At 36.4% G+C, this 118,046-nt stretch overlaps 2 protein-coding genes across 2 annotated transcripts; one reads left to right on the top strand and one right to left on the bottom strand.

Annotated features, from left to right (window-relative positions):
* Positions 1–13,023: 13,023 nt before the first annotated feature.
* Positions 13,024–102,157, bottom strand: LOC134542459 (condensin-2 complex subunit H2-like). The gene is made up of 15 exons (XM_063386759.1): positions 101,217–102,157; positions 94,653–94,793; positions 85,123–85,292; positions 81,943–82,058; positions 79,101–79,263; positions 77,503–77,594; positions 66,442–66,697; positions 65,169–65,301; positions 58,391–58,598; positions 54,245–54,307; positions 50,783–50,863; positions 49,750–49,940; positions 43,036–43,272; positions 40,962–41,101; positions 13,024–19,551 (listed from the first exon to the last, which is right to left on the bottom strand). Exons 2-15 carry the CDS (start codon positions 94,767–94,769, stop codon positions 19,251–19,253), a joined length of 2,268 nt encoding a protein of 755 aa, XP_063242829.1. The 5' UTR covers positions 94,770–94,793; positions 101,217–102,157; the 3' UTR covers positions 13,024–19,250.
* LOC134542460 (serine/threonine-protein phosphatase 2A regulatory subunit B'' subunit gamma-like) lies at positions 101,641–110,798 on the top strand. The gene is made up of 3 exons (XM_063386760.1): positions 101,641–103,193; positions 106,535–106,854; positions 110,009–110,798. The coding sequence occupies exons 1-2, from the start codon at positions 102,094–102,096 to the stop codon at positions 106,770–106,772; spliced, it is 1,338 nt and encodes a 445-aa protein (XP_063242830.1). The 5' UTR covers positions 101,641–102,093; the 3' UTR covers positions 106,773–106,854; positions 110,009–110,798.
* The last annotated feature ends 7,248 nt before the right edge of the window (positions 110,799–118,046 follow it).

Raw genomic sequence — 118,046 nt, 5'->3', positions numbered from 1 at the left:
CACATTAGTTTTTCCACAAACATCAAAGACATCTCCTTAAATTTAATAAACTAACAATAGTACCTATGTGTAATTTATATACTAAACAAATTACGTATCAACCATAATTAACATCCCTATAATATTAGTAAGCATTTGAATTCTTCATAACAATAAGGTGCGCAGTAACAAAAAAACATTTTATATATTAAAATAACAATCAGTCAGACATTTCTTACAGTGAAAGTGGCTTATCATATTATCTAGGTAAAAGCTATTTATTTTCAAGTGAGTGATTGGGATTGTGACTTATGTTACTGGAAATTTTAAAGAAAAAAAGGGAAACAGTGGTATAATCTGGAAATACAGGAGAGAAAAAAATTTAGCAATTTGTTATCGAAATTTCTTTAACAAAAAATAAACCACGAACTGCATGAATATATTGTCTGTTTACTATTCACACTTGTAAACAATAATAAAATGACTTCCAAATTTAGTAATAACGATTATTTAAGGTAAATTATGCTAATTAACAAAAGACGACAATAAAGCCACTTAAGCGAAAAAAGGCGCAGCTTTTTAGAATAATTTTCACTCAACTTACACCTTCTCTGTGTGCTGGGGACTCACGGCTGTTGGTTTCAAGTGAAGTGAGTCGCTTTTAGTGTAATGGTTTAAATTAAAAACAATAAAAACGAGAAATTGACTACGTACTAAAAATTTTAATTCAAAAGAGACACTAAATGGTAGCTTACGACGAAAATTCTGTTTAACATTGTCCTGTGATACGATAAATGAGATACCGAAGGCATAATATCAAAATTAATGTTTTTTTGGTGAATGTACAATCTGTATTGCCCAGTTTTGTCAGTTATCTATACACAATCACACGAATCACCGCTCTATCACATTTGAGTCGTGAGCTACACTGAACAGAAATTTTTTCCGAACCTAAATTAAAACTAAGTGTATTTGGGAGGTCTATGTAAGGAAGACTTAAGTGCGTCTCAGGCCGAAGCCTATATAGTTAAGAAAATGTTAAAGCAAGATGATACAACACACCTTTTGGTCAGACTTTTTCTGGTACCCATATGTTTCGCTGTGATTTTTTAGACGTTTCACGTCAAAATGACATGACAATTACCAGTCGGGATTTGAACCTATGTTCTCTGGAATACGAATATAGTGTCTTACGACTCGGTCCATAAACTTCGAAAGTGTATCTTTTATCATCATCTGCTTGCCTTGTAGTGAATAGTGATTCCTTATGCTACAGGCGTGAGTGTACGATTATTGCATAACAGTACAAATACATAGTTTCAGACTATAGTACCTACTCCATGTAGGCTATCATCACATGTCTTGAAAAATTATTCACATCTAATATTATAAGTACAACTATCAAATATTAAGGTCTCCTAAATTTTAATTCACGTCTTTTAAGTATATCATGTACTAGTGCGTGTAACTACATGTGATTTTGTTTACACATTTGCCATGGGTGTAGACAGTATTGTTGAAAGGGGAGGGCAGAAGCCAGTCCCTCCTCCGGAAACTCTTTTACAAAGATAATGCTTGAAAATACATTTTTAGGTTAATTGATGATCCCTTAAGTACTTTTTGAAATTCCTGCCATTGCAATTTTTGTAAAATAAAATTCTTTGTCTAAATAAATCTGGCAACCCTACTTTCCCCCCTTTTTTTTACTACACTCTTGACACTTATTGTTACAGAAACAGGTTACTCTTTTGAATAAGCTTCTCTGCACTAATACCTGTGCCTTGTTAGCAGAAGTGTAAACAAATATACACATAAAACAAACAAAACACAAATCTGTTTAAAGAAAGTATCTATGTGAATAACACTTATTGTTACAGAAACAGGTTACTCTTTTGAATAAGCTTCTCTGCACTAATACCTGTGCCTTGTTAGCAGAAGTGTAAACAAATATACACATAAAACAAACAAAACACAAATCTGTTTAAAGAAAGTATCTATGTGAATATCAACAAATTCAGTATAGTTCATTAAATAAAATTTCCACTGACAAACAACATTTTAAATAATAGGTAAATCGATTCAAGATGTAGTTTCGGACAAACGCCATTACTAATTAAACTGTATGTCATGACAAACATCAGTCTGTTTGTGCCGTAAGCATAGGTGTGCGCACGGTAGGTGCCACAGGAGCCTTGGCACCACCATTAGGGTTAACGTTATTTTGTTTTTTACAAGCAGAAATAATACATACTTACAAAAATCCGTATTATTTCCAAAAAAATATGTTTTCCAATCGTGTCGAGTTACAGATATGTGCTCATAACACTATCAGTATATCAATTATCAATCGAACCAACTATACACACAGAAACAAGCCAGTTGCAATTACTTGTGTGGTACACGCGGGCCGCGGCTACGAAACTTCTGAAATGTAAATACTTCTCTTAGTTCTCCTCGAATTACATAGAATGCGCGCTCGGTGTCCACTGTTCACTCCACTCGGCAGGCGCACGGAATAATAGCCGCCGTCCGCCAGGGTTTATTTAAAAAAAGAGAGAGAGTTTAGTTAGTTAAAAGGATAGGCTTACTCGATGACATATGCAGTCGCCGACAAAACATTTTTGTTGTATTCCAAAAGTTAAAACTTTTGCCCACTCTTATTTGTGTATTTTTATTATTTTAATATTTTACAAATTTATGGTATGTTTACAACAACTCCCTTGATTTGTTGATTTTAAAACTTAACATTTGAGAATGTTTTATCTAGCATTTATTTGGTGTCTTCAGAAAACATGTAAGTACGGTTTTTCAAAGCCACCAGCATGAATTCCGTGCAAACAATTTGTGCAATTTACTTTATGGCTCAACAAAGCTTAAAACTGTAAATAGTTTAGACGTTTTCCTGGTGATTGTAACGTTCAAAGCCATAATTAGTCATAAAAAATGTTAAAATTTTTACATCTGTGTATTTAATTTTTTTGTTCGGAAACACCTTAAATAGCACCATTTTGCGCTTTCAAATCCACATTTTTCCGGGGGAGGATCCCCGGACCCCCCGATTTAGGCTCGGGGTCCGTGAATGACAGGGCTGTTGTGTAATCTGGCACCACCAATACTGAAGTCCTGCGCACGCCTATGGCCGTAAGATCTCTTTCCCGAAACGTCGCAACGTCGCAACTGTTCTCTTAGGAATCATATACTGTATTAGTCTGCGCTATCATCGTTGTAGTTTTCAAAATATCTGTTTTTTCGCTCAACTGTTGCTTACGGGTTTTGTCTGTGCTGTCATCAGGGCCGGCGCGTCCGTACAGGCGAACTAGGCAACCGCCTAGGCCGCCAAGTAGCTGGGGGCGGCGCAGCACAACACATAATAGCTGATACAATATGTTCAACGATTATTGAAACTAGATGAAAATGGATTTTTGTAACAGTTTGGAATGTTTATATTGATATAAGTAATTATTTAAAGTCCACGGTGACCTGTTTATGATTTGTAACAAGTAAAAAAGTAAAAAAAAAAAAAACACAAGCCTGCTTACATTTGATTGTTGACAAAATCTTAGGCTTACATGATGTATTTTGAAGCAAGGAAAATTTTTTTGGGGTGTCCGACCCGGGAGGGGGGGGGGGGGGGTGCATAAGGTTTTTCGCCTAGGGCGCCAATTTACCTTGCACCGGCCCTGGCTGTCATCACTGTTTCTTCACTATTCCAGTGTGCAAAAATTTAAATTCTATGAAGCTAGTTACATTACAATTTTACGAGTAAAGCCGTTTTCCTCATTCCGTAGAATGTATAAGAAATTTTGGCAGAATGGAATACTAGGTACCACGTGTATTTTTTTTTTTTAATCGTCTTAATAAGAATACAGTGCTATACCTATATAACATTTTTGGAAACATTTCTTTCTTCTCGTCCGCGATCTGGATATGATTTGTTATTGCAACTCTCACCGTCTGAAGCGCTATACCTGAGAAACAGCTAGAGGGTTGACAGCGCTACCTACCGAGTATTCTATACACTACCGATGACAATGCTGCTGTACTCATTCCATGGAGGGTGTAAGAAAATATGGCAGAATTCCGTCTCGTCCTTTGGACTTATGGCAGGTTTTCCGTTATGGTATTTTTCCGCCTTTTTCGAAGAGGCCAGCCGGAATACTGTCATTATGGTAGTCTTCCTTCGCCCCCACGTGGCGACTCACTCGGTAACTGAGGTGACACGCCCCCCCCCCCCCCCCTCCTCTTCCCTCTCGTGACAGGAGGTCGAGCCTGTTAGCGTCCCGCGACCACCCACGGACATTGTCGGCCGTTACGGCGTTCAAGTGGGCTTACGACTTAAAAAAAAAATATATCAACTTAACCTGTACACCGACGAACACATGGTTGAGTAATATCCAATTTATGACTGAATTAGTGGTCGTTAATTCCAGCCAATGGAAACGGGCGAGAAAGCAGAACTGTTATTTTTATTTTTTATTTTTTGTAGGTATCATCTGTATTTTTATTTCCGATGGATGATTTGTTCAACGTAACAATGTTATCCATGGTGATATTGGTTATGTACCTACCTACTTGAAATACCAGGCACATGGCTACGCCGCCGCCGATTCATCATATTGCCATCCGGGGCAGTAAGCGTTGGGCGAGGCCAGAAACCGAAGTTTCTAGCTCGCTAAGTGCATAGTAAATCAGGTGCACCCCACACTGGTGAAGAATCATTTGAATCGACGGCGGGGATGCGTGTCTTGTGGGATAAGTTTGGCACACGGGCCTGTGTGTGCGCTGGTAGGTTGTGTAATGCTAGAAAAGTTACGTGTACCTAATTCGGCGGGGGAGAGAAGCTCCCCACCAGCTAGATCGGCTAACTGGCGTGATGTAGTGTCGTGTTGGTGTGCAATAGAGGCTTGTCGGTGTGCTGTAATTTCAAGTGACCTAGTTAAATTCGGGTGTGGCGTGTAGTGTAAAGCTGTGCAAGCCGCTCCTACGAACCCCTGGGAACACAGAAACATGCTAGAGTAGTTAGCCCATTATTGCATGTAACAAGGTAGTTCAGGCCGTCACTCGCACAGGCATATCATCGTGTGGTCGTGTTGGTGAACGGTAAAAGAAATTACATGGATTAGTAAACTTCTGGCCGCCTTAGGGACCGAACTATTGCGTTCCAACATAGCTCGGTCAAAGTTAGGCTAAGCCAGTATTGCTGTAGCTAGCCCCCTGGCTGTTGTCTGCTATAACCTGTAAAAAACAAAGTGGAGTTAGTGTATTGTATTCGCAATGAATGTCGTCCTATTTTATTATTATTTGGGCAGAGAAATGCCCTCGTCCAAAATTTTTTTTGTTTTATTTTATATATTTTAAATTTTTTTTTTAATTAGATTTTTTTTCATGGCTACGATTGAACCTAAAAATGGCCAAATTTAAGCTCGTAACCTAGAATCCGTACACAAATCATAATCGAAGATATTTAGTTTTAGTATATAAATACCTACTAGTTCATGTATTGCTTAAATCATTCATTCCAAGCCACCATAAAATAGCTTTACAGTTAGAAAATATATTCATGAATTAATAGCAAATAGCAAATAGCAAAGATTAATCAAAAACACACCAGAATAATGAATTTCCGAAATATTAAAACAAAATATTCCAATCTGGTTTTTTTTTTGACGTGACAACGTCTAATAAATCGATGAACGCCGGCTGCACGCACGAAAAAGGATGACTCATTGTCCCGTTACACTCATTGTACGCTTGCACCGCATCTATCTCTCTTCCACTCGATTGTAACAACCATCGATTTGACTTTTTCGAGGCACATTAAACTTGAAACACTCCTATTAGTTTCCTACTTTTCCTATCATCGTCCTATCCTTAACAGAATAACACAGATTGGAAGAAGTTAAATAGCAAACATGTATAAAAGTTATAGTTAAAATAACCTTTTCATTAAAGTAATAAACTATTTGAATTAATGAGTGCAAATAAAAGTAAATTTATCAATTAAATTGTAGATTTCATTTCACTCCTTTGTATCCATACAAAGTAGTGATAATTCAATAAAAATTATTCAATTTTATTTATAAATGTATGCAATAATTTCTTCAATGTTTTGTTATGACATTGTCACGTTAAACTATCGTCCGTAAACCGACTTTACAGACAACCAATTTTTTTTTTTTTTTAATATTTTGCTCAATGTTCTTCTAAGTCCAAAAATTGTTGTTATTCTTCCTGCAAAACTAAAAACTAAAAATTATTTTCAAATGAAAAAAATATGTTAATATTTGGCTACATAATTTAAGTGATGAAGAGATGGCTTTAGTATTTAAGTAAGTTTTATATATTGTTATAACTGTTGTACCTGTACTTTACTTAAATACTAATTTTTTAAAATTATATTTTCATTTATTCATGTAACAATGTTATAATTTATAATCATTTATACTTTTTTTGTTTATACATAATATTGAATTTTAATAAATTGCTCTTTTTAACTTTCATCTTTATATAACTAATGTAAAGTTTCTTAGGTTATATTTTATATATTTATTTCTCAGTTATTATACATTTACAAATGTTTACAATCGTCAAAATACCGCATGTAATTTGAAGTGACTAGATGCACTCACATACAAGCTTGCTTTCGTGAGTGCTCAATTTCCTGGATAATTAAGTGAATATTGTTAACAAAGTGTAAAAAAAGGGAAATAACTTATTATTATTATAAAAAAGTATCTTATTATTTCTTGATATGATGCTAGTAATTTTGTATTTCCTACTTCTTTCGTGCTTTCACAGCGAAACATTTCGCGCCAACACCTTCTACTGTGCTCTGTTTGTCGCTTTCCTTAATTCTTAAGTTAAAATTATGTATAAAACCATCTCTGTTAAGTCTCGTCAAAAATTCTACAAGACAATCATAAACCATTCCATATACATAGTCATATATGAAGTACACAACTAATTCTTAATTCTTATATTTCAATCGTAAACCGACCTTTATACTCACCTCCAGTCAGTGTATGAGTGGCTCACTTTCAGGCGTAACACAAGCGCGGCTCAGAGGTGAAAAAAAAAAGGGGGGGGGGGGCGATAGCCTCTCCCGAGCCCGAATTGTATTATTCTACTTTATTTTGAGACTATGTAAAGTTGACTTAAATACTTAAATTCACGTGTTAATCTTTTCTTTCATAAAAAGTTGTATAAATTAAAAAAAGTTCAGTATTTTGAGACCATAAATTTGTAAATATTCCAGGCCAAATATCTGACAAGCATCCTGTTTTTTTTTATACAATATCTCCTGCCGAAATGTCTGGCTGGTGCCGCCCTTGGAGTCATCAGACTCCGTCGCCTGATCTAGCGACGCTCACTACCGCTTCTGACGCTTCGAACAATTATAAACTTCGTGCGTTTCGGCTTGCGTTTCCTCTTTCTATGTTTGAAACTTTTCTATATACGAAAACTTCTAAAGGAGTAGACGTTATGTTTACAGAAAGCTACAATTTTCTTTTATCGCACTGTTATGTCGCTGCCTCGACCTTGTTGGTATTGCCCTCTCTTCTCCGCTGGGGTCTCGAGGGGAATGAAAAACTGTTAAATATAGGTGCTCGACATTATCTTTACTGTCGGATTTTGATCACATTAATTACACGAACCGAAGTCGTCACACTCTAGTAACTGCCTAGCACATATACTAATAAGAACCTAAGTGCCCCGCTATCACAACAATTTTAAGTCCTTCCTAACTTCGCTGATCTTCTGTCGCGGTCGCGGCTGACTCTTCGACGAGGGGAAAAAGTACCGCAGCGCTCCGGGCTCCGTCCTTTCGCCTCCCCCTCCACTCAAGAAGTCACCTTTGGGCGGGGTTGCCGTATTTGGAACCTCGGGTCCGCGGCTGTGTTGCCAAGTACCGTACCTGTCCTTTTTCCGCAGCGGAGGCCAGCCTCGCGACGAAGCGCTGTCCCACTGTTGTGTCGCAGCGAGGCCTGCTCGCCCGGGCGTGTCGTAACAACCAACATCGCATCGCGTTTTCACTTACTGAACTTTCACGCGGTGAAAGCAAGTTACGCTCTTAGATCAAATTACTGAGAATTTCAAATGTTTTGTGAAAAACATTTCCTACGGCTTTACAGTTTCAAGTTGCAGGGTTGGCGACCTTGCGACTTGCGTGCTTTTTAAACCAACGCAGTTGTCTTGCTACTGTTGCGCATCGCGTTCTTGCGAAGTTTACAAACACAGCCTCAGCACGAGTCTGTGAACTGGCGCGCAGTGACTTAGGCTTCCAGTGTGGGCGGTGAGCAACTACGTAACTTGGTAGTGATGGTTCTAACAAACATTGTATGGCATAAAAAAAAAAAAATAGAGACAAAGCTCCTGTGGTAGTTTCAAGATTCGGCGCTGCGATTTTCAGCTACTTTCCCTGAAGAAAAAAAAAAAATATATATATATATATATTAAATCGCAAGTACAGACATGACACTTCTACCTCAATATTTGCTCAAATATTTCTCGTAAACAGACGTCATGCGAATATTTCGAGCAGCAATCAACAATCAACGCGGTGAAGAACCATTTCCGCGATGCTGAGGATGTTGCAAATTGGCGATGGCGAGGTAGAAAGCGGAGGTGGCCATGGACTTTGCGAGGCCCTAATATTTAGTAGACCGGTCTTACCAAAGACTATCCTTCTCTTTTTTAGGCGGTTATAAAAGCCACTAGAAAAAGAGTGAAATCCCAGAATTATTAGAAAAATAAGCTTTTTAAATCAGCGTTTTTAAGTCAGCCATGAACTTAAAAAAAAAATTAACGATGGTTTTGCTAATTTTTACGTATGTCGAAAGTACAAAAAATTTATAACAATTAAGATGAATTTAGAGTAATTTGAATGTTAGTACATGATGTTTACGTAATGTAATGAAATAGTATTGTAGGATTTAATGACGAACATTTGACTTTACAGGCGCGTAGGTGTCGTGGAAGGGCGGTTACTCGGCCCCTGGTAGGAAATGACTACTCCGCAGCACGCTCTCCTAACTGCCGACTCCACAACCCGGGCAATGCATGCAGCGGTGCGGTCTCTGGTTTCTGGCCGCTCGGCGGGACACACACGCATTCACAAGCCACCTCCAGTAGAACGTCTCCTCAACAGTGGAATACAGGATGTCCCAGTATTAATGGTATATTATAACAGTTTAACTTAGACTACTCATAGCATATGTGCTCCTTTAGTTATACGGCCCGCATCCAACCTAACAGTCAAATTCTTCCCACACTTCGGTTAACACGTCCGGAGTAATAAAAGCAATAGCCTCTACAACTGTGTGTCTCAACTCTGGCGGATCATTAGGTAGCGGCGGAATGTAGACACGATCTTTCATAAAGCCCACTAAAGGAAGAAAAAAAAAATCGCACGGCGTTATGTCAGTCAGATGAACTTTGGAGGCCAGCGAAAATGAGCTATGTCGTCTCGACCATTACGATAAATCCAACGGTCAGAGAATTCGACGTTCAACCACTTTCGTAGAAAGAGATTCTAATGGGGTGGGGCTCCACCCGGTTGCCAAATAAAGTTTACAGGTCCACCCTATACTAATTGGGGAAAGAGCCGCTGGGAAACGGATTTCGCGGGTTCGTTGGGTAACGAAGAAGATTTGAAACGCGTATCCATCTGTCAACTTCACAGGATTTTTGACGACTATGATCCAGTTATGTACTAGGAGATGAAGTGGTACACAATTAAGTGAAACATTCCAAAAGACGTGGCCTTGTCATCGACCAACGAGTACACAAAAAAAAAAAAAAACAGAAAGCGCAGTTCTACCCGCGCCTTAGATTATTCGTGAAAACGTCGGGATAAAATCATAACGTGTTTCTTATTAATATTGAATTTAATTATCAAACTTTTAAATACAGTGGTTACACAGAGTACTATAATGGTTACAGAATTGCTAAATCACAAGTTTATCGTATGATAGCATCGCGAATAATTCCTAACAATCACGCGCATGCGCCTACAATGGTACGATGACGTCACAGGCAAAACAAATACTGCACGACAAACACGTACAGACATGATCAATCGGTTGTGGACTCAAAAACATTTTTGACGCAATTTTAGTCTCGTAGTCATTAGCTATTCAAATCTGACGGTATTTTGTCACACAAGAAAGCGAATCGACGTTTTCACATCAAAAGGTTTGATTATGTATAGGCAAACTGAGTCAATGGATCCATGAAATTTTCGTGGCTCTACTTGTCACTCCACCGTGGTACGCTTAACTGGATCGCCAAGACTTTCAGAGAAACACGCAGTCTTCTCCGTTATTGGGAGATTTTAAAATTTGCCATTCACAGACAACTCCATCCTCGAACCAAATGTAGGTCAGATTTCTAGGTGTGTTGGTCTGTTTATCGCCTGCACATATCAAAGTCCAGCTGATACCATTTCGCCGCCTGAGTATTGGAGTGTTCTATGTCCACTTGCTAGGTTTTTTATGATATGGACACGAAATTAATATTAGTATTCATTTGTACTATATCCACACACGTCTACGCACATAAAAATGTTTGTTCTTAAATTTAAGACCAATATTATTTTGTTCTATGTCATGATATTCATAGCTGTTTGGACTTTCAAATGCTTATATCTCAGTTCCGACTTCAATGGACATGGAACACTCCAATTCTCAGGCGACGATTTGCTGGCTAGCCTCGCGCTGGAAGCCGCCTGCGAGGTCGGCCTTCCAAGGACGAGGGACAGTTGTTTCTCTCCGACCTCACGTGTGCCATGCAAATGCCCCCTCCCCACTTCATCTTTGCCAGTTATTATGATTTCCTAAAGTCCCACCACTACACAGAACATTTGCTTCCACATGCAGGCTACCTAATTTAATTTATTTAACTTCCAACAAACAATACTGCACACACATTCAAATGGCATAATGGTTTTTTAGTATCCTACAACAGCCAAACTAAGAATAATATTATAAAAAAACAAAGTGTGGAAAATTTACTAACAATATTTCCCGGCATACTCTATTATTCAAGTTTGAAGACTTCGAAGCTGCTAGATCACCTTAATGAACAGGTTGTCTTGTGTGACTGTGCTGATCATCTTTACACACTCCCCTTCCTTATACAGTTTCCCCAAACATAAAAAATTGTTACAAATTCAAGATTATTTATTAATAATTCTGAAAAAGAACATGCAACTTAATACGAAGGTTTTTCAAAGACATATGCTGTCAATCAACTTGTAACAGGTTATGTTTCTCTTACAGCAAGTGGGGATAAACTACACACCTCTCTGTTGTGCTTTAAAATGAAGGATTGTAGGATATGACATGTATTTTTGAAAATCAAATCATTACTGTATCATATTTTTTTTTTTTGCACCGCAACCTCTCCTGTCTGTCAAAAACTCGTGCTCTGGGAAAACGCTCGGTTTGCTGCCTGTTTGTAAATTGGAGCCAAGCTGTTTTCTGGAGGAGGATAGGGAAGAGCCATCAAGGATTGACTTGACAACTTCAGCCTGTTTTGAACCTTTATTCTACACTAACTACCAAGGGTGCAAATCTGGAGGATTTTCAGATTGGGGGGGGGGGGGGCAGCAGAATTTTGCAAGGGGACCACGTGCCTTTAGGTTTATGCATGGGATTAATCGACACAACTTCTCTAGACACAGTGCTTGCATGTTGTAAACCGCTCTTATTTTGACCTATATGCATGCAATAAGCACAACAATTTTAAATATATACAGAAAAATTTCCATAAAATATCATCTTTACATTATTATGTTTATCAACAACTTTTCATTGTCACAATTTGGCAAGCACAAGCAGGCCAGTGCCACCCCCCTCCCCCCCCACTCCGACCCTAGGACTCAAGACCACGAAGACTTAATTTCAGTATCTAAACTCAGCCTCAGTTTGTAGAAAGAATTTTAGTTTAACACCAATGTGTTATTTGATACATAATTGGATGTCAAAATTATTTCCAACATTAGGAATAGTGTACGTACATATTGATACCTACTGCTATCACAACTGATTGGTGGGATGGCACGACATGTGGTCGGGGTGACTCGGAAAGGATGAAAGCCAGTGTAGTAAACGGTGAAAGCCATGCACTAGTCTGCGGTGAACACAATGTGGCAAATGTTCCCAGAATTGTGATGATGCCAGTGTCAGTGATGTAGCATACCCTGGGTGTAGGCCCCAGGACGTCACTAACTAAACAACAAAGACGCGAACACAAAATGGATGATCGATGCCGAGCACAAAGGCGATGGAACTCGCAGTCGTACTCACGAAGCCATCCTTGTCGAGAGTTGTAAACACACTGCAGCTGCACTCTAGGTCACAGCTGGGGGTGGTCAATGGCATGATCAACTGTCAACTGGTAGTTCTGCGGGTATTCCAAATATATAATTTCTTGAATAATTTTATATTTGATTTGACATTTCAAATGATTTTTTATTTTTTATTATTTGTTACTAATATATATAGCAAGTGGAACTCATTCACAAAAATTTAAATGAAAAGAGTGTGTAACATTAATGAACATTTGTTTTCTGCAAATAGAACATATATACATACTTTTCATATACAAGAAATAATTTCTGATTTTGATTAAAAATTATCAAAAATACTACTTATATTTTTATGTATATAATCAGTTGGATCAACATTGCTAAATTTTTCATTTTACACCAAACTATTATAATTACAAAACATAGGTACATGCTTCTCTCTTTTTGATTTTTACTGTATTATGTATACATTTTCTTTGGAATCTTACAAATGGAAAAAAAAAAATGTTTTACTGCAAGTAGCATGTTTAAATTTGATAAAAAAATTATTTGACATTTGTGAATGATTTGATGTTCCATTCAAACTGGGAGAGGGGAATAGGATTTGCAAAGCCTACATCAACCTTGTAGTGCACACTGATGGAGAGGCCGCACATCATAATTGCCTCAGTGAACCAGTGAACCAGAGGGGACTCCAAGGGTTAACACCAACACAAAAATATAAAACACAAATCTTCCACGTTTTAAAATTCCCATAATTTACTTTACAAATATTATGTACAAAAATAAATTTACAAGCTCGTCACAATGAATGTCCAAGAACAGCTAGAATTAGGTATGTATAATAATAATTTTAAAATGTGCCATTTGCACACATGCTGAAATTAAAATCAACAGTATTACGCACACTACAATTGCTCAAGACAAATTATACAGAAATACATACCAGTGTACATGTATTTTTAATAAAAGTATAAAAAAACTTTAAAATATTGACAGTTTAAAGTGTGACGGAGTCCAAACACAAACTGTACCTTCCTTACCCGTATCTTACACAATATAGTATTCCCTTAAAAAAAACTATGAAACCTCATGGCTTTTTGGAACTGGAGTGAGAAAGATCCTGACTCATTTAAATCATAGAGAGGCAGCATGAGTTTAAACTTAAACAAATACAAAAACTAAATAAAAACTTAAAAAAAAAAAGTCTAGTTCTACTAATATAGTGTAATTTAGTGCAAACTATTACAAAGTATACTCCAGCCAACCTGAACAATTTAGAATTCTTGCTAGTGTTCTTTTCAGTCAACAAGGCATCCAAATGTGAAACTAGCTGTCCTAATGTATTGTCAGTTTGGATATGGTCAGACAGGCTTCATTGAAATTAAGGATGGGCAATCAAAACTTCAAATCCCATCAAATCTTTAGTATTCAAAAGATTTTAATAAAACTACTGCAGGAAATGTAGTGAATTAAAAAAAAATAAAAAAGTGAAAACTTTAAAGTCCTATTATTGCTCCCCAATACATGTGTTGTGTAATATTAATAAAATTACAATATGTAATAATTCTGGAAAATTAGTTAATGAAACAAACATTTAAATAGTTAATGTTTTCAGGCCATTGTAATATCTTTTATTTATTGAAAATAATTTCATTTTTGACCCAAGACACCAGTCCAAGTCTTGGATTTGGTGTACATGATTTAAGAAAATTCAGATTTGATTCATCACTAGTTTAAATTTAATTACTGTATTTATCCGAAAAAATGTTGACCTCAAGATTTTTTATTTTGAGCTCAAGAAAAAGACTTTATGGAGTGGAAATTACCATTGCAGTACATAGCACTTGAAAATTAATTAAATTAGTAAATTTATTCTACACTTACTAAACCTTTTCATATACCACTTTTGTCAGTAGAGTGATTTACATGGCTTTTTTTTTAAACACCAAGCAGCAGTTACAAGAAAAAAATTTCTGGGTAGGCTGTATTTTAAACTACAGATAGATGCCAGGGGTTTGTTTCATGAATTTCCATCGCGCTGAACGGCAATGTTTTGTATAAAATAAATAAAATAATTTAAAAAAAAATTGATGTTGCTTTATTTCTTGACATGAATTTGATGAATGTCTTACTTGGCAGTCAGGCAGCCACGTCAGAAAAACTGTGACACCAAAAATCAACCAACTCTGCTCATTGTTCACAATTATTCGCTCAACTGACTCAACTGACATCACAATCATCAGCGAACAATTTTCGGCATTCCTGTTGCTTCTCACGAGGTAGACAGCAGAGGCTCACTCGAGCTCAAATTTTGCACCTCGTTCGAGGGCTTGTTTTGCTCCACTGGCTCATTTTTCTCTGCTACTTTTTGCCTCATCTGATACCTATGAACTTCTCTATGTTTTTAATTGCTTCTTCTCAGGCAATTTCACTCTTCTTTTTTTCCCCTTCAATATAACCAGTTTTTACTTAGGGACTTTGAGATTAAAGGCTCCAAAACCATAGTAACATTATAGTTATTCCACTCAACTAGCACCACTCAATGCACTCACACAAATCAGTCAATTACTTTTGGAGTTGCAGCTCTCACTGACTTCCAATTCAACGCTCCCCATCAACGCTCATTACGTCATCACTGCAAATGCTAACCGGGAGAGTCATACGTAACGACCATGAGCAAAGTTTGTACCTACTACTCAGATATATTTACTGCAACTCTGTAGCTTTCATAGTTTACGAGTTTTAAGCAATGTCGAATCCTAAGCCGAAGTGACACCCTGCTCAAGTTTAAAGGCATGTCGGAAATTAAAAACACGACAGAAATTCATGTAAAAATTGTGTTTTATGACAGCATGGGTAGTTCAAAAGCAGTATTTCAGAGAGCAAAGAATGCCATGGTAGCCTGGGATGGTGAATGAGGGAGAGGGGATATCTTCGCCAGTAGTCACAGAGAAGAGAAGTTAAAGGAAGCCTAAAACAACCAACTCCCATTGCACCCTCACCCTTATCCACATTCTAAGTGTTATCCTCTCTCATCTGCCATGCCTGTGCAGTGGTTCAGGTAGCCTCGGACTAAAGTGACACAAGTGATGTAGGTTACAGGCAGAGCATGTAGATTTTTATCTAAGCTGTTCCCAATGGCAAGATAAAGTTTTGTGATTATAATGCAACCTCCACATTAGTTTTAACAGTTTTGATGAAAGTCATTGCCTTATATTCAGGTAAATACGGTATGTACACCAGTTGACACAAATGATTGCTATTAAGTCATTTCCAAAATGTTCAAATTAACTGGCATGCACTTAACTCATAATAGAACTACCATGTGACCAAATTTTTAGTCCTCCCCCCTCCATTTTCTGTGTAATTGCATGGACCTTTTTTCATTTGTACTAATTGGAAAAGACCTTCAAAATTTGCAATCACGATATACTCAAAAAATAAATAGATCTCTGATGCTTTGAAGTTGAAACGCGATTTTTTAATATTTTCATCTTTTACACAAATTCCTACAAACATAGACTCTCATTTCACGAATGTTACATTTCAAGGCTTTCTCGTCAAAAGTATCTCAAAAACTGTGGATTGTAGGAAAAAATGCATAGGATAAAAATTGTAAATTTAATTATGAAAAAAAAAGGGGTTCTACTAAATTTTTTGTATATTTAAACATTTTAATCTTACCTCTACATTCCCAATTGTGCAATAGTTTTGTACTTCTGCTGGAACTTCAAGCCTTTCAGATTGCTGTCAGCTACAGGAAAATATTAGTTGAAAAACTACACTCTGCCTCTAAACTGCATCACTTATGTCACTTTTGATTGCATCCTGAATTGGCATGAGTATGAAAGATGAAACAAGATAACACTTTGCAAAACAAGGGGGAATGGGGAGAGAGGGAGAGAACAAAAGATCGCAAATGGGGATGTGACAGAGTCCCTCCCTTCCTCCTTGCTTTCCTTTGACAGTCAGCGAAGGTCGACCCCCCCCCCCCCCCCCAACCATGCAACCAGTCTGTCGCTGCATTATTTTTGTTTTTTTTTTACAAATGGTTTTTTTTCTGCAGTAGCAAAACTCAATTTATTTTATTTATAGCTGACACTTCATGTTTAAAAGAAGCCGTGTCAATCACTCCTACTGATGAAAGAGGCACCAGAAAAGTTCTCCTCAGTACTGCTAATCAGAAAGAAGCCAGTTTTGTGTTGAAGTGTTCATTATGCTGTCTTTTAATGTCTAAATTTAACATTTTACATTAAGGATTTTTCTGCACTTAAGTATTAAATGCAGTAAGATAAGACATTTATGAAATAGAATTTCTATGAACCTATTTACACACAATAAATATTGATTTAAGTTTGTTTTAAAACTTCTAGGCCATAAAAAATGCAAAAAAATATATAAAATTAACTCATATTTGTTGTGCATTTTGTAAAGAACACAATTTTAAGAAAAAAATAACCTCATATTTGTCAGGTATTTACTAATAGGTATTATCAAATTTACCTATACTTGTACCTCATAAATTGTTTTGTTCTTCTTCTCAGTCAAATTATAAGGTTTTTTTTATCAAGCATGTGATAAAAGCAAAATTTGCTTTAAAAAAAAATAAGTAAGTCAACAATAATCTATGCAGTGAACTTTGCATATTTTGTCATACATGCATCAAAAAGAGTTTTGGCAGGATTTAAGCATATTTACTACAGTTGCCATGTTGCTTTTCATCTTCAATTATATTAAAAATTTCTAAACTTAAGTACTGTCTTTGGGTATTTATGTACTAAAGAGAAGAAATTATTTTAAAAACAAATCAATTTCTTTACATTTCCCAACTGCAGTACCACTATGATATTAAAAAATACTTGGTCCACAAAACATGAATTTAAAATATATTAAAAATTACCCATGGCATGTGACAATTCCATACATGCACTTCATACTGCACCCCACTCCAAACCTTTTTTAAGTTCAGTGTTTTGTGAATAAATTAAACTTTTTAAAGAAGAAATTATAGTGAAACCTCATTTCCCCTAACCTCAGCCAGAGTAACATTAAAATACATTTAATAATCTGCTAAATACTTCAAATACATGCAAAAAAAATTCAATAGCATTAACCACAGCATCATTATTACTACTATAACTACAGAGCAAAACAGCACTAGATCATATTGACAGTATACAGGCCAGGGCTTATCATCATCATCATGAACAGTAAACATTCATAATTCTGTTTTATGTCAATAATTAAAAATAAAAATAAAATAATAAAAAAAATCACAAAGTAATAATTTACTACTAGGTAAATTTGAATACATATTTTAGAACGTTGTACAAAAACAGGTATAAAAATTAATTTATAAATTTAAAGTTTTAAGGTTTGAGAGTAGAGCCAGCTAACATTTGGAAGATTTCCAAGCACTAACACATTAACAGAAAAGAACACACACACAAACACCTTTTCAAAAACCCACAACTTTAAAATGAGACTGACATCAAACACACTCAAAAACAAATAGCCATTTAATAATTTTTTTTTATTAAATGTGAAGTTCTAATTTAGACAATGTTTTTGTTGATTACAAAACTCAAAATTAAAATTTCAGGAAAAAAAAAAAAATCATTGTCCTGGTAATTTCTGAACACTCTAGTGGTAACCTGTTTTTGAAAATATAACCTCAACAAGCTAAAATTTTTGCTGGCAAACCAGTCATAGCAAGAATTAATATCTACAAAGTGAATGCTTCATATAGCTTGATTGGACAAAACTTGTTTATGATTTGGAAACTGTACTAGCAGCATAACGGTTGAACTTGCATGTAATATTGGAATACAATTTCTCAGAGACTTGCAAAAAATTAATAGAAAGGTACAGCTTATGATGTGAACACACACCACTGTGCATCAGTAATCATAACTAAATATGGCTGCTTCTGTTCGACAAATGTATCTATGAAACACAGAGTTCATGTTTTACTAAATTTATGAGTCACAATTTCTAATCACTTGAGCAAACTTGAAAACTACACAACAATTATTTGATCATCTTAATGATGACTCTGTCTGGCCTAAGTACACGAGCTTAGTTGGTGCCAATTTACGACTCGGATGTTGGTTAACACCTCCACAATCCTAACAGCTACAGGTTCCTGCCTGCAGAACATTCCACACTGTGGAGCATTGTAGAAACTCCCCCCATTCATCTGTGACTACATCATACAACATTTAACATGTCTTTCAACAGATAAAACGAAAATTTCTAAATTTGGCTTTCAAATACGGGTAGATAGATATTTATTTGCAAAATATACTTATTTACTTGTTTTATGACATCGCCAAAGATCAATTACAAATAAATTCCAGTTTACTTACAGTAAACTTAAAACAGTATACAATAAAAAAGACTTGCACATCAAAAAATAAAATTATTAAAAGACAAGTCAATACCATTAATGATTTGATTACTATTTCTGTTCAAATTACAAAATTACTGGAATCACTGAGGTGACACTTCAAAATGTCAAATTAATGTAGTAAGAACTCTCATGTAGATTTATTTCAGTAAAAAAGTGAAGAAAAGATGCAAAAAAACATGCATAAAACTGCAAGACTTTGTACAAATGATAATGATTATCTTCTTATCATTATGCTTTCTACTGTAGAACTTTATTATTTATACATAAGACAGAAGAGGCAAGAATATAAAACTGAAAATTTTAAAAATCTAAAAATAAGTAATTAAAAACGGTAATAAATTGCACATAAAGAATAAAAGTACATGAAGACATGACTAAGGCTGACTTTGTGAATACGGTACGAAAGGAAATGATCAAAGTACAGTAAATAGAAACTCTAGTTTATCAATAAATAGGCTAGCTGTCCCACCGATGAAATCACCCCCAAGTCCAGGAAAACCACACTACGTCCAACTAACAGCGATCCCTCCCCCCGTACCACAAACGCTACAATTTCCTCCGTTTGCTGGTGTTTGCGCCGAGCGTCCGAACATCACTCAGGTCCACGCCGTCACTGATGTCGCTCGCCCAGTCGTTGGCGTCGCCTGCCCAGCTCGGGCCGGGCTGCGGGTCGCCGGGGCACTTGGCGGAGAGGCGAGAGGCACCCGGGGCCAGCGGGGCCCGGCCCCAGCCGGCTGAGCCCCGCGACATTATGTTGATGCGGTTCGGGGACTCCCTCAGGGGTTGTTCCACCAGAGTGCTCTGTGACCTCCCCATTTGGCCAGCCACTTTCTTACGCTTGCGACTCCTGAAACACGCAACACCACTGTATCTAGTCTTATAGAAGCTATCTGGCCTCCTCTAAGAAATTTGATGTACATAAGAAGTTCACAATTCTTATAGCTAACACCATCTCATGGTAAAAATTAAAAGTTTATCAAAATTTTTTATATTTTCTACCTCTGATTGTCAATTGTTACAGTTACACAAACACCATTTAATTTTTATTTTATTCTCCTGCACACCCAAAAATTATTAAAGTCTTTCTCAATTAGTGAATAACTATATGCTTTAGATTATACATAACTTTTAAGATTTAAAAAACTTATATTTTCTGATTCTCCAAGTTAGACATCAAGTAGAAAGAACATAAACAGCACACACTATTCAGACTAGATTGTTGGCTGCTAGTATGTATGTACCCCACTCGTCGCTCCGCTGACCACGAAGCATTTTAACAAGGTGCTGCAGTTAGGCATCCTCTTAGCCAATGGAATAGCACCTATTGCACACAAAATTCAAATTTGCACATGACTGTTCATGAATGCAGGGTTGTATTTCCGGACATTTGTACCTTCACAAAAATTGCTTGTTTTGGCATTCCCTGCCACCCAATCAATTTATGCCTTGTAATTTACAAACATCTGTTTTCATGCAATATGTGTACAACACTTAAAATAAACATGACATACACCAATATCATGATGATCTAGTGTACTCAGTTTATTATAAAATATTTTTATGGTGAGAATTTCCATTTAAGTAACCTACATAGCATGTGAAAGTGCTGTTATCTAGCGGCATATTTCAAAAATGAGTAGTTACAGTTTGCCTCAGCTATACAAAAAAAAATTCAAAACTATTATTTTATAATCATATTGAATCATTTAGATCTAATGCTAATAGTGTGTTTGATTTGAATCCATTTAATTTAGATTCAATACTTAATCTTTATATAGCTTTGATGAGATCTAAACATTAATATGGCATTGTTATTTGGAACATTACTAAAACAGTGATAAATTACACAACAAACTGATAAAAATTATAGACCAAAAAACTAATATAATTCATAAGTTAGTTGTTCACTCTCATATTTGTTCTTATCTTTAAGAAGAGATGTATTAGATGCTTTATTTATTGAGACACTTCTGGTGTCTAATGTTATTATGTTTAATGTTTAATTATGTTTATATTTTAATGTTAACGTAATTTTTTTAGTTAATGCTTTCATATTTATTTTTATTTACGTCTTCAAAAGTCTCAGTTAAAATTAATCAAAGACTTTGCTTTTCAGTGCGGCTATTTAGCTCTGTTGAATGGACTTGTCCACGTATGAAAGAGGGGAATTAGCGGAGGGAGGTGGATGACGTCACGGGTGTGTGACGTATGCAGGGGAGAGACTGTTTGGACTCTGCGAGAGACAGTGGCTTGCGGGCGTTGACCGATGACGGAACAGCTGAATTGGAGCGCAGAGCCATGAATTTGGGGTGTCGGGGTAGCTCCGTGCACGGGAGTAGGGACGCCACCAACACAGTCGTTGTTAACTGTTAACCCTGGAGAGTGCTACGCGGTGCCATCGTTGCCGCGGCCTGCATCAGCTGATTTTTTTTATTTTAATTTGGAAGGAACAGCAGCGTATTTACCGTAAGCGATCTTAAACTTCTCGTGAGTCGCGAGTGTTCATGGACCTCGTCCCGAAGGGCGAAGGCCGCTGCCTTTTGACTGGGCTACATGTGTCACCTACACCGAGTCTACACCCCGGGTACTCGAAGGTGCAGTGTGCGCTACAGTTTTGGTAAATTGGTAAATTTCTACTACAGTGCGAGAATTATTGTAAGTAAAACTTTAATTTGTTATTGGTGGAAGAAGAAGTTGGTTTGGGACGGTGTGCAAGCTTTGATGTGGAGTATCACCCCCCCCCCCCCCCCCCCCCGTCCATCAAGTACGGACTTAGACTTATGCGAAGGCAAGGCCTTGGTGTTGTAGGTAACGTGATCGCTACGGCCGGGCATCACGTAAGGATTGTAATTTTTATGTATTTTTTTTAATGTATTTTATGCCACTTGTCAGTATTCCGTGTATTATTATTTATCCTTTTTTTTATGTGTCAGAATAAATTTAAAAGTTTGCTTACGAAGTAATTAGTATGAACCCTGCAATAATTTACTCAACACATAATCAAGTGTTTAATTTTAGTTTTGCGTCTCTACCGTGTCTATGTGACTAGTCATGGTGAAGTCAAAGTCAGCTGGGTTCAAACAGAATGATTGTAACTGGCTGCCCTGGTAGGGACGGACGTGGGCTGCTCGCCCCGGCACGGGGCAGCAGGCTCCATTATATATAACTATATAAAATTTTGCTTATATCGTGCCTGCCATCTAAGGCCTTAAGCCTGCCATCTAAGGCCTTAAGCCATAGGTAGGCAAACAGCAAATTATAAATAAATAAATAAAATAAAAAATCATAACCTAGATACTACTGAAAACTTTACACTTATAAAAATAACTACAACAATATATTTAATTAATAAAAAGCCTATACTGTACAGAATACGAAAATATAGCAAAATCAGAAAATAATATCCCCCTTTTTTCCTCTCTCTCTCTCACACACACACAAAACCACACAGATATATATATATATATATATATATATATATATATATATATATATATATATATATATATATATATAGACACACACACACATGCACGCACATACAAACATGCACACACAAACAAACATACAAAAACATCTACACACACCCAAACATACACATACACACTCTGGACCATGTTATTTAAACAATTGCAGATAATCAAGAAAATTACTAACAAAATTAATTTCCTGAGATTTTATCGATAAAAGCATCATGCAAAATTTTACAACTATTGTTTTGGTTAAGTACATACTGGCACATAAAAAAAATATTCTAAAGTGCAATTTTTAATTGACATGGGTTAAATTTTTCAATATCTAGTGTATAAAACCAAAAATTACATTTCATCATATACTATTAACCAAGAACAGTAAAAAGCTTTAAAAGTTAACATAATAGATAACTTTAAGACCATTCTTCATATTCCAAACACAAAATGACAAAATAAATCCGCTGATTTGTACGCTGTTTGCTTGAGTTTGTTGATCTTATACAGCCTATCAAGGCAACTTGAAGATTTGTACTATACGAAACACTTTTACGTAAAGTGTAATACTTAATTTATTTTCATGCACATTATCCACCTTACTGATGACTTGCAATTGTTTATTTTGATGAAATATAGAATTTGATATTCACAGAGTCATTCAAAACAAACATTGGGCTATAAACTACAGTGATGTAAATAAAAATATGTCCTCATGAGATTATGCACCCTTAATCACTTTAAGATTAGTTGTAGGAAATGGGTTTACATTTTTTAATGGTAATGGGTCAATGTAAACCTTTGTTATCTATAAAGTATGTGACAGGATTTGACATCTCAGGCTTACCTAAACCACATGCTACATCTGGACAGGGGTGTTGACATGACTTTGCCCCATGGCCCACGTATGATGTGTGGATAGAACCTTTATCTGCAATCTATTCACGAGTGATGATGTAAAGTATGTAGGTTGTCAACAGGTGGGACCAAACAATTTTATAGTTAAAAATGATGTTGCAGGGCGACGAGAGAGAGAAGTACCAGCAAAGGGCGTTGGCCCTGTGCTGCAAATCAGCGATTTCTCGGCACAGTTTTACCCCTTTTTATTTATCCAAGAGTTTGTCGAGCATTAAGTGGCTCAGATTAGAAATTTTTTTTTCTGCTGTTTCTTAGGAGAATCCTCCCAATTTAAACTCTGCCCAGTCGGTAGTACTCGGCTAGTGCTGCACGGACATGCTACACGGTCCCACGCTGGGTTAGCAGCAGATAATATTTACTCTGCCTGTCCTCACGTACAGCCCCAGGTGACCCGTGCAGGCACCGTGCCTTCAGTCACTTAACCGTGCCTTCCTGCAGTATGATTAGGCACGTCTGCTAAGACTCCGACGTAGCGTTACAATGCGCCCGCCGTGCCTAAATGCATCTGGCGTAGCACAGCGCCATCTTTTCCGCCCCTTTCCCCTCCCCTCCTATTGTTCTAGAAACTCCGTGCTGTGCTGAATGTTTTCCTTTCCTCCTCCCCCGGGCCCTAGTGTCGCCCGCCATCTTGTTGCTTGGCCCTGCCTCATAGAGCCCCTAGCATCCTCCCGTCTCCCCGCAGCACCATGCCACCTGTTGGGTGCTGCATGAGCCAAAGCTGTACCCCTTCGCTTATACCTGCGTTTTCATGCGTTAGGAAGCGCCACCTCTCGGCCCATACACCACATTCTCCTACCCCATGTCTACGCCAGGGGGGTGTAACACTTAAATGGGTGAAATGGTTCCCTGATCAGATATTTTTGTACAACCAGTAGATGGCAGCAGCTGCGTACAATACTAGCCACTGCAATCTTTAATTTAAATCAATGATCATTAATTTTTAAATTTTTCAGTTTGTAAAAAATTACAAATTATTTTGTATTTGTATTCAAGTATACTAATATCCTTGGAAATATATATAATATATATATATATATATATATATATATATATATATATATATGAATTTTTTCAAAATCATTTTACCAGCATGTTTCCATAGGTTCTGTGGGTTGTTTTGGAGTGTTTCTGGGTGATTTTGGTAGATATTGTGTTGTTATATAATTGAAATTGCACGTCATAATTAGTTACTTTATATTCATGTGTATTGGTGATATATTGGTACAAAATTTCGGTGCTCCTAGTAATTTTTCTGAAAAATTAAATAATTTTAAGTTATGTACTACTCTGCTTAGTTTCTCTGAGTTAGTTTCCAGTATAGCCTATATCAATAATAGAATTTAAGAGGATTCATCACAGCTGCTAGAATTGTGTGCTGCAGGGTCTCGCGGTTCCAAGTCTCAATGGCGTAATTTTAATACTGAAAAGAAATAAATTTTTTTTTGAAAAATATAGAAAGGTATAAGGAAGGTTCCTATTGAATAATTTTTTTTAATTTTTGTGATTAAATAAGTTTTATCCCGCATTGAAAGTACTGTTTCTGAGCTGTTTTCAGCGTGATTTTCAGAAGTTCTAATTGAATATTTCATAAATATTTTTCATTGGAAACATAGTGTTAACCTTATAAAATAAATTTCTTTCTGTGTTTTCACTGTCGTAATTGAGATATTTGATGAAAATTATGTATTTCTAAAGTAATGCACACATTGCTGGGCCAAAAAGATGATCGTCGCGCGGGAAACATGGTGGGAGGCAGAGAAGAGAAGAAGAGGTGTAGACAGCGTAAGCCCTCCCCCCTGTGGAGCTGCTAAGCTGACCCCTGCTGGGCGCAGGACTCTGCCCGAGCCTGACAACAACAATAGGGAAGAGTGCAGGGGGTGGGGGTTACCACTTCCTGTGGAGCTGTCCCAAAACTGAGGCTCGCAACTCGCCAGAAGAAGGAAGTTTAGCTATCAATGGCTCGGAAGTCTAGCAAAGCCAGATTGTTTTTATCAGCATACAGGAAAAAGAGGTGCAGGCCAGAGATACTAATAAGTCTGTATTTGTGTCTGTATTTGATAAACTATGTATGGTAAGTTTGAAATTGGCTGGCACATTCTGTGAGGTAATTCCTCTTGCAAATTTAATAATGTTTGGCCAATGATAAACATGATAAGATGTCGGAGTCATTAATAATCGAGATTTCAAGCGACTTCATAACAAATCAGGAACATTATGGTAATAAGCAAGAATTTACTAAAATACTATAAGTAATCAAATCAACTAGAAAAATTTTAATAAATGTTCTTGTCTTCTGGGTTCTAGCCGCGTCACAATGGAAGTTCTTTCCGACGTTTCGGAGTGCGTTGCAGCCTCCATCTTCAGGGCAGCAGCAGAAGTCGCTTCTTACCTACTGTTACTCTCAGTAACCTACTACCTACTGTTCGTCAGTAACCTACTACTTACTGTTACTGTCAGTAGGTAAGAAACGACTGCTGCTGCTTCCCTAAAGATAGAGGCTGCAATGCACTCCGCAACGTCGAAATAACTTCCAATGTGACGCGGCTAGAACCCAAAGGCAAAGCAAAAACCGTGAAAGCGCGCGATATTTATTTTAAAGTGTTGTTTGATAATGTTAATATCTTTAACAATTAAAATTGCCATTCTGTAATGGTTTTATAATTTACTGTTTCATGTTTTTCTCTCAACAAATAAAATAAAGGGTAATAATATAAGTTTATAAAATAAGTATAATTGATTTATTTTTACACGCTTTATATTAGCTTCACCTGTATGCTTGTATGTTTGTAACCGACTCCTTTGGGTGCGATTGTGACCCACTTTATACGGCCAGATTTCATTCAAACTTTGTAGATTTATCGAAGACCAATGACAATACACTAATTTGATAAGATTATTCCATTATTCAATTTGCAAAATAAGATTTTTGTCAATTTATAAAATTTCACAATATTTAGTAGGCTTTGTTTATATCGCGCCAAAGACAAACTGAAAGAAAAGAGTTCGAATTTCGCTCATGTGCGAACTATTTTCTTTCAGTTTGTCTTTGGTGCGATATAAACAAAGCCTACTAAATATTGTGACATTTAATTAAATGAAAAGTGAGAGTGGGTTATGATTATTGTGAACAATATACTTTCTTGAAGAGAATATTATCTATATAAGTAAAAATATGAAAAAAAAAATTCCCTGAAATAAGGGCTTTAAATGATGTTTCTTTCGTTAAATAGAGAAACACAATTACGTCTTTGTTTCTTTGTTTCATTTTACCAATTAACCAAGAGTGAAACATCATTATAAAACAACATTTTCTGAAAATATTTCACGAAACATGGAAAAATTGAGGTTTGATTTTGCTGTGAAACCAACAGCAGATGGGAAATCAAACACAATATGCATAGCTTCAATAGCTACACCTGATGGCAGATTTTTGAAATTCCACTCGAACACCAACCTGCAAATCTACACCAAGCAGTTAATAATATTCCAAACTATGCCAAGGTCAGTAAATCATTAAATAAAAGACATCAAACACGGAAAATATGGATAAGTTTGACAGATGATATATCAAAAATATATTTGGATGAAGAGCAAAACATGAAGTTTAAGAATTTTTACCTCGACGAAATTGAGGAAAAAACAAAAAGTGCTGAATCTACACCTAGTGGATCAAATAAAAAATTGGAAAAACTGTTAGAAAAATTTCTTGGGAAAAAAAAAAAAAAATCTGAAAATCAAAATTTAGGGAAAATTTGCATACGATTTCATGATTGAGAAATTCACGGGCAGAAACTCAAATCCTTACCAGTGGATTAAAGATTTCAACAAAGAATGTAAATGTTTGCTAATCTAAGAAGACAAAAAGAAAATAGAAATTTTAAAACATTTCTTAGAATACTCCAGTGTAGTTTGGTACAACTGCATGCAAATAAAACTTACAGTGGAATCGGACCAGAACAAATGGGAGAATATGTTTTGTGAGACATTTGAAAACAAAGGATGTCACCCATCAGATATGCTGACTTAGAATAAACATCAATGACTTCCCGAATATATTGATTTTCATAGCAGTATATTGAAATTATTGAGTACTGTAGTTCTTCAACACGCTATAGTGGATATATATTTTAGAAGCAGCCAATATCTACTCATCACTTTAATAGTAAAGTCACGTAATAAATAAAAAATTGAGCCACATCTAGAGACACTTCTGAGATAAAACAATATTTATCGATTTTATTTTAACTGCAGCCAATATCTATTCAAAAACTACTTTAATAGTAATTGATGTAATAACTATCAAGTTTTTTTACATTGTTATAAAATTTCTTTCATACGTCGATAAAGAAGTATCACTTTAAATTATAAATAAACCAAACTAAAAAGTAGAAAATAAATAATAGTTAAAAAAAAACTAAAAAACACGCTTTTATAGAAAATTGAACTAAAAAATAGAAAAGAAATTTTAATAAAATTGAATTAAAAATAGTGTAAAAAAAGTATTTTAGTTAAAAAAAAAGGCGTGGGGTGCTTTTTAATATATTATCAAATTGATAATCCTTCTACTCATATCTGTCACAAAATAATTATAACTATTGACACCATGCACCCCACGCTTTATTTTTTTTTAAAATAAAATACATTTTTTATACTATTTTAAATTCAATTTTATTAAAATTTATTTTCTAGTTTTTTTAAACTATTATTTATTATTTGGTTTAATGCAAAAGTGTCTGGTACTTTAATAAACGTTAATGATATATTAGCTGCAATACCCGGCCTTGCCCGGGCTGAACACAGGGTGTAGTTAGTAATTGTCTTCTTAATTTGAATGTCAAATGTGAAAATTAATTTAAATCACTTTCAGATCCCGACAGACGTTCTGCCAGTTTATAGTTATTTACCTGGTCTGTACGTAATTAAGACTTTATAAAGCAATATATAAAAAAGCTAAAAATAAGAGATTACTAATATTGAAATGATTCCATTATCTAGCTAATGCTCGGTCTGCATTGCAATGCCTCATTCAGTTTTGTTTTGTAATATGTTTGAAGTAGTTCCACATATACAAATCATCTATCCATCTCTCTATATATATTTATCTCTATCTACATCTATATACATCTATGTATCTCTCTATCTCTATTTATCTCTTTATAGCTACATGCATACTTTCCACTATCTCTATATCTTCTATATATAAGTCTCTATATAGCTCTATACATCTATAGGTTGACGTCGTCCAGGGCTACGCCCCTCCTAAGCCCGATGTGACCCGTCCACGGCAGCACCCCTCTCCCCCCACCAGCACCCTCTATTTCAAACGTCCCGCCGACGGCGAGCGTGTGTAGGTGAGTGTGTGTGTTGCGGCCATACAAGAGGCCAGTAATTAGAGTCGGTGCGGCTTCCCCGTAAATCCTAATTATTAAATAAGAATTGTCAACCTTTATTTTATCTTTTAATTCCCAAGGGTCGTATGTTTGCAGGTCCATTTTTCTAAACAGACGTTACAGCGCCACAAGCGACCGCTAAGAGAACTACCAAATTAACTTTTCATTATTGTAATTATTTTATTTAGCTTTGTTAATTAGGTGGAAGGAGCAGAGGCAGTAACTTAATTAATACTGGTTTACTAAATGTTTATTCATATTTCATTGTAAGTAAAAACGTAAATTGAACAGCTAACGGTAACGGGAGCGGAAGGAGGCGCCATGACATCCCCTAGCCAGGTAGTCTAATCTTGGAACCGCCCGGAGTAGGACGCGTGCTGTACCTCGTCGCCTTCAATACTTGGTAAGAACTGATCATTTAGCATCCGGCCGTGTAATAATTTTTCTGAATCGCTTTTAACCGCTTCGAGGCCTACTCCGGGTGGAAGACTCTTTAACATAAATATTTTTTCCGCTCAGACGGACTTTTGAAATCGACTGCGTTGCGAATCGTAGGTCAGGCCACGAGGTGACCTGGCCCTCCTCTAAGCTGATTCATGCCGTTGGCTTTTTAACCGCTTAATAAGTAAATATGTAAGAGGAAGGAGTGAATAAAACTCGGGCGCATTGAAGTCTCTATCTTTTCATTCTAACCACGTGTGTCCTTAAGGAGTGTATGGCGTGTGGGACGCCTAGAGCCCACTTGGGATAATTGTTTCATGGTGATAGCGTACACGACGCTGAGAGCGGGTGTTAGGGCCACCGTAGGTGAATAGGGTTGCGTGTCTCGCCCCACACGGGCGACGTCACGACCAGGAGAAAGAGTCTCGCCGGGTCCACGTGCCCACGAACCACGTGGTGGCGCCCACAACATAACATCTTTATAATTCAGCAACCCAGTGCGATAGCAAGGTATATCTCTTTATCTAACCCATTTCATTATCTATACCTCGCTCTATCTCAACTTATCTCTCCGTCTCTATCTCACTATATATATATATATATATATATATATATATATATATATATATATATATATATATATATATATATCAATCACTCTATCTCTGTCTCTCTTTTATATTTAAATAAATTGTGTCATGCATGCGCACTTATACAACAAAAACAGACGAAGTGCCGCTATATAAAATGAAATAAACACGTTTTTTGACACGATTCATGCTCCAACTATTGAAAAATAGTTATGCCGTCTCAGTAACCTTCATGGGCATGCGCATAACTAATCACCAAAATTTCATCGCAATCGGATAAATGGCATAGGAACGCATATGGCACAAACAAACGAAAATTAAAGACATGACAAACGCATCAAACGATGGTGCGTTTAAAATTCAAGGCAACTCTATCTATTGACGAAGTAAGAACAAAACTGTTATTAGCGCCTTTATTTTGCTAGCTGCTGCGAGCTCCACTAAGCGGACTGGTCTCACCAAGGAGAAAAATATTAATTTGCCAGACCTTACTATGTGCATGATCGTGTGTCAGACATAGAGAAATGACACTCACTCACTATTTGTATGTCTATGACCTATGATTTTTTCTGTTATAAAATGAAATTATCACTTTTTCACTCCCTTAGGGATGGAATTTCATATTAATATGGGGTCTATGTGTTAAACCAGGTTATAAGCTAGCTGTAGGCAAAATTTCATTCAAATCCATTCAGTAGTTTTTACGTGAAAGAGTAACAAACATCCATCCATACTTACAAACTTTCGCGTTTATAATATTAGTAGGATTTATTTTATAAATGTTCTTTAACACAGATAATTTGCACAACTATAGATTGTGTTATTGTTATGTAAAGTGTATGGTTTGAATATTGTACACAAAGTTTTTTTCACTAGTTATGGATTTTATTAAAAATGTATAGTCAACAAAATTGTATATTTATATGCATTTTTTACTTTCACAACTGCGTAGGCGATTTATAAGTATATCTGTAAGAGAAGTGTTGTACCCGTTTCTATTTTAAAAGGTCTGCAAATGTATTAAATCTAGAGGTGGGTTGTTACAGCAATTTTCGGTATCTGTTCCAACCTGATACTGATACAGTAATGGACCTAGTAACAAGTATCTGATACTTTTGTATCAGAGCAGTAGCGGTACCAGGAAGCGACAAGGTATCAGCATTCTCGTTACAGGGTACACATCCTCCGTGCCGTCATCACCAGCGTAAAAAGGTATCGGTGTTTCTGATACATTATTCATCACGCCCGGTAATTCTCTACCTCTGCTACTCTCATGCCCGCCTGATACAGCCAGTATCAATCAGTTCAACATTCACTGCAGTTCGTCCTGGCCGTGTATTAATTACCACCATGTACATTGTTGCGGGCTGTCATGCTTTGTAGTTAGTATCTTTATAGTGAAATAAGGAATGGATAAGTGCAGGAAAAAGACTTCATTTGTGTGGAATTTTTTTACGGAAAATAATGAGTTTGCTAATTGTAATTTGTTTGAACAAAAACTGAGTTATAAATCATCATCGACTAATACGAAGAAACATTTGAAACGTAAACATTGATATAGTATGCTCACTAATGTACGTATCTGTTTTTTTATTTTTAATTTTTGATAAAATCGTAATCTTTTAATGTATGAAAACACTAGTTACTAATTGTTTTTGAAAAAAAAAAAGTCCATATGTTGATTACATCTGTTATTAGTGTCAACTGAGAATTTATTTGCATTTTCATAGCTGTTAGGTGCACAAATATAAATATTATATCTTGTATTAATGTACTTTTTAATATTAAAATTTCATTAGTTTTATTATTGAACGAGACTGTGCACGCACTGCGCACTGAGCGTACTTTGATGTGGGACAATAACCAAATGACTCGTAACAATTTCGCTTTGCGCCTCTCCTTCAACGCCTTCCCCTGTGCTTCCTCCCCTACATTATTTCCCTTCTTTAGCCCATATTCGTCGTTCCTGCTCCCTCCCCTTTCACAAGCTCCGCCCAAGTGACCGTCATCTGCGATCGGGTTCTGCGCACATTGGCCGTGGTGTTGTTCCAGGCGAATTCTGAACTGATACTAAAGTACTTGATACTTTTCAAGTGTACTCGTTTGCCATTACTGATACAGGCGCATATCAGTAACAAAGTATCAGGTTGATACTTTTAGACCCACCTCTAATTAAATCTAAATAATATGTTATGAAACAATGTTTTGACATATTTTTTTTATTTTGAATATAATTTTTAAATTTTATGTGATTATTTTTCATTTATCACTTCATCATGCATTACAGATACCTTATGGAAAGCTTTGAATGATTTACAGATTTATTTTTTGTGCGGCGGTAACTAAAGATGATACAGAAAACTACAATCTGGTGCAGGGAATAGAAACATTGGGACCTTCCCCCCCCCCCCCCTTTCTTTTTCACGGTCATCCTCAACCACTTTACCTAAGCCATTGTAAGACCTTTTCAAACCCCCCTGCATCCCAGACCACCCGCTGATTTTACAACTCATCCTCGCCTGCCTTGCTCCCCACTGACTTTCTCAACCTTCCGCCCACCACTTCACTTAAGACTACCGAAAAGGCAGAGCAGAATTATTTTCCCTATGATGAATCCTCTTAACGATTTATAGGTTGATGATTTCTTGGTAATTCTGCATGAAAGCAGCTTTCAGGATGATAGGCGAACAATAACACAAGTGAAAGGATAGGTAGGAAATGTTAGATACATAGTCATAAAATTAATACATAATAGGTAATTAATGTAGCTGACCTAACCAACCTTTTACTTTCGTTGTTACTCTATTTCCTAGAAGCCGTAACACTGCAGGATTAACATTTCTACAATTATGCATCCAAAATTAATGCTTAGACATATAATTAACAGGAAAAGTCAATATTTGAAGTAAATCTGAACTTTTGCCTTTGTTTTGGTATTTGATTCCATAGCATACGAGTTGTGAAAGTACAGCTACAATAGCTTACTGGTAATTTAATCTTTATGTAGAGTTAGTTTTTTATTATTATTCTAGCTTTACATTATTTCTGTATAGACATATTTTGGGTTTAATGTTTTTGCTACTCTATTATGTAAAATAGCTTCAAGATTTTTTGTCTAATGGCTCATTAACTTTCTGCTGTCTCAAAATTTGCTCATGGCATGCCTTCCATCAGCAATCCTATTAAAGCACTTCCATATTCTTCAAAGTTCATTTGTGCAAATCACTTGATTGAATCAGATTTTGTGAATGAAAAACTAACTAAACCATCATGCTTTGCCCTCAGTTTTTGAAGCAATGCTTGTCTCATCATCGCCAAAGATACAAGAGTGTGGTGTGGTGTGCAGCCTATGATTTCCTTGCATCCCAGCTATGTAGTTCTTTGAGGGGAAAAGCAACATATGTTCAAATACGAAAAACAAAACAAACTGATGTCATGAAATTAGTAGTACTTAGGTCCTTGTTGAAAACATACAATAAATTAGATAGTTTTAGTAATAATGAACATATGCATCAATTACTGTAAAAGTGCATGATTAAAGACCTCTTTTAAACACGTTATGTAAGTTTCTTTCAATGTAATAAATTTACAATATAACCTTTATACACAATACCTAAAACAATAATTATTTTATGGCCGAACAGCTACTTTTGTACATAACATGTCGGATATGGGTCGGACACATTAAAAATAGAAATTGTTCATTCATTTTAGGTCAGTTTATAATTTTCGAAAATAACAACACACTGTTAATAGTTTACTGATATTTTTAAGTAATGGGATTCGCTTCGGCTAGCTGAGGCTCTGGTAGTCACAAGAAACTTTCAATAGGACCACTGAGTGTGTGAAAGAAACAACAGATAATGTTCAGTTTCAAAATTTGTTTTTTCACTCATAAAATATACATGTTATATAAGTCTAATTGCTGATAGTCACGTTTTAACAGTGTTTTATTCTTGCGAGAATAAAATATTGTTTATTTAATTAGTGCAATGTATGTGGCTAAGTTAGACGAAATGTGCAGAACAATGCACTCACGGTAATTTCCGCTCACTTTACAGTATTGCAGATAATCACAATGTTTTATATATCAAAACATTTAACAACTTTACTAAAACATTTTGCTATTGTTGCCAATAGTTAAATTCTTTGTTTGCACATAAAATTCAGTGGATTCAACACCACATAATATCGTAGCACGACTCCATACTGGATGCTAAAACCTTCTTTTTTAATAATTTAAAATGTTTTTAAACTAACAAAATGCTACTTCCTGATTGGATGGAGGGCAGTGAGATTATACGTTTTCCCAAATCAATGTAACAATAGAAACCAAGAGAAGTGTAAAATAACACATTTAAAATTAAAAAGCACAATTAAAGTGTTAAATTAATTACATAAATAAAACTATTTCAGTTTACAATTATCATGGCCAATAGTCTTGAGAGGGGTCTGTGCATTGCATTGACATATGAAAAACAAGTCATAGAGTTCTCAGTTTCGTAGATATGGATTACATTTCAAAGCGAAATACTTTTTATAAAGTCATAATTAATGAAACGCAGGAAATAAAAATAATTAAATAACATCTGTGCTAAAAATTTTTTTTTAGTACAGATAGCCATCCCTGCAGAATAATAAAATACTGCACTGTCTGTGGGAGGTCCTAGTGTTTTTTTTTTATTTTGCACCAAACCACTGTCCAAACAGTCTATTAATAGCACCGCTGTAATGGTTAAGAGGCGATAAAAGTGTGTTAGCACGCCTAACCACTCTATAAAAATCTGTATTAGAGAGCAGGCGGTCTCGGAGACAGGGTCTGCGACACACGTCACCGTGTTTTCCCGCACTTTTCTCGTAGCAATATCTGCTGGAGCTGTCTTCTGATCTCCTTAGGCAGCTGCAGATGACAGGGAGTATGGTAGGAACAAGGACGATGGTGAATTTACTTGCAAACGGGGAAAAATGCAAAGATGTGTACAGTGAAGGGAACAAAAAAAGAAACAATAAGATGTTCTACAGGGGACATCACGACATCAGGCAGAGAGAATGACTACTCCCTGGTTGACGTCATCCTGTCAGCACCACTCCGGGGGACAGCTCTCCACAATGCCACTTTCCAGGTGCTAGAGACGTGTCTGGCGACAGCACGGCCTTGGGTCAACACCCCAGGTGGCGCGTGTTCTGCACGTGTGCCGTCCTTTTGCGGGAAGGCGTGACAGTGACAGGCGTAGCTGCTGAACGTAACGTGACGTAGCACGTCACGTTGGATTGGGTTCGTCGTCAGCGACCACTGATTGGTACATATTCGTAGTGAACCGACTTGTTTACTATAGCACCGACAGTATAGGTGTTCAAACTCACTATTCACTGTTTAAAAGTCATGTGCCTATCTACGCACTTGTTCACGAGGTCATCCGCATACACAAAATCTTCAGTTCTTGCCGCCAGTCTATTCAGCTATAAAATTAATTTCAACTTAAATGAGCAAAAATAAAATAATTAAATAGTTTAAATGATTAAAGTAATAACATGAATGCAAATTAACTGCAAAATTAAAAATGTATATTAACAGGCAAATACTTTTATGTTTTACATTTCATTTAGAAAAAAAAAATTTAAAATTTAACCTTTTTTGTGATAAACAAATGAGTTGTTTAACATGTCATTTATGACAACAGATCATAACTATTATTCATTTTATATGTTTCATTTGAATCATTAACCATCTGATTTATTGCATCATTGTGCACTAACAGTTGTGTACCATACATCATCTTCATCAACATTTTCATAATAGTTCATACTCATGAGATTTACCATTTTTATAACCTCACAAAATTATTTACAACACTGAGTTACAATTATGTAACAATTATGTACAGTATTTTTATTTTTATAACAGTTCAAGTCTCTTGTTTTTGTTTGTAAAAAAAAACTTGTTTGCAGAGGCAAGCTGGCTGCTTCTTTTTTCTTTTCTTACTTCCTGCTGTTATAGTAGGTCAAGTTCGTGTATTCTATTTTTCCTTTCTTCAAAAAGTATTTTCATTAATATTTTTTTCTCTCTTGTTTGCTTGGTGACAGCTGGTATCCTGTTAACTAAAACCAGATGAGCTGATCATTATGCCGATAAAGCCTGGCACTTGACCACCTATTGGCTCTCTCTTACACAGCTCACATTTCCAATATCATTCCCTTCCTCAACTATAAGGAAAATAAACATTGCAGCCGTTGCTTTAGCGTGCTGTATCATTCTCATATCAATATCATTCAATCAGTTAGGCCCTAATGGTTACTGACCATAACTATGTGATCCACAGTGTTTTTCAGCAGTAATGTTATGCCACTTGCGCATGCATATGATCTCTGGTGCAGTGTAAATAAAATCTCACGACAAGAGGGTTAGACACTGTTCTGTTTCAGCACAAGAGACCCACCTCAGATAGTCTGCTCTTTGCATTAACTCTGTGACACAAACAAAACAGAACAAATGCATGTGATAACACGTAGTGCTAATAACATAACACAACTGTAGAAGGCATTAGTCTTGTTAATAAAACTTGGAAATGAAGAAATTTCATTCCAAGTATTTCGTTTCTCAGTAGTGTTCATATTACCTGGAAATTTATACTTTAAAATTTTCAATTTTTTTTGGTGATAAATTATAAATATAAAATTCACATGACACAGTGAAGTGTTCACACAACATACCTTGCATATCCAAACCCAGATAACTTAGCAAATAAGTTCTGCATGCTGCTTTGAAGTGCTTTTCAGTGTTTTGTTGCTTGTAGATTGCAATCCGCATGGTAACGCTTAGGATACATACAGCTGGTCGGCGGGTACATAACACTTGCAGTAGGTCAACGATCATGATAGCTAGTCCATACAACGTTAGTTAGACTTTGGAGCACAATTAGGTAAGCTGTTCTTTTAGCAAACATATGCGTACCAATACAATATAATAATTTCTTTTGCAGTGTATAGGTTTAGTTTTGTTGCGAACATCTAGATTTGTTTACTAACATACTGATCTGTACATTTAACACCATGTTAGGTACTGTAGACACATCCCAGCGCGTATGGCTATCACTTCATCTTGTCTCTGGACAAAGACTGGAATTAAACTTAAGTCACACAAAAAACATCATACAGTCAGTTTTCTTACGCATCTCCTTGGCATGGTGCAACACATAGCAACATAATATTACACACAAAGGTTATGTAAAACTATGTCTCTAAACATGAGACCAATATACACACAATTAAATTAACTGACGGCTCAGCTTCTCACATTTTCGTAATGCAGGTTACAGATAGCTCTGGTTGACTTCACACTTGATTTACTGTAGGTTTGTTGTAGGCTCTCAGTTGTGATATGTTGTACCTTCCGATGGTGCGTTGTGAAACCGGTTCAGACAGCGTGTAGCAGTTCTCATGTACAATCTTGGTCACTACATAAGGTTCGTCAAACAACAAAAACAGTTTCTTAGAAACATTTTCCCATTTATTGTTTACACGAGATGTCTTGTGTAGCACTGAGTCACATATTTAAAATCCTTTTATCTTGGAGGCTGGTTTTCTCCTCTGGCGAATAACAGCTTCTGACATTAGCTTCTCTTGTAGAAGTTGCTCGAGTCTGGGTATGTAACAAGGGTCTATCACCTCTGATCTATCAAGGCACAATGTTTCATGTGGGGTGAATCCAGTCAAACCACGTACAGTATGATTAAGTATACACTCAACATAGGGTAGGCGATCACGCCATGATTGCTGCACGTTACAACACATAGTCCTGAGTATACCACCTATACCTCTTTAACATGACAGTTCACAAAAATCGGCGGTAACTAATTTGGCTGTAGTCTGAATTCGTTACTGCTGATACCCCTGGGTCTGGATAAAGGGTCTCGGTTCGGGGCGACTCAACTTGGACCCTTCCAAGTTTAACAGTAGGCTTCCGTCTTTATTGCCTTGACGTGCAGGTAAGCCGGAGTTGTCGTTGTTGACCCATGTCCCACTGTTTACAGTGTTAGACACTGCAACCTGGAACTCAGCTGCCACTGGGTTCAACGGTTCGTTTCTTGAACAATAACTCAGCTGTTTTTGCTGCTGGATACTATGCTAAGTAGGGCGTTGCCGCAGTTGGTATCTCGTTCAGCTGGGGCTTGTGTGGATGGCAGTCAGATGTCTTCATAGAAATCGGTGCATTGCTTCTCACTTGTTCTCCTGTATTTTAAATATTTCTATTTCTTGTTCACATCTTTTCCCAGCAGGAAGTTATCAATGACAGATCAATGTTCACAGTATCAACTATGCCTCGTTACCATGTATGACTCTCTTCTTCCTGCACCTGCTGTTCCCTACCTTCATTACATTCCTTGCACATAGTTTCAGCAACTTCTCCTTTCTCTCCACCCCTCACTACCTAACAATTCCTCAGAACCTTTTCTATTTTTGCAAACTTTGTGAATTAAAATCTTCCAATGCAATCTGCAATTCTCTGCTCAATCGTTTCGCCAGCTCTTCCTCAACTTCTCCTTCTCTTCTGCTACACAGCTAACTTGAGGTGCACACACCAAGAGAACTTCCAATTCATTTCCTTTGTCATACAATAACACTTGTATAATCCGGTCACTAATGCCATCGACATACACCTGCCATCTTTCCTTCACTATGAAGTCCACTCCATTTCTCCTTCCCTCAACATTTCCTATCCAATACATCTTATAGGCATTCCTCAGTTCATCTGCCCGCTCCTCCTCCAATTTGTTTCACTCAGTCCAAACAACCAAACACATCTAACCTCTCTGTCATCACATCCACTACTTCCTCTAGCCTCCCTGCGAGAGTACCTATATTCAACATTCGTAAAGTACATAACTGGATTTATTTTCCTTTTTTTTTTTTTTTTTTTTTTCCATCCAGCATTTCACTTCATTCAATTGAGTAAATTTTTAATTTTGGTTACGGGCTTACCAGGCTTATCACATTCTACATCAGACTGGTGGGACTGCCAGCTATAGGACACCAGGTGAGCCTGTGTGTAGTCCAAGTGTGAAGCAGCCATTAAAAACACAAATACCTATGCCTTGTGTACATTGAAGCTTATTTCAGTATTTTGTGTTGGCTAAAAATGCTGTCTTGTGATTTTATAAGCATTGTTTGGAATAAACTTCTGTTTTTGTCTTTCAAATAATATATTCTCACAGAATCAAATCATTTTTAAACATTTATATGCTTCTCTGGCATTTTGGTACAATAAACAGGTTTTCTTTCCACTTGACTTTATGAGCCATACTAGCTAGCGTGACTTGAATTGTATCGGCAGCAAGTTTTCACCTCTATACTTTAAGTAAAACGTTAAAATAAAAACATTAATATGAAAATAACTTTCACAATAAAAATTCAACAGGAATCATATCACAGCACAAATAAATATATTTTAAAGAGAAGTTCACATTTTAAACCATTTCACTCACATTGGGGTTTCACTCATATTGAGGTTTCAGCATACATTTTTTCTTCATAGCACAGCATACCCACACAACCATTCAATGGTTCTTGGAACACAAGAATCAATAATGGCACAATGGGTATGTTAAACATTCGTCACTGATACACGCAAAAAAAAAAAAAAAATTTGCAGCAGTACAAATTATGAAAAACTTATAACATTATAAAAAAAATGTATCGAAAACTAAATACCAGAGATGTTAAGTAGAAAAAAAGATTAAATTTATGCATTAATACATTTCTTGGCTCCAGAGGTTATTCTCTGAATTTATTCACAAAGATTTCATTTTCATAATTTCTCTTGATTTTCATAGCTGCTTGTCATTTTGTTTCACTATGAAACCATAAAATGAAATGTGACTAATAAAAGTTTTTGAAGTTCAATTACTTTTCTATGATACCTTCAGAGAACCATTGTATCACCAATCATTCGAAGCACAGTATAGAAAACAGCTATATTTTTGTTGGTTGATGAATTTCACACAAACCACACAAAATATGGATTATCCCAGTTTGTGAAGATGGTTTAAACAGTTGAGAAAATCATATTTATATATACACATGTAATGAAAAAACTTTAAATACTGAATATGTGGTTTTACACACAGTAAAATTTGTGTAAAATGTTTATAATAAACATAATTATTTGCAGGCACTTAGATGCCTTTAATAGCAGCCAGAACACATTAAGGTAGCAATATTAGATTTAGATAAAAACCTAAATGCAAGAAAACTTAAATCATGGATGCAAACTACCTAAACAACTTCATGATGCGGCCTAAGACTTCTAAATTAATAACAGCTTTTTAACACGGTCAAAAACACCACAGGGATTGGAAAATGTAAAGTGTAGCATCTGCAACCTGGTAGATGCACAGATTCTACACTTAACTACACAACACAGAAACAATTGTACGAAAAATTGTTCTGTTTTTCAACACAGCCGAAATGTTCCTTCCAGACAAACTTAACAACTGCCACTTTCAGGGAAAACATGTACTGTAAAGCCCTACACAGTCAGCACTTCATGATATTACTATCTTGTTTCAGTTGAGTAGCACCTGTTATAGCCAATAAACAGATACATCTTGATGCTAGCCCTCAGCATAAGATATATTTCTTGTCAAGTTGTGCAGGTTCAGGGTTTTGAATTATTTTACGACAAAATGCCACGAACAGTAATACTTTCATTTGTATGAAGTCTGTCTAACTTACACAACCTTCCTTCTTGGTGGAAAATCTGGCAAATTTCGATAACACAATTTCATCACTATATGACAAGAGTGGGTGTTACTCAAATTAACAAAAAGGGACACCAAAAAAAGTATGTCAGAAAAAAATAATAGAATGAAGGAAAAGTGGAGAGGAGGAAAGAAAAGGGCTGATTAGAAAATTTGTATAAAAATAGGGTAGGAGAAGTATGAATAATAATGGGATTTGAAAGAATAAGAAGTAATAAACATAGTTCAGCAAAATACGTGAAAAGGAAAAGAATAAGAAAAAATGGGAGAGCGAAGAAAGTATCAAGAAAGATTGAAGGGGAAAAAAGCAACAGAGAAAGGAGAAAAATGACAGAATAAAGCAAGAGATCACGAATTATGAAGGAAGTACAGAAGAGAGAAACCTTTCAACAGACACCAAATTGGGAAAGAAAGAGCGAGAAAAAAAGTGTAGGAGATGGAGAAATCTTGAAAAAAGTAAACTAGGAAGAAAAGAAAACTCTGATCACAACAAACCTACACTGTGGACACATTTATTTACATATTATAAAATTAAAATGTATTTTCACAATTCCATGAAATTAAGCAAGTATTGGTTTGTAGTGATAAGTTTGCAATTTCATATATCGAAGGCAAGTAAATGAGAACTGAAGAAGAATGGGGGGAGAGGGGACAGCTAGCACGACGTAGGGAGCAGAGAGACAGAGGTACACACCTGTCGCTGGTCGTGATGGAGGCACACTCCTCCTCCATGAGCTCGTGGCGTCGAGACCTATCCAGCAGGGTCAGTTCCACGCAGTCCATCGCCAGCGGCGAGTCATTGCTCTTGGATATCTCCACGTTGCGAGTGTTCGCCTGCAAACAGCGTTAACAAGCGTCTGCGCTTCCCGCGACCGGCCCGACAACACTTCCTGTAGCTGTGCAGTCTCGTTGGTAGCTCCCAGAAAGTAGCAGGTAGCAGGACTTACAAGATGCATTGCATTTTCAAATGTAGGCCTTCAAAATAATGCCTTCGTTATTCAGGAGTTGCTCACTTCAGTATGAAACACCAACACCTTTCAGAAAAGTCAATGATGTCAGCAATTCTTTTGATAAATAGAAACTAATGCTTCCTTTTACAATAAATTACTGGTATATGATGAGTTGTCAACAAAAGAACATGACATTTTTCACGCAGCATGTGTTAAATGTGCAATACACAAATCCCTTTTATGTGTAATATATGTGTGTCTACCACCACTAAATACATATACCCAAATGGCAAACTAATATTTCTGAAGTTTGGAACTTTATGGGATTAGTTACTAAAAAAAAAAAAAAAAACACCCAATCTCTTCAGATTTCCTATTAAGTGTGGCTCCCTCACACTATCTGAGACAGCACAAATTGTAACTTCTCATATGAAACTCCTGGTCAGTTAGGCAGGCATTACCACTCATTTAACACCACATGTCTTGTTAAGTTCTCAATTTGTTTTAATGCTATAGTTATAATAGTAGCTATGCTTACTCTTAATCACAACAAAAACTCAACACCAATTTATTGAAATCAAAATTAAAATTAGATGATAATTACACTTAAATGGAATGTACACTGAAAAACATATGTAAATAAATACATTCAAACACACCTAAAATCTTCATGGCAAAGCATAATTTTCTTAATTTTTACCACCAAACAAAAACATGGCACAAACATTTTGACTGCCAGTATTTCATTCCGAGTAGGCTGTGCTTACAGATTAACAAACTATTCCAAATGCAAAAATGTGCAGTGGTTAACGTTCCTCTATCACACGTTCTACACAGGTGAACAAATAACAGAATAGACAGGAGTAAAATATAAATGCTCACATGTTCAATGCAAAAACACAACATATAAAGCATGCTTAAGATCCAAGTTCTGGTAAATCAAAATCTGTTTGCACGAGCTGCAAAACTCCATTGAAATTACTGCTCAATAGAGAATACCGTAGTTTTCTTCATACAAGACGGCACAGCACATAAGATGGATCAACTTTTCAATAATGAAGCTTCAAATAGAATACTGGTGACTTTGTTTTGGGCAAGGAAGTAGCACTAGGTGGCATATAAATAACTGTGATGTACAGCATAGCAAGTTGTATTTAACTATAAAAAATTAATAATTTTACATATATTTACTAACACAATTTTTTTTAATATTAATAGTTTATTACATTGAACAAAGCACAAGCAATAGAAATGTTAAATTGCAAATGTATGTAGATCATTGGCAAAGATTAAGTTTCTAATGTCTACCACATCGAAGCGTTTTAATCACAATCGTTGCTCCAAGGAATTCTAAAGAACCCGAAGTTTGTACACAAACAGCTTGCACATATGGCTTGTAATACATATGATTAAAACTATAAAAAGAAATAGTGCTGTTTTCAGAGTTTGTGGAACTTATTTCGTGAGGGAGGGGAAAGCATTTATCTTCCACACTCTTATGATCAGGAAAAATAAGTTATTATTTTACAAACCTCCCAAAATTTAAAACTAAATATTCTTCATGTAATCAATTATTTTTCATTAGAATGTATTGTGTTTAGCCCAGAACAAATTATGGTTTGCACAAGTGATGTGTTTGTAATACTGACACTTGCAAATGTCCAAATATAAAATTAATGTCAAATTTTTAACAGCAATATCAAGATAGGTTAATACGTTGAGATAGAAACACGAAGACAGAAGTGTCAAAGACCAACATGTCATAGTGGAGACACTGATACCATCACGAATGATGGGGTAGAGTGCAGGAGTACTCACGAGCATGAGCGCGGCCAGGAAGTAGCGGCAGGTGTCTTCCCGTGGCTCTGCCCTCAGCGCCTGCTGCAAGGAGAGTGTGCGGGGGGTATGGGGGCCAGAGGGAAATGCCGCGAGCAGGCGGGAGCCGTACTCGTGTATGTCCACGTGGCTCCGGCCCTCCGCCCCAACCAGCAAGGGCCGCAGGCTGTCGTGCCAGGCCATCACACGGGCAGCTCGGGCCTCCACCTCGTCCGCATCCTGCCACAACAACCACAAGTCCAGCTTCTCTTCGTACAAGAGAGGCACAAGTCATCTGAAGCCATCAACTTTCAGCATTAACTCAGTCAACAATTATCACTGACTGCTCCTCACAGTGCAGATGAGCTGACGTATTACCTATAAGTAGGGACCCCAGAAAACGGTGATCCGCGAAATACATGAAATACCGCGAAATTGGGCACTATTTCACCGTTTTCACGAAATCTGCTATTTTTTCACAAAACACGAAACTTTGCGCGAAATCCACGTAATTTCCATTACCAAGAATGTTTACATTGGTCGGATACTGTAAATAATCTTACTATCGATTGTATTGATATCGCGTAGCGAAATCGATTGTAGTTCCAACATGGCGGCAAACGTGTATATTTACGTTGCCGCTATGTAGCAGCGTTACGAACACAATTTCCCTGTAGTTGGTATTAGTTCTCAAAATTCTAGCGCACAGAAGCGAACACAATATTTACACTTATATAATAGTTTAATTCTGGCCGAACACAATATTTTTTCGTGTGCGTGCCACTAAGGCATAAATGTTTTTACGGTGCAGCTTGCAGTAGTGTTTTTTTTTATGACGTCTCGGTAAACGGTATTAATTTCCAAGCATCTAGTTAGTAGTGCTTATTTTTGTGTTAAGATGCCGAAAATAGTTACGGTTTTCGATTGAGAACGAGAGATGAAGCAGGAAGGATTTTATATATTTGATGTTAAGGATAAGATAATACAGTAGAATCCCGCCGATGCGACCCCCCTCTGATGCGTCCATTCCGTTTATACGACCGTTTTTTGAGAAACAGTGAAAAATTTGAGCAGAGAAAGTCGAAAATTTGAGTAAAATCGACTGAAAAACAAGTCTGTTACACTTTGTTCGGCGCTGTGTGTTCATGTTTATCTTGGCGAGAGCTGTACTGTAAGCAGGCAGGCATACAAAAGACAGCTAAAAATAGATACCACCCCTCTAGACTGTCCACGCGGCAGTGTAGCCGAGCTCTGCGCATCCACTATCGCACGTCATGTTATCTTACCCGCCCGCACGAAAAGCCGCTGTGGTAGCTTCTGCGAGAGCGTAAGAAAACTCGTCCGGCCAGGCTGGCGGTAACGGCGGCTTGACGTCATTACGTGATGTGATGCTTACCTCTCCCATCCCCTGCTAATTCCTCAAGGCTCATCCCTCCCAGAGCCACAAACCATGTAAAAACCACCCCCCCCCCCCCCCCCCCCTTTTCCAGCTTACATTTCAACACATTCCCTCCCTTGTTTCAACCTTCTGCGTGAGAAACTGTCAGCATCCTCCTCCCCTCCCACACCGCATGCGGCAACATTCCAACGTGTTTTTTTTTTTTTTTACGCTGTGAAGGGACCTGGAAAAGATAATTGCTTGAGCTGTCAAAATAAACATCGCTGACGGCAAGGGTGGAAGCGCATCCCGGTCTGTTGTCGCTGTGATTATCTACTCTAAAAACATGTCACAGCATTTCAGGATAGCATTGTTCTTATATCTTTCGTTTATAGCCGAATGTTTTCTACCAGATCTACACAAGCTCCTTCGCCACGTTTTGAACGAAAATAACCACCAGCCGGCTAGCATAGCCGAACTCGCGTGACGCAAATTCACTTTATAATTTGGGGGAGGGGGGTTAAAATTGGCCCGAATTCTCTATTGCGACCATTCCGTTTATAAGTCCGTTTTTTCCGGAAACTGTGAGGGGTCGCATCAGCGGGATTCTACTGTAATGTGTAAGTTTTGCAACGTTCGTGTGGACTGGATGCGTCGAGACACATGCCTAAAACACGTTTCTAACGCAACTCATAAAAAAAAAAATTATGTGCGGCATCAACGTTGACTACCGGTACTGCAAAACAGACGTCTATAGGAGCTGCTTTGCAAACTTCTAAAAACATAGTTGTAAACAAACAACAATTTATAATTGACTTTGTTGAAATGATGGTGGGGGCAAACATACCTTTGAAAAAGCAGATGACCCAAACATGAGGACCTGGTTAAATAAATATGTTCAAGGTACTGTGGTTCAGTATTTTTATTGCATTTTTAAATTTTTTAAATTATTTTGTGTGTAGAACAGGCTAGGGGAACACAGGGTTGCTGTAAAGGAGACAAGACCAAGAAGAAAACTAGAAACACTAAAAACTTTTTAGTGTTTGCCAACTGAGTGCATTTTATGTATTAAAATTTAAAAAAATTTGAAGCAAAACAATCCTCGTTTGCCAATTTCAATTTTAATTTAATGTATCTCACCAAATTTTTACACAGATTTTTAGCACCGCTTGCTTATTTTTACACTGATTTCTTGCACCGCTTTTATAATTTTTTTTTACACCGAAATGAGCCAGTTTTATTTACCATTTTCTGGGGTCCCTACCTATAAGGCTATAACAAAAACAAAACACACATAATAAATAAAAACATTACCACTACCGGAAAAAAAAGGTCTAAATATATTGTACGCTTGAAAAGCGATACATATTTAGTATTTCTGTACAACTGTAAAATTGTTTTCCGTAGGTACTACCTATGGGAAAACCGTAAAAGTTGTTCGCGGTTGCCACTTAAATAAATAAACAAAAAATTAATAATTTAAAAATTAATAATACATAAATAAAAAGTTGCTAAACTAGACATACAGCACTTTTTGCCAAAATTTACATATGTTTTAATTTTCACTGATATGTCTTAATGAAATTAGATCCCGTCTCTATGGAGCATCACAATATTGCTGGGCAGGAGCAGTGCCGCCAACCGTCAAACTGTAAGGATAAATTTGCATCAAGTAATTTGAAGTCATTACAGTTCTCAAAACTTGAACAAAAAATCTGAAATTCTTTTCTTGGTTGCTAGACAAACGTATCAGTTGGGTGTTCGCAAAAGTAGCCGTGCTGTTAGAGGGCGGACACACCAGCCGCATTCTCACGTGTTACAGCCTTGTATATGAGGCCTCCATGACTATATAATAGACCTAAAATAATATTTTAGCATTTAAAAACTAAATCCTTCAATTTCACAGCAAAATTGTTTTGAAAACATACCCAGCAAACCGTCTAGGTGTATTTTTATTGGTCAAGGGGTCAGACATGCAGGACAAATCTTTTAAAATTTCAATAAAACAATTAGTGTTGGCCCGATTCCTAAAATATACCGATTCCGATTCCATTTTCGATTCTTAAATTAAAGGGTCGATTCTTCGAATCCGATTCCGATTCCTTAATTTTTAGCTGACAATGTTCAACAGAGTAATATACTCAGGAAAAAAAAAAAGGTTGTTTATGATTTTAAAAATATAATTGCATTGTTTCATTTTCTGTGCAGAAATTAACATTATATACAGCTTATATAATGTTAAAAAGTATGTTCATTACCATCAAGTTATGCTACCTTGAATTTCTAGCACAATTTGGCCTTTTAACATTGCATATAGTTAGACGAAACATGTGTTCAAACACTGCCAATACTCAAAGATGTCTTATGACGTATTTTGTAAATAATGTTATAACTTAACCAACTTTAGATACCTTACATTATCAACTTAATTAATTAATTGTAAAAAAAGAGGTTTGTACGTTTAGGTTAAGAATTTTATTTTCAAGCACAACTAAATAATGATCCAAATAAAATGACAATATAACCTCGTTGATACATATTTCAAGGGACCTGGGCGAAAAAAAATAAAAAGGGGGAAATCTAAAAATAAAACTTTATTATCTCATTATGATGGAAATGACAAGAAACAAATATGCACCACACTAAAATAAAATGTCAGAGATGCTTACGTTTTAATATATTACCTAGAACTTAATTATCTCACTTGGTGAAAAGAATAAATCCATCCAGTCTTGCAGTTCTTCACAACCGTAAAGAGAAAATAAATTTTCGGTTCTTGACTAAGAACATTCTGTGCATGTTTTAGCATCTCAAAATTTCCACATTTTATGGTGAGATTTTCTTATACAAAATATTTAAACTCTTCAAATAATTGCGAGTTAACATTTAATTCATTTCAGAAATTTATCGGAAACAATTCTGTTAAACACAACTACTTTCAAAAGATTGTTTATGTTTGATAATAAAACTTTACGAACGTTTCAGCAGCAATGTTTGGAAATTCAGATTAGCCAACTGCCTTTCCAAAATACAGTAGAATCTCGTTATAGCGAGCACGGTAATAGCGAGAACACGGCTATAACGAGGTATTTTTGAGGAATTTACGGCGTGATCGCTTGAAGCGCGCTTTTGTTATTTGTCTGCTTTATCTCCACCCCTCTCGCTCGCCACTAGACATCTTGCCGTTGACGCCTGTCACATTCTTCAGCCGTGCAGTCGCCACCTAAGTGCGTGGCTTAAAAATAGAATCCCATCCTTTCTTTCTTTTATCAAACTTCCGTTAGTTATCTGTGCCGTGTGTAGACAAAGTTTGAGATTGGAACAGAAACAACGTAAGAAAGTATTTGTTACAAATTAGAAATATGTATGTTTTTGTTTTTATAATCGCGTATTTTCACGTTTTTTGTTGTTGTTATCTTAAAAGAGATAATATTAAAAAGCCGCTCTAATGAGATTTAATTGTTTCTTGGTTAACAAAAAACTATTAATTATCAAATATTGTTAATTGTTTATATTCTATTTATTATTATTTACGCGACGTCATACTGTACGCGTACGCAATACGACTGGATTCGTTGCTGCAACATAACATAGCATGTTATGCGATATCAGAAGTAACGAGTAACGTAACGATAGTAACGAGTACTAATTGTTATAGTAACGAATACATACGGGTACACATTTTTTCGTTACTTTTACACCTCTAGTAGGCACTACCGTATTTATTTCCGAATCGCTAGGACAGTTTTCTTGTAACTTTTGTTTCGGTCAGTTTTTGAGGTATCTGTCCGGGAAAGGGGTGGTGAAGGTTTGAGTTTAATCCCAAATTTATTTTCTGAAACAGTTGACAGGTTTCTTTAAATGAAAAAAGTATAGTTTTCCAGCGACTATTACGTTTGAGGCGTACGTGCATTGCCGCAGCCGCACTCCTGCTTTTTTGTAAGGAATTAAATCGTCGCGCTACACTAGCACCACCTGTTAGCAACATCCCGAACCAACATGGCCGCCAGCAGACAGCCCGCATCGACGATAGATAGCAGGACAACGCTGCGTCGGCCGCGGGCTGAGATGCTATACTTACGTGGCTTGGTAGGGTATTCTGGTTATTTTGACGCAATCGGTGATCGCATCCGTACTTATGGGGTATCGTTTTAAAGAGAATTCACACATCTGCTCACAGAACTTAAGATTTCGTTAATATAACCTGTTATTTTCCAATTATACAGGTTTAAACACAATTTTTATGCTATTTTTTGTTAATTTTTATTTTTTGGGGGCCAATATATGTCCAATTCGGTTATAGCGAGGACACGGTTATAGCGAGGATAAAACCCGGAACCGTGACACCTTGCTATAACGGGACTCTAGTGTATATCTAATGTAAAAAGAGCATCGCTGAACACGCAAAAGAACGCCGATTTACAGCAATTTGGTTATGTTGCTTTTAAACTTATTTTAATATGGTCGCAGTAATCCACTGTGAATTTGGGTAAAATCTCGTTCAAAAATTATTTCCTTTAATTCTTTAAAGTTTAAAGTGCAGAGATGTGAAACATCTTAATTTTCACGTCACCAAAGATTTGGTTCATGGCCGTATGGTTTACCATGGCCGGTAGCACAAACCAAAAATTAGGTTGTTTACAATGGCAAATGTAGATGCCATGATCAAATAGTTAACGTTAACGTTATTTTACTTGCCGTTTACATTTACATAATTTTCTTTAAACATTTATGGTTTTGTCTAATTATTTTTGAAGGTTTACTATTAAATGCAGTGCTGCTGCAACGTAATTTCCGAAATATGCTTTCACTTAAAGCGGGAAAGTAGATACTGCATTTGTACTATAGGGAAAATGGCGGTGCAAGTAACTAAATACGTTAATTACCGTAATTCGTAAATCAGTTCCGTAAAAAAGATTGTAGTATGTAGTTTAAAAATTATATTTGCATTCATTTTGGTATTTTCTTACGTTGCGTAGGAGATGTATTTTGCAAACTTAAAAACAATGCAGGAATCGGTCATGGTCGATTCCAAAACCACTGTATTCTGAATCCCACGATTACACTGGAATCGGTGGGACCGACCGATTCCGGAATCGGAATCGACCCATCACTAAAAACAATGTGTAATTTTTGTGGTAGAGACCGGTTGACCAAGATTTCACTTTAAAAAGGTAATTTTGGTATTTGGGGGTTTGAGATGGGTCAAATTCAGTCCAAATTTTGATAGACTCCTGCGAATTAAAAAAAAAAAAACTTTCCCGGAGAACTATGAAGGTTCGCAAATTTCAAGAGTTGACTCCTTACTGAGAATTTAGTTCATAACAAAGAGTGCATACGTTGATAGAGTCCGGCTGCCACAGAATGGGAATGGGCTGGGTCTCAGGTTCTGGAGATGGCCCGGCAAGCTGAGCACTGATGACATCTTGCCCTAGCGAAATGTCCACCGGCAGAGGCACCTCTCCTTGCGACGCCGGGAACTCATCCTCGTGTTGGCTGCCGCCCGCATCCTCCGGGTCTATGTCGTTCCCTGTGAACAAGGGCACATTAATAGTCATTTGCAAATGCCCCACAGCATGATATTTACGAACGAATATCTCAAGTTGAAAATGTATGAAACATCTCCAACTTAGAAAACAATACTGTTACAATAAGTTGATGAACAAAACACGAATAGCATAGTTGGGTTTGCAGTAGTACGATTTAGCTGGGCAAAAGTAAGTTGTGCTACAATTGGTTCACTTGCTTCGGCTATTGGCTGCATGCAGTATTTAATAATATGACATATATGTCAGTCACACCAGCAAATTAAAATAAAATATTAGCATTATGTCAGATAGTATATAAAAAAATTAATTTGAAGTTTGTGAAATTTAAGTTGCTGGTTATAATTCAATTGATTTTTAGTAAATTAAATTCTTACAATTAGAAATTTGGCAATCAAAACTTGAAAGCATAACAAAAGAAAATTTGCAGAAATAGTGAACATGTACAGTTTCTTCAAAATAAGTAAGTACTGGAAAAATGTCAGATTAAAATTAATGGAGACAGACTGGCCTAGGTGGTCAAGAGGTTGCCGTACCTGAATTATAACAGGGATCGTACCACCAGTAGCAGTGAAACAAAAACAATAATTGAAAAAAAGAAGAAGAAAAAAAGAGGAGGGTTGTTTTGTGAATTGGCCCGGTCTATGTATAGCACTGTGAATTGGAATGTGATGCATGAAATGTGACTGCAGCACTCATTTTCAAAGTCTTTATTTCAGTATGTGAAGCAGTAGAATAGCATGTGACATAATATATTGCCACTAAAAGGTGGTTAGAAAGAACATCACTATAATGTACATAAGTAAAAAATTAAAAATAAACTAACCTTCTTCAGCACTTTGCTGCAGCGCTTGCAAAGCATCCAGCTGAAGAACTTCATTCAATTTTAGGTCGAATCCCCGGAAGTCTATATGAACAAAAGAAATCAAACATTACACAAGCTTAATAGATACAGTATGTATACAAAACTATTGCAATATGGTGTCTCATTACACCAAATATAATATTCCCCTGAACGCAACGCAACATGTTCACTAGGCTTGTACGGATATTCAAAATTTCAAATATCAAATCAAATAATTTTTTATTCAATCTATTGGATTACAAATTCTTACACTTCAAAATATTGAATATTAAATTGAATTTGAAGTGTAGTGAATTTGTTGCGTATCTCCTGGTGCAACAAGTGAAATTGAGATTGAGTCATGGTGAACAATACAAATAAGTATGTACTCAAAATATATTAATAGGTTTGATATAATTAGCCATCATTAACTTCAAAATATGCAATTTGCAACCACTTCATAAATATTCTTACAATTTTAAAGGAATTCTTTGTTATAGTTGTTTTTTGGACTTACAACCATATACCGTATTTACTCGCATAATGTCCGCAGTAATTTGGCTACATTTTTGAAAAAAAAAATGGGGTGCGGACATTATGAGGTGAAGTCCGGAAAATGTTTTACATGTTTTGTGCAGAGTAAAAAAATTGTTCTCTCATAATTAGTTTACTAGTACCCTGATTTTACGTATGCTCACGGTTCCGCGGATTGCATTAGTAAAATCGCTGCTTCGTAAAATTGGCACCCTTCCCTTGGCCCAGTTCAAAAATATTAACGGCGGCACACAACTTCGCAGAGCGCTGGTGAATGGCGACCATCCGCAGCGGACGTGAGAAATGTGACAGGTGTAGAGATAACTGGGTGCCGGCGATTAGTGGAAGACGCCACTAATTTATTTTTTCCTTCTCTCACTCGCATGTGCGCTCTTACGTTCAGAAGCCGCAGCCAGCCTATACAAAATAAATGCTTTGCGTGAAAAGATATTTTTTTAATCTTTAATTGAGATGGCCACTAACAGCACGGGGCAGATGTCTAATGTCTGAATTAGCCGGCGCCGGCAAGCCTCCCTCCCTGTCCCTTGACCACTGTGTGTATAAAAAAAGTTACCGGCAGACGTCTGTGCATGCGAGTCCCCTCCTGCCCTGCTTGACTGGAGCAGGGGAAGGAGTGCAGAGCATGGAAAAGGCTGAGCAGGAATTTTTAAACAAAAACAAAGCAGAGCCTTGTCTTCCTGACATGTAAGAATTTATGTATGTCCATTCTGTTACAGCTGACGTTTTCTTTACGTTGCGTAACATATCTTACATGAAAACAAAATTAAAGCCTCTCAGCAAACGCGATGTTAGATAAACATGTTGAAAAATTTACATACATTAAAAATTGCTACCTAACTTAGGTACCTAAAAAATTGACACTGTAGTAGCACTCAGAAAATTTCTACTAGGTAGTCTGCATTTTAACAACACTTTACGCCACAAGAAAAAAAGACAGTGACTAAAGAATGTAGCAGTCTTGCTCAACAAAGCAGTTCTATTCGACTTCAGACTCGTCGCTGTCACCGTCTTCTGTATTGCTGCTCCCGTCGTCGTTATCGCTATCTTCCCAAATAGCATCATCTTCAGTCCCGTCGAGAGCAACGGTGATGCCAGTGTTTTTAAAGCTACAAACCCTCTCAGCGACCGCTCCGGAAAAATGAACAACTCAAGGTCAAAGCATTGTTGACAGCGTCAGTAAATTTCCATCCCGTTACTGTTCCTTTCAGGGGTGGCCAAGGTTGCTTTGTCTGGTGCGGACTTTACGCGGATTTCAAAAAATTCCATTTCAAGTATTTAAAAAGAAATGTGCGGACATTATGCGATTAAATAAGGTAGGTTTTAAAATAGTTTACCCCTCCTAAAATTGTGAAAAAATAGAAGAATAGTGACTTTGTAGTTTGCAAAAGTGACGCAAATTTGACTACCATTTTAAAAGTATCATACAAAAACTAAAATTTGAACATAAATAATTAACACAGGTAGTCTATTTAAAAAAAAAAAATCTTGATAAAGTTATGCATATAATATTACAAATACTAATAAATATGTGGATGCATAGGAAGACATGTTAGATAAACAAGCTCAAAAACAAGATGGTACTAACAGTAAAGTTTAACATTTACCTTATTTTTTGTAAATAAGTTCATGTTGCATTTTTCTTTGCTGTGAAATTTGTAAGACTGACAGTTTCAAGAAAATTCTGGACTTATGTTTTAATGATATTTACTGAATATAAATTGTGATAAATTATAGCTTTAATTTATATGGCTAGTGTATTTAGGTAGGTGTGTGGTGGAATGATCCGAGTCATGTGTGTCTTGATGCTCGCAAAGTGCGGAGAGTAGGGGACACAGTCAGCTGATGGACAGCGAGTGGTGGCTCCACAGCAGCGATTAAATTGGAAAGATACAGTAGTACAGTGGCAGGGGACGCAGCTGTGAAGAATCACGATGTGTCATGAAATCAACAAGTGTGTGCCGTGTGTGCCATTTTCCCGGCACAATTTGCACAATAAATGGTTGTGCAAATATTTTTGCACTACTAGTCCAGGTGACGACATCACAAGGGATTTGGCAAGTAGTGTCTTCCTCAGTTTTGGCAGTAGGCCCCCAGGCCAAAGAGTTTACAAATATTCCTAAAATTTTATTATAAGTTTATTGAACATCCCCAAGTTTATGCTTGTAGAAGCATTTTGCAGTGTATGTAAATAATTTACATAAAACAGCAAGTCGAAACTTTTCAACGAATGGAAGTTCATAATATAAAGTCAGCAAAACTTTTCGTCAGTGTTTATCGTAGACTTACGATAATTTATAATTTCAGTTCTATTATATTCAGATTATATAGATTTATATTTATAATTATAATTTTAGTTTAATTTAAGTATTTTTATTGTGTTAGGTTTAGGTACTTTTATTACTTATTTTAATGGGCAGCGTAAAACATACTTTATGAGAATGCCTGATAATAAGTTGGTGAGTCATTGAAGAATGCAAGATGATGACTACTTTCTGCCTGCGCATGGATACAGCACTGTGTGGCGGCCAAGCCGCGAGTCGCGACAGTCGTGTGTCGCCGGGCAGACTGGAGCGAGACATGAGCACGTGGACGGAACTTTGCGGGCAATATGACGTTTACCCGGCCAGCAGATGTCCTGTTTGTTTTTTCCAGGGCGTGTAAGAGCTGAGCATGGCTTTAGAAATGTTGAAAAGTGCTGTACGTTGAGGATTTAAAGAAATTTTTAGGGATGCACGAGACGTGTGAGGATCGGGCACACTGTAAAAACAATCGGAAATTTGGTGTTTTGCAGAAGAGTGTAAAAGACAAATTTACACAAGATGACCTTTAATGGAACCACAGAAATGTAATGATTGTGGTGTGTGTATAAAAAGTAAATATAAAACCTACCTCCTTCTTCATCATCATCTTCTTCTTCCTCTTCAAACATCATCTTTACATCATTCAAGGTACCTGAAACACAATGAGTATAGACCTCAACAAATTCTATGGAAGTGATTTCAGTGATCTCTGATAGTGATATAACAATAGTAGTCTTATTTATTCATCTTCAAAAACACACAGCTTTCAAGTACCTGCCCTCCAATCAAAGGGCACCTTAACGCTCTACGCCTGGAGCTCGGCAAACCGCCGCACAGCCACCTGCTCACCACCCCTCTTGTGCATTGAGAAGAGGGGTGAGCAGAGTCTACCAAAAGCACACTGACCACCTCAGCCACAGCTTGCCTTATACCCCCTCCCTACCAGAACCACATAAAAGGCCATGCTCAGGCAGTAAAAACTTGACTTAAAGTGTACAGAGCTTGCCCTGAAACGCATCCATAATCAAACCGAACTTAGTTACTGACATGCATTCCAGAGGACTCACAGAACTGTGAAGGGGCTCACGCTGGCGTAGTGGAATATGTTGGCTTGCCAGAATAAAAAAAAATTTAAATGCTCAGTGTTCCTGGGGCAGCAAGCCCTACAGTATTCCGTGTGCTCTCGCTGCCTGCACTACCATGTGCCAGACGCCTATCGAAGCCAGTCGTCAAGCGCCGCCTGCCGCCACAGATGTCACCCGGTCGTGAGCGAAGGCCAGTTAACATACTTAAGGCACACTGCCCAAGAGGTAACTGCTGGTAACCCGGATACACTAGGCTTGCTGGAGTTGGCTGACACAGGTGCCGGACCTCATGACCCACTGCCGCCCACACCGCCCAAGCGGAAGCAACCCTCCCCTGTACGGAGCGGGGCCCCACCAGCACCGTGAGCCATGAACCAAGCAGAAACTCTCCTCTATCCGGACCGCGCTCTCACTAGGCCAGTCGCCGGAGCCTCGGCCCCTGGCGAATGCAACTTGGCGTTTTAAAGCCGAGCCACCCAGCTGTCCTGTGGTGGGGTGGCACAAAAGTAAGGCCGCCTGACCGTCTCTCCACCATCAGGTGGGAGTGAGGAGAGGGACAAGCAATAAAATAATTTAATTCCTATGAAAATTAATACAACAAGAACTCAAGATGTTTTGCCCACAAACATCTAAATGCAAGAAGGTATTGTTTTGTTGGTTCTTTGTTAGGATTTGTTGGGGGGAAAGGGGATATTACATCTATCTCCTTCATGCGTACACCCCTGACCTGGAACTTGTGAGTCAAATTGTAGCTGTGTTTAATAACTTACCTACTTATTATAAATAACCATAGTGAATATTTTTAAAATTATGAAAATAAATAATAATAAGAATAACACATCAAGAGTTTATAAAATCTACTGAATACACCCCCTCCTCAAAGTAACACCATTTTGCTTCAGCATAACAGAGTAATAATAAAAACAGCACTAATCAAATAAGTTTATTTTCCATGATTGCATGTTAGAAAAAATAATCTCTAATTTGTTTTACCAATATTGAAGTGTGTTTGTTGATTACTATATCATTCAAGACACTGCTCCCTCTAAAATTAATTTACAGTATTAATTATAAGTCTTAATACATTTAAAGTACATTTATATAATAGGATTGAATTTAATTTTAAAATAAACATCGTGAAGATAAACTTACAATGCAAACAAATTCACAGGCCTGATTTTGAACATGTTAGGCCTCTGAGTAGGGGTGTGCGAAGCTTCAAGTATTCAAAGTCGAATCGAAGATATTTTTTTCCTTCGACTTTGGCTTTGACACAAATAAACTTCGAGTGGAAAAGTCGAAGATTTTTGCCAGAAACGTTTGGCCCACTATTTGGGGATATATATATATATATATATATATATATATATATATATATATATATATATATATATATATGTGTGTGTGTGTGTGTGTGTGTACTGCCAAAATAAATATATTGCGGCAGGTAATTTCCCGTTTATGTATACAGCAAATTCTCTCTAGTACGTCCCTCTTGTTAATGTACAATCCAGTATAACGTCGGTCACTTGAAACGCCATGCAAATTAATAGGCATAATAAATATATAACGTACGTTTTTCAAAGCCCTGGACGGTAATTTCTCGTTAATACGTATCATTTTGCCGATATTAATACACAAAATATTAAACATTTTCTCATTTCATTCACAATTCTATAGCTTTGTTTAACGACAGGTCTTGTGGAAATTGTTTACAGGCGTTTTCTTTATTTCGTTGAGTAATATGGCAGTTGCAGTGCTGGTAACCGTGCAGATAGAAATTTCATTCGTATAAAAAAATGTAAGTTTTTTGTGTGATTGGTGTAGCAACATAACATTTATGCGGAATAATCAAGAGTTATAAATAAAAAACACTTAACTTTTTCAATTAAGAAAAAAACTATTTAATTATAATATTTATCCTACAAAATGCGTATTTTCGCGTTTGAATTTGTAGTAATGGATATTGGCCGATGGCTAGGTACATAAAACGTGGATTATACGATGGCCAACGACTACTAATGCGTTTTTTTGATACCGTTTGTTTTCTGATTGACATCTTTCGCAATCGTACACAAATGTAATACGTATACAACATTTATTTAACAGATCTAGTGGTACACAGTTTCTGATACTAGTGAACATTTTGTGACGTTTCGTGAAGCTTGTTTAATGGCGACGTGACGGCGTGGATAACCTGTTTATATTTTTATATTTACTATTTAGTGTATTACAGCAGCATAAATGTAGGTAGGCCTACCCGTAGAAGTTATGAGTACCCAAAAGTGTGTGGGTATCAGCATTGCAAAAAAACTAGAGATTATTACAGCTGTTGACAACTGCAAGAAAAAGTGTGATGTTGCAAAACGTTTTAATAATGCACCTACAAATCTGTCCACAATAAAAAAAGACAGAGCAAAAATTGAAGAAAATGCTGCAAAACTGCACCAGAAGAGGAAAAGATATAGCAAATGTATCAATAGTGACCTTGACAAAAATCTTTTTGATTGGATTGTGCAAGCACGCTATAACAACATACCCATCTCGGGCACAGCACTGCAAGAAAAAGCACGAATGGAGGCACTAAGGCTTGGAATTGACAATTTTCAAGCCTCAAATGGCTGTCTCACACGCTTCAAAGCCAGGTGGAATTTAACTTTACTAATGAAAACCAGATGAATGAATTTTACAAATTTTAAATAAATGAAAAGTACTTATTTTTCCTGTGGATTAAGACATTTAACAGTACTTATGTAGTATACATACATTTTTTGAAGATTTTTAGCACAATGGAATTTTCTTTAGTCTATATAATCATGATGAAACATATGTAACAAATTTTTTATATTAATAATTATATTATTTCAAATCCTTCGACTTCAATTTTCCTTCGACATTCCTTCGCACAATATAAGCTTCGCTTCGACTTCGCTTCGCATTTAAAAAGAGACCTTCGCACATGCCTACCTTTGAGTATCTTTTTGTTACTCCCGTGTTTTTATGCATAATCGTCGCACCGTTATTTTAGGACATCAAAATTTGGAGAAAAAAATTTCTTTCTCGCATAAACTACACATGTTTTTAGATTCAGAGCGCTTTGATGTAGGTCCTGTATAAAACAATGTATTTTAAAGTTGAAATCTAATATTCATTTGGATATTACCACTTAATTATCTAATAGCAGAGTTATTTTTTTACACTATTCATAACAAAAATGAATTCCCCCTTTTCGGGTCTGCAATAAGATTAAAATGTAAGCTTCATGTTTTTTCTACTACTAACAAAAGATTATTTAAACTGTTAACCGAATTCCAGAGTCAGTTGTTTAACAAATGAATGTCTGCCAATGGTGCCAAATACAATACTATTTGAATAGCTAATCACGTGACTTGCCACCTGCACAACCAGGTAGGCGCGAGGCACACTTGCACTGAAAGTTCTCTCTCACCAGAGCGGCTGTTAACTTGTTACCATTGTGTGCACACAGAAATTAGATAGAAAATATTGCAGGTACTTCGAATGTATGCCTGTGTTACTTCGAGGGGCTGGCGTTTGATTATTTTTACAAATTCACGTGCACCACTAACATGTCCACTAGAGACGGCGGTCAGCGAAGGCGTCGCGCACCACGGGGGCGAGGGGGGACTCACAGCTGGTCCAGTCGGCGAGGCACGCCGGCTCTTGGATGGCGCGTAGCTGCGACTTGCGGAGCCCCAGCAGGCAGTCCCGGCTGAACTGGAACCCCCCCAGCTTGGTGAGCTCCGGCTTGATCACGTCGTCCAGCAGCATGGCCTCTATGCCGCTCAGGCAGCACTCTATCTCCGCCTCCGACTTGCAGCACTCCTTCTTGCCTTTCTTCTGCACGACACACACACACACATGCCGTGTCCCCGAGTCATGCACGGCCTCTGCCTACACTCGAGCAACTCTCGTGTCACGTACATTCATCATCATCATCTATAATCTATCTCACGCTTAAAATTCCAGTACAGAAAAAATGGTGTCCACTGTTGCCAGATTACCTGGCTAGTTATCATTAAAAACTTATATTCTTATAACAATTATAATTTTTAATATTGTTCTATCATGTCTGTTTTACCTTCTGTATACTTCATAGTTCATACGTTTTATTACATATATGTATATAAGTACAGGTACATGGGTGTGTGGAGGTGACAAATTCTGCACTACCAGTGTGTAATAAATAACGCCAACACTGGGGTACTCACACTTACATATACAACATTTTGTTTATATGAGTACTAGGACAGATTACAACAGTAATAGTTTCTGTTACTGAGATTTATTATGAGAGAGAATTGAAAAAATAAAAAAAATAAAAAAAATAAAAAAAAATACGGGTTTGGATTCATCAAATAAGAACAAAAGCAAGTTGGGTTTAAAATAAACAAACAAAATACTATATATACTGAGTAGAAACTGTAATTACAAATAATTATATACTATTTGCACACCATTCTCTGAACATACACACTGACAATTTTAAATAATTTCTGTGACAAATATACATAAGAAAATCTTTGTTTACATCTCAGTATTATAAATCATAGAGCAGCATCCAAGCTACATAAAACATTATTTTGATAATTGACTGGATGCATTTATGGTACATAAGGAAAATTTCTTTTATAAATTTTGTATGTCACCCAAAATCTTAATGTTAACTCAGTTTGTTTTAACATAAATCAATGCATAATAATTAAAAGTGAAATTTCAGGCTAACTACCTAGAGAGCTTGAGGTCTTAATCAACGAATCTCTTGAGTTGCGAGTATCTCAATGTTGCAAATGCACAATTACTTTCAAAAGAATAAACAACTATTATTTAAATCATACCAGAAAACATAACTTCGCCTCATCTCTGCTTACATAATAAACATAATAAATAACCTTATGTATAAAGTAGGGAGGGCCATAGCTGGGTTGTTACTAGGGATGGGCATGTAGATTCTTCGATGCCTTAATTCTACCTGGCATTGAACCATCAATTCACAAACTGTAAGGAGGAAAGGTACCATATAAGGAATCAGTCGCGGCCGTGTGTCCCAAGCGGACGGACGTGTTTAGTGCGAGCTCCGCGGTATTATATCTCATCTTTGTTGTTCTTTACTAGTGGAACGAGATAATCAGTATTAATTCCTCACTACTCAGTCAGTCGGATTTTGAGGGATTTTCTCTATCGTATAGTGATGCAACGAATGACATAACTAATTGTGAATTAGACCATATAGATAACTTGAACATGTTCCGGTCTCCGACAAAAAAAACGAATGTGAATACTGCGCCAAATCAGTTTCAAACTGAGAGTGTAAATACGACTAATCTTAATGCTCTGAAAGTAACACTTATCCCAGAAGAGGACGCGACTTCAAACAAGCCTTCTAGAACGTCATCATCCCAAAAGAATTCAACTGCATCTGGTAATGTAGTCATGTCACCTGTTTCCATGGAAATGAGCAAACTTATTGAATTATATGATCTTGTTAAATCTATGAATACTAAAATTGACGACCTTAAAAATGAAAACCAGGTATTAAAAACTTTACTGGACGACTCCAGAAATGAGATTGTGAAGTTAAGTGAAGAAGTGTTCAAGATCAAAAATGAAAAAAATCCTCAAACTGAGCCAAAGAAAACCAATAAAACTTATAGTCAAGTTACAGAACAAAAGAAAATTGAACAGAAAAAGAAAGTTGAAACATCTGTCGCCGCGCCGGTTGAACGTGCGGCTGACCTCGTTACCAGTCAGCACTTTTCCCGTGTTGCAAGCAACGCTGATGCAAGCAACTTAGTAAGCACTTCTCCTATCAAGCGGACTACTGATGAGCAAGGTTTTACCACCGTGCATTATTCACGTAAGAACAAATCCAACGGTAGCCACGTAAACCAGCCTGAGTCTGACAACAAAAAGAAATCAAAAATACAGGTTGGGATGAGGAACATCTCATCTCTTAAAACAGTTTCAAAACCAGCTTTCAAAAAAACAAAAGCATTATTTGTAACCCGTTTTGACCTATCAGTTGAAGAAAAAGAAGTTGTTGATTATATAACCAGTGATCTTAATCTATCACAACTGAAAGTCGTTAAACTACGATCCAAATATGACACCTATGCATCTTTCCATGTATCAGTATTAGAAGAAGACTTTGACATGATACACAATACAGTTTTCTGGCCGAGCGGTTGCCTTATCAGCCCATTTTATGGTAAGCTATTCCCGGATCAAATATTCAAGAAAGCTGATAAAAACATCAATAACCATGAAACAATCAACTCTGCAACCTACCAGTCCTACTTTGAAGATCTCGAAGAAAAATTTGCAAATTGTTTAGATAACGTTATTATACTGGGTGATTTCAATGTGCCTGGTATACATTGGCTAAATTCTCAGTCTGTTAGTATAAATTATAGAGACTTATCAGCCAAAGCTATGGCTATATGCAATTTCACAACAGGTTTAGGCTTGTCTCAATTCAATTATACTCAGCAGCCCATCCATCTTTTAGATCTTTGTTTCTCTAATTTACAATATTGTTTGGTCAGCAAATCATTAAATCCTCTTGTTACGGAAGATATTTATCATCCTGCTATCATAATTAATATCAAAATGGATATAATAACAAGGGATGTTATTACTACGTCTTCTTATCTGGACTACAAAAAAGGTGATTATTTAAGTCTATTTATGGCAATTAAAGAACATGACTGGTCTACACTGTACAAATCTGATGATGTTAATCTAATGGTTGATTTTCTCACTACTACTTTGATTAACTACATCAAGAACTACATCCCGAATAAAATAAATAAAAAATCCAGTTACCCACATTGGTATTCCAAACAACTTATAGAAACATTAAAATCCAAAAAACATTTCCATAAGTTATATAAAAGAAATATGAACCCCTATTATTATGATTTATTTTCTCAATATCGTAGAGAGGCCAAAAGTCTCATTTCTCGGGACAAAAATTTTTGGCTACAAAATCTTAACAATAAAGTTAAAAAAAATCCAAAAAAAAATTTGGCGCTATGTAAAAATTATGAAAGAAGGATACATACAGAAATTATCTCTTAAAATCAATGATAACGTTACCAATGACCCAGTACTTATTGCTAACAGTTTTGCACATCATTTTTCTAGTATTTATGTAACTCCTACAAATAATTTAAATTACTCAATTTCTGAAAACAGTAAGTGCTCTATTCCTATGACTACCATATCTGAGAGCCTTGTACTTTGGGGAATTAAATCATTGAAATCCACTATGACAACTGGGCCTGATGGTATTCCAAATTTTATTATAAAAGGATGTGCTGTTATTCTGGCCCCTATACTTAACTTTATTTTCAATTCTAGTATAAATAGCGGAATTTACCCCAAAAAATGGAAAATTGCAAAGGTAATACCTGTACATAAGAAAAAGAGTAAACTTAATGTTGCAAACTACAGACCGATATCACTTTTAAATGGATTTGCTAAAGTATTTGACAAAATTATATGTAAGGATCTTGAATTCAATCTTAAAAATAGACTCTCCGACTGTCAACATGGGTTTAGAAAGGGGAAATCTACTACTACTAATTTAATTAGTTTTGTTAACCCAATCTATTCAGAAGTAATAACGCGAGGTCAAGTTGACGCATGTTACTTTGACTTAGCCAAGGCTTTTGACACTGTTAATCACTGTATTTTACTAACAAAATTATCAAATATAGGATTAAGCGATAAATATCTAAAGTGGTTCAATAGCTATTAATTAGATAGAATCTTTTATGTTTCAATTAATAATATTAAATCTGATCTACATATAGTTAGTTCTGGTGTACCCCAGGGTGGAACATTATCCCCTCTTCTATTTAACATTTTTATAGATGACATTACCAAAGTATTACAATTCTCTAATTGCCTACTTTTTGCTGATGATCTTAAGATTTACAGAAAAATTTCTCTTCATCTAGACTGTAAACTTCTTCAAAATGACATCTCATCAGTTTTCGATTGGTGTAAAAGAAATCTTGTTGACCTTAATTATGAGAAAACTACATCTATAACCTTCTCCAGAAAACATCATATCATTGCTTCTGATTATAAACTTGGTAATCATGTTATCTTGAAGTCAGTTTGTGTTAGAGATTTAGGTGTCTTACTTGATGATAAATTGTACTTTCATAACCATATTGAATCTCTTAGATCGCAATGTAATAGATTGTTAGCGTTGATTAAATATATTACTTTCAATGCCACTAATTTAGATTCTATTGTTAGTTTATATTTAGCTTTAGTAAGATCCAAGATTGAGTATGCCTCCGTGGTCTGGAACAATATCTCAAAAACAGATAGTGACAAACTAGATAAATTACAAAATAAATTAATCAATATCATTAATCAAAAGACCAACATTACCAACAATTCTAATAGTCTATCCTCTCTCAGATCTTTAGCTCTAAGAAGAGAGCTATTAGATGCATTTTTTATCTATAACTGTTATACCAATAAAACAAAATGCAATTATATTCTAGATAATACTGGGATTAAAGTACCTACCTATAACAGTCGACAGACATCTTTATTATGCTCCTTAGGCAAATCAAATGATATATTATACAGAATTATATCAAATTTTAATAAACATGGATGCTATGTGTCTCTATCAAAAAATAATTTAAATATAAAACAATTTTTCTTATCTTAATTTAATTTGAATATGTTTAAGGTTAATGATGCTACCATATTTAATTTTTTTTTTATATAATCAGGTTCTGGATCATCATTACTGTTGTTAAAGAATTATGAAACTTGTTCTTGTTTATCTGTTAGTTGCTTGCTGTATTGTCTTGTGTATGTGTTATTATAGTATTGTCCTCAATGTTATTCATTTTGTTTCATGTATTTGTTTTGTTTATGTATTTTTTTATGTTTATCGTGCCTACCACCCATGGCCTTATGCCGTTGGTAGGCATGTAACAAATTGATAATAAAAAAATAAAAATAAATCATATTTAAAATGGTAGGTCGTAAGAACTGTCAATAATTTATATGTAAAATAGGTTCACATCAATTAAGTGATTCTTGCCACAGCTGCCGTATTTTCCAGCCAGTAAGCTGGTTTACACAACTCGCCTAGCACTAATATACAAAAGAAGTGGTTAATTCTTTGCAGGTTAAATAACAACCACAATCACCTATATTTATCTGTAACACTGTACTAACTAAAGTTAGATTTTTGTACTTGCAGGGAAAACATAACTTTTCTCTCCAATCTTAAATATAATATCTTTTACTTCCAACGTCGTCGTCATGTTGAAGTAAATAATTTAAAGCAGGCTGGCCAACCATGTTATTCAAAAACATTTTGGTTAAATTTTTTTTTGTCTTTCGTTTACTAAAGCTAGTTTCTCATTATATTTTTGATACTTTTAAGTAAATAATTTCCATTCCACTTAAAAGAAGTTAAAAATTTGATTTATGCATACACAAAGTCAATAAATTAAATACCTAATATTTATTGTTTGAGTATAACATGTTGCTACCAGTGTGTAAACACATTTTTGTACAAAAAAACAGTTTCACATTTTTTGTTGATGTTTAATTTGCAGTGACCATGATAGCTTTGCGTTATTATTAAATCTATCGCGAATTTGAATCAAGATAAACAGAAAATATCTCATGACATTAGTGCTTTAATGTCAATATAAACATTCACGGATGTAAATCAAGTTAATCAATACAATCAGGACTCTTAAAGATAATGGCATGAGAGAGGAATTTCACAAGATAAAAAAAAATCACGAATTTTAATGAGTTTTAATTATGTATTTCACACATATTTGTTGATGGTGAACCATGGTGGCTAAAAATAGGCTAAAATAATTTATCAGTTGCAGGCTAAAAATGATTATTTCATTATTACATGCTGTTTGTATGGTGTTTGTTTCTTTGAAGGGGGGAGTGACAGAAATACTACAATCAATACTAGCAAGCTTTTCAAATATAATTTTTTTTTGCTGAAATTATCGAGCACTGACCTTTGTCTCATTCTTATTCTCATTCTTACTATTTAAATTCAATGTTTATATTCGAGAATAACTTGATATTCATATTCAATTCGAACTAAAATACTGATATTCGCACAGAACTATCTCTGTCATGCCTGAAGACAAAATTCAGAAGTAATGTAAGTAAATTGTGTTTGTAAAAAAAAGTACAATACAAGTTAACTTTTTTTTTTGAATTTTCATAATTTAATTCAGAAAAAAAGTAAAACTGGGAATTGGAATCAGAGTCGTACCTGAAATAGAGGGAAATCGTGAAATCAGAAATGTGATAGAGAAATGTGTAACTGACCCATCCCTGGGTTGTTACAAAATACACACTTTAAGAGACAGCTTTGAGCTGCAGACTGACCTCGTGCCTCTCCCCGCAAAAGACGCACTCGGGACGGGTGCACACGTTAACCACCAGCGGCTTGTCGGGAATGTCCGCCTTGCAACGCTTGGTCAGCTCCTCCGAGGCCACAACTGCGTCCACCAGTTTCAGACTGCGAACAGCAAACAACAGACACTTTCCAACCTGTCTCTCAGTCCCACCAGGCACAACTCCTGACTAGAGACCCGTGAAATTCGCAGGTTCAATGACCTCCATGATAGACTCCAATATCCTCTACACACTCGGGCAAATGTCAACTGTTCATTGGCTGCTGACTTGTGAGTCGTCTCGACTGGGTGGCCCGTGATTCGACACTTCTATGAGTGAGGGTATCTAATTGGCCCTCAGTCCTCCAGATTAAAAGTGAACCAATGACAGAAGCAACACTAAGGTATAATTATTTGAATTTTAGCATAACACGAAATGAACCCGCGAATTTCACGGGTCTCTACTCATGACGAATGTGGAACTTCTACAGATAAGATTTTAAAACATAAGATTTCTGTGTTATTGTTTTCATATTTATAAAAGCTGTTTTGTAATACTTATTCCACCAAAATAGTGGCAAAATTTGTACGCTGCAAGTTTACAATAAAATAATTTGTAATAAATTGGTCTGAAACAGATACATTCAGAACAATAAAAATAAATTAGCAAGTTTTTGTGATTTAAGTGATTCAATAAGAGACATGTCAGGGTATGGGATAGAAGCAACAACCCTTACCCAATAATAGTGATGCTTGAGTGATCATGGAAAACGAGGACCCTATGATGCAACACACGCAACTACATTGTTGAACCTCCAAACTTTAATAAGAGTGTTTGGGAATTTTTTTGACCGACACAAGTGAATTAACAGATGAAAACGGCATCACATCCATAATTTACTCATGGCTCATACAGACACAACTTTGCTGTACGTGGTTTACGTCTCAGTGAACTCAGGGGTGCAACAATTAAATTTCCAAAGGGGAAGGGGGGGGGGGGGAAATATACCTTTTTATAAAGAATCATCGATCTCCTCTATTGAAGCGGGGAGTCCGGGGGTCCTCCCCCGGGAAAATTTGTATTTCAAGGTGGAAAATGGAGCTATTTAAGCAGTTTTATTATCTAAAAATTGATTACACAGCACTTTCTTTGCCACCGTTTGCCCCCACTTCAAGGTTTCAGAGGGGGGGCAAAATACACATCCCCCCCCCCCCTGTTGTTGCGCCCCTGAGTGAACTAATGCTAGGATCACACAGCGACTCACCGAGCGTCAGATCGAACCGGAGCGGCGCGGGAGATCTCGACGTCAGAGCCCTGTCCAGGGGAAGGAGGTGGGGGCGTCGCCGGTGGGGGAGACTGTGGCGGGGGCGAAGGGGTTGGTGGACGCTGGTCAGGAGTGGAAGGCCTGTCCTCTGCTTCTGCAGCTCCTCCCAGTGTCTCAAGAGTCGGTTCACAAGAGGCAGGCTCATCCACGGGCGCTGGCCACTCTTGCTCCTCCGCCTCTTCAAGTCTTTGGCAGCCTGAAACACCAGACCACTTGCCATCAGCTCCAGCGCTGTCGGAACCTCTGTAAGATGCTTCATTCAGATGCAGCAATGGCAATGCTAAACAAATAAAACTCTGCAGCAAAAAAATTAATTAATTTATCTAGTACAACTCAGAAATGCACAGCAACACCCTGTAAAGAGGTTGCATGGGTGTGCACGAGAATTAAAAACAAAAACAACACAGAAAAACAGTAACACGAAATGAAAAATAATCAAAAAAGACACAAGGACACGACAAACAGTGGGCATGGACACAACAAACAATCAAATAATGAATTGATCATACTATACAAGAAAAATTATGATTAACAATGATAGAAAGACATTTATAAATTTTATAGTATATAATAGGGTATAATATAACGGTAGAGTATGAAATTATTATTGTAATATAAAAGAATAACATAAAGAAAATTTTGTAAATGAAGAAGTTATTTATTGATTATCTCTAGATGGGTTATTGAAAACAGATTAAAGAAATCATAATTAATTAATAAATAGTTTCTTTACAAGTTTATCAATATTGATCAAATTTATTGTAGTTATTGACTTGTCTAAAAATAGTATTGGTTTTATTAATTGTATATAAAGTATATTTTAGATGGCTGTGGGGAACCCTAATACCAGTGTTATCAATGACATATTTACAGGTAATTTTGTAACTAGGTATAACAGTTTTTGATAAATGGTGAGTCCAGATAATCCAGCTGTTCAGAAATATAAGTTAATTTAGGTGGAGGAAAATGTTTTAGAATGAAAAGTTTGGCTAGCTTATTTTGAATATTTTCTAATTGGTTGTTATTTGATGAATTAATGTTGTTCCATTCCATATTATTGAACAATAATCAAGTTTAGAGGTTAGATTAGATAAGTGTTGTAAAAAGAGATAAAATAGCATCAGAATTTGTTGCATGAAAAGTAATGTAGTTTATTAGAGCTTGTGTTCTACAGGAACTGGAGGATAAGTAATCTACACGCTGATGTAAAAATAATTAAAAATCTATAATTATTCCAAGGTCTTTTAGTTTAGTAGTACTGGAATTGACACATTTTTCAATTTATAATAATATTTTATGGGAAGATTTTTTCTAGGAAGGATATTATTTTAGTTTTATCATAGTTAAGACAAACTATATTTGATTTACACTAAAAGAATAATTACATTTATGTCAGATTGAAATAATAAGCAATCAAGAGGAGTGGTAATTTTCTACAAATTTTAAGGTCGTCTGCAAACAATACACCAGTAGAGTGCATCAGAGCCTGAGTTGAATCATTAATAAATACATATATGGGACACAAGTTCCTATATATCCATTTTGGCTTCATAATCTGTACTTTAGAATAAAATACATTTTAGTTTTAAGGATAACTTCATTGTAGAATTGCAAATGGGTTTTCGCTTTTCACAGCTATTTATTAGTGCTTAATTATAAATAAACTATTTTTTTATTATTAATAATCAGCCAACAGTATCAATACAATAGACATGTAAATACTGCAACATTTCCACACAAGATGTAAATCAAAACAATGTGCCCTGCTTTAAAGCATAGTATATGTATAAGGGATTTAAAAACCATTAGGTTTTTCCTTTCTATAAAAATAAATAAATCTGGCCTTTTTGTTTTCTTTGCCATGGATAGGAAAAGGCTTTCACAAGCACATCGTTACCGCATGTTGCTACCCACATCGTTATAATATGGAAAAAAATATGAAAACTTTACTCCTTAAGTCTCTTGCTACCTACGTCCTTGACAAAGCTAAATCCAAAACAACTTTGAATGAATTCCAATTAATAACGATTTTACCCATGACAAATCTTTCAACATAGTTTATTCCATTATCAGTGACTGTTTGTTTATATCGTGTACCACTGTTAACAGTGGCACTTTAACCTGCCGTAACTTGAACTGCTTGGCTCTGCCCCATTTCAATTTGTCCATTGATGCAGGATTATAGAATGAGCAGAAACATAAAATGTTGGATAAATGACCTTTTATGCACCTTGTTTCTACATAATGCAACATTAAAAAAAATCTATATCATAAAGTAGTGTTACAGATACAGACTGCCAACACTATCACCAGAAATTGTTATAGGCAGATACAAAGGTAAAAAACCAGTTAAAACTTGTTATTTGTTCTAAAAATAGCTTTTACTTACTGTCATTTATGCAACAGGAGCATGAGTAACACAAAACATCCAAACTCTGAACAAGTGACATATGTGGAATCACATAAGACAGTCATATAAGACAAACAACATCTTCAAGCTCTAAAACTTGTATGGAATTATTATCTTATACGTTCGAAAAATATGGTATACACCTGCCCCTTGAAGTAACGTTGTTAAATTAGAGTGGTTTTGAAGAAACGACGCCAACAAATTAAGGCAAGATTTGAAATAGTGCTGTCATAAATTCAAAGTAGCGCTGTTTTCTTTTTTGTGAATTTTTGTTTCCATGTGTGCACAATGCCAATAGCACTTATGCAGTGTTAAATACAATGAAAAAATTAATGAGATGAATCAACAAACAACATTTTGCTCTTTCTATAATGCGTATTTATCCACCCGTGTGTTCAGCCAATGTTTATTTTACGCCATCCCATACGTCAGCGGCAGCTCAAGAGAGAAAACCTATAAGCTTTCAGGGCTAGTTCACCTCGTGCCTACTAGGATGCGCTAGTGGCAAATCATGGCAGCCACACATTTAGTGCCTAAACAACAGTCGTAAATGACGTTAATAGGGTAAATATTTGATCTAATAATAGAAAATGTTAAGTTTATGCTTTTTAAAATTATTAATAGAACTTTAATGAATCTCCTATATTAATTACATTATTTTGTAACTCAGATAAATGTTGTTAGCACCTACTTAGGATTGCTATGCCCAAGCCCTATTATGTAAACAATGAGGTACTACATGGATTTTTTAGATTTAATTTTAGTTTGTTTGTCTCAAAAGGTTTTTTAAATTTTATTTACATGTACTTCTATTGTATTTAGACATATTTTTGAACTGTAAATAAATGTTAACGAAAGCAGGTACACTTAAGGCTAAGATCCTGAGTTTCTCGCTAGCGGGCAAAGACACGCGTAGTTATCTTTGTCCTCAACAGAGCGCATTAGCAGTACTGTTGAACGATGTAGCGACGCGCGGAAAAAGGAGGGGGGTGGGCAAGAGGACGCTGTTCTCAGAATTCTTATCGCCCAGCAGGGTGTCATGTTTACGACCGGTCTGGGAGAGGGGGGTGGGGAAGGGTGTACTCTTCCTCGGCGAGCAATAGATTTCCAATCCCTTTGCCTCTCTGTCCCTTTCCCATACACCCATCCAAGACTACTCAATCCTCAACAAAGCGCAAGAGAATAAATATTACTATTTTTGGTACATTTCAGTTAGAAACCCGTACGTAACCGAGTGCAACCCAAGGTAATTATAATAAATATTAATTTGGTGCACTACACATATACGATATACAAATTGTATGTTTTACTGCGGTGATTATGTGGCCAAAACTATCAAGATTTTGTCTCTTTTCCAAGAACGCTTGTTCACAGCTAACCGCTACATTCAAATAAGTTGGCCAGTAATGTAGTTTTCCTGCCCCCGTAAAAAAAAAAAAAAAAAAATTAACTGTGTACTACAAAGGTTTTGCGCTCCTACAAATTTTATTTCTTTACAAATTTTGTCACAGGTGTGTGCGTATGTGTATTACACAAACAGTTGAACGTTGACCATCTAATACCATGACGTTATGTTGCAAAGCGGTATTATTTGCTATATTTGATATCTCATTAGGACTGTATTTTTCTTTGCAACTATATATACAGGTGAACTTTTTATACTATCGGAGAATATTTTGTAGCTGAATATCTGTCTTCAAAATATTGCAGGTTATTGCATTAATTTTAGTGTTTTAAATGTATTATGTTTTTAAGCATGTATACATGAGGCTAGAGCTAGAAAAATGTTTGGTTTCCGTTTTTAGCTGACCTGCAGCTTATGGCTTTTGATTACACTTCCTTTTTTTATATGTGATGTTTAAAAACGATGTTATTTGTAAATGTCCTGGCATTCGTACTTCTTGCAAAAAAAAATAATCATATTTTCGAAAAATAAGCTATCATTTAGTAATTTATTATTGCAATATAAATACGTGTGTATGCCAGTCGCGTCTGGCGAAATGAGGAGCTCCTTCACGCTATCCCTACTGGTGACGTCAAGCATCACTGGTAGTTCGTCTTTTATGTATGAACTGGAAGTCAAAGAGGCTCGAAATAAACATCAGTTGTAACTAATAATAATAATTTAATTCTGAAAGGGCCACATACTCGAAGAATCGCCTTCTCTACTTAATCAAACGTGTTGGAAGTAAAATATCTAAGGAGTAGGCTACACGTCATAGGTTGTATAAGAATATTTCGGAGGGAGCTAACCAAAGGATATTTTATCAAGCATACAGATAAAGTGATATTTTTAAGAGTAGTAATCCCCCCCCCCCAACACCACCCACAAACTGACGGATTTATTGACACATCCGTACATAAAAAAACACTGCTCCACAATCTGCACCTGAATCGTCTTAGTGGGGAAAAGGTGTACATAAATTACGATCACTGACTGAGGTTATACAGGAGGTAATCAACCAGAGTAAGTGATTAGGAGCAAGGAATAATAATCCAATAAATATGCCATTGATATAATTTAATGATAATTTTTACTCACGTTTTAGAATTTGATATTACTGAATAGCAAATTTACATTTTAAAATATTGTAACAATGAAAAATTGCGAACCAATAAATATTTTTTGCTGAGTGTATAATTTGATTATGTCTTAAGACAAATAGAAACTAGATATTATGAGTACAAAATATTTGTAAGTAATAAAAATTTAGATAATAAAATACTTACATTCATACAAAATACAAATATTTTTTCTTAGATATACAAGTATAACTTCAATTCATTTTCGGCTAACGAACATAAAGTTATGCTTTGGGCCCTGATAATAAATAATACCTACATAATTACATTTTCACTTTTCACCAAAAGTACATGAGGTACAAAAGTCAACAAACCTTAAAACACAATAAAAATATACCCGGTATACATTATATTTTAATACAAACACCAATACAATACTAATTTTAACTGAACATTTTTTGGAGGTATGCATAATTTTATTAAAATTAATCAGAAAGTAATGCAGTTACATGTTTACAACCTTGCGTACTTCACTTGCCTTTGACGAATCCGGATATGTTCAATGTTTAGCCAGCCGAAAAGGATGTTTGGATTTTATTTTTAAACACATGTGAAATTAGTCCTTTCTTTTAACACTTCATCGCTGTCACGTGAATTTAAGGCATCTTACATTATTATTGTACTTTTGTTTTGTAGTAACGATCGGTAGGCTAAATATATACATGTGTTTGTTGAAACTTCGTTTTAAACATCCATAAATTAATTTTGTCAATTTATTTATTGATACCAGTAAAATACAAAATAAATGATATTTATTTTACGACCTCTTAAATTATTTAAATGATATATAAAATATGACCAAATTTTTTTCAAATGAAGACGTTTTTTCAACTGGAAGTACGCGAGAATTACACAGATTCATTTACTTGCGTATTGCATAGCATACTTCACGTCCATTTCTGACAGCCTTGCGAAGTCACTTCCAAAGTATCTACAAGTATATTCTTCAGGCGAATTCGGACACGGCATTATAATCTTCCATTATATCTAGAAGACGTGTTCTTACATTTGCTTGGAGTTTTCAATTATTTTTTTGAAATAATAAAGGCAATTTTAAAGTTTAACTCCATTTCAGAAACACTTACGCAATATATTTGGTGGTTCTCTGCAAGTGTATTTTGTGTTTTATTCTATTTCGATAATGAAGTCCATCTGAATTTATTGCCTTTTTTTTTCAGATTTGTTTATACATTAGATGTATATAAATATAAAAATGTATGTAACAGGATTAATCTTATATGGTTTGAACAGATATCTATAATGACTTAGTTGGTTTGTTCATTAAAAGCCTTTCTTTTTTACTGTTCAAGTTGGATTCCTTTATAACTCAAAATAAATTATCACGTAACTAAAAAAATGAATAAAAGAGCAAACTTCTGTTAGTATAAAGGTGTTAATTTTATGGACATAATGTAATACAATTTGTTCTCTAGATAAGTAGATTTAGAAGTAAGACTTCATATATCATTCGTTACCGTGGTACGACTTCCGGAAAAGTTTTACATATATATATATTTTTTTACAGAAGGTACCGGAGCTTGCAGGTTGCGCAGTAAGTAATTGTATTGTTTGCGAGAGTTCTCTGTTGGCAGTAACACCTATGATATATGTTTGATATTCTGTTTCCAACTCATCGTTAAAACTAAATTTTACAGACTGATTATTATCCTTTGATTTAAAATCTAAGTTATTTACAGTGTTTAAAATATGCTTTCTTGCGTTTAAGAATATTTCGTATTGTTTGTATGATGTTTGAGTTACCCGCAAAGATAATGAGATAGTTATTTTATACTGATTCTTTCGCGGTTTTTTTTTAAATTTAATCTTGACAATAGTAAATGAATTATTCAGGCTGTGCTAAATAGATAGCTTATGCTTTATGTCATTAAGATCAAACTGTTCTGTTTTTGTGCATTGTATAGTATTCCTAGTTTAGTTAATTTATCCAACAATATATTTATACAGTCAAGGGCTTAGATGCTTTATAAAAAAACTCAAGTGATTCATAATCAGTTGCCGTGTATAGATATAATTTGTAGAAAATAAGCAGTATATGTTTTACTGCTTAGAGTTCATATAAAACCATGTATAAAATTTGAAAGTATTTTGAACTTTTCATACTTAAAATTATCATGCAATGTTCAAATATTTTTCGATATAAGTAAGGACACATGTATAAAGCGAATACATGTCGTGTCAGGCTATTTCACACATAACTGTAGTTTTTTTCTTAGAGGTTTGGCGAATTGCGGGCGTGCAGCAGTACGGTAACTACGTCCTCATTGGCCCCGTCAAGTGCGGGAAAACAGCCTTCACCGACCACAGCCAATAATTACAAGAAAAATCTACAGTGTTTTGTAAAATACCTTGACACGAAATGTATTCGCGAAATACAGGTTTCCCTAGATATAAGACGTAATTGCTCTCTGACGATAATTTTCTTTACTGGTATTTGGCAGGAGAATAGTTTTTGTAGTCTTGTGATATCCATTCTAAAAGAATTCCAATAATGGAATATGTGTTTATTATAATTAATGGAGAAGTGTATATACTATTAGCAAATGGATCATTAAAAATGTGAAAATAAATTATAAAAAATTACAAATTAGTCTACTGCACATAAATCACAGATTTTAAAAAACCAAATTTACTATAACATTCAAAATATTACAGAGCGTGCCATGTAGAAAACACGGACGCATGTTGTTGTCCAAATGAAATAAATAAAATACAAGTCTGCGGCTTTAAATATCAAAGAAATAAAATGTTTCATAAATATTCAACGCTTGTAAGGGTACGACCATACATTACACTGATAGGACATATTTTTTCTAGTACATCATACTGATTCCTAACCAGACACACATATATAAATAATTTGTGTTACACTTCAATTAATTTGGCCATGAATTAAACCTGATAAATAAACAATGCAAACAAGCGAAACTCTATAGAGTATCGTCAAATAAAACCTGGGCCAAAAGTAAATCAATATTTTAGTGCTCAATACAATTCGAAGGAAATGGAAGATTTTTTGTAGTATTATAAATTCTCATACAAGGATTGCTGATTTGGTTTTGTATTAATTTTGAGCGTAAAACTACCCCGAAAATATTGAATAAATTTTTCAGTTAAGCTGCATATAAACTGAACTGGTTTGCTAGCTGTCTTGCCATCGTAAACATGACTATGAGTCTGATTGGCCATGTTGGTGATAGGCACGATTTTCAAGGCAGTCTCCCGATATTATATGAAATGTGTTTTATTTTTGTACAAAATGAAGCACGAATATGTTTTATATTTCTTGTGTGAGATACCAGTTGCAAAGACTTTGCAGTTTGATTTTATGGGTAGTGAATCAATGGTATAAAATAACTTCATTTATTTTTTCCCGATAACATCTTTTTGACATTAGTATAATTGAATCACTCGCCAAGCAGAGAACCTTATTTTTTGTAGTCACGAAAAAAATTGTTTGTATTCAATATCAGCTAATAACTTACTATTGCTTATGTCATTAAATACATTTACAGTACTGTTCAATTTGTACAAGCATGAGAAGTAAACAATAATTTCTGCAACAACGTTCTTCCGAAAGAAGGTATAAACCGATTTTAAAGGTGCGTCCCTATTTCTTAATTTTATTTTTTTAGTAATTAGAAAATAAAAATCGGTACTTTTCCGAATTTACTCATTGAGGCTGCGACCCAAGTTTCAAGTTTCCAGCCCTTTTGGTAGTGGGTTGGAATTTTTATAGGCCAGTGTGTGAGCGAGTGAATTACTTTTTGCATATTCGAGCAATTCAAAACTTAGGCAATAAAGTTTAATTATAACAATTTCACGTAAGCTAGAAAGCTCAAAGGCTGGTAAAACAATAGAATTTTATTTCATATAATTCTAGATCAATTTCATCTAAGTATAACACACCCATTTAAACACATTTTATATGCATAATTTTACTTCAGCAAGGTCTTCGGTTTCTTGTAACACAAATAAAAGTACCTAAAAAAATTACTGGACATACTTACAAAAGTTTTTAGATTGTAATATTTGCCAAATAATTTAAATAAATCTAACTGAAAATGTAAGAACACAATATAAAGGTCTTTAAAATTGTATTTTGGAAAATTACCTGAATGTTTATTTGCTAAAACTCCTCATTTCACTTGTTCAAAAGTATTTACATGTATATATATGCGTGCGTGTGTGCGCGCACTTGGAACTTATGTTTCTTTGATAATTTATAGTTGCAAATAATGTAGCGGAAGTTAAATTGAAAAATATATAATTCTTTCTGGCCAATATTTGTTTACAAACATAATTTTACATGACCCCAGAAGAAAAATAAAAAAAAGAATCGCCACTGCTTTGTAATTGTGTTTCTAACGAACTTGTGTAACTAACGAAAATGTTTAACAGCTCAAGGTTAGTGATACAATAAATGCTTGGGTAGTGAAAAATCTATTGTTAAAAACCAAAGGTAATTTTAAACGACTTTTAGTTAAAAATTGTTCAACGACAGCATCGAGAGATTGGGCCTTATTTTTGTATCGTTATATACATAACTAAATCATTACGGGAGGAAATTGCCATAGGCGGCTGGTCCTTCAGGTACTATTTTTTTTTAAACATCTCTATAGAGTTGCAATAGTAACTATTAATATTTTGATCATAACTCATTTATGTAACATTACACCCAGAGGTATAGCCCATTCTACTAGAGCTAAAGTCGAGGTACAAATATAATTAAAGAAACACAATTAAATAAATATAACTAAAGAAATATAATTAAATAAATTTATAGAAAATCATTGTCATTTTGCAAATAAATTTTTTTTACAATAATTGAAATATTCTAATAAAATCTTAAACATTATTTATTTGTCTTGAATAGAAGTATAAATAATAATTTAAATTGATTTTGGAAGTTATATTACTATATGAAACCATTTTGCTATTATTGTAATACACCGTGATTGCAGGATTCATTCATGTGTTAAGGTAAAGAGTCATATCAAAATACATAATGAAGTCACTAAGATGATATGTGAAATAATGTTGTAATAAAATGTAATGTGCGACGTTCACGTAGATGCCCGTAAACGAAACAGGTTAGATATTATAATCATATTTAGCACTTTAGTATTTCCAAAATAAGTTTTTTTTAAGACGCCCAACTATTATAATAAATCTCTATCTACTAAAACAATTCAGTAATTGTAGTTAGATGATTTTAAATAAAAAATATTCTATGAATAAATTTGTCACGACAAGTGAAGCATATTAATAATAATTTACATCACTGAAAAGCTGACAAATATATCTATAGAAATTGTCGACAACGTGAGACGGTTTTCAATTCATTGATTACTATTGCTGATACTAGTGTTGTGTTTTGACCGTTTCGAAGCGATAATATTCCCGCCTGAACTCCTGCGATATTAGAGCTATCTAGTGAGTAAACTTGGAACTAATCGGAGCTCTAGCGGCAAACTGTTGAACTCGTTCCTTTCATCAGCGGCAAGTGACAGTTAAATCACAGTATTTAATACTCAGATTATTTAAATTCTGTACGTTGTATTAAAAAAATTACTAGACAGAATTGTTCATTGTACCTCCTTTAAGTTGTGTGCAAAGTAAGAGCCGTGTACCGTTAAAATATATACCTAATATTTAGTTTTGAAAATTTCAAAATTAAAATTAAATAAGAAAGCATTTTTTGAAAAACATTTTATCGTCATATTTACAAAATTCAAAGTTTTATTTACAATTCTGTCTAGTATGTATTTTTTATCTACTACAATATTCATGGGAGAAATAATTTTCTTGGAGGCTGCAAAACTAAGGATCTTAGCCTTAAGTGATTGGAAAACAAATTATTTTAATGAACATACACTCTTATGGGAAAAACGTATCTGATTAGCTCTCTGTTTTCCTGGGACGAATTAGGACGTTACTTCGAGGGGTGGGTGTATTTTCCATCATGCTCAGGAAGATGATCTGGTTACCTGACACAGAAGAGCGACTCTGCTGACCTTGAAACTCAAAGACAGGCAGAGCATCTGCTAGCCACATGCCGTCCACTAGCCGCCGGTTCATCCTGGAAAACACAAAGTCAGCATATGTAAAGTCCATCTGTCACATCACACTTATAGACGATGGAAAATAATATTTATAAATGTACTTAATAGCATTTATTTTGAGTCCTGAATCATTTATTGGTATTTATAAATTTATCAACAATTCAAGATGCATCACTGTTTTAATGATTTTTTTAAAACACCATTTTTTTACAGTTGATAAGTTCAAACAGCTTGACATTATTTTACATTTTGCATTATAACGTTAACAAATATATGATGACTCTTAAAAAGAAGTGCCCTTGAATGGACACCAACTGATATTTGTCAGCTCATTATGTACTAAGAAGCCTCTAAATTTATGTTAATTGTACCACGGGTAAGGATTAAATTGGATTTTCTTACGGGCAAGTTTGGCACACAAAAATTTTGTTCTCTTGGTGCACAGCTGTTCTTTAATCATGACATGAAAAATGTTCTTAGTTCCACAAAATATGCTTACTTACTTAAACTGAATAATGGTACGTGTGCTGTCTATATTTGTTTTCACACATAAGGGATTTAAATAATGATTAAATTAATACTTTTTGTGGTCTCCATACTTTAAAAGATAATTAACATTCTCAAAATAGCCATTTTATTATCTAAGTTTACAAAGTGTATGACCAAGTTGGGGTGGAAAAGTAAATTTCTAGAGCAGCAACTATAACATGAAAAAATGTGAAAATAGTATGTTTTACAACTAAGAGGGTTGTCTGAAAAGTTTCCGACCTCAACATGAAGATGGCAGCACTCGTCGACAAAAAAATGGGAAATGTGTTTGTGCATGCTTAGGAATATATTCACTGAAATTTCAGCCATTTTGGACGTGTATTTGTTTTTCAACAATTGTTTGCATAAGTCAATGCGCTTGTTTTTGTGTAAATGAAAAATTAAGTATTGAGCTGACATTCAATTTTTGTTTTTGAAAGGCAATACGCCTACACAAATTAAAGGAGTTGGATGCTGTGTGCTGGGACTCTGCACCATCATTTACCACAGTAATATTTTGGGGCAGCTGAATCCAAACATGCCGTACCAGATTGGGTGACGAACATTTGCGACACCAAAAACTGCGAAGGGAGAATTGGCTCCAAAAAAAAAAAGGCAATAAAAAATATTGTTCATTCGACCAGGAAAGTGGTGACTTGAAAAGGGGAAAAACATTACAGGAGCATACTACGCATCATTACTTGACACTAGTAGAAGAGAGCCTATTTTTGTAGGAATTCAAGTTAAAGAAGAAAAAAAAAATGTATTTCAAATCCAAAGCATCAGAAATGGGTATTTTAAAGAGTTTATAATGATTACTAATTTATCAGATGTATACTTATTACACATGAGAACAAAAAATATCTTTTGACTACCTAAAATTAACCCAAAAACTTTATAAAACAATCCAAGTGAGTGTTCCAGATTTCAGGAGACCACTTCAGTAAAATCAGCAAGAAACAAAAACTAAGTCACTTTCCTTGCGGATCACTCACCTGAAGTCGTGCAGGTTGCCAATCATGTCATCGTGCACATCGAAGAGGGGCATCGACGGCCCAGTTTCTCTGTTATTCATGAGGTCCTGGATGAAGAAGTCCGCCTCCTCAAACTCTTCCAAGCTGTCCTCCCTGATTGGCTTCATGTCTATAGTCCTGGAGTCTGGATCCCACAACCACCCAACACAAATCATCCACCAACATGTCATACCAAATACACATTTTTTTTTAACTACCACAATAAACAGAAGGTAATTTCACAAAAAACGAAATTCTCTACTACATGTACTTACCAAACAACTCTAGCTAATTGCATGTATTTTACTAATTGGTAGGTACACTAAGAATGCCATTTCATTGAAGCAATTCTTCAAGTTTTTAGTATGGAGCATGGGCATGCTTATTAAAAACACTGAATTGCACACTAAAGACATCACTGCCTCTATAGACAAAACACTGAACTCATGTGTTTCCGTTCTGTGCCACTTCAAGCAATGGTAATAACTCTAGCACATTCTGATGTAGAAATAAGAACAGGGTGGCTACAGATACTCTGCCGAAAAATTTCTTGACATTTCCCTGACATTTTCCCGAAATTTCCAACTGTTAAAATACTTTGTTGTGACGTAACTTAAACATTTCCCCTAGAATTTCTTTCAATGCAAATTGTATCCAAACAGTAAATTACCAACCTCATTTATTATATTGCACTTTAAATTAAATGAAAACATTACTCAACAAAAGTTGGTGTTTCTTGCTGGTGATATGACTTCTTACGGCTCGTTTACCCATGTTACTTAGACTGAATTTTGTATGGCAAAAAGTACACATGGCAGAGTATTGATCCCCGGGCGATTCTCTTAGCCAGTTCTTGAAGTCTGGATCTAAAAGCCATGAATTTCGACATGGCAACTAAGTGGTGGTTAAGTTTGAAAAATTAAAAATATTAAACCATAACTCAAATGCCTGACGTTTTTTAAAACTTATATTAGATTTTACGTGTTTCAAATAGTCTTCTACTGAATTAACATTAATGCATTACTATGGTCGACGTTCATAACACAGAAGCACTCTTGATGATGAGAAATCGCAGTTATCACTCGCAAAGGCATGTCGAATGGCAAACTTGCATGATGGCACTTCAAAACAGCTAATAAATAAATAAAACCAGTTGTTTATGTTCACACTTCAGACAAAAATTCCACGATGTTATTCACGGAAAACTACATCCAACTAGTCAACATGCACGCACGCAAGGCACACGCGTGCATGGCTAAGACAATTGTTTTCGAACAATCGAACTGTCCGTCCGCCATTACGTTGATGACGTGCTCGGCACTCGCTGGACGCAGCTCAACAGGAAAACTAAAATGTACATCAAGTTCTGTCCCTGCCCGAACACGCCCGAATATTCACCTTCGGCCAACCTCGGGTTTATTTTTATATATATTTATATTTCTCTGTTTATTTTAATGTAGCTATACTAACCTAACTAACCGTCCATAGTGTTTTAATGTAGCTAACCTAACCGACCACTTTTAAAATTTGAATTCATTTTTCCTGCTCAAAAATAAAACAAATCCCGAGGTTGGCCGAAGGTGAATATTCGGGCGTGTTCGGGCAGGGACAGAACTTGATGTACATCTTAGGCTTCTCCAGCTCGACACGGTCCGGCTGCGGCGCAGTCAAGAAGCTTGAGGATGTCGGCACGGTCCGGTGAGCCAGCATCAAATGCAAGTACGCACCCTGAATTTTCGCGGGTTTTTTTTAAGGGAAAAAATGTGGGAGTAAAATGGGTAGATACAATTTTAATGCGGTTGAAATAAAATAAAATGCATTAAAATAGTGTATAAAAATGAGAAATCGCAAAAATACTTTACAACAAAAAATTTCCTGCTACTTGGCCAGAATTCCCTGACATTTCCCTGTTCTCCCTGACATACTAAATTTCCCTGACTTTTCCCGGTTTTCCCGGTCTGTAGCCACCCTGAAGAATAAACTTGTGCTATGCATCCTACTGTTGCTTTAAAGATTAGCATATCACTAGCGCAACTTTGATTTAATATTGGAATTATTATAACAGTCTGCAGCGGGAGACAGGTGTCTGCCTCATCAGCTTAGTATTCGCTGCCCTAGCCTTGCCCTACAGAGGCATGATGTGCAATTCAGCAACTACTGGCCAGTGTGCAGGAATTGCTTACTTGCAATGTGTCACCGCCCCATGTGGTCCACCGAAGAGAGGTCACTAACTTGCTTGCCGTTAAGACTTGCAGTTGGACGTGTGCTGAGGGAGTTATGTTTTAAAGTGAGCTAGAGCTATGATAGTTATCAACTACTATAGTGGGTTGCAAATACAATAGCCTCATGAAGTACGGCACTCAGGTCACACACATTGGAAGTCTCCAGTTCGATGCTAGAAAGTGAGAGCATCTAGTGACCAGAGATGTACCGGGCAGATCCATGAATAGGAAATTAATAGTGTGTGTATGGAACAGAACAACATGGACTAGTTTCTGAGTATAGCTCATGACTCCCGACTAGGGCAAATCCTTAACCGACAATTGCGAAGGTCCAGGGACCCGAATTCTGCTCACTACAGTCCAGACCTCTCCCCAAACTCATCCTCTTCCTTTCAGAGTTTTACCTTGGTGGTGTCAGACACGAGAGTAAAGACTCGTTATAATATGTTCTAATTACATCTTTTGCCTTAAGAGTACTGTGATTTTTCCACAAGTTGAAACAGTTTGTGAGAAGGCCTGTGTGTATTTACAAGAATTGCTAATTTAATAGTATAGGATGTAGGCACACGTATGTATGTACAAAAATTTGAATTGTAGCTCACCTGGCAATTTGAGCCGCACATCGCTGTAGTCCTCCCCTTCCAGCATACGAGCAGTACGGCGAACCCTTCTGGGGCCCTCCTGGCCCACAGGACCTGGCTCTTGCTCCTCTGTCGGACTGCCACAAGCATGCACGCACCAGTCTCAGGCTCTGCCTCACCCGCCATGTTAAACATTTCCTTTCTTTATTTTTATAATTCCACATTTTTATGAACAAATGTTTCAAATATGTGACTTAAACGTCAGGGCAGACGCATTACTCAGGTAAGGAAACACAGAAAGTGTAGGGGGAAGTCCCGTAATGCCGGATGGCACCTAGCGTCAGACACTCGCACTGTCTCGGCAAGTCACAACGTATTTGATTCAAAAACGGTTGATACTGAGTTGTGGAAGCGGTTTGCCATTAATGCAAAAAGCCATGGCAGGAGCGATCAATTACTGTTTTCGGCAGGAAAACACTGCGTCATACAGATCCAGGTGGGTGTTACTGCTAAGTTTTTGGGTTTTTAAGTGTTTATGATAATTTTAATACAGGTAGTGTTCCATTATTATTCAAAGACTGTGAAAGTTTTAGTTGAATTAAAAAACAGTTTTGGCATGGAAAACGAAATTATGGCGATTCCCTGTCCCGTAGTACCGGACACAAAGTTGTCCCTTAACATCAGACAGTGAACATGTTTATTCTCGTAAATATTTATATTTATCATAATAATTGTTGCACATTGTTTCAGAATACAGAAGAAGGAAGAGAGATCGAAATGGAAGAAACAATAAAGAAAGGAAAATGGGACCAATAAAGGAAGTCAGAAGAATCCACAGACCCTACTAAAGAATCTATCAACGAACCAACAAGCAGCAATACCAAGCCAACAACAAGCTTGGATCCATACATTGTCTCCGTTGCCAGATGCTGCAGAAAAACTATCAGCGGCTCGGAAGATAAAATAAGAAAGAAGTGAAATTTTTACATTCTACCATACAAAATTGCTGTTGAAGAAAACAAGAATGAAAAGAATGTTAAAGAGAAAAAAAAAAAAAAGAATGAAATATAAGTTCAAAAGCAATAGAAGAGAAGGGGAAACAAATTAAAGGTGTGAAGTCCAAAGGAAAAGGAAGCATTAACTCAAATATCTGACATAGGAAGAACTACTTGCGTAGTGTGCTCAGAGTATCATGACGAGGACTGGACACAGTGCTCCGGATGCCATGAGTGGGCTCATGAAGCATGTGCACACATTCCTGAATGTGCAGATGCCTACATATGCGGTCGATGCAGAATGTTTTGAAAATGTCCGGCACTTGGGGTTTTCGAAGTCCAGTCCGTTCGGTACTTAGTGCCACTTGCAGTGATTGCATTTTTTTTTTTTTTTTTTCAAATTTGAATTTAAGTTTCTTAATATGTTTATGCAGAAGTTGCATTTTTGTTCATTTATTTTGATTTAAAACTTTCTTGACTTAACTAATCAATACATATATAAATTTACATTTCTCGAAGATGTTTTTATTTTATTATTTGAAAATCTTAGGTGTTCGCCACTACGGAACTTCCCTCTACTTTTAGACATCATTCTCACTAACAGTAGGTAGCATGTAAAATATATCTGGCAACAAAACATCATATGCAATTCTTAAACAGTAAAACACTTGAAGGAATAGGCCAAAAACAATGTCATGAAAATGCAATAACTACATACAAGATTTTAAGGTTTTATTTTTAGACCGATTTCATTTTTAAAACAGGAGATTTTGGTGTTATTGTTTTTATTATTTTTATTATGAAATCTGATTATTTATAAAAATAGGACTATTTTCAACAAATACAACACTTAATTGATCAATGATACGTACTTTACCAAAACAGTGTCATTTTGACTGATACATGATGCACTTTTACAATATAATAATTTGTAATAAGCATGTCACACTACTGGAAACAATACAAATAAATTAGCAAGTATATTTGCGTTTGAAAAATGTACCAATGTCATAACGAAAAAATTATTTACTAATACAAGTTACACTATACAGAAAAGAAAATATTTTCCAATCTATTAAGAATATACATTTTCTTACTAAATTCATGTTAAATTATTTACATTCATTGAATTTAATATACATATTAAATATTACATTTGAGATGATTACAATCTGAGTTCGGTTTTGATTAATTATGCTGATTAATTTAATGATTTGTTGTGCATTTTAGTGCTTCATGGTGTATTAACTTAAAGTTTGGTGCTATATATTGTTCTGACACGCTTTTAGGAATAATTTTGGCTTTATCGCAATTCACAGTATAAGCTTGTCCCTAGTAATAACTTAACAAGGCGAGGAGCCAAGGAGGAGGAAGAGTGGGTTAAGTTGAGCCTTATTGCAAACCAGCACAAATATTTGAGGCATTCTTGCCTGCTTTGAAACAGAAAATACATAGATGCCTCTAAAACTCCACACAGACATATACACGTCAAGCACACAAATACTGGACATGCAAGATGCCACCTTGGAGGGGATAGGAGTTAGGCCTCTACAAAATCTCTGAAAGTTCAGAAGCCAGACACAAAATCTAGGAGCCAATGTTACAGTGTTTTTTTTTAATTATTTATATATATATATATATATATATATATATATATATATATATATATATATATATATATATAAAAGGTGATGTACCACTTTTAGATTTTATTTCAACATTAAAGTATTAAATGGTAACTTCCAGCAACTTGATACAGCATCAGTAATTACAGTCAACTTATTACAATTTCAGGTGCGAGTCCATTAGGTAATTACTTACAAAAAAAAGTGGAATTTTTCATCTCATGACTGTTCACGTACCTTCGTTTTGCACTGAGGTAACGGTGCCAAGCATTTGGGGCACATGGTCCTGCATTCGCGGTGAGTGGGGGGATACTGATGACCAATCTATAAGAAGTACTGTATGTGCACCACAGATAAAATATATGTACGTTATACTAATTTAAATAACTTTCCAGTTTCTTGGTCACGGTCATTTCTGTACACAAAACTTCACGATGTTTTCTAAACCACAGTACAGTTACATCTTGGCATCTTAGCATCTTGGCAGAGGTTAATCGCCAGCAAAGAAACGTTTAGCGTCATGGCGACCGGGAGCGTACCCAAGACGGAAGACCGCACGCTATCGCAGAGGCAACACTCACTTGGATCGGAAGGTGATGAGCAGCTTCTCCAGCAGCACCCACAGGTAGTCCACCTTCCTGGCGTAGACGGCAGCGGAGGACTGTACCACCATGGCCGCCTCCACGAAGTCCACGTAGGAGCAGCCCTCCTGCATCGCGCGTCCAATCTTCCGCAGGAACCTGTCGCACAGCTGCAACAAGGCCTAGTCCTCAGGGCTGCAATTGGTTTGGTGTAACTTCTACGACAATATCATTACTTGTGGGTACATACGTTTAAGAACCCGCCTACCCAGGCACACTTATGGTGTCCGAGTGATGTCGGTTTACGAAAAGCTTTTAAGAGTACGCTGAGGGCGGATGAGTAGCTCTGTTACTTTATTCAGTTTTTAAACTATATACGTATAAGAACGAGAATGACTAAAACCATTGTTTTTTTTTCAAATAATGTAATGGCACGAAAAACCGGGTACAGTTACTTTAGAGCACTCAAGGAACTTGCACTACACCTTAATTTCTATTTCTCCGCCACAGAAAGTGATGGTTACTGTTCAGATCTCATGGTTGTTCTATTAGCCCAGTAAATGAACGCCAAAAATCGCCTGTTGTCGCAACTAATTCCGGGAAAGCTGAATTTTTGTCAGATGTTAGACCCTTATAAGACACGTATTTCCTCAAAAGTCCCCGCCTCTCCCCCTTGTGCTTCCCCCCCCCCCCCACCCCTCTCGGAAGTTCTAAAATGTTGACCTTTACAAAATCGCTTGTGAATACGTAAATAATTGTGTAAAGTAGTAAATTTAAATATATAGCGTATTTTGTTCTCAAAAAACTGGTTTTTAATTTTGTTCCTAACAATATTTTCTTTAATTTTGATAGTTAAGGCGTTATAAAATCACAAACATAAAAAAAACGGGGTTTTAATGTCAAAATGTGCAGTTCTCGTTCTGGATGTTTTTAAATATTGGAAATACACAACAAATCTTCAAGTAAATTTTGTAGCACACACTTTCAGCTTTAAAATGATGTATAGTTTATATCGGGGAATTCATTAGTTACTGCTAGGGAGGGGGGAAGTGAGCGCATGCGTATGGCTAAAACGCTCTGACCTGCTACATTTATCTACCCGGCTTCCCTACAATCTACTCTTATCATGAGATTGTTATTTTTAATATTCCTCTGTTACATGCAGGATTTAAAACTTTAAAATTTAAATAGGAACCTAAATCTAATAGTAGACTAATTATTAATATAGATGTATTCATTCGCAGTACAAAATGGAATCAAAAATAATTTTTCGGTTGGTGTTTATTTTTACATATTACGGGCGGAAGGAACGAGAGCTCTCTGATGAAACACTTTGGCCAGCGTCATAGTCTCAGCTCGATTCCTGTTGAAGAAAATCTGGGAGTTCCTGCTTGGTTTCGAACCCAAATCGCCTTTGGCAAAGGCAAGAACTGGATCACTGCAACCCCGTTTCGAAATTATTTAAATAAAGGTAAATTTGCCATAAAACGTATGAGGTTCAAGTGGCTTTTAGGGTTAATATGTTTGAGCCTTGGCAGCGAGAACTGGGTTAAGTGGCAGGCACACCACGTATGCATATTCTTATTGCGTCTCGTTTATTAAGTTTTCGCGATGACGGAGCAGGAGTGGGCTACACGTTCTTGTCTTATCTCAGCAATAGCGTGAAGAGTGGTTTAGTGGTTAGGGTCGAGGCGGGCGGGCTGCAGGGCAGCTATGAAAAAAATGAAGGGACAGTCTTTCGGAGAACTGAAATTACATAGGAAGGATATGGTACTGACTCGATCTAGTCACAAATCTGTGGCTGTTCGATCAAAGCGAGTGACTAAGAATCCTCAACAGTAATTCAATCGAATACTCTGTTTGTGTGATGGTCCGACTAGATTAAAAGTTTAACTTTCGTACGAACTGGCTTCTCGACCACCATCCTTATTCGATGATGTTTCTTTACGTAAATGAGAGAAATCATCATTCATGAAATTAAACCCCAACAAGATACAGGTACTGGTATAGTTATTGATGGAGGCTTTCTCCTCCATAGTGTAACATGGCCAATTGAAGAGACTTTTGGAGAAATCATTGAAAATTACTGCACATATATCGTCAAAAAATAAGGAATGAACTCAACTGTTGTTTTTGATGGGTACCCTTCAGAGCCAACAACTAAGGGAGAAGAACAGTCAAGAAGATCTGCTAAAAACTCATCATGTAACATAGAATTTGAGAAAAATACAAAATGTATCACGAAAAAGGAAGCTTTTCTATCTAATACGAATAACAAAAAAAAAAAATTTATGAAACTGTCTGAAGAATTAAATAGAAAGGGAATAAGTTCATTCATATCCGAGGCAGATGCTGACTTAGGCAACGTAAAAACAGGAATTGAACATCTCAATAAATTCAATGTAGTCATAGTTGTGGGATCAGACATAGATCTTCTGGTACTGCTTGTAGCACTTGCGCCTGAAAATAACTCTGTATTCTTTCGAAAAGAAATCTGTGGCAAAAATCCTTCCGTTGTTTATTATGACATACAAACACTAGTAAATTTGGACAAGAGCATTAGAAAACTTCTTTTATTTGCATATGCAATTACAGGCTGTGACACCACCTCGTCATTTTTTGGTTTGGGAAAGACAAAATCTGTTGATGTGATCAAAGTTGTACCATAAGCCAAACTTCAAGCAGAGTTATTTTTGGAAAAAGATGAATCTCACGATGAATTACTTGAAAAGGGAGAGACATTCATACTTGAAATTTACAGGCTTAGGAGATATTCTAATCTGAATGAAGCTCGCTACTACAAATTTACATCCATGACAAGTAAATCTGCTTTAAAAACTAACTTGGGTTTATCAAAATTGCCCCCCACATCAGAAACAGCTCACCAACATCTATTACGAGTTTACCTCCAGGTGCAATATTGGATGGGCAATAAACTTCCACCTACAGATTGGGGTTGGAGGCACGAATATGTAAAGGAAAATTGCAGGAAAAATAAAGTTTTAAAACCTGTTCCCAGTACCAAAGCCTTTGCCCCTGATGACCTTCTTTGTCTTGTATCCTGCAGCTATAATACTTCATGTGGTAACAATTGTAAATGCAGAAAATCTGGTCTAAGCTGTTCTGCTATGTGTGGAAACTGTAATGGATTAGCATGCCTTAACTCTCCAAATTTCGACGAAGAAATTGAACTTCCTTCAGACGACTAGTGTCATAGTAAATTTTGTAAATGCCAATGACTGATGCAGATGAAGGTCAACATGTATTGATTAAGGACAATTTGTTAAAAATTAAGGATACATTACTTTTATATTAGAGGCGGGTGTGTTGCTGTCATCTAAACTACAATTTAATATTTAAAACATTTTTAACTTGTTTAAAGTTATTCAATATCATGACAGCTACTGTTTTAGCCAGTCCGGGACACGGAGGGTCCATAGGTGGTTGATAATGGAAGGCCCTTAATTGGGTAGGGGTATCTTTCCCCCCGAACCAAATCTGGCTATGCGTATTTAAGTAAAGAATTTCTGTACACAGAATTGCTTTAAGTATTTGCTAATAAATATTATATAAATATTATTGTTAACATAAAGTGCAAAAAAGAAAAATGTATGTTAGTTGTTTTATGAATTATTTTATGTAAAAATGAATACTGTTTAAAACTAGATATATTATTCCTCAAATAATTATGAAGGCTACGCGAACGGACTGCGAATACAAAAGGATGCACATAGTAGGTCGGTGCACGCTAGCCATACGCATGCGCTCACTTCCCCCCCTCCCCAGCAGTAACCAATGAATTCCCCGATATAAACTATACATCATTTTAAAGCTGGAAGTGTGTGCTACAATATTTACCTGAAGATTTTTTGTGTATTTCCAATATTTAAAAACATCCAGAACGAGAACTGCACATTTTGACACTAAAAACCCGTTTTTTTTATGTTTGTGATTTTATAACGCCTTAACTATCAACATTAAAGAAAATATTGTCAGAAACAAAATTAAAAACCAGATTTTTGAGAACAAAATACGCTATATATTTACTACTTTACACAATTATTTACATATTCACAAGCGATTTTGAAAAGGTCAACATTTTAGAACTTCCGAGAGGGGTGGGGGAAAAGCACAAGGGGGAGAGGCCGAGACTTTTGAGGAAATACGTGTCTTATAAGGGTCTAACATCTGACAAAAATTCAGCTTTCCCGGAATTAGTTGTGACAAAAAACCTTTATTTACTGGGCTATATGCACTAGAGAAAACTACACATTAGTCGACATACTTGCACTTGGAGACCATACCGTGCTAGAAGCATCATTCAGTGTCACATCATACTGCCTCACTAACACAACTACACCCCTGGCAAGGCGGGCCTCTTATGTCTGGCTCGCGAGCATTGCTCAGATGACTTGATGTAAGTTTTTGGACATACGCCATTGCTAAGAACTTTTTCTGTTGAAGAAAAACTAATAAATAAAATGAATAAATAAAAATACACAAAAAAGACAAAAAACACACAAAATTAAGCAATCAATTGCTGTTGTCAACAAGGATATGAACACCACAAAATATTCCGAAACAGGAATATGGTCAACAAACAAAGAAAAATGTACTAAGAGAACGAAAAAAAAAAAAAAAAAAACGATGACAACACAAAAATATTGAACCCAAAATAATTCAGCACAACAGTTGAAACGAGACAAAAATACGACAAAACGAAAAGACAAACAAATACAATAGTTTTACCAAAACAGAAACAAGAGACGTTTCGGGAACTGCTATCTGCTCCCGTCCTCAGGCAGAGACGCCCATGGTACGGGAACACAGGCAGGGGCGTAGCCAGGGGCGGGGGGATTTAGGGGTTAAACCCCCCCCCCTTAGCACCAAATCTTTAATTAATTTCTTATTCATCACTCAAATAAAATGCATATTAATATTAATAAAATTTTTACCATAACAATATTTAAATTTAAGAACCGAAAACTGCTAAAATAACACTATTTTACACCTTAAAATTCAAAATTTCCCGGGGGAGGACCCCCAGTCCGCCGCTTTAATACGGGGGTGGGGGTGGGGGGGGCATGCTTCTTAACACCCCCCCATACACAAATCCTGGCTACGCCACTGAACACAGGTGTGTTTTTTGTCTTTTTTGGGTATTTTTATTTATTCATTTTATTTATTAGTTTTTCTTCAACAGAAAAAGTTCTTAGCAATGGCGTGTGTCCAAAAACTTACATCAAGTCATGCACTCCCATTGCACAAATCTTTTAAAGATAACATAGATCAGATATTTTTGACCAAACATGATACGCACATAATCCAAACTTTGTTCGTAGATTTCAGTATTCAAAATTATTATGTCGAAGCATTTTGCTGAAAGAAGTAAGTGTAGGCTAAAAATATTTGCGACAAAAATCAAGACTAGCATACCTTAGAGGTGGGTCGAAAAGTATCAACCTGATACTTTGTCACTGATACGCTCCTGTATCAGGAACGCCAAACGAGTAAACTTGAAACGTATCAAGTACTTTAGTATCAGTTCAGATTTCGCCTGGAACAACACCACGGCCAATGTGCGCAGAACCCGATCGCAGATGACGGTCACTTGGGCGGAGCTTGTGAAAGGGGAGGGAGCAGGAACGACGAATAAGGGATAAAGAAGGGAAATAATGTAGGGGAGGAAGCGCAGGGGAAGGCGTTGAAGGAGAGGCGCAAAGCGAAATTGTTACGAGTCATTTGGTTATTGTCCCACATCAAAGTACGCTCAGTGCGCAGTGCGTGCACAGTCTCGTTCAATAATAAAACTAATGAAATTTTAATATTAAAAAGTACATTAATACAAGATATAATATTTATATTTGTGCACCTAACAGCTATGAAAATGCAAATAAATTCTCAGTTGACACTAACAGATGTAATCAACATATGGACTTTTTTTTCCAAAAACAATTAGTAACTAGTGTTTTCATACATTAAAAGATTACGATTTTATCAAAAATAAAAAATAAAAAAAACAGATACATACATTAGTGAGCATACTATATCAATGTTTACGTTTCAAATGTTTCTTCAGATTAGTCGATGATGATTTATAACTCAGTTTTTGTTTACACAAATTACAATTAGCAAACTCATTATTTTCCGTAAAAAAATTTCACACAAATGAAGTCTTTTTCCTGCACTTATCCATTCCTTATTTCACTATAATGATACTAACTACAAAGCATGACAGCCCGCAACAATGTACATGGTGGTAATTAATACACGGCCAGGACGAACTGCAGTGAATGTTCAACTGATTGATACTGGCTGTATCAGGCGGGCATGAGAGTAGCAGAGGTAGAGAATTACCGGGCGTGATGAATAATGTATCAGAAACACCGATACCTTTTTACGCTGGTGATGACGGCACGGAGGATGTGTACCCTGTAACGAGAATGCTGATACCTTGTCGCTTCCTGGAACCGCTACTGCTCTGATACAAAAGTATCAGATACTTGTAACTAGGTACATTACTGTATCAGTATCAGGATGGAACAGATACCGAAAATTGCTGTAACAACCCACCTCTAGCATACCTACTACTTTTGCTTTCCTCAACACTATGCAACTCCTCCTTGAATAATGAATGGTTACATATACTTTTTTTTATGAACTATTCTAAATCAGCATAAGTGAATTTTTCCCATGCAAATCTAAAAATCCAGGATTTAGCTTTCTCTGTCTGATTAGAAAAAAAAAACTGTGCTATGAAAATGCCAAAAAAGGCAATACATATATGAACCTTGTACAGTATGCCTATAAATACAGGGTGAACTAATTTAAGAACTTTTTTAGAACCTATTAATAACTTTCTTACTTTTTTATATCACTGGGTTATTTTTGCACATAAGCAAACCTGGACATAATACTATATATAAGTGCCAATTTTTTTGCTAGAAAGCCAAAACCTTTCAGAGACAATTTTCTTTTGATTTAAGTAGACCGTTTCCAACTATTTATATTTAATTTTTTACTCAAGAAAGGTGCCAGAAAGCCAAATGCAAGTTAGCACAATATAGCTGGATATTAAAGTTTCAAACTTCAAGCACTATTTCCTTTTATGACTTTTGTGACATATGGACACAATTTCATACACAAAAAAGTTAAGTCACAAAGTCAGGGCTCATGAATGCCTGTAACATGACTCCTTATTTATGAAACCACAAACACTGCAGTGCCTGGCATGTTAAAACCTGAGCCCAACTCACTATATAATCCCCCCCTTCCCTCCGACAAACATGCACGAGCCAATGGCGAGCCAAGCCCTGCCAACGGCCCCGTCCAAACAAGCTGGGTTAGGCTTGCCAGACACTGAGCCTGGTCCATCACAGGGAAACACCCGAAATTTCCTTCTCGAGGCCAAGCTGGGCCTGAGTCATGAGACAGACTCCTACCAACCAGAAAAATTTGGCTAAGGAATCAGCACAAAGTGAGGAGCCATCCCAGAATTTGCCTGATGTGATTTGGAGAAACCACGGAAAATTAAAATGGATGGACTGGTATTCAAACCCAGTTTCAACGCTCATATTGATGCCCACCTCACTCAGTCTGAGCACTCCAGCATCCTGAGACGAATGCACAGACGCACAGCGGCACTCTTTCTATTACACTTCCCAACAAAGCAGGAAAAATGATACAAAATGCAGAACAGTTGTTGCTGCACGCCAGATATCTCTGTATCTAAAGAGCTACAAGAAAGCAGCCACACATAGTCAATGTTCATTCATCATCTCTCCAACAACTTAACAACATGATGTCCACAATTTGACAGCTGCGTGCTACTCTTTTTTGGAGTCCAGGTTCACAGATATTTGGCAGGCAAAGAAAAGCTTGGGAATGGAGAGTGAAGGGGGGAGAGGGAAGTACTACTGTATGTGTATATGACTGATCATATTCATGACTCTTCTATTTCAAATAGTAAATACCTTTGTACTAATTAAATGAATTTCAATGATCACAACTTGTTACATGCTATGACTAGATGAACATTAACATAGGTTGGTAAATATAGTCCCAGTTAACTTGGCAACAAGCTAAAAAAAAGTCATTTAGGAAGTTAGCAGTTAGTGTAATGTCACTGAGTTTGAGACCATTAAAATACATAATTAGTTTCACACTAGAGATATAAAGTGTGTAATACACATATTTCAGGTTATTTTAATATATCACATGAGCAAAGCATGAAATTTAAGTCAGTAATAAAGCTATATAAAATTTGCCTGCAAGTCCAAAACAACTATTAATTAGGGCCTTGTTTAGTTGAAAAAAAAAAAAAAATCCTTCATAAACAATTTGTAACAACCCAGATTACAGCCTTCCTCATGCAATCCAGTAATAATCTTTTGTTATACATTTTTTTGTCAAATTTCAGGTTAGGTTTTCAAATGATGTAAAGTTTTTATTCTTTTTCGAAGTTAGACGTAAAGTGTTTCACCTGGTTTATTGTTTTTATTTTTAAAATTCATAAATTTATATTTCAAGTAATTTATTTTTGCTGGCTTCTTTGTGTGAGAAGGCATGCTGATGTGATTCTCCTTCGTTTTTTCCACGACCGCGGCTTTGTTTCACACGCTAGGTGTGTGAGTCACGGTCACAGGAGTGCGAGAAAGATACAAAATCGATGCGTCGTGGGGACAGAAGTAAGCATTTCGTGGAAGCCTCTGGTACCATCCACCGTGATTGGCTGAAAATTACGTCAGCGAGCCCAGGACACTGCCCGTACGAAGGAAAGGAAGGCTGTAAGATCAGTCATTGTCCGAGCGCCAGGCTAAACGGTCATTGTCTGAGCATCATTTTTGCAATTTTATTTTGAAGCATAACTTTGCGGCTACGCTCCGGGCGACGCCTAAGATCTTTCTTTCGGACATTTAAATTAATTAGAATTTTTTTGACCATAGTCGTAGGCGAAGAGCGAGGCGACAAAGGGTTTTGTCCAGCCGTCGCTGCCCGGAACTTATCTGGGCAATATAATGTAATTTGTAATAAGTTTACGTGTTTTTCCCCTTTACGGAGGTACCGGTTAAATTTTTGTTGTGTGCTCTGTTGTGCTAAATATTTTGTGATTTTTAAATGAATAATTAAAACCAGGTAAACCATCGAACATTGTTTATAAATTTCTTCTTTCTTCGTAGCCTGCAACCTGTATGTTCCACTCATCACCTAATTTGATCTAGCCGGAGGTGGTGAGTGGTGACAAATTAAATATTATGAATTTATTTAAAAGCATGTTCAAAAACACAAAATATCAAAAGCAAAATAATTTAGCATATTACTCCCTTAAGCATAGATGTAACTGTTCTCTGTACCTATATAAAAATAAAATAAAAAGCCAAAAACACTCCATTTACCATTTACTTACGATAAACAGTAACAATAAAGAGTCGTGTTGATTTTTGCATTAGAACTAAATTTAAAAATCCTGAAACACTGCAAAAAGGTGAAGAAATTTTCAAGCACATTATAGAGTAGTATGCATGACTCACCTTAATCAGGTTGACATCCCAGTTTTTCTGAAGATCCGAGGGAGGCTTCAGAATCGACTTCAGCATGGTATCAAACAATGCATCGTTCTCTGCGCCTCCCCAATCACCGTCATCCATCTTGGATTTCTGGACTGTTCAATCCTTGAAGGGAAAGAAAACTTTCATAGCAACTTTGATAAAACACATAAAACATAGATTAAAAGCAAAAACCACACCAAACTTGTGTGTGTCTGTGTCTGTGTGTGCATGTGCACACGTGTTTGTGTGTGTGTGTATCTACATATACAGATTCTGTAGTACATGATACTTGCTATTTTAATTTAGTTTGTCGAAAGATGCTGAACATAATAAAAACTTAATAACAAATTATGTCTTTTCTTTTTCTTTCATGTACTTTTAAAACCATAATTCATAGTTATACTACAAGTTTTTGTTATGTCCAGGATCTTTTTAAATGTCAGGTAATCACCAAATAATTCATACATTTTTTTCGAGTGACAGCCAAATTAAACTGAAAATATAATTTCTGCCAAAGTTCAGGCGCTTCAAAAAACATAAAACATTTACTAATTAGTAATTACGTAATTTTTTTGACTTTCATTTTCCTGAAACTATGGGCTTTTTACAGTAAACACAAAGTAGGTAAACTAATTTCTGGATGTTTACATACAAAAACTTTAGGTAAATCTACAGCAATTGTACAAACATGTGTATCTATCTAAAATGGTGTTAATTTTGCTAAAGTGACACATTTGAAAGCACATACGTCTTTCCATCCCCCCCCCCCCCCCCAAAGTAAGGGAAACTTGTCAATTCAGATCTGGAAAAGCTGTTAATCTCAGGGAATTAGGAATTTCAAGCTTGTAGCAAACCTGTTAAAACAGCACTCATAATGCACCAAAATAATTAAAATAAATTTAAATAAAAAAAATATTAAATCACACAACATTCAATATTTGTAGAAACATATATAAACAATTATAATTCATTACTTCATTATTTAATAAATAATTAAAATTAATAAATAAGAATAATCATTCAACATATTTATTGATTTTTATTGATTAAAATTTATCTCAATTACTTATTTTACCAAATCAAATAATTATTTTTATACACATATTTAGCTATATTAATATTGAATACTGAATAATTATTTTATTAAATTTTTGTAACAATCAATTTCAAACTATATCTGTGCGTGTTAAATAAAACAGAAGTAGGTATAACTTCTAACAAACTTTTTTTTAAAACAAGGTACCTACAACTTTCAGCATTTACACGAATAGATAACATATTTTCTACATTAAATATTTTACTGACCCAATCCTGTATCTACTAGCAATTTTTTGTAAGTTATCTGCGCTATTTATAAAAGAAGGCTTACTGTACAGTTTCCACATGAATCATTACTTTCCCTCAGTGCCACGTTCCCTGAATTAGAAATACAGGTAAAGCATCAGTGTGCTGATGCATTGGGAATAAATGTTTCTTAAATCATGGAATAAGGTCATATCCATTTTCTATTTTTTTTTGTAAGTGGGCTTTGTTATTAATCCATTCTAAGTACATTAAATTAGATTAATCAGCTAAGTTAAAAAAATTTCCATTTGGTCATGCAAAGTTTTAGAGAAGATTAAAAGTGAGCATTAAATTACTACCATATAGGCACTTCAGAAATAAAAATTTTAAAATTACAAAAATTGTGTTTTTTAGTACATTCATAAATTATGATACTTTGATAGCATTTTTGCAATACAGTAATCTAAATCTTTCCTTACTTATGAAACATTTTACACTTGGGTGTCCTTATGTTTCATTCTTGCCAAATTTCATGGAATTACATTATGATTTTCTCGTGAGTAGAACTTGGCACCAACTAATTTATTGGGTAAAAATTCAGGAACATAATAAATTTTTTAAGTTTTTTTATTTGTGTTTGTTATCTTGAGAACATGATGTGGAACAATTAAGGTTCGGAAATGTTAGCCTACTAGTTGATCAAAATTTTGAATTTGAATCCATGTCAGTGTCAAATGCAATTAAATACTACTGTTTAATTTCATTTCCTAAACTCTGCTTGTCAGTAAAGTTGTAGTTAGCTGCGAAAACAAAATTATTGAGCATAGATTAGCTGCATTTAAAATTTATAATAGTGTAGAATGTTGGTTACATTAGGTTAAGCGCAGGGATGGATCTAGGGGGATGCAGGGGGAGGGGGTACAGCCTGTGCCAGGTTAAAGAGGGTGCAGGTGTGGCCGACAAATATTTTGTAAACTACAAATAAGTGAAATAAAAGACAAACAGAAGAAGTAACCACACCTTGCATGGCCCGAACTACGAGCAGACGTACGTCACCACGTGAGGTCCTGTGTTGACTGCCAGGTTTCTAAACCCCCGCAATGTGCCAAGGTTGGCCTGTATTGCGCGGATCCCCCGGTTGCTCCGTGGCACGTTCTGCATATGGATATTTTTGGCCCCCTTGCATGCTCCAAAAAGGGAAATATTTGCATTCTAGTTATTCTGGACATCTTTTCCAAATTTGTGTTGCTACTCCCCTTAAAAAATATGAAGGCGACTAGTATTGTTAAAGCCTTAAGAGAGCAAGTGTGGAAATGTTTTGGTGCTCCCGCTATGGTAACCTGTGATAATGCCCATTACTTCCGGTCTGTATTATTTAAGGATATGTGATTTGAATGGGCAATTAAGCCCATCTACAGTAGTCCCTATTGCCCCCAGGGCAATCAGTCTGAACGTGTAAATAAGGTGCTTAAAGCCACTCTTACTGCTTATTACAGGGATGATCAGTCTTTGTGGGACAGTGAACTTGAATTCATCAACGTGGCGTTTAATTCTGCTGTCCATTTGGCGACAGGGTTTCCCCCTTCCATCCCCTTCCTGGGCCGTGAGTTGACCCATCCCTTGCTTAACTCCTGGGAACTGCCGCCTCTGGAACTCGCCTCTGACAGTGATTCCCTGGAGGCCATGCTTGACGACGTGAGTTGCAATCTCAAGAGGGCCCGTGAGGCTGTAGCCACTTCTTATAATGCTACGTGGAGACCGCATGGTTTTGCGGTTAATGACTTCACTTGGTTCTCTTAAAGAATTTTAAATTGCCGAAACTGGCTGATAATGTTAATTCAAAATTAATTTCTGCTTTTGTTGGGCCGTTTGTCATTGATAAATTTTTAGGAGACAATACGGTCCTATTGCGTAACCCTTCTGGTACTAGAAAATATAAAAAGGCCCATGTGAGTCAATTAAAGAAATTTCACCAATAAGTTTTTTTCTCTCTCTCTCTCTCTCCTTGACATTTAGTTGTTTGTTGTTGTTTGGGTGTTTGTGTTCCCCCCCCCTTTTTTTCTTCTTCTTTCTCTCCCACCGGAGCTCCCGCCACGCCCAGAAGAGGACTTCGGCCGCAGCGCACCCGACGCTCCTCGCCCTGCCCGAGATATTGTGACCGCAGCCGCCCGCCGGGTTCGCCGTGTCTGCGGGTCACTTGCTTGCTGGGACGTTGGTCACCATCACGTCACCGATGAGGAGCGGTGGCATGTGGCTCATGATTTATAGCCGCCGTGCGGCGTTTGCCTGCTTATGCTGCCCTAGGTCGGGGGCTCATCCCGTGAGAACAGCGGGTTCTGTGTACTGTCGTCGGCGGTCGCTGCCGTTTCCTGCCCGTGAGGGGCCGTGACGGGTGCAGAGACTGACTTATCCGCAGCGTCCGCTTCGGCTGGCCCTGCCTGCCAGGCGCCGAGCGTGGGCGGGCGGTGGGGACTCCCGCCGTTTTCGCCCTGGTGTCGCGCTGGCTGAAGGCATGCTGTTCCTGCTACTCTGGAATGAAGGGGATGCTGAAGCCGTTGGCTCGAAATTGAACTTATTAGGGACGTCCCGTTGTCTAAACTCTCTCTTCAGTGCTGAAGAGTCTTTATTCCAGTGGAAACACTGAAAAATCTGTACTATGTGTCTTTACTGTGGAAACTTAGGCCAGTCATGGACTCGCTTCAAGAAATCTTCATTTACGAACACTTTTTGTCATTGTATACAAATAGTCTTAAGTGTGTTGACTGGACATTTGAGCTCCTATACTTCAAGAGTGTTGTGACCTGACTTGCAGTTCCAGCTCGTGTCCTTGAGACTTGGTTGGCGACGCTCGCGGTTGCGCTCCGTCAAGGGTGGGGGAGTTGAAGTGGTCGGTGCGCTGCGTTTGAACTTCGCGCCGTGCAGCGGGCATTGGCGCTCCTTCCCTTCCTCCTTTTCCCCCTCCCTGCGTCCAGTGCTGTTCTTGACTTCCCCTCCTGAGGTGTCCGCACATGCGCGTTGCGCCTTCTGTTTTACTTAAAACTGCGTGTATTGCCTTGATGGTTCTTCTTGTTGGTTAGCAAATCATGTATATAGGTTGTTATAGCTAGTCAGTGCTGGTATTTACTGAATTCAGTATGTAGGTCAGTTAGTTAAATGTAGTGAGTGTGACAGCAGGGAGACTTCATGTAAGTGCTTGTAAGGTGGTGACCCTTACATTCATGTGACTTGTAACAGCTAAATTCTAAGGTATTCTAAATTGTTTATTTGGCCGTCACCTTTGAAATTACTTTTGGCAATATTTCTCCTTACTTTTTTTCATTAATAGTTTGCATTGCTACTCGTGTTTTGTCTGACGTTTCTCCCTGTTATGTCGTTACTTGTCTTTAGGGCAATTGGTGTGCAAATTGTCTGTTCGCTTTTGCGTAATGTATGTAGGTAATAACGTAGTGTTAAATTGTTATATATTATGCATTTGAATCTAGTTGCATTTTGCCTAGTGTAGGTTAGGCTGCGGACCCCCGTGTTAACATTTACGGGTCTTGTAATGTCTAGTGAAGCATTTGTCTGTATTAACGTAATTCTCAGTCGCTGCGATGATTGAGGGTTGTCTCTCTTTTGCACTTGTTGACGTTAATTTAACGAGAGATTATTCTTTACCTTCCAGTTTATATTGCGGTGTCAATATTGTATTTGTCATATTGAAAATACGTTCACGTATTTGCCTTCACATTAATGGTCACACACCATGACAATTGTACTAGTGTTATTGTTCTATGGGATACTTACTTAATTTTATATAATTGTCTCTGTATCCCTTTGGTAATTAATCTGCATTAATTTAAATGTAAAAGGTTTGTGTAATTGTATGAGGATCTACAATGAGGCTTTTGCCCACGATTAAAACAAAATGTGTTAATTTAAATACTTGCTGATTTAACCTTTGCATCTTAACTATCCTTGGCTATTGTTAATTGGATCACACTTTTGAACACAACACTGTTTACTCAGCTCATGGTATTATATTATTTTGGATTGTGTTACACGCGTTTGAAGGTTCTCGTGAAATTACTTCACCAGCTGACACTTTCCTATGAAGCTCATGGAAGCCTTCAATTAGTTAGGTACAATATAAGTTTGATAAAATTTAACTTAAAACTGTATATACAGCAGAACAGTGGAACCAAGCCCGCAAAGTGTAATTCATTAGGGAAGGTACAAGAAAGGAGTTAAACTAAAAACTAAGTATTGAAAGTAGTAAAAATGATTTAGTTAGTGTCAGTAATAATTGTACATTTGTTTTATATAAATTACTTATGAACTTTTGTTGTATTGTATAACCCAAATACATTTGAATTTGATTATCTGTGATTTTTGCTTATCCCCCCCCCCCCCTTCCCCCCAATTACCCTGGTTAATCAAGGTTCTACTGTATATTATACTCAGATTCAAAAAATATATGCTTGATTTGTTTATTGCTGTTGAAACAGAAAGGAAGGAGACAATTGGGCGGAGTGGGGGAAGGGGGGGGGGAGGAGAGAACTAATTAATACAATTTCTGGTGCCGGTGCAAGGCAGCCTAGTTCCACGCCTGGGTTAGGAATTTTTTAAATATTTTAAAATAGTTTGGATAGTTTGTTAGGGTAGGTTAGCTAAATTTAAACTACTGTAAAATCATTTGAGATTAATAACAAATTACCAATATTGAAACTAACCAATAATTTACTTTTTTGCAGTATTTTTAATGTAACTAACCATTCCCACAATTTAAAAGTAAACCTAGTGTCGGTAACATAACCTATTGTTAATGCAAATGTAATGCATTTTAAAAGTCACTCCACGATCCACAATAGTTACCAACGTTTTTGGAAAAAAAATAAATAATTCTAAGTGTTGCTGTTTGGTTTCTTCCCATTAAAGTGTTTATTTCAGTCCAAACAGATTTTTTTGCATGGAAGGCAATTCTGGGAATTTTAACATTAAATTTTTGTCAACTTATTCTTCTGATCTTAAGTTATAGGTCCCTGTACTCTCAAAATGTATTAATGATGATGTGTTACTGCTGTTGGGGGTCAAGCCCTACATTTAAATAATATTTTACGGCCGTGTTCGTTCATTGGCTGCTGTAGTTACATTCTACACAAGAATGAGGTTATGGAAAAATACTGTTTTTAAATTTTATTTCAAAGCAGAACTATGATTAATAATATAAGTTCAAACATAATTTTAAAAATATGGTTTAAAAAAATGGCTGAAATATTATACCTTTCCGATAACAGCAAGAATGCACCAAATCCGACGGTGGCCTAAATTTCTGAGTCAGCTTGGTGTCATGTTTCTAACGATCATCACTTCTGTAAAACATTAGTCAGTTTTAAATTATATTGCACACGTAAACATCTGTATAACCGTAAAATATGCTTTCGGTGGACGCCCAAATGTAATATTAATTCAATTAAATTCAATGTAAATTATATTGTGGACACTGTCCCCTAAAGAATACTAAGTACTACACGAAAACATTTGCATTAGAAATATCACTGAAATAGTTGCCATCATGACTAATTAATCAAAAGTACATTGCAAGTGTCTGTTTATCTATACAATAAGATGCAAACACACGTGTTTATTTTTATTTAAAAAAAACTTTCACAATATACACTTGGCGGCCGTTAATAACAAACAAAGCAACATGGCGTAAGTTAACTGTCTCAATACAGGGCCAGAAACACAACATCTTACACTAATGTTTTGTTTTAAAAGATCATTTAAACTTTATACAACTTACACTAAAATTAAAATGTTCTCTGTTAATAAGTCGCAGGATATTTAAAGCAGAACAGTGAATCTGTGTCAGTGTTTCAGCTAAATAACGCAAGTGTAATGGTCCATATTTTCCACCTCAATAACTTCCAGTCTCGTATGTTTGCAACCTTCTGTTGTCCAAAAAAAAAAAACACTTTGTTGTCGTTTCTTCACGGATGTTAAATCGAAATTATAAATGTTATTATTTTTCATTTATCGTCATTGGAAGCGTAAGATGTACTATTTAATATTAACGAAAACATTTTCTAGTTCAAGCTTTTCAGAAATTATCAGTACAAAGAGCGTAGGTTAATTACTTAAAATTTAATTGTTTATAATGGATTTGAAAAAATTGTTTGAGAAATATGCATCTTCACCGCCTAAAGTGGATCCTGCAGAAAATAGGAAAGTCGAAAGCGAACTTTTTACAAAATACTATACCGAGTGGAAAGGTAGTCGGAATGAACCAACTGGAGAGGCTTATAAAATTATACCGAAATTTTACCACAAGCTGCCCAAAGAAAGTGAAGTGCTGTCGCTGAAACTGCGGGAAGAAGCTCGTGCCATATTTCTGCAGCGCAGGGGCAAGGAGTTGCTGAGTAATGACGAACTGAAGGCACTGTGGACCTTGCTGGAGAAGCATAACAGCCCGCCGCACTCGGACGACGACAAGCTGATAGACTACGATGACTTCCTGCGGGTCGCCAGCCTGGGAGGGCCCAAGTACAAGCCCTACTTCACCCCCGTGGTGTTCGCGAACCTCCAGCACGGCGACCCTTACGGCAGGATCAGCATCATGACGCTCTTCAGCTACGTCATGAAGAAGGTGTGGTACCACCAGACGCGCATCGGCCTGTCGCTGTACGACGTGGTGGGGCAGGGCTACGTCCGCGAGAGCGACCTGGAGAGCTACATCTTGGAACTGATCCCCACGCTGCCGCAGCTGGACGGTCTGGAGAAGTCCTTCCACAGCTTCTACGTGTGCACGGCGGTGCGCAAGTTCTTCTTCTTCCTGGACCCGCTGCGCACGGGCAGGGTTCGCATCCAGGACATACTGGCCTGCAGCTTCCTGGACGAGCTGCTGGAGCTGCGCGACCTGGACTCCCAGAAGGACCTGCGGGACTCGAACTGGTTCTCCGCGCCGTCGGCGCTGCGGGTGTACGGGCAGTACCTGAACCTCGACAAGGACCACAACGGCATGCTGAACAAGGAGGAGCTGGCGGGCTACGGCACGGGGACTCTCACCCGGATCTTCATGGACCGCGTGTTTCAGGAGTGCCTCACCTACGACGGGGAGATGGACTACAAGACGTACCTGGACTTTGTGCTGGCCATGGAGAACAGGCATGAGCCGCAGTCCTTGCATTACTTGTTCAGGATATTGGACATTGACGGCAAGGGTTACCTGGACACCTTCTGCCTTAATTACTTTTTCAGGTACTTAGGCATGATAACTGACAGATCTATTCAAATAGGGTGGTCTAACATCTATGTTACAGATAAAATTACCATGTATTAGGCATTTTGTAAAGAAGACAGTTCAGTCTCTGCTCTTTAAGGGTCATGCCTACCTGGGCACACATACGATGAGCAGAGCTCCAAATAAAACTATATTGACATTCAATAATTTGACATGTTTATGGTCCCAAACGTGCTGGATTAGCTTTTACTGTACCTACCAAGTGTTGAAAAAATAATGAATTGGGTGATCATCTGAAAGAAAGTAATGCTCAAGCTATCCGAGTGCAGATTGTTTACAAAAAGCATTTATGAATGTGCTGGGGGGAGGGGGGATGAGTAGTTCTGTTTCATTATTTGGTTTATACTTTATTTTAGAAGAATGAAAATCGCTAAAATGCATTTTTCAGACTAGTTTTTAGACACAAAATGCCTGGTACAGATTCTTGAAAACACTAAAGGGATATGGATTACACACCTGTATCTTTATTTCTCTGCCATCTAATTTTACAGTTACCACTCAAATTTCTAGTTGCCTCTGCACTATGAGAAGATTGCGTGCCAGTTCACAGCCTTACGCTTAGTGCCGATATTGTGCTAGAAGCACCCCCGAGCGGTGCACTTGTCATCTCACCTGACTAACACAAATACACCCTTGGCCATGCAAGCCCTTTAATTCAGCATCCTTAGGTTCAGTACTCTGTGATCAGTTACTGATCAAGCAGCTTGCGTTCAGATTGTTTTTGTGTATATTCTGTTCTCTGGAAGGTTACATATCATGTCTGCACAATATTACCACTGTGTAGGTACATTTAGTTTACAGCCTAGAACAGCCTATTACAATTGATTTTAGATATTATTTAATGAATAAGTATGAATATTTTTGGTATTATTGATGTGACAACGTCTAATAAATTGATGAACGCCGGCTGCACGCACAAAAAAGTGTCCCGTAACGCACATTGTCCCTCTACGGATGTCCCACTATGGATGTGTCCTGTTATGCTCATTGTACGCATGCGTGGCATCTCTCTTCCACTCGATTGGAACAACCATGGATTTGACTTTTCAATCATGTTTTCGTCATTTGAATTATTAAGATTATGTAATTTAACGATCGTCCACCGATTTTCAGCACAATCGGTACAGTTATTTAAAAGTAATGTTGAATATTCAAATACGTTTTTAACCAACAATGGTGTTTTACAGTTACACTTAATAATTCAAATTACACCCGGGATCTTTTGCACAATGTTTAAAAAAATATTGTAACCCATTATAAATAAGTTTGGTGTATTTGGGATACGTATTTGTTATAAAATTGTATTATAAAAACGAAATAATATTATTCCCTTACGGTGCTGCCATCTACGGTGTCGGACGCGAACCAAACAAATCCTGCTCTCTATTAGCTGGCGCGGGAACCAGGCACTCGTTAACACATATTTTCCTTTGTTTATCGCGAGGAGCGTTATTATTAATGAATTATAAATAAACTTTCGTGCCCGGGGCCACATTTGCTTATCATTTTGAGCACTGGAAGACATAAAAACATAAAATATTCTCGACGAATCTTAATCTGTGGTTTTCATTGCTTATTACAACAATTTCTGCAATAAAGGTTAATTATTCTTGCATTTTAAAAATCTGATTACTAGTATTAATTATTCTTGCATTTTAAAAATCTGATTACTAGATAGTATAATTTCAAGTATTTATTCTTTTATTATTAAAAAAAGTAGCATCTGTCGGCGAGTGCAGTAATAATAGGTTATGTGACAATTGACAAAAAAATTATGGTGATTCATATAATTGATGATAGATATTTGATTATAGTTAATTTATATGAAAACTTGTTCATAATTATATTTAAACTTTATAGCCAAATGCGTGTTTTTAAAATTAAATACAAGTTATCTACACGTGAACTGTTTCGTCGACTGTTTATAAAGTGAAGTGAAAAGTTAATGTGGTTTTTATTGCCTATTACAACAACAATTTCGGCAATAAAGGTTAAGTATTCTTGCATTTTAAAAAAATCTGATTACTAGTATAATTTCAAGTATTTATTCTTTTATTATTAAAATAAAAATTGATTAAATTTTATTCATAAAAGTATGCAATCATTTCATCAATGTTTTGTTATGACGTCACGTTAAACTATCGTCCGTAAACCGACTTTACATTTTTACAAATTTACTTTTTTTTTAAACTATAATGACCTTCGATAATTTGGCATGGCAATGGTCTAAAATGTGCTAGTTTAGTTTTTAATGTACTAAGTTTTGAAATGTTATTAACTAGGTGATCTGAAAAAAAAAAAAAGTAGTAACAAGGCCTTTGAAATTGTGTAAATATTTTCTTAAAAAATGGCAGTCCCAAAAAAAATTGAGGTAAAACACTATAAAGATTCTACAAAGTTACAAATATGACCAATAAAATTTGAACCTATTTTCATAGCACTTCTCACTATAAAATATCTTACAGTAACATAATGTTTTGAAAATAAAATTATACGTTTCAGAGAAAAGTTGAGCATAAGATACTTATATAACAACATTTTTCTCTGCTGAGACAATTTAATTGAACTTTCATCTAACAAATAAAGAATAATCCCGTAGTAGGTACCTTATTATGCACTTCCATCAAATCTGTTTTCATGAGAAAATGTACCTACTAATTCATTAACTATAATTATAGAAATAAATATTAAGCATTTATAAGTGACTGTTTTGTTTCTTAAAGTGACATTTTAAAATTAATTCTGAACATATTTTACGCAGTGTGTAATTGCTCAGGATTTCTAATTATACTTATATAGTGGGGGCAAATGTCTTGCGAGATGTAGCGGGTGGGTGAATTGCGTGAGAGGTAATCTAGGTGGGATGGGAAGTAGGGGAATGATTTACATATCATTGGGGCGCGACCAAGGCGGTTGAAATATATCCATAGGCGCTGCAGTTTGTTTTTTTTCAAGTGCTGTACACCTACCAGTTCAAATATGTCACCATGTAGTACTTAGCGAGAGATCCACTGATAGGTACACCAGTGTCATTACAGTTATGATTGTTGATTTCAGTACGGTTGATGTGTAATCAGGCCATGCCGAGTTGGCGCTGTTTGGTTCCGTAGGGCCCCTCCCACTATTCGGCTCTGCTGGTCGTCCGTTCCGAGCAGTGCGTTTCGATCAAAGTATTAAGCCCGTGCAAGATGTTTGGCCCGCACTATACATGGCCCCCTCTCCATTTCCATTACACTCCCACCTGTCCTGCACACAACTTACTCTGTGTTTGCCGATGATGCACTGTGGCGTGCTGCAGGGCGATTCAGGAGCTGATGGTCCGGCACCAGCAGGAGCCGGTGTCCTTTGAGGACGTCAAGGACGAGATATTCGACATGGTAAAGCCACGGGACCCGTGCCGCATCACCCTGAAGGAGCTGATCGCCTGCGGCCAGGGCGGCACCATCGTCAGCATCCTGGTCGACCTCAACGGCTTCTGGACGTACGAAAACCGCGAGGCCATGGTCGCAGAGTCCTCGGGAGACGCGGCGGTGTGACTGTCCATCATCCACTGCAATGCAGAGGCGTTGTGGACGGAATGTCTGACAGTTTGTATGCCTGCCTGCCCACGGTACTGTGGTACGTAGAATTTCTTAATGCATTGCCTGACTCTGCATTGGTTTTAGTCTTTCCAGACTGCACTGTCACACATTATGTATTTGGTGTGTGGTAAATGCTTTGTTTTATTCTTGCTACCAACACCATCTCCACCTAATTTAAGGCTATCTACTCAAATCCACAGTTTCGTTGCTCAGATAGTATGAAATTTTCTTATGTATAAGAAGAGACTTTTATTCAAGGCTAAAGCTGTTTCTTATGTTACATGACAGGTCATTGTGTGTGATGGTACTAAACTAGTGTCATATGGAGTTTGCCCACCTGGGGTTTACATAGTTCTTGGTCGGGGGGATGAAGAAGAGCTATTTTTAAAATGAATTGTCCAGCATTAGCTTATGTTAGTACCCGTGTATCCACACTAACCTCCACGTGTTGGCATTCTGTATCTGTCAATCTTAACATTTTGATTAGGTGTCTTTTTTGTTTGTGCTGCAAGATTTAATAGCAAGGTAGTTAAAACTGATTCCTCCCCCTGTAGAAAACTGCACCCCTAAACAATATTAATGAGAAGGAAATTTATTTTCATTTTCAGACATTTTTATTGTGAACTTCACAAAAACACTGAAATGAAGTAATATACGACTTTACACCAAAATTCAAAGCAAAAAACAAAAAGTAAAAAATGCAATTCATAAATATTAAGTTTTATCTTTTGTTAAACATATTTATAACATTTTACTGAATACAAAATATGTTTCTACTGTGTGGTTTTTTTAGATCACAGTAGGTTTACGATAGCCCAGAATCCAACGGTCCAATGGTCCGGCACCAGCTAGGAATAAACGGACTGAGGCCAAATAAGTGAACTTAAACTAAAAAAACTATAATTTTTTAGCTAAGGTTGAAATAATCTCTCACAGTAGCCGGAAATAGTCGGGAGCGTACGGCACGGTTCGGGGTTGTTTGGATTGATTGGCACACTTCGAGTTTCTTCAGAATAACTCAGCAGATCTTAAGGCTCGTCATTACCTATGTCTGGTGGGCATGGCTCGTCTGTAAGTTCTCACCTTCAGTTTTGGTTGTGTTTCTGAAGGGGTTGTATATTTTGACTTGCAAACATAAATCCATAATAAATAAATCCCACATAAATCACATCCAATCTATTTATTTTACTACCTATTTCAAAATAATTTTGGCCTGTGTTTTTGTTAAATGGTAAACCTTATGTTCCTGTTGAACAATATTTGCAGCTGAACACCCTCTTGCAAATGTATTTGCTCTTTAGCTTAGCGTTCATTGTTCTGGCATTTTAGGGTAATCTGGCACCAGCTAAGTCCCGAATGTGTTGGATTATCTGAAGTTAAATATATGTTGGATAAGTAAAGACAAAAAAAAATGTTTTATTTAAAGACTTAGCTAACATTTAAGTAAATACCAGTTGTACAAGCAGTCAGTATCTGACTGCAAACAAACATTGTGAAAGGCCTACATAGAAACATCACAAAGAAATTTATATGTGTAAGAATTTGAACTATCAACATTGTACATTGATTTTTTTCTTTTGTATTAATAGTATAACAGTGATGAAAAATTTATTTTAAAGTTGAAACTATGTCAGCACCAAAAATAAATTCAAACAATGCAATCAATTTTTTTTTTTACCACTACATGGTTTTAGGTTTTAAAACTTAAAATTTGATATGATATAATTTGAGAGATTTTTTTATGTGTTTATGGTTAATACTAGTGACATATATAAAACATTCATAATTCATAAATATAAAACCACAATATCTTGACTCTAAGTATTATTTTATGTACACATTTTAAGTGTATTACCATGAATTCTTGAAGCTGTTGATAACAGCCATGCTTGGTATGTACTTGTTAATTAATGTGTGTTAATTTTTTTATGACAAAGACAAAATCCGCTATTTTGGTCAAAAGTTTGCTTTCTTATAATACCGTGAAATCTTAGCTCTATTCATTGTTGCAGCTTTACTTAACAATGTGTGTGTGTGTGTGTGTATATATATACACACACACACACACACACACTCTCTCTCTCTCTCTCTCTCTCTCTCTCTCTCTCTCTCTCTAAAGTCAAGCAAATAGAAAGTTAAGTTTTTTGAAGAAGCACATTAAAATTAATAAAATTAATCAACTTACCGACAGAAGTCAATATTTTTGTGTACTTTGAGGAATGTTTTTTGACGTAAAACGTCTTTAAAATCACACCGAAACATACAGGTACCAGCAGGGGTGCAACAACTAAATTTCCAAAGGGGGGGCAATAAGCCTTTTTATAAAGAATCATCGATCCCCCCTATTGAAGCGGGGGGTCCAGACGTCCTCCCCCGGGAAAATTTGTATTTCAAGGTGGAAAATGGTGCTATTTAAGCAGTTTTATTATATAAAAATTGATTACACAGCACTTTCTTTGCCTCCGTTTGCCCCCACTTCAAGGTTTCAGAGGGGGGGCAAAATACCCTTGCCCCCTCCCCCCCCATCCCCTGTTGTTGTGCCCCTGGGTACCAGAACAGAAATTTGTACCACAATGAAAAGGTCCATATTATCTTGCTTTAATAATTCCCTAACTATTAGTCTTGGATACGTAAGTGTGGTGACATTATTTAACGTTTAGTCAGCTTGCTGATACGACCTTGAGTTTGCACAACGGGCAGGCGGATTGGTGGGGAAGGGAAACCACACAGATTGGTCAAAACGGCCCTCTTGTTCCTTTCTATTCAGTGCAGTTCACAACTCAGACGTGTTAGCATGATGATGTGTGTTTGTGTATAGAGTTTATTTAGATTGATAGATTTAAGCCAAAAGTAGTATATTTTTGCCATATGTCTCTTATTTCTTATGTCACAGGATAGTGTTAAACAAAATTGTTGTCGAAAATTAATCAAAATAAATAATAATGTACCAGTCAGTGTTAGTTTTGTATTAAAAGTTTTCGTACGCAGTCAATTTCTCATTTTCAGTTCAATCCATTACACAAGAGAAACTCGCTTACATAGACATTTCACGTTAAACCAACGGCCGTGTGTCCCGATAAAGCCCCACCCAATATTTTTACTGATAACTTCAATTGTAATGATATCATACTAAGGATCTAAAAAAAACTTGACAATGTAAAATTAATGTGATTTCTGAATACTGTCCACAGGTATTTGAAAATGGCGTGTGCTTGCACGACAGCGCACCACCAGGAGTGCAGTAAGACTTGTTTTAGATAACGGCTGCGCGTCAACAAACAGTTGTGGGTCGTGAGACATCGTGTGATTGGGGTAGAGCACTTACTATGAGGCAGTCCAGGACAGTGGAAGCCAACAGAACATTTCTTATGTGGTGTCTTGACTGAATGACTTTAGATTCATTTATTTTGTAGTAACGTTCTCAACATTCTCAATAGAGCTTTTTGTATAGGCCAGCCTACACCATCCAGTGCCATAAGCTCAATACTATCTTGGTTTAGATTGTTTACAAAGTGGTCAAATGTTCTGAATTGAGTGATCCATTAACATTAGTGGTGATGTTTTGTGGAATGATTTTTTTTTGTCCTTGGAACATTTTTTTGTATGTGCGAATAAAAGTAAACAAATCTATTGAAGATAGCATGAATCTGAACTAGTGTTTTTTTTGTATATGTTTTATTTTTTTAACAGCATGGGTTCGTGCACCTTGATATTTTTTTAACAAAACCAAGAATTAAAAATGTTTTACTTTCTCATTTTCTTAAAAAAGGAATTAAGCATATTGTTGTTATCTTGTGCCTTGGGTGTATCTGAGGGGGGGGGGGGACAAGGGGTATATCTGCCCTCCCCCCCCCCCACACACACACACACACACACACACTTTTCCAAGGTGGCAAGGCTGTTTAGTTATAGCAAATTTGTAACTAATCCTCACAAACTGTTGTTCAAAAAAGTTTTCTAATAAATTAAGTTCTTCCTTTTGTTATTGTTTATTAATGTTTAGTCGCATTGACACTCCTCCATAAAAGAAGTTGAATTCCATAAAATGTCTCCTCTACTTCCCCCTCCTGTGGGGTTCCGAAAAATGCTCCCTTATGTTTTGAGCTGCATACACCCGTTTCATGTGCCTTCGTTGGTTTGTTGCATATTTGTGTTTTTTTGTTTTGTTTAAGCAGAGTAATGGGTAGTTGTGGACATAAGATTGTGGGGAGGGGGGAAGCAAGAGAATCGGCATCCCTTGAGCCATTGACAGAGTGCACTTCGTCAAATTTTCCACGTTTCCGAAACCATCTCGTTTGCTCGGCACCAGACGTTTGGGCGCTTGTGTGTGACCCAGAGCCTCCTATTTCCAACTACATGCGTGATGTATATTTTCGGCAAGTCTTTGACTGCATCCGAATACTAGCCTAATCGGGCCCTTAGCTAAGGGAGCCACTAAAAGTTGCTTCCGAATTCTCACAAGGGATGCCGATGCAGGGCTGTAGCCAGGATTTTGTGAAGGAGAGTGTTATGTATAAACATTTTATCATTTTTATGATTAAGTTTTCTTTATAATGGAATTTCAAAGATAATTGATTGTCACACTGAAATCTCAGTAAATAGAAGATTATTATAATGCCAAAATTAACACATGGAAATTTAAGAAACAATTTTGCTTGAGAAAAGAAAACTGAACATTATTAATGTTGATTTATTTTTAATTGTTTGTTCTTTAAAAAATTTATGATTTTGTTTAAATAAATCATAAATACATATAAATGTTATAAAATATATGAAACACATGTCAAGTTTGTATGAAATAGATGCTTACAGGAATGATTGTGCAGACCGGCATTAAATGTAGACTATACTTGTAAACGCAATTCCTGCCACTTCAGTGCATGAGGCATGTCGGGCTATATTGGGGTGGAAATAAATTATTTTAACGCACTAAAGATTTAAATGATCCTCTGCCACCAGAGGCTAACTAAGGACGAGACAAGCGGAGGGAGGAAGGAAGGAAGTTGTAGGTAACAGCTCACACCCGCAACACGAAGATCCGCCTGTATCGCCACCAGGTCTGTTACTGCCGCCGCCGATCCATCATTAGGTCGGCGTCGTTTTATATATACACCTGGCGAACTCCCGACATGGAAAGCTCTCGCAGCCCTCAGAAGTGTCGCTTCATCAGAACCCCCGACTAAGGTGCGACAACAGTGGCGTCCTAGTGCGTCACTTCTCGCAGCGGTGCTCTCGGGACGGGCAGAACACACCGCGCGAGACAACAAGGCTCCAAGGCTACTTGGAAAGGCACCGGGTGAAGGGAATGGGGAGGCACGGGCTTTACCAGAGATAAGCTCGGCCAGCGCACCGCTGCGGCTATCGTATAACACTATATTTCGAGAAACTCAATACACAAGCACACGATTCACCGACCGATAGCGCCAGGTTTTACCGGGAATATCCCCCCCCTACCTCCACCCGCACCTTCCACTCCCGCGCGCAACCCCTTCCCGTGCCCGCTCGCACGCTACGGAAAGTCGACGTTGTTTCTGAGATAACTTTTCAGGGGGAGTCAGGATTCTACCGATAAACCTCATCAAGAAAAATACTTGGAAAACATATTAACGACGTACGGTATAAAGGGCTGATTAAAATACCTCCCATCTTGTTAAAATTCATTCAACATTTAACACAATAAAGTTTTCCCTTTGGCTTTGTGAACTTTGGTTCACGCCATGCGCCACAGAAGGCAGCACCGTGGTTACACATTTCCGTTCCATGGAACTTCTGTTCCATTCACGAAATTACTACTGTCAAATGGCGTGTATAAAGAAAATAATTAGGCGAATCTGTTTGTTGTCAAGTCTTGAGCCAGTTTTGGCCTCGAGTGCGGAAGACGAGAGTCGCTCTACGTGCATCATTAGTGCGTGTGCGGACGTACAGGGGCGCGGAATTAAGGTCACCGTGGAGTGGCCGATATCGTCTGGCGATAAGCGACTCTTCCGTCCAGCCGGTCGCTGCCCTCAGACGGCGCGGACGAACACATTCAAGTGAGAGTAGTGCAATCAATGTCTACCAAAATGAAAGGCACTTGAAAAAGATAGAAGAGAAATTTTAAGTCTCCGTTCAAGTACGTAATTGCACCATAAAAATGCGGAAAGAAAACGTAATCGTGGTTACGTGTAAAAACTACGTAATCTCGTTTCGTAACAGATTAGTCCAGAAACATGCAGTAAGTATTTGAATTGCTTTCACAGTTGTGGAAAACTAACAGTATAGACAGGGAAAAAAAAGAATGAAATGACTGGCCTGGGACTAAAGCGGCCTAAGTTACAAATAGTTATAAAATAATGAAACTTTTGTTTTTAGTGTGCATTTGTTATTTTAGCTTTATCCTTATTAATGGTTTACAACTATTTTAACACACCTTTCACGAACAAAATATAATTGCTTCTTAGACCTTTCAATAATTGTCTCCAAAAAAAAGTGTCAATTATGAAGTGGAACTTAAAGAGAGAAATTACACATAGACCATTTTAGTTTCAACATATGATTGCTTGGTTTTAAATTGCCATCACCAAACCTGCTACACAGACTACCTAATTATCTATTATTTATCTAGTCTACGTCGTGATTATTAGGAGTGGGTCAGGGTTGCAGCGATGGGATGGAACACCAGCTTTTTGCATTGTTCGGATCGCAGTGGGGATGTGGCCATCCAACAGAGGTTCCCTCCCTTACAGCTTTAGGCTGGGTGCACAGTTGAAAAAATAACTGTAACAGTAGGTCGTGCGCCTATGATTTGACCGCCATGTTTTCGAACCTCGTGATTCACAACAGCGTGTGCATGGGAGAGAGGTCGTTCGCATAGGAGGGACATTTATATAGGTATTTTTATTTCTGTTACGGATACATGGCGCAACATACAACGAGAGGAGAGCATGGTGCCATTTTGGCGAGGCTTGAGAACTGTTTATATTCATCAACAATATTGAGGAAAGAAATTGTCGAGATATTACAATGCTCAGGCGATTTCTGCTTTAAAAAAGTATTAATTCTATTACTTACATAAAATGTATCTAGCAATTAATGTAAATTAAAAATAAAAATGTTTAGTGATTAAAATGGTTAATTGAAAAATTATACATGTGCCCAAATGAATTTATATGTGGAAAAACTGTATTCACAAATTGCTGAGCAGATGTCACGGGAAAATAATTTGGTAGTTCATATGGACATTTACTAATACTGCCAACAGATGTCTGTTACATCGCGAAATTTCAGTGGCTTAATTCAAAAGTAAGATTTCAATTGTGAACCGATTTTGCACAGATAATGTGTTACATTCATGCGCATGGCCTGCTGTGCGCTCGCTTATGTTTTTTAATTGGGAACCCAGCTTTACGTAATCACTAATCAGATAGTCCCTCTCCCCACTCCATCAAATTTAAAAAAAAAAATGGTTTGTATACATTTGAACTATTCTGGAGACCTACGTTGCTGGACTTCTCATACGTTTTCCCAGTTCTCATTAGGCGCAGGCAACAGACAAACACGCAAACACACAATGTTGAAGACCATTCGGAAAGAAAGTTCAAACCAGGAAATACTAAATTCTTAAAACTACGAAGGTATCGGTAATGTATCGGAAAAATTTGTATTTTGTAAAGTAAAATTTTGAATGAGAACTGTGGAAATATACTATCTCGGTGTATTTCATCAAGAGCATCATCTGATAATATCCACTTTTTATTTATTTTTTATTTAGAAGGCGACTAAATTGAAATACGCCAATTTGGTGTCAACCTTTTTTTGTTAACATTTTGTTTAAATCATTTAATTTTAAGAATTTTCGCTCTTTTCAGAATTGCATATATGTAGTTTCATGGAATGCCTTGTTATTAATAGCGATTGAGTGTTACAAATGGTTTCTCATGTGAAATAATAAGTGGTGTTTAGTATTTAATTATTATTTTTCTTTGTCATAATGACTTCATCTGTAATAATACTGTCAGTAGATACTATTTTATGGTCTTAAAAAAATTCAAGAAGTGTTGTAATTAAAAAATGTATATACAATACAAAACAAAGGAACTTTTAATGTCAAGAAATCAGTATAGTATCAATCCGGCAACAGTGTTCGCCATTCGCTCTGAACTGCACCCAAGCGCGAGACAAACTGTAGGCCTATAAGCGAGCCACGACGGGAAGCCTACAACTCACGTAGTTTCGGTTCCCTGCAAGAATTTCCGAAGATTTCCGAAGTTTTGCGTTTTGGTATTAACGCCACTTCAGCCGCTGAATCAGAAGTTTCCAATGAAAACAAGCATGTTGTGACTGACCTAACCTAACCTAACCCTTCGATTTTTTTTTAATTTCAATTTTTGAGAGAAATCAGAAGTTGCACGAACGTGGTAGGGAACCGAAACTATGTGAGTTTTAGGCTTCCCCGCCACGACCCTGCCACTCGACGAGGGGCTAGGCGGGGGTTCCCGGCCACGCGCGGCGCTGGGCGTCCCCCCCCCCCCCCCCCCGGTCGAGCGCGGTGACGCCGACCCGGCAGGTGCCGACGGGCACTCGAGGGGGGGGGGGGCGGCGAGTTCGACCGTCAACAACGGACCACGCTTGAGCAAACACCGCGCTCTTGGAGATAGCATCGTCTGCCCGTCGGGTGCATGCTTGCGAGCTATAAGTACCGTCGGTCTTGAAGGGGGTCACTCAGGCAGGGTCTCCGTATTCTGTAACGTCACTCTCTGTCGATACTCTCTGGTAGGAGCACAGTGTAGACACGTCTCGTCTGGGATACCTGTGATCCGGTTTTCTCTTTGGGTGAGAGTTCCTCTTTGGCTCGAAATCCTCCAGATTGATTTCGACCCAATCGCAAACGCTTCACAAATCAATAAATGATGTTTTGATTTTAGCCTATCACTGAATGAACCGACGAATTATTATTCCTGTCTATATTAATAATTGCATGTTAAAAATCATGTTAAATTGGAATAAGTTTTAACTTCCCACGAAAATGGTGGAATCTAGACTGGCAGCCAGTGAGATGTTTTGATTTTTTAAAGTCCATTTGATTAAAAATAAATTTGTTAAATTTGAGCTCTATCAGTATTTTATACAGTTTCGCGTAATTTTCGCTTGAGTGAAATTCGTCGGGGTCGTGGTAATGTTAATTATAGCCATACATACTTGAACGGACATTTGAAAGATTTTTGCCACGTTTCATATAACAAATTGAGTATGTTGTAAACCACTATAGATCATAGGAGCACAATACGGAGTTTCAAACAATACAAAAAAAATTCAAAATAATGATATTATCAAAGCATTAATATGTTGTTTGCGAGTTAATTATTATCCCGTAACAAGAACAAGTCTGTTTCTGAGGCCACAAACCCAAATGTTCTCTCAGTAAGACGTTTAAAATCGTAATATATGTTTTTTATAATCTCTTGCAAGCATGGCTGACTGTCTGCAGGTGATATGCGAGAAAAATTTTTGAGGTTATGTCGGATGCATTATGGTGCTGACTTTTTTTCCCGAGGTTGGCTCGGAATGTTCGCCCGTGAGACCCGAACACACTCAGTACCTGCTCGTTACAGACCGACGCGATGAAGACCTGGTTGGTGGTTCTGTCGCTGGTGATGGCTAGCTCGCCCAGCCCCCTGCATGAGGACCTCGGCGAAGAGTGGGCGGCCTTTAAGGTGAGGCGGTTACACGGTTAGAAATTACACTACATTTACAGACTTCCCACACATATATTTTTTTGTAAACGTAACTGAAATATTCATGTTAAAATTACATATACTTATATGTACATTTGTACATTTACATGGAAAAAGAAACCACATCCACTACAAAATTGTAATACTAAGTTCGGGTTCTTACCCGGACATTTACCTATGCTTTGTGTTGTCCCAGTACCTCCAATATAAAGTTATTTGTAAACTGTTCCCTGAATAGCTTTCCAGTATTAACTGCGGACAAAATAAGCATGATACAAAAAAAAAGTCAAATTGTTGAATATTAGATTATCGTTTCCATGGTTTAAATATTTATACTTGAATGGAAAATCAATTAAAATATAAAATTATGCGCCAATGTTCGTAAGAAATACTCATTATTATCTCGAAAAGCGTATTTCATTTATGCAAATATAACCATAGGCATTATTGTACAAATTTACAATATATTTCTTGTGATATTACAAAATATTTTTTGGCAACTGGTTTCCAAAGGAAGCATTTGTAAAAGTACAGAAAACCTTTTTTCTGTGCATGAAGAATTAATTTCAAATAAATTAATTGCTCTTAATAATTTCAAATGATTGGAGCTTTGTAGAAACTACCCCGTATTTCAACATCTGAATTCTGTTTTTTTTTTATAAACATAGTGAACACACACATGGAAGATATAAAGTATATTTTTGCTTGAGTCTTAACCAATTTTTTCTTCTTGTATACCAAGATTATTCTGGTAGGTTCAGCTTCAAACTAAGTGAACTCAACACCCGCAATTTACAAAAATAACGATAAATTTATGATCGTCTCTGGATAATTTGTAACTAGCGTCTTCGAATATTTTAAAGTAAAAATGTGTACTAGATTACAAAAATCTGTCGGCATTGTTTAGTCAATTTTCACGCTTATCTGTGCAACACGTACCAACAAATCAAATGTAATTTTTTTTACTATGTCAACTTCATTACCAAAAAAAAACTTTTAAAAACCTGTTCAGTACGCAAGTGATAACGATAAATTAAATATCAGCTAATAAAATATAAAAAAACAGATGGTACAAATGTATGCATAATAATACTTAATAATTTGAAATAAAATATTCTTTAACTTTTTTCAACCTTAAAAAAATATATATTAAGAGCGAAACGGACTCGCATACGTATGATCTAATTTCAAAGCAAATTTGGCCATATTTCTGATCTCACTCGCAAAATTTTACCGCCGCTATAACTTTCTTTTTTTTAGTAATTAAATAACACGCACTCTCGATTTTATTTTTATATCTTTACTTTATTTTTAAATTTGAATTAGATCAATCATTTTAAGCAAACTTGTTGAAAATCGCTACAGAAATTTTCTTTTAGTTACATTTTATCTTACTTACAGTTGCTACAATTTTGACAGTGTCTGAAATTTTTTTTGGCCTGATTAATTGTAATTTTAACAACCCTGGTGCCTTGCTCAACTAAACTAGCAGTAATCGAGTACTACTCAGTAACTG

The sequence above is a fragment of the Bacillus rossius genome (genome assembly GCF_032445375.1).
Source record: "Bacillus rossius redtenbacheri isolate Brsri chromosome 4 unlocalized genomic scaffold, Brsri_v3 Brsri_v3_scf4_2, whole genome shotgun sequence".
NCBI lineage: Eukaryota > Metazoa > Arthropoda > Insecta > Phasmatodea > Bacillidae > Bacillus > Bacillus rossius.
The sequence above is the reverse complement of the archived record's forward strand: the minus strand, read 5'-3'. Positions and strand labels throughout refer to the sequence as shown.

Coding starts and splice junctions, on each gene's coding strand:
- LOC134542459 (XM_063386759.1), bottom strand. CDS start 94,769: ATGGATGACGGTGATTGGGGAGGCGCAGAGAACGATGCATTGTTTGAT. Junction 58,599..65,168: donor TTTGCGGGGAGAGGCACGAG/GTCAGTCTGCAG, acceptor TGTGTCGTGCAG/AAGAAAGGCAAGAAGGAGTG. Junction 19,552..40,961: donor TCCATCACGACCAGCGACAG/GTGTGTACCTCT, acceptor TGCGTGTTTCAG/GAGTCGCAAGCGTAAGAAAG.
- LOC134542460 (XM_063386760.1), top strand. CDS start 102,094: ATGGATTTGAAAAAATTGTTTGAGAAATATGCATCTTCACCGCCTAAA. Junction 103,194..106,534: donor TGCCTTAATTACTTTTTCAG/GTACTTAGGCAT, acceptor GGCGTGCTGCAG/GGCGATTCAGGAGCTGATGG.